Below are 144,179 nucleotides of genomic sequence, written 5' to 3'. Positions count from 1 at the left end.
TGATTTACCTTTTTATGGTTTAAATAACATTTTTTGGATGATGGTTTTACTATTATCAGACTGAAATTTCTAGTCTTACTTTTTAGGATGTTACACACCACCGTTCATCGGCTTTGCTGTTAAAAATTCCTAATAGATGCCTTTCCCACTCAAATTTGAAATCCCAGATCTCGTCGGCCCTGCATTCTCCATCATATCCGTTATCGCCTAATGAGCCACCACCCCATCATTCATCACCATTATCATCTATCGAAGTCATGGTTGGGGCTATGGTTTACAGAACAGATTCGGCAACCACCTTCGTTTGTCATTTGCCATCACCGTTCACCACTAGCATCTATCTCTGCCAAAAAACCCAAATCCTTGAACATGAAAACCCTATCTCTAAAAATATACCTCTAATGATGTAGATTGGAATGTTTTCTCAAAATTTATTGATGTGAACCACCGACGAAGGATGAAGAATGGTGTCAGTGGTGGTTTCTTCCAAACTAGGAGAAAGAGAGAGAAAGAGAGAGAGAGAGAGAGAGAGAGAGTGAGAGAGAGACTTGGAAGAGGGATGTTGGTACGGTGGGGTTTTCGGCTAAACAAATAACAATCTGACGTCGGTGGTTGTCTGATGGCGTGGAGATGGTGGTGGTCCGTGCAGGCAACAATGAAGTGAGATAGAGAGAGAGAGAAATTTAAGGAATGAGAGAGTTAGTGGGAAATGGGGTGGGTGTTACTTCGGAGGGGAGATAGAGAGAGAAAAGACTTTAAAAAAGAAATAGTTAAGCATATATTCTTAATTTTAGGTGGGATATTGATACAAGCCCAAAGCATAATAGTCCAATCGCAGACCACCAAAGGCCTATGCGTATCATCCGAAGTCTCGCTCAATTCCAGGACTAATGACATGCAAGGGAGTTAGTCAAAGTTGATTAAGTCATTCCTTATTTTCAGTATTAGTGGCTAAATATTATCTCACGATTAGTAGTTGGCATAAGGTCCATGACCATTTCTAATTCCTAGTTTTTAGTTAAGAGTCTGCATATTTAATTGATGTAATTTCCGTTTTGAAGTCATGAATGAAATTTCAGAAAATTGTCCCATCTTCTTGACTGTGTTCTGTGGAGACTTACCATTTCAAATCGGTATTTATCAACTGGTGCTTTCATCCCGATTATCATGCCTCCAAAAGCAGAAAACCCACCTGAAGAACCTCTCAATGCCAATGAACAACTAACCGCTCTCGTCCACCTTACAACTGCTACAAACCACCACCTGGATACCTTACCACCAATATGAACACTCTCGTCACCCTCCTCACCATTCAACAACAAAATCCCCCATCATAGGCCTCAAACCCCCTACATCCACACCTTCGTTCCCCCAAAATTTTGCTACCTAATTCCGATGGCTCAAACCCGTTAGACTGGATTTTCCACGCTAACAAGTACTTTGATTTCTATAACATGCCTAATAACCAACGCCTGCCCATTGTTGTGTTTTACTTTATTGGAGAGGTACTTAGCTGGTACAAACACCTTGCTAATAACGAGTTACTCACCACTTGGCCGGATTTCTATCGCGCCTTAGAAATCCGTTTTGGGCCCTCTTCATATGCGAAAGACCAAGCCCAACTGTTCAAATTAACACAAACGTCCACTATGGCATTCTACCAAGCATAATTCGAACAAATCAGCAATCAGGTCGACAATTTAACCCCATGGCACTTCGTAATTGTTTCATCTCCGTCCTCCAACAGGATATTCAGAATGAAATCGCCATCTATAGGCCCACATCCCTCCACCAAGCTTGCGGTTTAGCTAAGCTTATTGAAGAAAAACTTGCATCTAAACCACGCACCACACTTCCCAGATCCTTCTCCAGTAGCCGCTCAACACCCATTTCCACCACCCCAAACATAACCACGAAACCTACCACTACCCCACCCCTCGTCACATCTCCATCACCACCCGCTCTACCCTTCAATTGCCTCTCCCTTAAGGCCCTCCAAAAACTCCATGCAGAAGGCTTATGTTTCCGATGCCCAATCAAATATCACCCGAGACATAAGTGTAACCCTCCTCAATTCCTACTCATTGTGGATAATGATGATGACCATCAACCTGAGGCAACAATTCTTGACACTACCGACACCACCACCTAGGCACCGCCAGACCAATTCCTATCCCTCTCGACCGCAACCTTCTATGGTTTAAATTCCCCCCAGGCTATGCGAGTTGCGAGTTACCGGGTACATCAACAACCACCTAGTAAAAATCCTCATCGACTCTGGCAGCACCCATAATATTATCCAACCACGCATCGTTGCAGCCTTGCATCTTCCCCAAGAAAACATTCCGGCGTTTCCGGTTATGGTTGGTAGCGGTGACTACCTCCAGTGCGTCGGCAAGTGTCCTGCCCTAGAAATCCACCTGAACAAGTCGCTATTTACCATACCCTTTTTCATTCTCCCAGCAGAAGGCGCTGATGTAATATTGGGCATGGCGTGGTTAAACAGTTTGGGTCCAATCCTCACTGACTTTTCTATCCCACAACTCATGTTTCAACAAGGCCCACAAGTTATCATCCTAAAAGGAGAACCCCTTGCAAGCCCAGCCTCTCCCACCAACATTCAATCTCGCATTAACAAACATAGTGTCGCTTCTCTCCACGCTTTATACTTCCAGTTCGAACCTAACCTCCCCCTACCAGATCCACTACTCCCTACCCACGCAGATCACACAATAGCCACACTATTGGCCCACTACAATACCATCCTTGATATCTCTACCTCCTTCCGCCATCTCACCCAATCGATCACCACATACCTACTCTCCTTACGGCCAATCCAGTCAATGTGAAGTCTTACCGATACCCTCACTACTAAAAACAAATCATGACCACCCTGATCAATGAGATGTTAGCCGATGGCATAAGTAACCCTATTACCAATCCTCTATTCATACCTAGTCCTCTTGGTACACAAAAAATATGGCACCTGGAGATTTTGTGTTGATTACCGTAGTCTCAATGCCATCACCGTCATCGACCGTTTTCCCATCCCCACCATTGACGAACTGTTGGATGAACTTCATGGTCCCTCCATGTTCTCTAAAATTGACTTGCATGCCGGGTATCACCAAATACGGGTGGCCTTTGAAGATACCCATAAAACAACCTTTAGAACAATCGATGGCCATTACGAGTTTCTCGTTATGCCCTTCGGGCTCTCTGATGCTCCATCTACATTCCAAGCTACCATGAACGAGTTGTATGTTCTCATCTTTTTTGACGACATTTTGGTCTACAGCTCATCGCTCACCCACCATTAATACCATTAGGAACAGGTCCTTCTCAAGTTGACTTAACATCACTTCAACGAAAAACAATCCAAATGCACTTTTACTGTAGACAACATCAGTTATTTGGGGCACATCATCACCTCACAAGGCATCCAAGCTGATCCAGATAAAATTGTGTCCATCCAACAGTGGCCACAACCAAAAAAATCTAACACAGCTACGTGGGTTTCTTGGCCTTACAGGGTACTATCGACGTTTCGTCCAGAACTACGCCACCATTCCTGCAGGCCTTACCTATCTCCTCCGGACCAACTCCTTCGAATGGAACTCCAAGGCCGCGACTTCGTTCCAGCAGCTGAAACTCGCTATGGCTTCCCTCACCACCCTCACACTCCCTGACTTCACAAGATCCTTCGATGTCACCACAGATGCATCCACCATTGCAGTTGGGTCAGTGCTATCCCAGGGAACCCACCCTATCGCCTTCTTCATTAAACGATTATGGCCATGCATGCAGGCAGCCTCTGCTTACGTCTGGGAACTCTTCGCGATCATGGAGGTGGTCAAAAAGTGGCATCAGTGTTTAATTGGTCGCAAATTCCACACATACATCGACCAACAAAGTCTCAAAGATTTACTCTCTCAGGTGGTTCAGACCCCTGAACAATACAAATGGGAAACCAAGCTCTTCGGCTATGATTTTGAGATCTTATACAAGCCCGGAAGAGAAAATATCGTTGCAAATGCCCTAAGTCGCATCAACCAACCACAACTGCTCACACTATCCACAACAGATCCCTCATGGCTGATTGAACTCCGAACCTTCTACACCACCAACCAGGGCAAATCACTCGTACAAAAACTACTGCACAAAGCAGATGGACCCACCAGCTTCCAGGTCCACGATGGGCTACTCTACCACCATCACTGCCTCTACATACCCGAAGGCACAACCATTCGCCAACAACTACTCCATGAGTACCCCTGCACCCCCCTTAGGGGTCATTCAAGCATCCTCCCAACCATCAAACGCATCTCATCCACCTTTGTTTGGCCCAAACTTAAACCAAACGTCACCCTGTTCATTCGGAATTGTACCACCTATCAAAAAATCAAAACCCCAACCCATAAACCCTATGGGCTCCTTCAACCTCTACCCATTCTTTCCACCGCATGGTAAAACATAACTATGGATTTTATTACTAACTTGTCCTTGTCTGCAGGAAAAACAACCATATGGGTAATAGTGGATCGCTTCTCTAAAACTGACCATTTGATTGCTTACCCACTCATTTTGGTGCAGTCACCCTAGCTTCCCTATTCCTTACTCACATCTATAAGCTCCACGGTATTCCCAAAAGCATAGTCTCCGACCGCGACTCCATATTTCTCAACTCATTCTGGAAGGAACTTTTCAAGCAATTAGGCACCACCTTGAAGTACTCCACTGCGTACCATCCAGAATCCGATGCCCAATCCGAAGTTGTCAACCGATGCCTCCAAAACTACCTTTGAGCTTTTGCCAGTGATGAACCTCGCATGTGGTCTAAATTCTTGTATCTTGTGGAATTATGGTACAATTCATCATACCATAGCGCCATCGCCATGACCCCATTCCAGGCCCTTTACGGCCACTGTGTTCCTGACATCAATCGCTACCGGTCTGGGACTACCACCACAGCCTCAATCGATGAAGCACTTAAAGAACACCAACGACTCCACACTGTTTTGAAAGAAAACCTTCGCCGAGCCCAACAATGCATGACATCCTTGGCCAACTCACACTGAATCGATAAAGTGTTTTGCTTGGGTGATATGGTCTGCGTCCGACTCAGAGACTATTGCCAAAAGACCATTGTAGCCCGCGATACAAAGAAATTAAGCAAGCGATACTTTGGACCCTTCAAAGTCATTGAACGAATTAGCAAAGTTGGTTATCGTCTACAGTTACCCCCAGAAGCTAAAATTCACCCTGTCTTTCATGTTTCCTTGCTTCGCCAGGCCTATGGAAATCCAATCCCAACTCCACTTCCTCAATGGGACGAGCCCAGTGACACCACCATTCCAACGCTCGAGGACGAGCTCGTTGCAAAGCCGGGGACATTTGATACAAGCCCAGAGCACAACAGTCCAATCGCAGACCACCAAAAGCCCAAGCGTATCATCCGAAGGCCCGCTCGATTCCAGGACTAATGACCTGCAAGGGAGTTAGTCAAAGTTGATTAAGTCATTCCTTATTTTCAGTATTAGTGGCTAAATTTTAGCTTACGATTAGTAGTTGGCATAAGGTCCATGACCATTTCTAATTCCTAGTTTTTATTTAAGGGTCTTCATATTTAATTGATGTAATTTCCGTTATGAAGTCATGAATGAAATTTCAAAAAATTGTCCCATCTTCTTGTATGTGTTTTGTGGAGACTTACCATCTCAAATCGGTATTTATCAGATATGGAACAAAACAACAAAAAAAATACCAACCATAGGGACTAAAAGCACATGAGGTATTCAAAATTGGACTGTTGATGCACCAATAATGGTTTCTAGCAGGGGCGGAGCCAGGATTTAAGAATAAGGGGGGCTGACGTCGTAAAAATATATTAAGTATATCTTATATCAAAATAATGTGAAAGAGCCTACAATTATAAAAGAGAAAATGACTAAAAATTCCTTTTAAGTACAAGTTATACCATCATTGCGAAAATGACATTTTGAAAAGTTTTCAAATGACAGTAAACATTGATTTATAATTCTCAGTTAACATGCTAATATTAAAAGTTATCTTAATTATAGATACATATGTTCATCAAATGAATTATACTCGTGATATAGTCATTATCGATATATGAAACAAAATACCATTTATAATAATATAGTTAATGGAAATTAAAAATATTATTGAATACACAAGAAAATTAAAAAACATATTTTGTTTTTTAAATGGAGAATATATTTTAAGTGGAAAAGATATTGTAGTACAGTAGCCAAGTAGCAACAAATAAAAAAGTTGCCTGTCTTTTTAAGTTTGGTAATTAGATCATTGGTAATTTGAGTAATATATAATTTAATTATTAAATCAAAGGAGGGGCGATAATGGGCTTATCTAATTAGTACACTAAAAATGTTGGGGGTGGCTGGGCATCCGGCAACCACTGTAGTAACTCTGCCACCGGTTTCTGGACCAAAACCATATATTTTTATCAACCACAAAGATCATTTTTTTACAATTTTGTCAAAATCTTTTAAAAAAATATGATCATTTTTGTGAGGCTATATCCCTTTATTTAATGTTACTCATATTTTATTTAATTATCTTCATTTTTGGTCAAAGTAAGTATGTGATGTTCTCGACACTTTTCAAAGAACCAAATAAATAAATGCAGGGAAATGTGACATCTCTTTATATTTAATTATCCTCATATTTATCTTATGTTATGGGGTTCACACGTTCAAGGAATGCATCATCAGCTTAATTCAATCTTTAGATTTTCTTAAAAGGCCACTACTATTGACCGTATCTCCGTTGAATCATTCATATAACTGACTCATTCAAACAAGAGAAATATAATATATTTTTACTTTTTTTCCTATTTATCTATGTAACACTTGTCACGGTTTTTCATGAGTTGAAAAAAATATAGAAGAAAATTTAATTTCTCTTCGCACAGACATGCTAATCGTCTAAATTAATTAATACTGGTATAAGTTACATAATTTAGATCTATTAATCCATTAACTAATTAACACAGTTTGGACCTGAGAATCTTCTAAATATTAGTATGTGTTGCATAATTTAATTCTGAAGTAAAAGACACACCAAGTGAAACTTGAACTAAAATTTATCTGAAAAAAAAATCATGTCTAACTATTTTAAATTTATTTTCTAACGTTCCTTCCTAGCTATATTGTCATGAGCAATACAATTCAAAATGTAATAAGTCCTTTACAGAAAAGTATGGCATTTAACTTCTACATAAAAGACACTCATTGTGGAAAAATATGAAATTGTCATAATTTTCTTTTTAGAATAAGACGAAATGAAATAACCAAGAACAAAAGGGTAGCTCAAGTATAAAGTTGAATACTCAAACCATCATTTTTCAAAACACAACAGTGCAAAGCAAATAATGTCTTCTTCATACTTTTTATTTTTCTCTCTAACTCTACTATTCATTACAGTACTCTCGCCTGTTCCAAATTTTGCTTCTGCTTCTGTGGAGGAAGGCGATGCTCTTCTTAAATGGAAAGAAACCCTTCAAGTCCCAAACAACTCCTTGCTTTCTTCATGGATTCCTCTCCCTATGAATTCCAGTGCATCGATCCCATGCACTTCGTGGTTTGGAGTAGTTTGCAATGCTGATGAGAGCATTCAGAAGTTGAATCTCACGTCTTCTGGGTTAAGAGGCACGCTTCAAGAAATTTCATTCTTTTTGCTACAAAATCTTACACATTTTGATCTCAGGGTAAACAGCTTCTTTGGCCCTATCCCACCACAAATCCGACTCCTCTCCAAACTTATCTATCTTGATTTTTCACAGAATCAGTTTTCTGGTGAAATCCCACCTGAAATTGGAAGCATGGTCTCACTTGAGTTCCTATACTTATACTCAAACAATCTATCTAGCTCAATTCCTTCATCATTGGGTGCTTTGACATCTTTAAATGTCCTTTCTTTGTACCAAAATCAGCTCTCTGGTCTCATTCCTTCATCACTAGGAAATCTGAGCAACCTACAATCTCTGTACGTAGCTGAGAACAATTTATTTGGTCCCATTCCTAATGAACTTGGGAATTTGAAATCTCTCACTATTCTGGTGATGGCCATGAATCAACTTAGTGGTTACATTCCTTCATCACTAGCAAACCTGAGCAACCTAAATCGTCTTAACGTGGCTCATAATAAGTTATCTGGTCCAATTCCTATTGAACTTGGGAAATTGAAGTCTCTCACTAGGCTTCTGGTAAGCAACAATACACTTAGTGGTTCTATTCCTTCATCAATTGGAAATCTGAGCAACCTACAATTTCTGTTCCTTGATCAAAATGAATTATCTGGTCCAATTCCTATTGAACTTGGGAATTTGAAGGCTCTCACTAATTTCCAAGTGAGCCAAAATCTACTAAATGGTTCTATTCCTTCCTCCCTAGAAAACCTCAGTAACCTAGAGTGTATGTTCCTACAAAGGAATAATTTTTCTGGTCTCATTCCTAATGAACTTGGGAATTTGAAGTCTCTCACTGATCTTGTAATAAGTAAGAATCAACTTAGTGGTTCTATTCCTTTATCTCTATCAAACCTGAGTAACCTACAGATTCTGTACCTAGATGTGAATAGATTATCTGGTCCCATTCCTACTGGACTTGGAAATTTGAAGTCTCTCACTGATCTTGACATTAGCAACAATAAACTTAGAGGTAGCATACCACCAGAGTTTGCAAATTCAACGCGATTACAAAGGCTTGATCTTTCTTCTAATCAGTTGGTAGGTGAAATCCCTAAGGAATTTGGGAAGATGAAAAGTATGCTGAATTTGTACTTGTCTAATAACCAACTTTCAGGCATTATACCTCTGGAGCTTGGATCATTCCATGAACTCCTTGTACTAGATCTGTCCACAAACAGATTGAATGGGTCGATAACAAGAAGTATTGGTCAATGGGCACAAATCAATTACATGAATCTTAGTAATAACAAGCTCGGTGGAAAAATCCCGTCCGAGATTGGTAAATTAGTTCATCTTGAGAAACTTGATTTATCTCGGAATTTGTTCACACAAGAGATACCATCTGAAGTTCAAAGTTTACAAACTTTGCAGAAATTGGATCTTTCCCACAATAGACTATCTGGTTCTATTCCTAATACTTTTACAAATTTGCATGGCGGAATTGATATCGACCTGTCTTACAATGAGCTCACAGGTCCGGTTCCACCGAGCCCCAACTTGTTGAATGCGTCCGTCCAAGGTAATCCAGGTTTGTGTGGAAATGTTACGGGAGTGAAACTTTGTACAAGTCAAATTACGAAGAAGAAAAACGATCCCTTTCGTCAGAAGCTCATCCTTGTAATCATGCTCCCCCTTATAGGGGTAGTTTTACTTTGTTTATTCACGTATGGCCTCATTGCTTATCGACAACGATGGAAAAAGTCTCCACGTAAACCATTGGAAGAAGAAAGTGGTGATTATTTCCATATTACAAGTTTTGACGGTAAAGTAGTGTATGATGATATCTTGAAGGCAACAAATGATTTCAATGAAGACTACTGTATAGGGACCGGAGGATACGGTATTGTTTACAAGGCTAAGCTACAACCTGACAATGTGGTTGCTGTCAAGAAACTTCATTCATCATCCGAGAATGTTGATCATAGTGGTTTCCTTAATGAGGTACGGGCATTAACGAACATAAGGCACCGAAACATAGTGAAACTTTATGGATATTGCTCCCATGCCCGCAACTCAATTTTGATTTATGAATACCTTGAAAATGGCAGCCTTGGATCAATATTAAAAAGTGATGTATTAGCAAAAGAATTGGATTGGTTAACAAGGGTCAATATTGTAAAGGGCGTTGCTAATGGTTTGGCTTATATGCATCACGATTGTTCACCGCCTATAGTGCATAGAGACATTTCCATATCCAACATCCTTCTCGATTCTGATTATGAGGCACGCATTTCTGATTTTGGCACATCCAAGCTTTTAAAGCTAGACTCATCAAACTGGACTGCAGTAGCAGGAACCTATGGTTATATCGCTCCAGGTAACATAATCTTGTGATTGTAGTTCTACATATTCTTAAGTTTCACGATGTACATAAATATGTATCTACGTTAGAATCATGTGAGGTTGATATAGCTTTTTTGTTTTTTTCTTATGTTTTTTTGGATGTAGAGCTTGCTTATACGATGGTGGCAAATGAGAAATGTGATGTGTATAGCTTTGGAGTTGTTGCACTAGAAGTGGTCATGGGAAAGCATCCTGGGGAACTCATAACATCTTTACCAACATTATCAGATGATCATCTGGTGTTAGCAAATGTGGGAGACAGTCGGATACCACCTCCTTCATCCCAAGTTGAGAAAGATGTTATGTTAGTATTGAGAGTCTCCAGAGCATGTTTGAACTCCAATCCACATGAAAGGCCAACAATGCACCAAGTTTCAAATCTGTTGATGAAGGCCTAATATAGTGTACTTTCAATATTCTTTATTTTTTTTGTAGTTTACTATGATGCACCCTATGATATTTATGCAATTAGATGCCTTCTTGTTAAGATACTACTGATACGTTTTCTTATATCAGCATTAACATTCCTTCTTGTTATGATACTCCGGATATGTTTTCTTATGTCATTATGTAGTAGATAAATAAGTCAATGAAAATTGCAATCCTTCTAGAAATGTAGCTGCACAAGTTTTGACTGTAGTTTAGCAACGGATTTGTATTAGTTATCTTTTCAGGTGAAATTTAGCAACTTTTTCCATCACTTGGATTTCCAATACATGTAAAAAGTAGCAAAATAACATTGGTAAATTAAATTTTCACAACATAAAAAATAGAGAAAATTACACGGATGGTCCCTATGATTTGTGGTCACTTGCACGCTTGGTCCCTAGAAAGTTTTTTTAACTCGGACCGTCCCTAAAACTTAGATTTGTTACCCGCCCAGTCCCTCTCATAATATTTCCGTTTGTTTAGGTGTTAGTAACCCACATAATGGGGGTATTTTTGTCATTTCACCATTTCAAGTCTCTAAAACCCACCTCGTTCATTGTTTTTCTCGATTTCTTCTTCTCACTTCTTCCCTTCCACATCAATGGCTGATGGTTTGACTCCGTCACCATCCTCCCCGGAAACAAGCCTATTATGCTATACATCGGAATCGACTCAGAAAACAGCCAAGTCCAGAATTTGGCCGTTCTAAAGGACTTATCCGATCCATATCTCAAAAAATGGAGTAAACATGATTGGAGTAAACATGTCGGCAATCCATATCTCAACCGGGTGACTTCAGAGACCCGACGATCTTGTTAATTGGAGTAAACATGATTCCCCACTTCATCAATTTCTAAGAACAGGAATATGGGAATGCCCTGATTTCTTTCCGGTGTGGGTTGATAGCACGAATGGGGTCGATACATCTGTCATAAACCCTAGCACGAAGGGGAAACGGAGATTACTAACACTCGGCAGTTTAAGGCTTGATTATGGGAGGTACTACACTTCCAAATCGTTCTTCGATCCTGTGAAAAAGCGAAGGATAATTATGGGTTGGGTGCACGAGACTGATTCTGAAGCTGCTGTCATCGCTAAAGGATGGGTCGGAGTTCAAGTAATCAAAGATTCAATAATTTCACTTATCTCCTTAATTATATATAAGATCATTAACTCACCTATACATGCAGTCATTTCTGAGGAGTATTTGGCTAGACAAAAACCAGAAGCAGCTCCTACAATGGCCTATCGAGGAAATCGAGATGTTACATGAAAACGAAGTTATTGAAGGTGGTTCATTACATGAAACTCAGGGTATCACTGCTTCTCAGGTAAGCTGTAACTTGTAAGCCATCAAATCTTGATAAATCTAGTTTAATAATCCTTTTCGGCTAATAATTGGTTAATTATTTGAAAGGCTGATGTGAAGATGGTGACGAGATTGGGGATAGGGCAGTAGGAGGGGAGTTTTGGTGGTGATGATATGGCCAGTTACGGAGAGTCTCTGGCAGCCGGTAACAGTAGGTGGAAGGGAGGTGCTGAGAGGAGGATACGACGCCGATCAATTTTAGGTTATGGAGTGTGGGTCTGTGGGGTATATTTTGGGGTGGAATATTTTTCATTTTCAAGAATAATTATAAACATATAAAAGTAAGGGTAAATATGTCTTTTCATCATGGTTTAACAGCAAAATAGACGGCTAGTTAGTTTAGGGACTGGGCGGGTAACAAATCTAAGTTTTAGGGACGGTCCGAGTTAAAAATACTTTCTAGGGACCAAGCGTGCAAGTAACCCCTAACCACAGGGACCATCCGTGTAATTTTCTCTAAAAAATATTATGCATTTTATGTCAGACAAATCCAAATTCAAATACATATTTCAGTAGGCCAGGTGTTGCAAAACATATACAGAAGGTTTCAATTACAATTCCTGTTAACTCTTAATACGAGCTTCTTATGACTTACATGTTGAAGAATCTTAACACTAACATAAAGAAGACCGTATTGTATTACTGTAAAAAAAAAAAAAGAAAAAAGAAAACAAGAACATTGTTAAGTGTGTAACTACTGTATGCTCTTTAAACTGATAATAGGGATGCTGGACTCTGCTGCTTTCCCTTGATGTGATTTTATTTTCAGTTTATGTGATTGAGTGTTACTTATTCATATATTTTATGTATTCTCAACACAAGATTTTTTTTAAGAATGTTGTAGTGTTACTTATTCGTACATCTTCTGTATCTTGTAATAACCCAAGCCAATCATACGGTAATATTTTTCGGATGACCTAATCTTATACTGTAGGTTTAGTATCTGCCTATAAAAAAGGAAGATGAAAATTAGCCAAATGAAAATTTTATCACAACACGCATATTGATGATCTAATACAGGGAAAATAACAGAGTTTCAAGCATGAAAGAGACTTTAAATCCCTTCAGTACATTATACATGTGGTTGAAAAAGCAATGATAAAGGCTTATTTCTATGAAAATCAAACACTGGCACATGTCCTGTGCTCAGTTTACGCAAAAGAGTTGAAACAATTTGTGATTGACCTAAATGCAAAAATAGCCAACTAGTGAGAGTTTGGCAAAACTAGTAAAGTAAATATTTGAGTACAAGGCGTATAAAGAAAGCCAATATATTTGATTTGGGACTAATGTAACCAAATTAAAAGGGAAATCTATAGATAATTCTCATGATTTTGAGAAAATCAACGATTAAGTCCCAAATTTTTTTATCGAACCACCAAAGAAGCTGACAAATATCTTTATTTTAGGCTCTTTTGACATGTTCAGTAATGGGACCACAGCGTTAATTTTTCCCAAAATAATGATACCTTTTATAGATTTTCTAAAAAAAATTATAAAATGTATAAACGTATTTTTTAGGTATTTATATTTATTTTTTAAGTATTTTTACGTATTTCTGAAAATTTATTTTTTTTCATTTTTTACATATATATTTTTAAGTTTTTTTTTTTTTTTTTTTTTTTTTTTTTTTTATATATATTTTAAAGGTATAAACATATTTCTTTTACATAATTATATGAATTTTTAAGTATTTTTACGTACTTTTATGTATTTTGATATATTTTTCATGTAATTATGTACTTTTAAAATAATTATATAGTTTGTTTTACATACTTTTATGTATTTTTTTTACGTATTTATATGTATCTTTTAACTTTTTGTAAGTACTTTTAAGGATTTTATTACATTTTTTTTTACGTATGTATAATTTTTTTTTTTTACTTCTTGTTTCATTATAAGCTAACTAATAGACCCTGTAAATAAAGAAAATAAAGGCTACTTGAAAACAATCATTAGCAATAAAAGTCATTTTTGTAGGTAAATTCTTCTATTTTTTTTTCTTGTATTCAGTTCTTAGATAAACAAAGTGTACGAATATATTTTTAATGACAAAAATATTTGTAAATTTTGTTCATCTAAAACTGAATTCAAGAAAAAATGAAGAATTTACATATAAAAATTACGTTGTTTGTAAGTATTGTCTTTGAATTTTTTTTTGGAGTAATCTAATATTTTTTTCCTTCGTTTACACGGTCTAGTAGTTATCTTACAATGAAAGTTTGAATAAAAATACATAAATAAATAAAAAATACAAAAATACTTAAAAATACATACATACATACAAGTAAAATAAATACGTATATCTATATACCTTATAATACATATATGTTTCTGGGCCCTCAGTTTTTAAGACTAATATCTTAAAATAAAGTGAAAATTACTAATCTAACCAATTAATGACTTCTCACTTTCTAGTCAAAATTTAGGACTTATTTCAAAATAGCCATCGAAACTGTAGGTGGTTAAAATGGTCTAATGTTTCGCCAATTTACCTACGGTTAGTATATAAGGATTTTTATTTCATTTTCACGATGAAACCGTAGAGGAAAAAATAGTCTATTGTTTCCTCTGAGAAGTCTACTGTTTCCCAAAGAGTAGATTAAAATTGATCTACTGTTTCATCTAAAAACCTATGGTTTTAGGTGTTTTATTTTTTTAAGATGAAAAAAAAAAACTAACTTTTACTCACTAAAGGGGGATTATATATGGGTTAAATTCTCAAGCCTCATTGGATCAAATCCTACATTTCTTTTTCTGCTCACCAGGTGTTCGATAAAATGTCTGAAGGTCTTTTTACAAGTGTTGCAGCCATATTAAGACCCAAAAAGATGTAGAGACTCTTCTGGGGTGGTTTTTCATTGTGCACTCCAACCTTTTGTTGGAGTATCACTCTTTTCTTTGGATTTTTGCTTCTCTTTCCAAGCCTCCCCTTGAGGCTTTAGTAAGATTTGTTTATATGTTTATTGCGTCTTGTCATTCATATACGAGCGGAACTTGGCTGTGTCCTTTTCAGGGGGTTTCATTGTTGCCCGAACGGTGAAGTGGGTGGTAAGGGGATATCATGTATGATTTCTCATATCAAGAGTTTGCACCTTTCTATGGATGAGCGTAGAGCTGTGTTGCGAGATGCTATTTCTTTAGACCTTGGATTGTTTATGTCAGTGACAACAACATTGAAGGAGTTTGGTCAATGGATATGTGGGGATTGTATGAGTCTCCATGACCTAAGCCGCTCGTATCGGTACTCAGGTGGTCTTGTTAAATTTAATGGTCATGTTGATGACATGCGAGAACATATTGTTGATATTCAAAAGCCACCACCCAATGAACCGGATGCCAACCTCAATGAGGGGTTGGTGTTGGATACTCAGCTCCTTGATCTTATGTTTAAGCTAGCTATCACCACTGTCAAAAGCATCACTCATAATTGTTGTATGGCTTTCTCTTAGGCTTTGAAATCAGCATTTTCCAAGGTTGTTGCTTATCCCGAGTCCATTGAAGCATGGGTTACATTGTTAATTCTTCCTAGGTGTACTTTTCAGGTGTTTAGGCCCAAGAATAGACACGAAAGTAGGTCTAGGAACAGGAAGTCCTTGTAACATCGTAACATCTTAAGCGCATTAGCTACTTGGGGTATAGAAGATCATATAGCCAAGCTTGTTAAAAACTTTGTTGACAATGCAAGGATGGAGCAACAAGGCAAAAAAGAAGAGTACATTCAGGAGGATAGAAAACGGGGTCATATACCAACGTCAGACAATGTCTCTGTAAGGTTGCTGATGGGCATTTCACAACAGCAGTGAAAGTATTATGTTCCTTAGGGGTTGCTCCATATGGGGATGCTACCACGAAGGCATTGGAGGATAAGCATCCACACAAGCCAGCACCATCCATGCTGAGTACCATATGTTCAGTACCTCCCCTTGTGGTTGATATGGATAATGTCCTTGGGGCAATTAAATCATTCCCTAAAGGAACCTCGTGTGGAAGAGATGGGTAGAGATCTCAACACATCTTAGATACTCTTTGTGGAGAAGGTTCAACAATTGCCAAAGACCTCCTATGTGCTATCACATGTGTAATTAATTTATGGCTAGGGGGAGATGGCCTTCAAGTTTGGCGGAATTTGTTGCCTCTGCTCCTCTCAACCCGCTTCTAAAACCTTATAAGGGAATACGACCTATTGTAGTAGGAACTATATGGAGATGTTTGGTTTCCAAGCTGGCTATGAAAGGTGTTGGTAAAGAAATGGCCAAGTGTCTCAATGATTTTCAGTTTGGGGTCGGGGTGTCGAGTGGCGCTGAAGCCGTATTACATAGTGCCAATAGGGTGTTGAGTGAACGCCACAATGACGGGTCTCTTTCCATGCTTACTGTGGACTTCTCTAATGCATTTAACCTTGTTGACAGATCCACATTACTTCATGAGGTCAGATTGAGGTGCCCTTCTATATCCTTGTGGGTAGAATTCCTATATGGTCAAGCAGCAAGGTTATATCTAGGGGATGCACATATTTGGTCTTCTACTGGAGTTCAACAAAGAGACCCCTTGGGACCACTTCTCTTTGCACTTGTGTTGCACCCGCTCCTGCATAATATTAGAGACAATTGCAAGCTTCTTCTCCATGCATGGTACCTAGATGATGGCACACTTATTGGAGATTCTGAGGAGGTGGCCAAAGCCATAGACACCATTAAGGCTATTGGCCCACAATTGGGCCTTCAGTTGAATATCAAGAAAACCGAGCTCTTTTTTCCCTCGTGTGATGGAAGGAAGCTGCATGAGGGGCTATTCCCGGTTGGCATCGGGAGGCCGCCATTGGGGGTGAAACTTCTCGGGGGAGCTATTAGCAGAGATGCTAGTTTAATTAGCAAGTTAGCCATAAAGAGAGCCGAAGGCGCTGTGAATTTGATGCGCCTTCTTCCACAATTGTCTGACCTGCTGTAGCACCTGGTTGCTGGTACGTAAATATTAATTGACTATTTTTCCTTTTTAAGCCTTGGACTCGGCGAGTCATAGGTCCGACTCGCCGAGTAGGGACGGGACCCGGGACACGTTTATGTTGGCGACTCGGCGAGTCCATATCCTGGACTCGGCGAGTCACCGCTGTTGGATGAAACCCTAAGTTTCAGGGGTTTGCACCCTATTTAATCCCTTTTTCCGCCCCCAAGCCAGCCCCCATTCACCCTAAGAGCCATATACCTTGTTCTAAGCCCTATTTTGTGGATTTGAAGCCATTTAGTGTGTCCTCTTGGAGATTGGAGTGTGTAGGGAAGGAGATCAAGAAGAAGATGAGGAGGTCAAGCATTTGTGAGCAATTTCAGAGTGATATCTAAGGTATGGCTTGTTTTCCCCCTTGTCTCCATGCTTATGGCCCCATTAAAGTCCATCATGGTTCATTTCCAAGCTTGTATGTGCATAATATTTCGAAATAAGTTGATTGGTCTCTAGATCCAAGCATAGTTGAGCTCCAGGAGCTCAGATCCACTACCTTTATGAGCCCATATTGCATATAAACCTTAGATCTACTCTTTTGGTGCATTTTGAACCCTAAAAACCCCATAGATGGATATTTACACGTAAAGTTGGAAACTTTACGTGTTATTCATGCTCTAGGAGCCCAAATCTATGAATGACATGGATTGGATTCGAGCAAAATCGCATTTTTAGCTCTTGCATGGAGCGGACTCGTCGAGTCGCTCATCTGACTCGGCGAGTCCAGTCGCGAGTCCCCGGGTTTGTCCCCTTTTTGTTATGTCGAGTCGTGTAGTGAGTCCAGGAGGGACTCGGTGAGTTGGAAGCCAAAACTCACCCATAGTGGAACTCGGCGAGTCGATGCCCAGACTCGGCAAGTTCAAGGCAATCTCCTTAGATCAAGATCAGACTCGGCGAGTTGTTCATACAACTCGGCGAGTCACAGTGTAACTTGTTCATCGGATGAAGATGAACTTGGCGAGTTGTTCATACAACTCGACGAGTAGGATGAAGGACTTGAACATCAGTTTGGAAGGAGAACTCGTCGAGTCGACGCCTAACTCGACGAGTAGAGGCAGAATTTAGGACAGTCGTTGGACATGGACTCGGCGAGTTAGCGAGCCAACTCGGCGAGTCGGGTCAACTGGAAGTTGACTCTGACTTTGACATAGGGCATGATCAGGGGTAAAATGGTTATATTACCCAAAGGTCAGTTAGCAGTTTTTGACTAAGTGTTTGGTGGGAATACAACCGGAGGATTTCCGGAACAGCAGCAGCAGCAGCAGTCAGACTATTCCCACAAAGATCAGCAGCTACTCCGAGGTGAGTTACCTTCCAGTAGCGGTGGGTCTAAGGCCACAATGCCGTCCCACCAGTAGGGGTTGTATGTTAGATGATTGTCTTTGTGATATCATCTAGGTTTGCTACTACCTGATATGTTATGTGGTATGTGTTAGTAGTAGAGTTCGGTTGTTAGGACCGAAGGGTAGTCAGACACCCCAGATATGTCTGATAATATGTTTGTGTTAGGATATATGTGATGGTAGTAGTAGGGGTGAAATAGTCCCCGAGGTTCGGTTGTTAGGACCGAAGGGTAGTCAGCACCGCAGAATAGCTTGACATGGGTAGGTCAGCACCCCAGAATGGCTTGACACGGGTATGTCAGCACCCCAGAATGGCTTGACACGGGTAGGTCGGCACCCCAGAATGGCCGTACCGGGTAGTCAGGCACCCTAGAATAGCCTGGCAGTATGTATGATATATATATATATATATATATATATATATATATATATATATATATATATATATATATATATATATATATATATATTGTATGGTATGTGGTACGATAGGGGAACTCACTAAGCTTTGTGCTTACAGTTTACAGTTTTGGTTTCAGGTACCTCTTCATCGAAGGGGAAGGAGCTGGCTCGGTAGCGGTACATCATGCACGCACATCGGTTTCCGCATTTACTAGATTTCCTTGGGATTTATACTCTGATGTTTCGATTGGTTGTATGACTTGACTTTTGAACATGGTTTATGTTGTGATGTAGTTTGGTCAAACAATGTCTTTATCTATTAAAACTTTCTAAAGTAATGTTTTAAAAACGAAATTTTTGGATGTGAAAATTCGGTCGTTACAAGTTGGTATCAGAGCCCTGGTTTGAGGGATTCGGACACACCTTTGGCGGTGTTCGAACTCAAATCGAGGGATTAAATGATTTTGGAAAGAGAAAATGTTTTCTAAAAGGGTTAAGAAAAGGGTTTTAAGAAAGAATAATGTGTGTGATGTGCGCAACTGGCCAAGCTCAAGTAAGTATTCCTCAATGTACCCATACAAGTTTATTTATGTTTATCAGTTTCTGTAGAACAGCATGCTAGAATAGGACTAAGGATCTAGGAGTGATGCCTTATGTGCCTGCTTTATGTGCTTCAGTATATGAAAGAGTTGCATGCTAGAGCTGAGTAGACAGCAGTAGGGTAGCCTGTTTAGGTTATTCCTGATAGTACGAGTTTAACATTGCATGCTAGTTCAGTTCTCTCTTCGAGGATAGAGTTGCTTGAGATTATTTTCTTACGTCCAAATGTTGTTTGCTTTGTGCTATGTGGGCCTTGAAGTGATGGGAGTTAACTGTTAGGTGAATACGTCTAAGTCACCTATGATCAGGGTTGAATAATCTCAGAGTGTTGGATTTGACTCTATTGCGTAGCTCTTGTTTGAGTCTTAATCGTTATAGAGATGAGTCCCTTACTCGAAGGATTATCCGAGCCTCAGCGCATGTGATTGTGTTCAGGTAATAGTTAATTGGCATCACCAAGAGGCCTTCAGCAGCTGAGATCTGGGATGGTTGGAGTTAGAGGTTTCCTAGGGTAAGCCTAGGATAATGAGTAGTGGTGATCAGTAGTAGGGGAAGGGACCTGGTCGAGTTGAGGCGGTCTTTGGGGAAGGTACGGATAGATGTGGAAGGTAGTATGGGCCCGTACTACTGAAAGCAGAGGATCCATACCCGAACCGAGGAAGGCTAAGATAAGACTAGGGAACTAGTAGTGGGTGGGATCCCTCCAGGGGTATCAGTATCGCTAACAGTTGTTATTTCTTTGTATTTCCGAATGGTGGTACTACGCCCGAGACCAGCACTTGGCAGTTCAGGAGAGGGATCGGGTTCGGGATCAGGTTCCGAGCCAGTAGATAAGAGGCTACGCGAGTTCATCGCGTCAGAGATCACCAGAGGTATCCTTGATTCGACCCCCATCATCTTCAGGCCGATCAAGGAAGGGATCATCGAGTTGATGGAGGATCGCCTCAGGGCGTTCAGGAGAGACATGGCATTTAGCCAGTCGGGATCTCGCACGCTGTCCTTTAAGGACTTCAGGGGCAGCGGTGCGCTGGATTTCCATGGGGTGAAGGACCCCATTGTTGCCAGGCGGTGGATTGCAGACATTGAGTCTGCGCAGTTGACTAGCTTCTGCCCTGAGGGGTCGAAGGTGAGGTATGCAGCAGGGTGTTTACGAGACCGAGCTCGAGATTGGTGGGAGTCAGTGGGTGATTCTTTGGGAGCCTCAGCTATTGAGGCTATGACCTGGTCGGACTTTATGACCAGGTTCAAGGCAGAGTTTGCGCCGGCTATCGAGCTTCAGCAGCTGGCGAGGGAGTTTTTGGATATGAGGCAGACGATTGAGACTGTGGCGGAGATCACCGCCAAGTTTTGGGAGAGGGCACTGTTGGTGCCCCAATATGCGGGTGATGAGGACATGAGGAGGACCCGCTATCATGACATGCTCCGGGCCGATATCCGGGAGCACGTTAGTTTTTCGGCTTGCCCCACCCTGGACTCCATGATTGCCAGGGTGAGCGAAAGGGAGATAGATTTGGAGCATATCCGGAAACGGAAGTCAGAAGAGGGTCAGGCAGGAGGGGCTTCAAGGAAGAAGCCCAAGGGATCAGATGGTAGGCCGAAAGGCTAGTCAGGACCGAGCCGCTGCAGGAAATGCAACAGGCCGCACGAGAAGGCGTGCAGGATGGGATCATCAGGCTGCTACAAGTGCGGCAAGACTGGGCACCATAGCAGGGATTGCACTGCTCCGGCAGCAGTTATTCAGACATCGGAGTTGCTGTGTTTTCATTGTAACCAGAGGGGCCACAAGAAGGCCAATTGTCCCCAGTTGACAGCTTCAGCGCCGGTGAAGGCGCCAGCCCCAGCGACCCTGCGGATCACAGATGGCCGGCAGGGCAAGGCAGAGGCTCTAGTGGTGAGGAGCCGAGCATTCCAGCTGACCACCAAGGAGGCACGCGCAGCACCCGATGTGGTGACAGGTATGATTCTTTTCCCTCTCGTTTATTTATATGATGTTATGATATTGATATGTTCCCGGTATATGTATATGTGTTAGGATCGTTCCATGTGAACGGTATCCCAGTTCAGGTGTTGTTCGACTCGGGTGCATCCCGATCGTTTGTGTCCCTTGCGCTTAGCAAGAAGTTTCTCGAGTCTTCGGGCATGCTGGATTACCCTTTGGAAGTAGAGATTGCTGATGATCGATCGGTGCGAGCATCGATGGTATTTCGGGACTGCGTGTTGTGTTTGTTCGAGGAGCGCTACCTGGTGGATTTGGTTTCCATTCCGTTGCGTGGGAACAAGGTGATTATAGGCATGGACTGGTTGAGCCCTAATGGGGCGGTGATAGATTGCGCGCAGCAACTAGTGCGAGTCAGGACCCCAGGTGGGGGAGATTTAGTGATCCATGGTGAGAGGCCACAACGTGGACCCGCTGTATGTTCAGCAGCGAGGGCTACATGTTACCTTCAGCAGGGATGCGCAGGATATGTTGCGTACGTGATGGATACCCGGGAGGCGGGTAATGTGACCGTGAGCGAGGTTCCAGTGGTGCGAGATTTCGCAGATGTTTTCCCAGAGGAGCTTCCTGGGATACCTCCGGAGCGACATGTGGAGTTCAGGATTGACCTCGTTCCTGGTGCGGCCCCGATAGCCAAGGCACCATATCGGTTGGCTCCTCCCGAGATGCAGGAGTTGTCTACGCAGCTGCAGGAGCTACTAGACAAGGGATTCATTAGACCGAGTTTTTCACCCTGGGGAGCCCCGATTCTGTTTGTGAAGAAGAAGGATGGGTCACACCAGATGTGTATAGATTATCGGGAGTTGAATAAGGTAACGGTGAAGAACCGTTACCCACTCCCGAGGATTGATGATCTCTTTGATCAGCTTCAGGGAGCATCTTGGTTCTCCAAGATTGATTTGCATTCGGGTTATCATCAGATGAGGGTCAGGAAGGAGGATACGCAGAAGACCGCGTTTCGGACGCGCTATGGCCACTATGAGTTCGTGGTGATGCCATTTGGGCTCACCAATGCTCCTGCCGCGTTCATGGACCTCATGAACCGCGTATGCAGACCGATGTTGGATCGGTCTGTGATAGTATTTATCGATGACATCTTGGTTTATTCCAAGACGCAGGAGGAGCATGAGGAGCATCTGAGAGAGGTTTTGGAGACCCTGAGGAGGGAGAGCATGTATGCCAAGTTCTCCAAGTGTGAGTTTTGGTTGCGCGGGGTGCAATTTCTCGGACACCTTGTCAACCAGAACAGGATTCTGGTCGATCCGGCCAAGGTCGAGGCCGTGATGAGATAGGAGGTTCCGAAGTCTCCATCTGAGATTCGGAGTTTCCTAGGATTGGCAGCCTATTATCGGAGGTTCGTTCAGGATTTCTCCAAGATAGTTGTACCCCTGACACGGTTGACGAAGAAAGTCGTGGCCTTTCGGTGGGGACCCGAGCAGCAGGCAACATTTGAGGCACTGAGACAGAGATTGTGTGAGGCGCCGATCTTAGCCCTGCCAGACGGCGTAGAGGATTTTGTGGTTTATTGTGACGCGTCTATTTCAGGGTTGGGCGCGGTATTGATGCAGAGGGGGCATGTCATTGCCTACGCTTCGAGGCAGCTCAAGCCTCACGAGGCGAACTACCCGACACATGATTTGGAGTTGGGGGCGGTGGTTTTCTCCCTCAAGATTTGGCGGCATTACCTCTACGGGGTTCGGTGTACCATTTACACGGACCACAAGAGTTTGAGGTACCTCATGGATTAGCCGAATCTGAACATGAGGCAGCGTCGGTGGTTGGATGTGGTGAAGGATTATGATTGTGAGATCCTTTACCACCCGAGAAAGGCCAATGTGGTGGCCGATGCGCTTAACCGGAAGGCGGCGCCGATCAGGGATATTTGCATGAGGATGACTGTGGTGACTCCCCTGTTGGAGCAGATTCGGGAGGCTCAACAGGAGGCTATCAAGGAGGAACATCAGAAGAGCGAACGTGTGGTGGTTCAGGTTTCCTCCTTCGATTATGATAGTCGAGGACTATTGACACTACACCGCAGGGTGTGGGTGCCGTATCACGGAGGCGTGCGCCAGATCTTGATGGAGGAGGCGCACAAGTCCCGATTCTCTATTCATCCCGGGGCGACGAAGATGTATAGGGATCTTCGTCTAGATTATTGGTGGCCCTGCATGAAGCGGGATGGGGCATGGTACGTCGAGCGGTGCTTGACCTGCAGGAAGGTCAAGGCCGAACATCAAAGACCGCATGGGAAGATGCAGCCGTTGGACATCCCGTTGTGGAAATGGGAAAACATCACGATGGATTTTATCACAAAGCTTCCCAGGACTGCGCGCGGAGTAGATTCTGTTTGGGTCATCGTGGATCGATTGACCAAGAGCGCCCATTTTATTCCGATCCAAGAGAGCATCTCGGCCGAGAAGTTGGCCGATATCTACATCAGGGAGATCGTAGCGCGACACGGGGTGCCAGTGTCAGTGATATCAGACCGAGATGTGCGATTCACTTCCAGATTTTGGAAGAAGTTTCATGACGGTTTGGTCACTCGTTTGCATTTTAGCACCGCCTTTCACCCGCAAACGGATGGTCAGAGCGAGCGGACCATCCAGACATTGGAGGATATGATGCGGGCATGTGTGTTAGATTTTGGTGGTAGCTGGGATACCTATCTTCCCTTGGCTGAGTTCTCATACAACAACACCTACCACGCGAGTATTGACCGTCCCCCATTCGAGATGTTGTACGGGCGGAGGTGCAGAACCCCGATATGCTGGGGTGAGGTTGGCCAGAGGGTCATGGGGAGCACCGAGGTGGTGCTCGAGACGACCGAGAGGATCCAGCAAGTTCGAAGCAGGCTTCAGACTGCTCAGAGTCGGCAGAAAAGTTACGCCGACAAGCGTCGATCCGACTTGGAGTTCCAAGTCGGGGATATGGTTCTCCTGAAGGTGTCGCCTTGGAAAGGCGTCATTCGATTCAGGAAGTGGGGAAAATTGGGTCCGAGATTTATCGGACCGTTCAGGGTTGTAGCCCGGGTGGGCAAGGTGGCGTATAGATTGGATCTGTCGGTCGAGCTCAGCCAGATCCACAGCACTTTCCATGTCTCTCAGCTGCGTAAGTGCTTAGTGGATGATTCAGCAGTAGTGCCGTTGGAGGATATTCAGGTTGACGACAGCCTGAATTACATTGAGCACCCAGTCGCAATCCTCGACAGGAAGTCGAAGGATTTGAGAAACAAAAGGGTGGAGTTAGTGAAGGTGCAATGGCAGCACCGCAAGGGTTCAGAGTGGACTTGGGAGCCGGTGGATGAAATGATGGAGCATTACCCCGAGTTGTTCTAGGATTGAGCAGCAGACTTCGAGGACGAAGTCTAAAATAAGTGGGGGAGATTTGTAGCACCTGGTTGCTGGTATGTAAATATTAATTGAGTATTTTTCCTTTTTAAGCCTTGGACTCGGCGAGTCATAGGTCCGACTCGCCGAGTAGGGACGGGACCCGGGACACGTTTAAGTTGGCGACTCGGAGAGTCCATATCCTGGACTCGGAGAGTCACCACTGTTGGATGAAACCCTAAGTTTCAGGGGTTTGCACCCTATTTAATCCCCCTTTCCGCCCCCAAGCCAGCCCCTATTCACCCTAAGAGCCATATACCTCGTTCTAAGCCTTGTTTTGTGGATTTGAAGCCATTTAGTGTGTCCTCTTGGAGATTGGAGTGTGTAGGGAAGGAGATCAAGAAGAAGAAGAGGAGGTCAAGCATTTGTGAGCAATTTCAGAGTGATATCTAAGGTATGGCTCGTTTTGCCCCTTGTCTCCATGCTTATGGCCCCATTAAAGTCCATCATGGCTCATTTCCAAGCTTGTATGTGCATAATATTTCGAAATAAGTTGATTGGTCTCTAGATCCAAGCATAGTTGAGCTCCAGGAGCTCAGATCCACTACCTTTATGAGCCCATATTGCATATAAACCTTAGATCTACTCTTTTGGTGCATTTTGAACCCTAAAAACCCCATAGACGGATATTTACACGTAAAGTTGGAAACTTTACGCGTTATTCATGCTCTAGGAGCCCAGATCTACGAATGACATGGATTGGATTCGAGCAAAATCGCATTTTTAGGTCTTGCATGGAGCGGACTCGGCGAGTCCAGTCGCGAGTCCCCGAGTTTGTCCCCTTTTTGTTATGTCGAGTTGTGTAGTGAGTCCAGGAGGGACTCGGTGAGTTGGAAGCCAAAACTCACCCATAGTGGAACTCGGCGAGTCGATGCCTAGACTCAGCGAGTTCAAGGCAATCTCCTTAGATCAAGATCAGACTCGGCGAGTTGTTCATACAACTCTGCGAGTCACAGTATAACTTGTTCATCGGATGAAGATGAACTCGGCGAGTTGTTCATACAACTCGGCGAGTAGGATGAAGGACTTGAACATCAGTTTGGAAGGAGAACTCGTCGAGTCGACGCCTAACTTGACGAGTAAAGGCAGAATTCAGGACAGTCGTTGGACATGGACTCGGCGAGTTGGCGAGCCAACTCGGCAAGTCGGGTCAACTGGAAGTTAACTCTGACTTTGACTTAGGGCATGATCAGGGGTAAAATGGTCATATTACCCAAAGGTCAGTTAGCAGTTTTTGACTAAGTGTTTGGTGGGAATACAGCCGGAGGATTTCCGGAACAGCAGCAGCAGCAGTCAGACTATTCCCACAAAGATCAGCAGCTACTCCGAGGTGAGTTACCTTCCAGTAGCGGTGGGTCTAAGGCCACAATGCCGACCCACCAGTAGGAGTTGTATGTTAGATGATTGTCTTTGTGATATCATCTAGGTTTGTTACTACCTGATATGTTATGTGGTATGTGTTAGTAGTAGAGTTCGGTTGTTAGGACCGAAGGGTAGTCAGACACCCCAGATATGTCTGATAATACGTTTGTGTTAGGATATATGTGATGGTAGTAGTAGGGGGTGAAATAGTCCCCGAGGTTCGGTTGTTATGACCGAAGGGTAGTCAGCACCGCAGAATAGCTTGACATGGGTAGGTCAGCACCCCAGAATGGCTTGGCACGGGTAGGTCAGCACCGTAGAATGGCTTGACACGGGTAGGTCGGCACCCCAGAATGGTCGTACCGGGTAGTCAGGCACCCCAGAATAGCCTGGCAGTATGTATGATATATATATATATATATATATATATATATATATATATATATATATATATATATTGTATGGTATGTGGTACGATAGGGGAACTCACTAAGCTTTGTGCTTACAGTTTACAGTTTTGGTTTCAGGTACCTCTTCATCGAAGGGGAAGGAGCTGGCTCGGTAGCGGTACATCATGCACGCACATCGGTTTCCGCATTTACTAGATTTCCTTGGGATTTATACTCTGATGTTTCGATTGGTTGTATGACATGACTTTTGAACATGGTTTATGTTGTGATGTATTTTGGTCAAACAATGTCTTTATCTATTAACATTTTCTAAACTAATGTTTTAAAAACGAAATTTTTGGATGTGAAAATTGGGTCGTTACACCCGCAGAGTGAGCTCCTTCTACTTTGGTCTTGTATGGGTATTGCTAAACTTTTCTTTGGGCTGAGGACGTGCCAACCCGTTCACATGGAGGAGGCAGCGTTGTTCTTCGACAACTAATTACGCTAGGCGATTGAGGACATTGTGTTTTGTGGTGGCCCCTTCTTTGGCGACTTACAGCGGCGACTTGCTTCCCTACCCATTCGGTTTGGTGGTTTGGGTTTATACACGGCAGTAGAGGCTACCTCATATGCTTTTGTTTCCTCAAGGACCCAATCTTGGGTATTGCAAGACCACATCTTACGGGATAGCGGCATTTATGGTATGGCTAAGCTACAACCTGACAATGTGGTTGCTGTCAAGAAACTTCATTCATCATCCGAGAATGTTGATCATAGTGGTTTCCTTAATGAGGTACGGGCACTAACGAACATAAGGCACCGAAACATAGTGAAACTCTATGGGTATTGCTCCCATGCCCGCAACTCAATTTTGATTTATGAATACCATGAAAATGGCAGCCTTGGATCTATTTTAAAAAGCGATGTATTAGCAAAAGAATTGGATTGGTTAACAAGGGTCAATATTGTAAAGGGCGTTGCTAATGGTTTGGCTTATATGCATCACGATTGTTCACCGCCTATACTGCATAAAGACATTTCCATATCCAACATCCTTCTTGATTCTGATTATGAGGCACGCATTTCTGATTTTGGCACATCCAAGCTTTTAAAGCTAGACTCATCAAACTGGACCGCAGTAGCAGGAACCTATGGTTATATCGCTCCAGGTAACATAATCTTTTGATTGTAGTTCTACATGTTTTTAAGTTTCATGATTTACATAAATATGTATCTACGTTAGAATCATGTGAGATTGATATAGCTTTTTTGTTTTTTTCTTATGTTTCTTTGGATGTAGAACTTGCTTATACGATGGTGGCAAATGAGAAATGTGATGTGTATAGCTTTGGAGTTGTTGCACTAGAAGTGGTCATGGAAAAGCATCCTGGAGAACTCATAACATCCTTACCAACATTATCTGATGATCATCTGGTGTTAGCAAATGTGGGAGACAGCCGGATACCACCTCCCTCATCCCAAGTTGAGAAAGAAGTTATGTTAGTATTGAGAGTCTCAAGAGCATGTTCGAATCCACATGAAAGGCCAACGATGCACCAAGTTTCAAATCTGTTGATGAAGGCAAAATTTAGTGTACTTTCAATGTTCTTTATTTTTCTGTAGTTTCCTATGATGCACCCTATGATATTTATGCAATTAAACGCCTTCTTGTTAAGATACTACAGATATGTTTTCTTATATCCGCATTTAAATGCCTTCTTGTTAAAATACTTGTTAGATACTACTACCAATATGTTTTCTTGCATCAGCATTTAAATGGCTTCTTCTTAAGATACTACTGATACGTTTTCTTATATCAGCATTTATATGCCTTCTTGTTATGATACTCCGGATATGTTTTCTTATGTCATTATGTAGTAGATAAATAAGTCAATGAAAATTGCAATCCTTCTAGAAATGTAGCTGCACAAGTTTTGCCTGTAGTTTAGCAACGGATTTGCATTAGCTATCTTTTCAGATGAAAATTAGCAACTTTTTCCATCACTTGGATTTCCAATACATGTAAAAAGTTTTAATTTTACACAACATAAAAAATCTTATACATTTTATGTCAAATAAATCCAAATTAAAATACATATTTCAGTAGGCCAGGTTTTGTAAAACGTTTACAGAAGGTTTCACTTACTATTCCTCTTAACTCTTGATACAAGCTTCTTATGAATTACATGTTGAAGAATCTTAACACTAACATAAGAAGACCATATTGTATTACTGTAAAGAAAAACAAGAATGTTTAAGTGTGTAACTACTGTATGCTCTTTAAACTGATAATACGGATGCTGGACTCTGCTGCTCTCCCTTGCTGTGATTTTATTTTAAGTTTATGTGGTTGAGTGTTACTTATTCATATATTTTATGTATTCTCGACACAAGATTTTTTTTAAGAATGTTGTAATGTTACTTATTCAGTTACACCTTCTATATCTGGTAATAACCCAAGCCAATCATACGGTAATTTTTTCCCATGACCTAATCTTATACTCTAGGTTGTCCATTTAGTATCTGCCTATAAAAAAGTAAGATGAAAATTTACCAAATGCATATTTTATCACAAAGCGCATAATTGATAATCTAAAACAGGGAAAATAACAGAGCTCCAATCATGAAAGAGACTTTAAATCCCTTAAGTACATTATACACGTGGTTGAAAAAGCAATGATAAAGGCTTAATTCTATGAATATCTAACACGGCAAATGTATAGGGCTCATTTTATGCAAAAGAGTTAAAACAATTTGCAATTGTCCTAAATGCAAAAATAGCCAACTGGTGAGAGTTTGGCAAAACTAGTAAAGTAAATATTTGAGTACAAGGCTAAAAAAAGAAAGCCAATACATTTGATTTGGGACTAATGTAACTAATCTAAATGGGAAGTTTGTAGAAAATTCCCATGATTTTGAGAAAAAATCAACGATTAAATCCCAATTTTTTTTTTATAGAAAAGCCCAAAAAAACTGATTTTTTTATTTTTATTTTTTATTTTAGCCTCTTTTGATATGTTCAGCATGGGACCACATCGTTAATTTTAAAAAAATAATGAGACTTTTCTATAGATTTTCGGGATATGTACACTAAACTCCCAATTTTTTCATCGATTTGAAAAAAAAAGTCCGAAACTTTTTTTTTGACAGTAAAATCCAAATTACCGACAGTTTTTGACACTTTTACCATTTTTTTTCCGGTTAGACGGTAATTAGGACTTTTTTGTCAAAAAAAATAAAGTTTAGGACTTTCTTCTCAAATCGTCAATTAGGACTTTACTGTCAAAAAATAAAGTTTAGGACTTTCTGTTAAATCGTTGAAAATATTGAGACTTTAGTGTATATATCCCTTTTTTTTGTTAGAAATTTAATGGTATGATACTCTTTAAGCATAAGAGTATTAAAACCTTCTCTAGTCAGATAGATCCTATTGAAATGTAACATCCCAAAATCGAGACCTAAATTTTTTTGTTTAATTATATTACTTATAAAAATAGTTTACGGAAAACATCGTTGCTATCATTTCAAAACATCAAGTAACAAATCACAAGTCTCGAAAATCATAACATCAAATAGTAAAATGTCAGAGTACAATCCCAGGGTTCTGAAAGCAGAAGTCATGTGTGTGTGATGCGCTACTACCCTACGGACTCCTTCCCCTTAGTTGAAGAGGTACCCGAAATCAAAATTAAAAACTATAAGCACGAAGCTGAGTGAGTTCCCCCATCATACCACATGCCATACAATCATACATACTATCGAGCAATTCGGGGTGCCCGATCTACCCATGTCAAGTCATTCTGGGGTACGGACCTACCCATGTCAAGCCATTCTGGGGTGCTAACATACCCCGTGTTAGGCTATTCTGGGGTGCCTGCCTACCCTCCGGTCTATCTCACCCAGTCATGAGGACTATTTCACCCATACTACTATCACATAACAATATATCATACTCATGCTGTCATACATATTTGGGGTGTCCGACCTACCCTTCGGTCCTAACGACCGAACCGGGGGACTATTCCCCTCCTACTACCACTATCACATATAACATATCATACTGACACATAGAACACATCAAGTAATAGCAAACCAGACAATTATCACAAATACAATCATCTCAACTACGATCAACTACTAGTGGGTCGGCCTTGGTGCCTTAGACTAACTCTACTGAAAGGTAACTCATCTCAAGGTTGTGTAGTGTCTGCACTGTCCTCGGTGAGAAAATCGACTCTTCCCGACTCCTCAATCCCTACACAACATCCTTTCTAAATTACCATCTCATACCCACAACCCTTACAAGGGTCAACTTAAGTCCAATACAAAGTCAAGGTCAGAACCTTGGTCAAAGTCAACTTTGTTCAAATTCAACATCTAGTTGACCAGAATCACCGAGTTGGTTCACCAACTCGTCGTGTCCCCCCATCGATGAAAAGCTACAACCTCATCCCTACTCGTCGATTCTAGTAAGAGCTCGACAAGTTCGCCTTCAACAACACATCGGTCCTTCTTCAACCGACTCGTCGAGTTTATCTTCATCCGTTGAAGGTATTTAGTCTATGACTCATCGAGTCCATCTTCATGTGGTTGGGACATTACCTTGAACTTGCCGAGTCGGCTCATACACTCGCCGAGTTCTATGACTTCCAGGTCCTTAATAAGCCCAAACAACCGAGGGACCTTCAATCTTAGCATCTGGTCCATCAACAAAAAGGATTTAATGGAAAATACGTCCCGACTCACCGAGTCCCATGAACGACTCGCCGAGTCCATCTTTGTTCGAAACTATACAGTTGATTTTACTTGGTCTAAATGCATCCAAACCATAGATCTGACCTCCTATGGTCTATTTTATACGTAAAGTTCCAATCTTGACGTCCATGCATGGGGGTTTTTGGCTCAAAAGCCATAAAAAGAGGTATATAAGAAGCATGGATCTCCCATAGCCATAAAGTTGTCACCTTTATGCCATGGAAACCCTCAATGGTTCCAGATTTGAAGTGTAACTCCAAAGACACTCACAAAATCTGACTATAACTTCACAACTCATAAAAAAGGGTAGAAAATAGCCCCAAAATAAGATCTAAGAGATAGATGGTCAAGGTTCAAGCTTTTTACCTTGAATGAACTGAGAATGAAGCAAAACCTCTGGATCTACTAGCTTGCACTTGAATTCCCAAGCTTCCTTCTTCTCTTCCAACTTCAAATGCACAAAAAAGTCACCAAAAAGCTCAAGAACACTCAAAAGAGGCTTAGGGTACGAGTTAGGGCTTTCTCTGGGTTGGGAGGAACAATGGAGGTTGGGTTGGGGCATTATAAGTTGTTGAAATAGGGTACAAATGCTAAATATTAGGGTTTCATCCAGACAACTTCTACTCGTCGAGTCGGTCTCCCGACTCTTCGAGTAGATCATTAAAATTCCCGGTCAATATCGAGTCTACTCGACGAGTTGGGCCTCCAACTTGCCGAGTCCCAAAGAAAAAAATGAATTTACTTGAATTTAAATACGCACCAGGAATCGGGTGTTACATGAAATCTTTAACGTTTGCTTCTTGTTAAATCGTTTTTTTAATCTCAACAAGCCAACATTGAAAAAAATGGAAATAATCAAGAAAGAAAGAAAGAAAGAAAGAAAGAACCAGGGTTGTGTTGACTTTTTGCTTCTTGTTAAATTGTTTTTTTTAATCTCAAAACAAAATTGCCTTTCTTTCCCTTCTCCACATTCACACCTTTTTGACTAGGCATGTGTTGTTCGTGTTTGTATAATCTGTCCCCACTTTTTAGTTCAAGATTTGGCGGCGAAGCAATAAGAAAGTTTTACAAGTCTTTTCACCCTTTCTCGCTCTCTATTTTCCATATGTTTCTCCTGATCGTGATTGTGTTAGGGTAAAAATGATGATGGTAAGAAAAACAGTGATGATGCAACAAAAGTTACAATTAAAAGTTCTTGGGTTACGAAAATACACTAAAGTCCCAATATTTTCAATGATTTGACAAGAATGTCCCAAACTTTATTTTGTTGATAGTAAAGTCCTAATTGACGATTCGACAAGAAAGTCCTAAATTTTATTTTTTTGAAAAAAAACTCCTAATTATCGGCTAACCGGAAAAAAGGGTAAAAGTGTCAAAAATTGCCGGTAATTTGGACTTTACTGTCAAAAAAATAAAGTATAGGACTTTCTTGTCAAATCGATGAAAATATTGGGACTTTAGTGTCTATATTCCTAAATTTTCAAAAAAAAAAAATTTAAAACGTATAAACGTATTTTTATGTATTTTTTCTAAGTATTTTTACATATTTATGACCTTTTTAATAATTTTTTTAAAATTTTTTATATATATTTTTTACTTTTTTATATATTTTAAAGGTATAAACGTATTTTTTTACATAATTATATGAATTTTTAGGTATTTTACGTACTTTTTTGTATTTTGGTATTTTTTCATGTAATGATGTACTTTTTTAAAAAAATTATATATTTTGTTTTACATACTTTTATGTATTTTAAATATATAAATGTATTATTTTACGTATTTTTTAATTTTTTTAAGAACTTTTAAGCATTTTGGTATTTTATGTTTTTACGTAGTTATTAATTTTTTTACTTAACGTTTCATTATGAGCTAACTATTAAACCCTGTAAATAAAGAAAATAAGCACTAGATTACTTCAAAACAAACATTTTTCAATCATTAGCAATAAAAGTCATTTTTGCAGGTAAATTCTTCTATTTTTTCTTGAATTGAATTTGTAGATAAACAAAGTTTACGAATATTCTTGTTAATGATAAAAATATTCGTAAATTTTGTTTATCTAAAGTTGAATTCATGAAAAAAAGAAGGAAGAGTTTACCTACAAAAATTACGTTGTTGGTAAGGTTCATCTTTGAATTTTTTTTGTTTTGAAGTACTTTAGTGCTTCTTTCCTTTGTTTATAAGGTCTAATAGTTATCTTACAATGAAAGTTGGAGTTAAAATACATAAATAAATTTAAAAAAAAATACAAAAATACATACAAATATGTATAAAAATATATGTTTATACATTTAAAATACATAAAAATATTCAATAAAAAACTATATAAAAGACATCATAAATACATAAATACATAAATATTTAAAAATACCTGATATGCCCGTTTAGAATGACCAAAAAAAGGAAATAAACAAGTTCAATGACAAAATGATACTTTAAACAAAGTATAATGACCAAAATAAAACATTCAAAAAAGTTCAGTGACTAAAACTAACCTAAACCGTTTAAAATACATAAAAAATGTTAGTACCTGAGACATAAACTGAAAACTGTAAGCACAAAGCTTAGTGAGCTCCCCCAAAATACCCCATACCATACATACATACCAATCAAGCATAACTGGGTATATTTCACCCCATTCGGTATCTTTCAACCGGTATTGTGTCTATTTAACCCCCTTCTGTATCTTTCAACCGGTATTGGGTCTGTTTCACCCCCTTTGGTATCTTTCAATCGGTACTGGATCCCTACATCTAACCATACAATCATACCAATGGAAGTCACGAAGACAACAAGCATAAACAGGCATAGCATGAAAATGTCACGAAGACAATTATCATCCCACTAATATAATCTACTGGGCTGACAGTGGTGCCTTCTACCTATGAGTACAGTGGAGGAAGTTCGCCTCATATTGAAGATATCAAATCATACTCGAGTTGTTGAATCGTGAATCCTCTCACTAATTCACAAATAATAAAATCCTAACTAGAAATTAGATCAATAACCCATCCCAGGAGTCCAAACCCTAAATCCCGAGTTTAAGGGTAAAAGGCTGATTTATGCTTCCTTCTTGGGCCTAATATACCAAGGCCCAATCCAACTAGCCCAAAAGTCCAAAAAAGCATGTCGAGCCTAATATGGGCCCAAATCCATAAAGGCCCAACTCAGAAAGACTTACGGCCCAACAAGGGCCAAAAACCTTAAAGCCCAAGTTGGATTGAAGGTAAAAGCCCAAATATCCCTCTGGTGAGTACGCTAAGCGTACTATCTAAACACCCAACATACTCGGGATTTCGGGTGCATACACGCAGCGTACACCTATATACGCCTGATGTACGCCCCAACTTGCATTAGGTTGCTTTTGAGGTCTTAATTCGTTAAGACCTAACGTTTAACTTTAGATCTAATCTCATTTAAGTGTATTAATCCATAATGTTGCAAACATTATGCTTTTTCATGCCTTAAAAACATCAAATATTTGATTTTATCATACTAGCTTCTTGAAACAACCTTCAACCCTTGCATGTTGTTGAGCTTAATCCATCAAGACACCATTTTTATGCTCAAGGGACATCAAAAACACTCAGATCTATCATTATAACCTTCTTGAGTAGCTTATACTCTCAAGAAACACTTTAAGGACCATTATATGATGAAAATGAGCCCTAAAGTATATCTAATACACCAAATCATCAAGTTAGGAGCTTTATACCTCCAATAAGCTTAAAATGGTGAATAAACATTGGATCTTCAAGCTCTTTCTTGTCCAAAGCTTCTCCACAAGTCTTCTTCTTCTTCACTAAGCATCACACACACAAAACACCCACACAAGCTCAATCTCTTCGAAAATGGATTAGGGTTTCGAGATATGGCTCAAGAGGAAATAGAGGCTGAAAAAGTGAAGGACTTGGGGGCTTAATGTGCTTAAATAGGGTGCCAACCCTAAAAATTAGGGTTTTCCCATGGTTGACGTACGCCCTACGTACGCATGGGTACGCCCAACGTACCAGGGAAACTCCCCGCCTCATGAATGCGTAGGAGTACGCCATGCGTACCTTATGTAAGCCCAACATACGTGGGTCCAAGACAAGGAAAATAAATGTGATAAATGGTTAAGAGTTCTACCTGACAAGTCGGGTGTTAGAATTCTGCCCCACTTGAATCAGACTTCGTCCTCGAAGTCCACCTCTGCAAACAACGTTGGGTAATGCTCCCTGATCTCTTCCTTAGGCACCCACGTCCACTCAGAACCAATATCGTGCTGCCAATGCACCTTTACCAATCCTACAACCTTGTTCCCTATGGTTTGCGTCTTCTTGTCAAGGATCGCGACCGGTCTCTCAATGTATTTCAGGCGGTCATCCACCTGAATATTCTCCAACGAAATCACTACAGAATCATTAAACAAACTTTTACGTAGCTGAGAGGGGTGGAAAGTGTTGTGAATCTGTCTGAGTTCCTCCGTAACATCTAAACGATATGCCACCCTGCCCACCCGGGCTACAACCATAAAAGGACCAATATACATGGGGCCTAGCTTACCCCGCTTCCTGAAGTGGATGACACATTTCCAAGGTGACACCTTTAGGAGTACCATATCACCAACCTAAAATTCCAAGTTTGATCAGTGTCTGTCCGCATAGATCTTTTGTCGACTCTGTGTTATCTGAAGTCTAATGCAAACCTACTGAATCAATTTGGTAGTCTTGAGTACCACCTCCGTATTCCCCATGACTCGTTGACTGACTTCACCCCAACATATCGGGGTCCTACACTTTCTCCCGTAGAACATCTCAAAAGGAGGTCGATCAATGCTGGTGTGATAACTATTGTTATACGAAAACTCCGCTAAAGGGAGGTACGTACCTCAACTCCCACCAAAATCCAATACACAAGCCCGGAGCATATCCTCCAAGGTTTGGATAGTCCGCTCACTATGACCATCATTCTGCTGGTGGAAAGTTGTACAAAAATGTAGTTGAGTACCCAACTCCTCGTCGAATCTCTTCTAGAGCTTGGAAGTGAACCGAACATCCCTACCAGAGGCCACAAAAACCAACACCCCATTCCATGCCACAACCTCTCAAATGTATATGTCTACCAACTTTTTGGAAGAGATGCTTATTTGAATCTAGATAGCGCTCTTGGTCAATCGATCCACAACAAACCATATCAAATCCATTCCTTGCACCGTCTTAGGAAATTTGGTGATAAAATCCATCATAATATCTTCCCATTTCCAAAAAGGAATATCCAACGACTCCATTTTATCTTCGGGACGTTGATGCTCGACCTTGACTTTCCTACAAGTCAAGCACATCTCTACATACATTGCCACATCTTGCTTCATGGGTGGCCACCAGTATTCAAGTCGGAGTTCTCTATTTTTTTTGCTCTGGGATGAATAGAAACCTCGACTTGTGCGCATCCTCCATCAGAATCTGATGCGTACCACCCCAGTATGGAACCCACACCATGCGCTGACTCTTCTGATGCTCTTCCTTCATAGCCTCAACCTGAGCTTCTCTAATCTGCTCTAATAGTGGTGTAAACACTATCATCCTCAAACACATATCCTTGATCGGAGGAGCGACCTCCGTGCGACTGAGAGAATTGACCACCATATTCGCCTTTCCCGAGTGATAAAGGATATCACAATCATAATTCTTTATCACATCCAACCATGTACACTACCTCATGTTTAGATTCGGTTGATCCGTCAAATACCTCAAGCTCTTATGATCCATGTAGATAGTGTAGTCCACCCCATGGAGGTAATCTCGCCAAATGTTGAGGGTAAACACCACTACCCCCAACTCTAAATTGTGCATAGTGTAAATTGCCTCATGAGGATTTAGTAGCCTCGAAGTGTATGCAATCACATGAGTTAATTCGCCTCATAAATGGTATATTGAGTTTGTAGAATTATTCCTTGATTATCCTTTTGATGTTTATTATTGTTGTTAATCTTTGCTAATTAATGTTAAGCTTTGGATTTTATTTATATAGATGGGTTATAGATTAACCTTTTGGATGTATTTGGTTACTAGAACCCTTTGATTTCTAATTGGGTCGTTAAATCCCAAGTTATAGGGTATTGATTCTTATGATTTGGTTTATGGAAAGATTAAATATTTTATTGGGAACTATGGGTTAATTAACCCTTTGCTTAGGATAATGGAATACCAGTTCTTTTGTTAAAGATGGTGGGTTAGTTAGCCCTTGATATTGATTTTGGTATTACCTTCCTTGGATAAATAAATTTAGTTATTAAACTCTCTTGATTTTGAATTATGGATTTTTTTATCCTTGGATTCTAATATAAGTTCATATACCCTTACTCTCTCCTGTTTGAGTCTTAGTACTCTACATTTTGGATTACTAATACTTGTGGAATTTATTGATTTTAAATTGATTTTTCGGGTTAGTCTCATGTATGATGATTTCCATCATCATTACTCTAAACGACTCAACCTAACTATTCTCACTAGGCATTTCATTACCTAACTTACTTTGATTTATACTCAGATTGAATAGTTAGCACTTGCTTATATGACAACGATGTCATTTTTAAGGCCTCATATTGTGAGGTTGTATTTGAAATTGTGATGATTATTAAATTGGTTTCTACCTTGCGCTTTTAACAAAAAAAATATTTTGATACATTGGGACCTAATTTCGTACAAAAATGTTCTTAAGTATTTTAAAACATATTGGGACTATACTTTTCCACATAAATTGAGATACAAATCATTTTTACATAAAATCAGTGATTTTATAATAATTTTAAAAATACCCTAGAGAGGGGGGTTTCACTATCAACATTAGCGATAATATTCACTTATTGTTACTTAAGCATGGTGTGTCATAAACATGTTTCTAATGAATGTTTGATTAAGACGAAATACATATACTTTAACACTTAAACTTTGATGTCTGTTAATATATTCTTATGTTATTAAAACTAGTTTTAAACAACATAAAATATATAACTAAACACATTATATATAATTTTGTATGATTTTTCATGCCATAAAAATCATCCAAAATTATTGTAACATTCATGTTGGCAAGTTTCCCTTTTTAGTCCTTAATGCAAATTTCTTTCAAAATTGGTCCATTGGTTAGTATGTGGGGCGTATTCAATGGGTACGCTTAGCGTACTAGCCATATTTCTTGTGATGAGACTTAACCCTATACGCGGGGAGTACATGGTGTACGCATGGCATAGGTGAGTCTGAGACAAACCCTATTCTTTAGGTGACCTCATTATAGGTGAGTTTGGACATGTTTAGCTAGCCTGCACCTCTCCTTGTCCCAGAAACGAAACCCTAGAGTGTTTTGGTGAGTTTTGAGCTTGATAAAGAGATTTTGGTGTCTTAAGGTGAAGAAGAAGAAGAACCCCTTGAAGAATTTGATTGAGCTTGTAGATCCAAGATCACTTCTACTTTTGCAAGATTTTGAGGTAAAAAGCTTGCATCTTTATGCTCTTCTATGTTAGATATAATTCATGGAACATTTGTGCATATTTTTTAGTCCTTTGTATTAAAGGAGAGCTTTTGATCTACTCCAGAGGCAATAGATGCTAGATCTTAGCTCCATTCAGTCCATAAGTTCATAAAAATGTCAACTTTATGGAGCATTTGGACCCATGCATATGTTAACACCTTTATTAAGCTCTTTTTGAGCTCTTGAGCCCCATTAAGCAATGCATGTGTGTAAAGTGATGGGTTTTGAGAACTATAACATCCCTATGGTACATATACAACCCTAATGCTTTGGATCTAAGTTTTCTCAAGTTATACATGCAATAAAATTATCCAAAGCATGAAACCTACAACTAGTATACAAGTTTGATATTTGAAACATAAAAATCTAGTTAGATGAATACCTCTTTGTTGTAGCTTGTAAACTTGACATTTAAAGAGCTTAGCACCTCAAATGTGATGCCTCAAATGAGTCACAATCACCTCCAACAATGGAGGATAATGAGAGAGAGGCTAGGAGGCACACAAAACGGCTAGGGTTCTTCTTGGAACTCTTAGGGGACATTTTGGTGATGCTAGGGGTTACATTTATAGTATGGAATTCCTAGTGTTTTAGCTTGTAAACCTTAATTCACTTCCTTGGGCCTTTAGTGCAATAATCCACGAGAAGGTATTGAGGAGCTCTATAATATTATCTAAATATCTTAGACTAAAAACTTCTCGAACAAAAATCCATATTTCATGCAAGAAGCCATATGACTTTTCCCGTTTTACCCTTTGACTACAAAACAAAATTCAAAGGTTTAGATCTCATTACAATCATTACCTCCTTCTAAAAGTTCTAAACATCGCCTCCTTAAGGCTCAAAGCCTTTACACAATCAACTTCTGGTCCACGACCCTGAATTACAGAATGATCTCAAACAGGGTGTGACAACTCTCCTCCACTTAAATTAGATTTTGTCCTTGAAATCATTCCATACTATCTCCTTTACCGAACTAAATGATCCTGATTGAACTCCATGAATCCCAAAAATGACTGGGGAAGTCACCTCGCTCTGATGACTGCCCACACATACCGTTGTCGAACCGAAAATACAATATATCACAAGCCCTAACGAATAATGAACCTCAACTTTTCCCTAAGCCAACGAGTATCCAACCGTTGTACCTGAAACTGAAAACCCTGAACAATGTCGGAGTCCAAGACAGATAGAACTAATCAAAATTGCTCTCACAAAGACTCAAATTCACAACCCGAACCGAACAAACGTATCTGGCCTAAACAAATTTATAGATAATCGAAAACATATACCCCGACCACCTTTCTAGATCCTTGATAAAAGTCGATGCTAACATACGATGGCCTTCCAATAATCGAACCCATTTAAGCAGAATTGACATATTGTCGTCAGATGAACCCTTGCTCCTGCTGATGTTAATTGATAAAGGACAACCATCACTACTCATCTCAAAACCAGGAATCCAATACCTTATCTGAAAAGAACCCAAACACATCAATCACGAATTTCTTACTAATCCCAAATCCATAAGATGCACCAAAAGCCTTTAATTAACTTGTGATTCCCAGACACGCCACAACCACTGATCCTACGAGTAAAGATGAGAATTCCAATAATTCCACATTTACCTCCAATCCTTAACAATTCAAGTGTACCTCCATCTAGCAAAACACCCGGTACATTAACGAAGAACTTTAGATTTGAGACTTCATAACTGATTCCCAACCTTGATAATCAACCCCTCATAACATCTTGCGAGCAAACAAGATTATAATGCAAACATTTCAAAAAACTTTCTGATATACGACTAATTATCCCAACAACCTTTAACTATTCCCTTTATCCAAACCAGCTGATTTGTGTGCCTCTAGATTTCCATCAATGCACCCATACCAAAATTACCATAATAAGAAGAAATCAACAATGATGATCACTGGGCCAACAACCTATGTCTGGAATACCCTTACAAGGTCCTCAACATAGGTTTGGATTACCACCGAGCCCATAGCATGAGTCTGGAATGCTGCAACAATTACGCCGATCTTGTCAACAATACGCATTTCGCCTGGAACTCGCAACCCACACCATGGTCCAAAAGATTCTCAATCTCTTTCCACCGCATTGCAGGGACTTAAACAACGTCCCTATCAATGCTTAACTGCACAACAAATCCATAACCATACCATGCCTAATTTCTTTCACAGAACTAGCTACTACCAATACAGAGCTCGATGAAAATCATGGCCGCCCACGACCCGAGAACAGGATAAAGATTGTACCCTTGATCTAATTCAAAGGCTATCACCCAAAAGAACCATGTGTATAATTCGAACCAAGCCCCAATTCTATATTATCCATCCTACATACATACAATGAATTACCACAATAAAGATCCTTATGGAACCCATAACCTCATCCAAAAGAGCATAGATACCATATTTCTATCGAACGACAAGCCTCAATCATTAACATAAGACATCGTCATGATTAATCACAACAAGATCCCATATTTGATTGAGAATGAATAGATTCCACCAATACTCAACCAACTCGAGAAGACTTCTAAAGTGATCCTGAATGCCACCCAACCCAAGCTGGCTATGAACTAAAATTCCACACCATCATTGAGGGTAACCCTACCCGAAGACCAAAGGGATATAAAACATATTAATCTTGATTCCCCGCTGGAAATACTACTGCGACTTCCCCGATGAATAACAAACGAAGCAAGCAATGATCAAGGACGCCTTGACATCAGATCTAACAACCCAATCCCACACGGGGATGAACGTACTCCACCTAGATACTGATACCTTGATCTTCCTATGCCTATGCTAGAAAATGAATAGAAATTCCTACAACAAGCTGGCAATTCCCTCAGCACCCGATACTCAACATAAGTGATCCCAGCGGATCCCTATCCATTCGTTGGCATCCCCAAAAGGAACCAATAGATGCAACGAGCTCCTTGACCAACCACTTTCTTCCTGGGGACAACTCATGTGTCTCTTGAACACATGCATCCGATCACCACCCATTATATACCCCTACCTTGACCAAATCCTAAGCTGAGATCCCAATATTCCCACCATAAATCCCTAGGAACCATTCTCTAAATACTACGAACCTAAACAGATCGATGATCCTACAAGCAGAATACCCATATCTCCCCCACATAGGGTTCGGACTACCACATGCTGGTGCTGAAACCAAACCATAACTCAAATTGGCTTAACCAAGTACAAGAATCCTTGACCTTGGAATGAATAACACATGCAGGATGATCTTCCAGATAAGGATAAAGAAAAATCTAAGAGAATTATGGATTCAGCTGAAGACCTCTGAAATTCCCAATTATAACCACTTAACATTAAGGATTTCTTGCAAGAGCATAAGCCAATACCGACTTCCGATCCAAACATACCCTCTTTGCCAGCAATCTCATCCGTCAAACCGGTAGCTGACTTGCCTAAATTCGAAGGATACAGAACCCTGATCACATCACAAAATATCCATACCACATCAACCCACCTGCACACATGTTGACATCCTGTGTCCAAACACCGCCACCAACAGTACCCATGTTCGGTTTACATCCGAACACTGAAAGTCACAAGCCTGCTCACTCCTCCTCGAACCTGAAAGACTGAAAGGGAAAATCCCCGCTAAAGATAGTGACATCCGAATCCATTGATCAACCACTCGCTTCCAGCTGAAATCGCCAAGCCAATCAGAACTATCGTTTCTTCTTGAGTTTTGCGACTTGAATGCACAGTCTCGAGTAAAACCCTGGAAACCTCAAGAACTGACAAAATCATCAAGGCCTGCACCATTGAACCTAAATCGATATAGCCACTGAGGCCCATAACAATTACCATATCCATACTCAAGCCCAAGCAACCATAGCCAAAAGATTGACAGATCTTTTGCCACTACCACGAATCATGGTATCAAACCATGCTATCTTTCTCGACCAGCCCTTAGAATCCCCAAAACTCTCCTAAATTCGAGTATGGATCCTATGCTTCCACGGGTGTAATACTACCTTCCACACCTATCCATACTTTCCTCAAGAATCATCTCAGGTCCCAAAGACCTACTCATAAACATATTCCTAGTACCTGCTCCAAAGCGAAACATCCGCATTAAAATACTTCCTAGGCTCTCCTAAGATTTCCCACCTCCCCTTCCATCAGCTGCTGAAGGACTCCAACCAATGTCAGCTAACCATTTCATGAACATAATTACATGCAACAAAACTTAAATAACCTTTCGAATAAAGGACTCAACCCCACAACGGTTAGACTTAAACGAGAGCTGCACAATAGGGTCAACCCTTTCTCTCTAAGATTATTTAACCTCCATAATACGTAACTTAATGTATTAATCTGATAGTTAGCTGACATCAATGTGAGTCCCACAAAGCACAAAGCAAGCAACATTCGAGCACTAGAGCTGACTGACTCTAAAGAACAAAAAAATCAGACAAATGCTCATACGAACTTATCAATCTCTGAATCCCGACATCTTGGATACACCTTCTTCCCGCCCTCACTCTATCAAAAGGGGCCAATAATTCCTCACAATGACCCGCTATGAATTGCACCCACTCATGAAACTTCCACCAACTCTGCAGCACTCGTGTATGCTAATCGTACATAATACTAGATCCTATAGTCAGTAGAATACTCGATTCTACCCTAAGCCCTTCATCAAACACGAACATGAAATAAGGCTAAACCAGAAATTCTCAGGCTATAGAATCTTAGTTGTATACAACTATGATGCATACCTTAAGAAACTACAGTAATGATGTCAACGTCATATAAGGAAGGCCCTTGGCTATCAAGCATCATATTATCATGTAATTTTATCATGTAATTCCTGAAGATCCCTAGCCTATCAGTAGAATGTTGTTATAATATCTGACAATATCAAATAAGAATTTGGTAATTTGGGGTCTACTTACTGGCTCCGATTGACCGTACACATCGCATCCTTTCTTGATTTTTTTGAAAACAATTTTCAAAAATATTTTTAAAACCTTTTCATTTCCTTAGTTTGAGACGGGATTCACACAAATGTTCCTCCAATTCACTCAAACCAAGGCTTGGATACCAACTTGTAACATCCCCAAAAATTACAACAAATTTTAATTTTCTCAAAACGACTCATTAACTAATAAAAGTGTTTAAAAAACCATTGTTTCCAAAACATTACTTAAAATCAGAGTCTCCCAAGATCAACAACATAACATCAGGATGTGTACAGTCACGCATTTGCCTGGTCAAGGTCCTCTAAAGTACATGAAACTATAAACTAAAACTGTAAGCATAAAGCTTAGTGAGTTTCCCGTAAATACCACCGCATAGACTAATAACATATACAACAACATGTCGGGTTTGATCATCCTCGGGATGGAATACCCTAGGAAAAATGCCAATATACAATGGATCCACAACCTATTGAGGTTGGATTACCCCCGACCCACAACCTATCAAGGTTGAAATGCCCATACATACTGGATCCACAACCTATCGAGGTTAGATTACCCCCATACCACAACATATTGAGGTTGGAATGCCCATTCATACTGGGTCCACAACCTATCTAGGTTGGATTACCCCAACACACAACCTATCGACGTTGGAGTGCCCTAGTCTGTTGACTGATGCACAAAGTAGTACAGTCTCAACCCACCACAATATGTCAACATATACAACAAATAAGCATATAACTAGTTAACAAACAATCAGACAGATCTACAAATCACTAAGCATAACATTATCCTATATACCAAGATACAGATCTTATAGATTACTACCGCACGATAATTTACTATAACTTAACATGATATATAATCCAATGAGCCAGCCTTGGTGCCTTCGACTCGTAAGTACAGTAAGGAATGACTCACATCTCGGTCTGACCAATAGCTGATGAGGCCCCTACGTCGAATCTCCGCTTCAACCGACACCTAACCACCCAAGTGATCAATCACAATAAAAATACCAAAATAACCACAATACCCTTAGGTCAACCCTGTTTAAAGTAAAAGGCAATGGTAAAGGTCCAAAAAGTCAATATTTCTTCCCAACGTAGTACGCCGTGTGTAGTAAGAGAGTACGCCCATCGTACTCTGATGTTGACCAAAAGAAGGGCGTTGACTGAGTACGTGCAGTGTACCACCAGGTACGCCTAACTTACACAACCCAATCCCAAAACTCCATTAAGAGTGTACTCAGCATAACCCAAAATCGACCAAACATACTCCGCATAACCCAAAACTGACCAAACTTCATGTGGGCATAACTTCTTCGTTCTAACTCTGATTTTGACGTTCTTTATATCCACGAAAAGATATTAAAGAGATCTACAATATTATCTAAACATATTGGACTAAAAAATTCTCGAAAAAAGTTCATATTTCATGCAAGAACCCGCCTATGACTTTTCTCGATTTACCCTTTGACTCTAAAACCCAATTTAACGGTTTAGATATCATAACCATCAATAACTCCTTCTAAAAGGTCTAGACATCGCCTACTTAAGATCCAAAGCCTTTACATAATCAAATTTTGGTCCACGGACCTGAATTACAGAATGATCCTAAACAGGGTGTTACAAATATACTACTTGAAAACCTTGGAAAGCAAGCACCATAAATGTAATGCCTCTATTGGCTCACACCCAAAATCCTAGAAACCATATAATGAAGAGGAGATATAGGATAAAGGAATAAACTTGGTTCCTATGATTATTAGGAAGGTCATAAATGAAAATTGTTGGCATTAGGGTCATATTTATAGTTTAGGTAACATGCAAGCAAAGCAGAATCTGAATTGATTAAATAATATATTTAATCCTAATTCAAATTGTTTCCTTTTTGCAACCAAGAGGCTTTCATAAACCCTAGAGGAGCCTCCAAAACCGTCATAAAGCTTGGTTGTTAGGACACTCTGGACCTCTCAAGGTCCAGATCTAAAGTCTATCCCTCAATGGGACTTCACATGCTCCATAATCCAACTAAAGAAAGGGTAAAAAAACCCTAGATTCCATAAATCTGCTATATACACGAAAATAGGCATGGATTCATACCTCAAACAGAAGCCCTTGAATATATAGAAGAAGTTCTGAGCCCCCTCTAAACAGCCTAGCTTGAATCTTCCTTCCTTCCTTGCTAGAATGCACTACGGTGGTGAAATTAGCTCTCTCTCTCTCTCTCTCTCTCTCTCTCTCTCTCTCTCTCTATAAGCTCTCTGGCTCGCTAGGGTTTCTCCAGGGTATGAGTGGCCACAAATGAAGGCCATAAGGACCCTTAAATAAGGCACAAGCCCAAAGATTTAGGGTTTCTATCCACAGCGCGGACTTGTTGAGTCGACACACCGACTCGTCGAGTCCATTTATTAATCCTAGTCAGTAGTCGCGATCCTACTCGACGAGTCTAGCCGTCAACTCGTCGAGTCCTTCTCCTTGGCTCAATAAATAAATACTCAATTTATGATACATGGAAATCCGGATGTTACAATTCTCCCCCACTAGAATCAGACTTCGCCCTTGAAGTCTCGCTCTGCAAACAACTCTGGATGCTGCTCCTGTATCTCCATCTCTGGCTCCCAAGTCAGCTCGGACCCTCTGTGATGTTGCCATTGGACCTAAACCAGGGGAATCTCCTTGTTCCTCAGAACCTTGATCTTTCAATCCAAGATTGCGATCGACCTCTCAATGTAATTCAAACTCGCGTCCACCTGAATATCCTCTAGCGGCACAACTGCGGTCTCATCTGCTATACACTTCCTCAACTGGATACATGGAGTGTGTCATGGATCTAACTTGACTCCTCGGGTAGCTCCATACGGTATGCTACCTTACCTACCCTCATGGTCACCCTAAATGGACCAATGTACCGGGGCCCCAACTTTCCCCTCTTCCTGAATCGGATCACTCCTTTCCAAGGAGATACCTTCAGGAGTACAAAATCTCCAACCTAGAACTCGAGCTCGGATCGCCGCCTATCCGCATATCTCTTTTGACGACTATGGGCTGTCAGTAACCTCTGTCTGACCTGTTGTATCTGATAAGTCATTTTAAGCACTATCTTAGTGCTACCCATCACTCGCTGCCCTACCTCTCCCCAACAGATGGGAGTTCGACACCTCCTCCTATAAAGAAGCTCAAAGGGAGGCATACCAATACTCGAATTATGGATGTTGTTGTAAGAAAACTCGGCCAAAGGTAGGTATGTGTCCCAACCTCCGCCAAAGTCCATAACACATACTCAAAGCATGTCCTCGAGTGTCTATATCGTTTGCTCACTCTGGCTATCTGTCTGTGGTAGTACTGAAGTGCAATCTCGTACCCAACTCCTCATGAAACTTCTTCCAGAACTTGGAAGTAAAACGTACATCTCGGTCTGACACAATTGAGATCGGCAATCCATGCCGCGACGCCACCTCTCTAACATATATTTTTCACAGTCTCTCTGTAGAAGAGCTCTCACTGATAGCAAGGAAGTGAGTGCTCTTCGTTAGTCGGTCCACAATCACCCAAATTGCATCAACACCCTCACGATCCTCGGTAATTTGGTGATAAAATCCATAGAAATCTGTTCCCACTTCCACTGGGGAACCTCTAGTGGCTGCAACTTGCCATGCGGATGCTAGTGCTCGGTTTTAACCCGCCTACAGGTCAAGCACCTCTCTACTACCCATGCAACATCCCTCTTCATACAGGGCCACCAATAGTCTCTCTTTAGGTCTAAATACATCTTAATGGCCCTGGGATGGATCTAGAATCTCGATCTATGCGCCTCCTCCATCAGAGTGCTACGTGCCCCGCCCGTATAAGGCACCCATATCCGACCTCGAAAGGTCCTCAACCCTCAACTATCCGTCACAAACTTGGATACCTGCTTAACCACCCGCTCTCTCTTGAGGTTCTCTAGTCTCACAGCCTCTACCTGGGCCTCTCGGATGGTATCCAATACCGGAGTCATCACTGTCATCCTCATGCATATATCTCGAATCGGGGCATTCTCCACCCTGCAACTCAGAGCATCGGCTACCACGTTAGCCTTGCCTGGGTGGTACAGGATCTCACAGTCATAATGCTTTACCACGTCCAACCATCTCTAACGCATGTTCAGGTTAGGTTGATCCATCATATACTTCAAACTCTTGTGGTTCATGTATACAGTACACCGAACCCCATACAGATAATGGTGCCATATCTTGAGGGCGAACACTACTGCCCCCAACTCCAAATCGTGGGTGGGATACCTCGTCTCATGAGGTTTCAGTTGCCGCGATGTGTATGCTATCATGTGCCCCCTCTGCATGAGCACCGCACCCAACCCCGATATAAACACATCATAATACACCACAAAATCCTCCATTCCCTCCGGAAGGGCTAACACTGGGGCTTCGCATAGTCTCTAGCGAAGGGTCTCAAATGAGGTCTGCTGCTCTGGACCCCAAGAAAAAGCAACGCCCTTCCGGGTCAATCTGGTGAGGGGAAAGGCAATCATGGAGAAATCCCGGATAAATCTCTGATAGTAGTCGGCCAACCCCAGAAAACTCCTGATCTTGGTGGGGGATCTCGGCACCTCCCAACTCATCACATCCTCAATCTTGGTCGGATCGACCAATGTCCCATTCCGATTAACGAGATGTCCCAAGAACTGGACCTCTCGTAACCAGAACTCAGACTTGGAGAATTTGGCGTAAAGCCTCTCCGATCTCAATACGCCAAGGATTTCCATCAGGTGCTCCTCATGCTGCTCTCTGGTCCTCGAATACACTAGAATGTTGTCGATGAACACAATCACCGATCGATCCAACATCGGCCTGCATACTCGGTTCATGAGGTCCATGAACACCACTGGTGCATTGGTGAGCCCAAAAGGCATCACCACGAACTCATAATATCCATAACGAGTCCTGAACACCGTCTTCTGGATATCCTCATAATGCACCCTAATCAGGTGATATCCAGACCTCAAATCTATCTTGGAAAACCAAGACGCACCCTACAATTGATCGAATAGATCATCGATCCTTGGGAATGGATAATAGTTCTTGACCGTTAACGTGTTTAACTCCTAGTAATCAATGTACATCCGGTGTGACCCATCCTTTTTCTTTACAAAAAGGATCGACGCTCCCCATGGCGAGCTACTCGGTTGAATGTATCCCTTCCCTAACAGCTCCTGAAGCTGCAAGGATACCTCCTGCATCTCTGTTGGATTAGTTTCTAAGTCCATAACTATTTTGGTATGTACTTGACCCGATGGTGCATGGTCCTTTTGGGTTGCCTTCACCAAAGCAACTTGATAGGATGAATTATGGAGAGAAAGTATTAAATATGATTTATTAATATATTATGAGGATAATATATTAAAGGAGAAATCATATTGTTTAAATTAATATTAGTCAAGAATTAATTGGTAATTAGTTTTGTGACTAAAAAAGATTAATTAAACTTAAGGGACTGGAATTGTAATTATAAGATAATTTCAATTTGGGCTATGGATTGCCTTATATTAAGGAGTGGACGAATTCTATGGGAAAGCTCATGAGGAAATCGTCCAAGGCCTTAAGGAAAGGAATCTATGGGTTGCTTAGGGCTTAAGCATCCAAATTAGGGTTTCCTTGTTAGATAACCCTAATAGCCTAACTATATATACATCCCTTATGACCCAAAAACGTGGCTAAGCGTCCTTTTAGGGTTTCACACGTTTTAGGGCAACCTCCTTCCTCTCTCATCTTCATCCTCTTGCTTTTGGTGTTTGTGAACCATTAGAGGAGTGACATTTGTGACTCTAAGCTTTCTAAAGTCAATACAAGTAGGAATTGAGATTGTTATTGCTACATAACAATCAAGGTATGATCTTAAACCTATTCTCATGTTAATATGATTACTTGAATGCTAGAATTAGGGTTTATAGTCTTCGATAACTTTCATGTACAATAGAGAAACCTAGATCCAAGCATTAGGGTTTGTATGAGCACATAGGATGTTCTTATGACCAAAACCCATCAATCTCCGGTGGTGCAAGGCGATAAGTAGCCTTGGCAATAGGCACTGCCCCCGGAACCAAATCGATACGGAACTCCACCTGCCACTCGGGAGGCACCCCCGGCAACTCCTCGGGAAAACCATCTGGAAACTCTTGCACTATCGGTACCTTACCGACATAACTCGTCCTCTCTGTGGCGACTCGTGTATCCATCACATAGGCTACAAACCCTCTACAACCCTTCTATAGACTATGTCTCGCTCTGGCAGCCGAACAAAATGCTGACCCAGACCGGGTACCCTCGCCATACACCGTAAGTACTCCCCACTAGGGTCTCGTATGGTCACCAACCGCCGCTCGCAGTCTATAGCAGCTCCAAATCGGCTCAACCAGTCCATGCCCACGATGACACAGACATCACCCAGCGCAATCGGTACCATATCTATCGGGAACTCAACACCGAAAATCTCGAGTACACATCCTCGAATCACATCAGTAGCATAAACCGCTCGCTCGTTAGCTATACAAACTCGTAGAGGTCGACTCAACGCCTCTTGTCCGGTATTGATGTGCTGGCTAAACGCTAATGACACGAAAGATTGACTTGCACCCGAGTCAAATAACACCAAAGCAGGTACATAACTCACAAGAAAATTACCTATGCATACCACATAATAAGCACAATATCTCAAACTCAGTATACGTAAATAAAAGAATACATACCAGCCACGACATCAGGTGCTGCGCGGACCTCCTCCGTTGTCAACTGAAAGGCTCTCCCGCGAGCCTTCGGTGCCTCGGCCTTCACTGGCCGGGCCTCGGTAGCTCTAGCAGGTTCAGATCCCTATGTTAATCCCTAAAGTAGCTGTGGGAACTCGGCCTTCCGATGGCCAGTCTGGTTTCAATGAAAGCAAACCAAAAATCCCTTGGGGCAATCCTTGGCTATATGCCCCTCCTTGCCATATTTTTAGCAAGCACCTGCTCGATAAACTTCATCATTTCCCTTACCGCACTTCCCACAAGTGCGGCCCTTCTGGCCTCCAGATCTCATATCGTCGGGCTTTGCCCGCTTGGCTGTCGGTTAAGACTGCACCGGCCGCCTGTCCCTCCTGTGAGACTCGGCCTCCTCCGTGGCCTAAGTCTCTAGCTTAATCTCCCTCTTCTGAGCATTTTCCTGGAGCTTGGAAAATGTTCGGTACGTCGAGTTCGCCACGAACTACCGAATGTCTCTCCTCAGTATGCTCAAATATTGACTCATGCGTGCATGCTCAGTAGACACGTGCTCAGGGCAGAACAACGCCCTCTCATGAAACATTTGCGTGATCATCGTCACATACTCTGTCCCCTGCTTAAGGGACAAGAACTCCTGGGCCAAACGTTCCCTCTCCACCGGGGAACATACTAGTCTCTGAACATAGTGATGAACCTCTCCTAGGTCACCGCGGTAAGCTCTGTAGGAGTAAAATCTGTTATCACAAACTTCCACCAGTCCTCCGCTCCCAAGCGAAGCTGGTTCAGTGCGAACCGTACTCTCAAATGTTCCAGACAGGAACAAGTGTAGAAACATCCCTCAATCTCAGAGATCCACCTCATCGCGGCTATCGGATCTTGAGTCCCATCAAACTCTGGTGGCTTCGTGTTGCTGAACTCTCGGTACAGCAACGAGTCACCCCCTATGGCCTAGCACTGGCGAAGGCTACGGTGGCTGCAGTAACACCAGCCACGGTAAGAGAAGCACACTGTTGGTCAAACATCTCAATCAAAGTGGTCTTGATAGACCCAAACGTCTCAGGAATCTCAGCTCGTATGGATGCGACCACCTCCTCATGAATCAACTTATGGATCTCCTCATCGCTGGTACCACTGGTACCACTGCCTCCTGGGTTGTGGTGCGTCCCAAACATGATGTCTCTGAAATACAACACAAGAAAATCAGACACTCGCTCAAGTATACTCGCACTCGATACTCAACCATACTTGTTCTTTAGTACCCTAAAGATTCTTACTTGGACTGCTCACCGATCCGATGTTTCCAGAAGTACGGGCCCTATACTACCTTCCACAACGCATCGGTATTCACCCCAAGTCCTCCTCCTAGGATCCCAGATCACAAGTACTCTATATATCACTAAACTCAGGTTACCCTCCAGTAGACCACTCATAAGCTCCTCACTGCTACCTACACACTCTCGAAAGTATCTCATAGTAGCAGTAACTCCTAGGCTAAGGCAACAAAAATCAGGCCAACTCGTGTCCTAAATATGAATACCTAGTCTACTCTAGCATACATAGCATATAACATAATATCTCATAACACATAATGTAAGGGTATTTTGGGAAATCACCGTCCGGGTGCTGGCTGATCGTACACACTGCTCCGTTCTGTGTTTCTCAAAAATATTTTTCTCTTTTTAGAAAAATTGTTTCTTTTATGAAATTTTTTCTCAAATCCTCAGTTTGAGTTCAGATATGCCCGAAGGTGCATCCGAATCCCTCAAACCAAGGCTCTGATACCAACTTGTAACGATGTGAATTTTCAAAACAATTTTTCATTTTTCAAACATAACATTTCTCTTTTAAATCATCTCAAACATAAGTGTATCAAATCTTATCACGGTATAACATATCCCATAATCTCAAATACAAAATCCTCTGTCGGTGTGTATAAATCATGCTGATGCCTTCCCGCGATCCTCGCTAGTACCTAAAACACATCTCACATAACACAGTAAGCATACATTCTTAGTGAGTTCCCCAAAATACTACATACAGCACATAAGCCACTCGAGGCTGTAGCTCTACGAGACCTTCCGGTCAATGTGTCTCAGGGGCCTTCCGGTCTCACAATCTGAGTAGACCTTCCGGTCCTACTCTGTCAACCTTCCAGTCTATACCATATTGACCTGCCGGTCCATTCACTGCTGACCTTCCGGTCCATACCTTGTTGACCTTCCGATCCATACCATACTACTCATAACATACATAACACATACATATCTGATAGAAACATATATCGCATACTCGTCATAGCACATAAGACCTTCCGGTCAAACGTAATTACCACTCTAGGTAAGGTATAGTGAGAAGACTCACCTTGTATGACGTCTAGTAAATTCTTGTGCTCGATATCCCCGATCTAGCCTCCGCCTAATCACATAAAGTATTTATCTCTAATTAATACGGCTCTCAAAGGCTAGACTAGTCCCTCCCTATATTCTCTCAGAAGGGGAAAAAGACCATTTTACCCCTCCAATGGTCCAATGTCTAAATGTTGACCAAACCCTAAAAGTCAAACCCAGTAAACGGTCTAACTTTGACCAGACTCGTTGATTGCACTCGGTGACTCGACGAGTCCATGTGTGTCCTCTGAATCCTCTTTGGGCCTTACTTGACTAGTCGATTTAACTTTTTTCTCGATGGGTTACCACTGATCACGAATCGTGGTGCAACACGATCCAACTCGTCAAGTCCGCTCACGGACTCGACGAGTTTCTTCCATGAGAATTCTCAAATGACCTTCTGAGGTCAGATCTGTTTCTCTAACCTCTAGATCTGACCTTCTAACACCCAAAATTCATGTAAAGGTCTGAACTTTACGTTCATGCATCGCACATATAGCTCTATTTGAAGAAGTAGCTCAAAAAATGGAGTCATAGGCTCAATACTCTCATGTAACATGATAAAGCTTGGTTGTTGAGACATTCTAAACCTCTCAAGGTCCAGATCTAAATTCTATCCCTCAATGTGTCACACCCCGAAAACCAAAGGCGGAAACATTTCCGGGGCGGACTCCACGTTGAGTATCAAACCAATGCACATAGTAAGCAAAGTAGACAACCATTACATTACATATATAAAAGTTTACATTTGTTTCAAAAGTAAATTGTACAAGTGTGATACATAACATATATGAACAAAATGAGACGAGTCCTCTACGCACTCCGTCTTCGCCAAAAGTGATCACCGGGTACATGTCTAATGCGGACCTAAGAATACAAGCGGTTTGAAAATCAGCATAAAGCTGGTGAGTTCATAAGCGGTTGGTTTTCTGAAAGTTTTACGAGTTCCTTTGGTTTCCTGAAAAAGCGGTTATCCAAGAAAATCCCATATTTTCTTAAAAGTAATGTTTACCAAATCCAAATTGTAATGTAAAAGATGTACACTGAAATCGTAATTGTTCTCGTGAATTGTAAAGTGTAGTTATCTAACCTGTTATACTTTTCTGGTTACGTACTACTGTTACTCAAGAAAATCCTATATTTTCCTACATGTGTGTGTACTATTACCGATTCTGTGTGTGCGAACTGTTATCGATTCCGATTATGTTCAATGTTATCCCCAGGAAAACCCCATGTTTTCCTGAATGTGTGGGTGTGTGAGCTGTTACCGACTCCAATTATGTTCAATGTTATCCCCAGGAAAACCACATGTTTTCCTGAATGTGTGGGTGTGTGAACTGTTACCGATTCCGATTATGTTCAATGTTATCCCCAGGAAAACCCCATGTTTTCCTGAATGTGTGTGTGTGTACTGTTACCGATTCTGTAGGTGCGAACTATTACCGATTCCGATTGTCCTCAAACGTACATTAGTTTTACTACGTACATAAAACTAATAAATAAGGGTAAAGCGTTAATAATCTTGATTGCGAGTCCTTAACCATACTTCAGACGAGATATGACTCGGGCCAGGGCCAGTATCCTTTTTTTATGAATTTCGTCACCGTTGAACCTTTCGGTTCGACTGTAGCTAGCAGCCAGGTGCGGGATTGTCAGTCCCGTATAGATCTATACACTCAATCCATGCTCTCCTACATTCGAAGATTCTGGTTACAGGGGTAGTCCTCCACTCTCTCGAGCCAAGGAAGTATTACAGAGGACGTGTCTCTAATCTTTAAGATTACCTTTACTTCTCGTGCCTAGGGAAGTAGTATCTATGACTATCTAAGTTCTAATGGATCATGTCCCTTACACTCGAGCCTAGGTGTTTTATTAAGGACATTACAAATGTTTTATGTTTTCTAATGGTGTCTGTCCTTTACACTCGAGCCTAGGGTGTTTTATTAAGGACATTACAAATGTTTTATGTTTTCCGATGTCTGTGGAGTGTTCACCGAGGACAAAACTATGTTTAAATGTTATGCTTTTAACTGCTATATTGTGAGAAAACATTTGTGAAAATATAAATATAACAATTTATAATGTGTTTCACAAATAACATAATAATGTGTTCTGTAGGTTCAAACTGTTGTTTATTACGACTGTCAGTTTCAAAAGCATATATATATATATATATATATATATATATATATATATATATATATATATATATATATATATATGTGTGTGTGTGTGTGTGTCTATATATATATATATATATATATATATATATATATATATGTGAAACACAATGTATGTAAAACAAGTTTTGAGTACATGTATTTCTTGTACTTTTGTTTGTATTCCCCCCTGAAAACAATGAAAACAGTGAAAAAGGGTAGGGGTATGAACTCACCAGTTGAGAAACGCGACGTTCCGGATGCTAAGTGTCGATTCAAGGCTTAATAACATGCGAGGTTCCTATATAATACGAAATGGCATACAAATATATCTAATTAGATTTATAAGTTCTAATTAGATAGGATATTACACTCCAATGAGCGAAAACACTTCAAAACAAGTGTTTGGAGTGACCCGGGTGACATCTACGGACGTGTATTGATGCGTGGGACTTGGGAATTGAGTTTACTCTTCAAGAGTATACTTTTTAGGGAGTTTACTACCCTAAACACCTCATCCATATGAGTTCACGGCCGTGAACTCATGGAGGTTGATTTTGGGTGCAAAATGGCTTCATAACACTCGGGAATAATTGCTAGACTTGGGTTTTTGGCTTTGGAATGGCTTATAACACACATAGGGACCATTTATTGGAGTTTATGGCTTTAAACATGGAGTTTACGGCCGTAAACTCCCCCTCACTTCAAATCCTTAATGTTTTGGTCCTTAAACAATCACATGTGATTCTAATGATTTTTCCCAAGCCTTGTATGAATTTTTAAGGGACTTTTGGCATACTTTTAGGAGTTTAAGGCCCATGAACACCCTCATGGCCGTGAACTCTTATGAAAGGTTGATTTTATATGTTTTAAGGTCCAATACTTGTTTGTAAACACTTCTAGAATTTTTCCCAAGGCTTTAGGTGTGTTAAAGTGGCATTTTAACACATTTAGATGAGTTTACTCTCCAAGAACAATGAGTTTACAGCCCAAGCATGTTCTTGGGCAGTAAACTCAAGTTTACTCCTCTAAATTGATGTTCAAGGTGTTCCAAGGCCAATTCCATAATTCTACAAGTTGTATCTAAGCCTTGTTGGTGTTTTGGAAGGGTTTAAGGGCATAAAAACCCCATTTATATGAGTTTACGGCCCAAGTATGTTCTTGGGTAATAAACTCATGTTTACTCTTCAAAATCCATGTTAAAGGCATTCTAAGTCCGGTCCATTAAGCCATTAAGCCATATCTAAGCTCCAAAGGTCGATTGGAAGGGTTTTTGGGCTCCAAAACCCATTTTATATGAGATCACGGCCTAGGACTGTTCCAGGGCCATAAACTCATGAATGTGGTCCTATTCCATGATTTGAACTCGAATTTGAAGGCTAGAGGGGTTGCATAACAAGCTAGGGAAGGTACCTTGGTGATTAGAAGCCTTAAATTTGAGATTTGGACCCTTAAACTTGGATTTAGGAGAGAGGTTAAAGGGAGAGTAGAGGGAGGAAGAAAAAGCTTCAAATGAATGTTTAAACACATTTAAATAGGTCCCAAAACTTGGACACGGTAGAATTCTACCCGATACCGGCATTAAACGGGGCTTTTGGTCGCACCCGATTAAGTTTCCGTAACCCGGCGGGGACGTTTCTATAATTTCTGAAATAAACATTTTGGGCTAATTTCATGAGTTCCTAAGGGGTTTGGAAACTCATTAGATTATAATAAACATATAAGTTTAAATAATTTAACCCAAAACGAAAACGGAACGAATTGATAAACGGCGAATCTTTACGGGTAGAACGGGTTTTCGACGATGGAAAACTTCGGGTTGTTACACAATGGGAATTCACATGCTCCATAATCCAACTAAAGAAAGGGTAAAGATACCCTAGATTCCATAAATCTACTTTATACACAAAAATAGGCATGGATTCATACCTCAAACAGAAGCCCTTGAAGAAATAGAAGAAGTTTTGAGCCCCCTCTAAGCAGCCTAGCTTGAATCTTCCTTCCTTCCTTGCAAGAATGCACTATGGTGGTGAAACTAGCCCTCTCTCTCTCTCTCTCTCTCTCTCTCTAAGCTCTCTGGCTCGCTAAGGTTTCTCCAGGGTATGAGTGGTTGCAAATGAAGGCCATCTCTGGCTCGCTAAAGTTTCTCCAGGGTATGAGTGGCCTCAAATGAAGGCCATAAGGACCCTTAAATAGGGCACAAGCCCAAAGATTTAGGGTTTCTATCCACAACGCGGACTCGTTGAGTCGACTCACTGACTCGTCGAGTCCATTCATTAATCATAGTCAGCAGTCGGGATCCTACTCGACGAGTTTAGGTGTCAACTCGTCGAGTCCCTCTCCTTGACTCAAAAAATAAATACTCAATACCTGGAAATCCGGATGTTACACTATTTGCCAAATTGATATACCTATGAAGAAGAGAAAGTTACAATATCATATAAAAAAGCTCATCATAGAGCTTCAAACATATTTCCTTTAACCTCATGAATAAATAATCAAAAATTGTCAAATTATTCTTTGATATTTGATCCGTCCCTCAACCTGTAAGTGAGAATCAACTTCATTGAATCTAGCATGATGGACACTGACCTTTTTAAATAAACCCCCTTGAGCTTATACCAACTACATTCGTTACTAGCCGTTTCTCATGTCTTACCGATGATGTTTGTGTATTCATTTTCTTTGGGAATCATCTGTTAATTTTCTCAAGCTATATTGATTTTTTTAAACGGAAAATCTAACCTACTCCTAAAATACACCTTAAATCCCCCTATGTCCACGACGGGACTTGAACCCTCAACCTCAAGGAGGGAGGGCAACACCAGATACCATTGGGCTAGAAGCCCTTTTGTCAAGCTATATTGATATCTAGGAATTCTATATCATTAGAAACATCAAACATCTTTAGATCTAACAAAATGATTTCATATGTTATGGGTGAACTGTTGGAAGAAATAAGGGAATAATTAAAGTGTAAATTAGTATTTAAAAATGACTATCTAAAAGTACTAGTAGCAGAATGAAATAAATTAGTGGAAGAAAGACTAAAATGTTTGGTTAACTCTCCTTCTTCAATAATTAAAGTTCATGAAACTAAACAAAGTCACAAAAGATGAATTTCCATGAAATTCTTAGCGCTACTAGGCATATATATTTCACAGTTGGAAACAACATTGAATTAATTGATTTTGTTCACCAATTTCTCATTAGATTTGGGTTTTTACCACCACCAGTGATGATCATGTTTGATAAGGTTTCATCAGGGTTATAAGTAAGGGAGAACTTAGCATAAACATCTTTGTTTTTAGATACTTATGTTATGAATGTTTCTCGCATGATGAATAAATATTTCAAGAATCCCAAAAAAATAAATATTATCTTCTAGAGGGTTATATCGAAACTGAGTGGTTTGTGGTATAGAAAAAATTGTTGTGGTAGTATTGCATGATGCCTAAATGAAGATTACATGCCAATATATAGATAAACTATAAACCCTAAAGGCTTTGGGCCTAAACCCTAAAGTCCTCTAACATCCCTCCCCTCCCCCCCCCCCCCCCCCCTAGTTTGACATAGAGGATGAAAAAACTGACACAATAAAGAAAATAGGGAGGATGACAAAACTGAAAAATAAAGAAAATAAAAAAATATTGAACATGAGCAGGAGATAGTAATGAAGGTAAGAGCTAGAGCTTCGACGATGTTGTCGGAAATAGCTACAGTTCCATCAGGCGATGCAATAATTACGACTTTGGCGAAGAGAGCATGATGTAACAGGAGGAGAAGGGAAGAACAGGAACTTTGATGAACTTGGTGTGGGAAGTTGCTAGGGTTCCCGCGAGATCGGGAGCTCTGGTGATGTCAGCGATGGAAAAAGATAAGGTTCTGTCAGGTTATGTAAGACTTGCATAAAAGATGGTGGAGAAGGCAACAAAGGTGGTAAGGGACGGTGACACACATTCAAAAGAAGAGTTATGGTGTACTGACAAAGTTTCGTCATGCTGAGAAGAAGCGAATGAAAGTTAGCCTTAGATGAGAGAGAAGCAAAGCAAATGAGTCGTCAAGGAGGCAACACGAAGACGGCGGCTTGGTGAAGTCAATGAGGAGAGCTAGGTCGAGGCATAGGATGGTGCCAAGGTGGTGCCACGGCGTAAATCCAGAATGACAGAGTGATGGCGACGATGGCCTGGTGCACGAGAGTTGTTGGTGGAGGAGAAGAGGACAATGGTGAAAGTGAGGTCTCGCCAAAAAGATCAAAGCATAATTAACCCAGAAACATTTTCGTCAGTTCTTGTATGGGATTAGCAATCAATATTAAAGAGATAAATTGTGTTTTATGGGTTATTTATTTTTTTTAGAACGACAAATCTACTCTAGTCCAAAACTACTCCTAATTCCACCTATGTCTTCATTGCGATTTGAACCCTCAACCTCTAGGAGGCAGGGCACACCCGATACCGCTGGGATAGAAGCCCTTTAATAATTAAAGATATCGGCTAATAAAAAAGGTGGATGGTGGCAAAAGAAAGAAAGAAACAAAATTAGAAAAGAAAATTTTGATCATGCGTTGGTGTTATTGATTAAAAGTAAGATAATAGAATAAGAAAAATGAATGGAGTGGCAGTGGCTACTTTAAGGAAGATATGATATCTAAAATGAGAGGGAAAGCTTTTTAAGGGCTCCGGCCCAACAACGACACCGGCTGGGTTTCCGATGGATCGACTGTCAACGTACGGAATCAAATTGGCTATGATACCATGTTATAGAATAGATTGCATTGATATTATTACTTGATGCTCAAATGAAAATTACATATGAAAAAATATATCAACTTTAAAAGCTAAAGGATTTGGGCCTAAACCCTGAAGCCACGAATTCATTTCAAAATCCAAGGTAAAAATAATTAAACAAATCAAGAACCCAAACTCAAACACCCATATACTTCAAGAACCATGGTGATAAAACGGGTTCAATAGCTATCTAATCGAGTACTCGTAGGAATTAAAAAGAAAGCATAAAAACTATTACTTCAAGAAATGACCAAATTGCAAAAATGGTCCCTGTGATTGGCAATTTTATGTGTTTTAGGTCCAAAACAAAATGTTGGTGCACCATTGGTCCAAAATTTGATCTTTTTATTGTTTTTGGTCCCTGTAACTTAAAAAGACGATTATGCCCTTATAATTTCTATTTTTCATTTTCTTTAATTGTTGAAATATAAAAATTATTTAACTTATATTTTTTTAACTTACAAAAAAATAAAAATGACCCACCTACCCTTTTTCTCTTCCGTCTATCTCAACAGAAACATACACACACACTCACTAGAAATGTCACCCTTAATGGATGCCAACCACCATCATTCGCCACCAACCACCACCATCTGCTGCCAACCACCTCCATTTTCATCACCCGTACCCCCATCTCTGAATCATTAAATAAGTAAAAGTTCACCAACGGCCACCATACCATCGTTCACCACCACTATTTGTCGTAATCCACCCCACCCATATCGTCCTTTCTAGCACTGCCTCGCCGGAAACCACTAAGAAAGCTGAAAACCACCATTAACAACTCCCTTTTTTGCTTAGATCTAAACAAAGTGATCATAAACATACTCAGTGCCCGAATTAGTGCAAGGGGTGCTCAAGCCCAAAAATTAAACCCCACCCCAACGTCGTTCGTCACCACCATTCACTGCCAACCACCTCCATCCCACCACATTTACACACCTCTCTTTCCTTAACCTGATGACCCTCTACCACCACTATTCCTCGAGCTCCACCATCTTCTCACCATTTACCAAGACCTGGGTTTGCATCCCATCCCAGTCTAAATCGATCAAATCAACAGTTCTAAAGAACAGATCGGCGACGCTAGGTTGTCGGACATCTCTGTCGATGACTATCCCCACCAGGTACCATCACATCCCTATAGAGAACCCTAAATAGATCTCGAACCAAAACCCTTATCTAAGGGCGACAACGTTGGGGTTTCAGAAAATGAGAATGGTGGCAGCGGAAGGAGATTTGCAGAAGCTAAAAAATGTGGTGGTGGTGGCAGAAAACCCTCATCACTGAAAGATGAAGAACAACGACTGAAAACTCAAAAGCTTCGTCGAGCTCCATCATCTTCTACGACAACATCATATCCTATTTTTCTGACTTTCAATTACATATCTCATTTTTCTGGAAGGGATGCTAGGTGGTTTGGGTAAGTGACGGTGGCGGTGGAAGACTAACAGGTGGTGGTGGTTCAATAACGATGGTGGTCCAGTCTCCAACACAATGAAGAGAGAGAGAGAGAGAGAGAGAGAGAGAGAGAGAGAGAGAGAAAGAAAGAGAGAGATAGAGAGAGAGAGAGAGATAGATAGAGAGAGAGAGATTTATTGTCTTTAAGAGTGATGAAATTTTATTTTATATTTATTTTTAATTATATAGTAATAATACAATTAAAAGAAAACAAAAAAGAATCAGTTAAGGGTATTTTTGTCATTTCAGGTAGACAATGGACCAAAACCGCACAAAAATGTCAACCATAAGGACCAAAAGCACACAAGGTATCCAAAATTGGACTACTGATGCACCACCAAACTTTTTTGGACCATAATCACAGAATTTTGACAAACACAAGGACCATTTTTGCAATTTTGTCTTCAAGAAATTCAGTAGATTGAAGCCACAACATATCGAACTCTAGGTAGAGAAAATGGAGATTTACAATAGGAAAACCAATCTTCTAAAAATATATTGAAACCCAAAAAATTGTGAACAATTGGAGATGTGGATTTAATAATAAAGGAATTAAATTAACGAAATTAAAAAAAATACTTAAGGGGCATATTTCATTATTTTTGGTTTTTTATGGACCAAATTCACAAAAATTAAGTTTGATGCACCAAAACCACAAAAGATATCCAATTTTGGACGACTATGCATCTCCAAACCTTTTTTAACAAAAAAAGTATTCTCTCTCTCTCTCTCTCTCTCTCTCTCTATATATATATATATATATATATATATATATATATATATATATATATATATATATATATATAGAGAGAGAGAGAGAGAGAGATGAGTGCAAATGTTTCTAACCACTATTATGTGCATGTATGAACCAATGAGAATTTAAGAAAACATATATCATGAATAATAAATATAAGACTATAATAGTAATCTATACTGTAATTAATTATGGTAAATTGATAAAATCAAATAATATTCCCTTTAAATTAGGTTATCAGTTTCACAACCCTATGACACCACCACCCTTTCCCCATCTTTCTCTAAAAACCATCGTCTACAACTATCATCATCTTGGCTGCCAGCCAATGCCGCCATCATCTACATCATCGACTCTTCATGCTATGCGATCCATCCTAAACCACCCACAGTGAAAGATGACAGGAGCACGGGAGGAGAACACTTTGGAAACGGAAATAAGAATTGAGAATTGACCCTGTAGGGCTCGTTTGATAAACGTGATTTTATTTGAGTGTTTTCTTGATAATCATGAAGTGGTGTCTGGACCTATTGATCGATCTGTGGAATTAGTTTAAAATTTTCAGATTTTAAAAATTACAAGAATTAGTTATCCTTAAATTTTCGAAAATTTCCTTTTTTAAATATAATTAATTGTCCAAAATACCCTTATCATGAAATCCGATTAAACTGATTATTTTTAATTAGTTAATAAATATAAAACCCCTACTTAAATTACCACAAATGATTGGCTCGAACACAATACTTAGTAAAAACACAATAATCTAAGTCTCTCTCTCTCTCTCTCTCTCTCTATATATATATATATATATATATATATATATATATCAAATAAGTTAAATCACTATATATATATATATATATATATATATATATATATATATATGTATATATATAGTGATTTAACTTATTTGTTAAAAACCTCTTTTAAGAATATATGGTGCTTTTTGTGAGATTATATCCCTTTATTCAATGTTATGGAGAACTTCATATATGTTTTTCTTAAACATTAAAATATCAAAATTACCCAGCTTAATTTCTAAATATCATATTTACCCATCATAAAATTTCTAAATATCATATATGTCATTTTTAAACATCAAAATATCATATATGCCCTACATAAGGGGTGTTTGGGTTAGCTTTTCTAAGTCAAAAATCCTTTTTGTAAAAGAAAAAAAACAAAAAGATATTTGGTAAGCTAGTAACTTTTGAAATTTTAATACAAGGAAAAACAACTTTTTGGAAAAGTCAGGATTTCTTGACTTTTTGTAACTTTTTGGAAAAGAACTTTTAAGCTTTTAAAAGCTAAGCCAAACACCCTCTTAAATATCAAAATATCGTATATGTACTTTTTAAACATCAAAATATCAATGGTAATATTTAAAACATCCTCCATCTACAACATGATAATAATCAACAACAAAAAACTAAACAATAAAAATATACATTCCATTAAGAGGGTTGAAGATGAATCTTTTTGTTTGTCAAGAGGCGACATTCCAACAATTTAGAAATTCACATTCCATTATCATAGACGTAAGGATAATATGGTTAAATTTTTTAATTATTATAATAACTCTCAGATATAAAAAATGATTATAAAATATTAAAAACATTATAAAAAAAGATTTGGGCAAATATGATATTTTGAAGGTTTATGAAAGGAAAATATGATATTCAAAAATTAAGCTTGACAAATATGATTTTTTTGAAGTTGAAGAAAGGCATATATGAAATTCTCTATTAGTAACATTTTATTTAAGTAGCTTTAGTTTTAGTCAAGGTATGATATGTTTTAGACGCTATTCAATAGAGAAAACAAAATAATAATAATAATAATAATAATAATAATAATAATAATAATAACATCACTTTCTTTATATTTATTATCCTCGTATTTATCTTAATGTTATCGCGTTCACATGTTCAAGGAATGCATGAGAATCATTCGATTTATTAAATATTCTCAAATGGCCACATCGATCCGACCCCATCTCCATGAACTCAATAACGCAACTTGGACATGACATCCATCTAACTATTGGTATCAGTTTTACCTAATGTAAATCTGAAGTAAATCAACTGAAACTTGTACTAAAATTTATCGTCTGTTTTTTTGTTGCTGCTCCTCCGTTAGTTACTTGCTTGGCAGTGGCTCGTTTATATATATATATATATATATATATATATATATATATATATATATATATATATATATATATATGTCCAACTGATCATCCAGTTAAGTTATATATATTACACTATTAAATCCAACATTGACATTATATACTACGTCTTTTTGGTAACCAATTATTTTTTATTTCTTTTCTAACATTCTTTTCTTTTTCTTCTTATAGCTAGATTGTCACGAGGAATACAATTCAAAGTGTAATAAGTCCTTTGTGGAAATGTATGACATTAGCTTCTACATAAAAGACATTCTTGTGGAAAAATATGAAATTGCCATAAATTACTTTTCCGAATAAGAGGAAATGAAATATACAAGATGAAAGGGCAGCTCATGTATAAATCAGGATACCATCATTTTTTAAAACACAACATGGCAAAGCAAATAATGTCTTCTTCAAACTTCTTACTTTTCTCTCTAACTCTACTAATCATTACAGTACTCTTGCCCATACCAAATTTTGCTTCTGCTTCTTTGGAGGAAGCCAATAATCTTCTTAAATGGAAAGCTAGCCTTGAAATCACAAACAAATCCTCGCTCTCTTCATGGATGCCCCTCCCTATGAATTCTAGTGCATCAGTCCCATGCACTTCTTGGTTTGGAGTAGTTTGCAATGCTGATGGGAGCATTCAGAAGTTGAATCTCACATCTTCTGGGTTAAGAGGCACGCTTCAAGAAATATCATTCTTTTTGCTACAAAATCTTACACGTTTTGATCTCAGGGTAAACAGCTTCTTTGGCCCTATCCCACCACAAATCCGACTCCTCTCCAAACTTATCTATCTTGATTTTTCACAGAATCAGTTTTCTGGTGAAATCCCACCTGAAATAGGAAGCATGGTCTCACTTGAGTTCCTATACTTATACTCAAACAATCTATCTAGCTCAATTCCTTCATCATTGGGTGCTTTGACATCTTTAAATGTCCTTTCTTTGTACCAAAATCAGCTCTCTGGTTCCATTCGTTCATCAATAGGAAATATGAGCAACCTATATCGTCTGAACCTAGCTCATAATAAGTTATCTGGTCCAATTCCTATTGATCTTGGGAAATTGAAGTCTCTCACTAGGCTTCTGGTAAGCAACAATACACTTAGTGGTTCTATTCCTTCATCAATTGCAAACCTGAGCAACCTCCATTTTCTGTTCCTCGATATGAATAAATTATCTGGTCCGATTCCTATTGAACTTGGGAATTTGAAGGCTCTCACTAATTTTCAAGTGAGTGAAAATGTACTTAGTGGTTCTATTCCTTCCTCGCTAGAAAACCTTAGTGACCTACAGTGTATGTTCCTACAAAAGAATAATTTTTCTGGTCTCATTCCTTTTGAACTTGGGAATTTGAAGTCTCTCACTGAACTTGCACTAAGCAACAATCAACTTAGTGGTTCTATTCCTTTGTCACTAGCAAACATGAGCAATCTACAATCTTTGTACCTTGATGGGAACAATTTATCGGGTCCCATTCCAATTGAACTTGGGAATTTCAAGTCTCTCAATGATCTTGATGTGAGCCAAAACAAACTTAGTGGTAGCATACCACCAGAGTTTGCAAATTCAACTCAACTACAAAGGCTTGATCTTTCTTTTAATAACTTGGTAGGCGAAATCCCTAAAGAATTTGGGAAGATGATAAGTATGCTGAATTTATACTTGTCTAATAACCAACTTTCAGGCACCATACCTCTGGAGCTTGGATCATTCCGTGAACTCCTTGAACTGGATCTATCCACAAATAGATTGAATGGGTCGATACCGGTAAGTATTGGTCAATGGGCACAAATCCATTACCTGAATCTTAGTAATAACAAGCTCAGTGGAAAAATTCCATCCGACATTAGTAAATTAGTTCATCTTACAGAATTTGATTTATCTCGGAATTTGCTCACAGAAGAGATACCATCTGAAGTTCAAAGTTTGCAAGATTTGAAGATATTAGATCTTTCCCACAATATGCTATCCGGTTCCATTCCTAATGCTTTTACAAATTTGCCTGGCGGAATTGATATCGACCTGTCTTACAATGAGCTCACAGGTGCAGTTCCTCAAAGCCCCAACTTTGTGAATGCGTCCATACAAGGCAATCCAGGTTTGTGTGGAAATGCTACAGGATTGCAACTTTGTGCAAGTAAAATTTTGAAGAAGAAAAACGATCCATTTCATTATAGGCTCATGCTCATAATTCTGCTCCCCCTTATGGGGGTAGTTTTACTTGGTTTATTCACGTATGGCCTCATTGCTTATCGACAACAAAAGAAAAAGTCTCCACAGAAACCATTGGAAGAAGAAAGTATTGATTACTTTTCCATTACAGGTTTTGATGGAAAAATAGTGTATGCTGATATCTTGAAAGCAACAAATGATTTCGATGAAGGATATTGTATTGGGGTTGGAGGATATGGGGCCGTGTACAAAGCTGAGCTAAAGCCTAACAATGTGGTAGCTGTCAAGAAACTTCACTCATCATCTGAGAATGTTGATAGTAATGGATTCCATAATGAGATACGAGCATTAACGAACATAAGGCATCGAAACATAGTGAAACTTTATGGATATTGCTCCCACGCTCGCCACTCAATTTTGATTTATGAATACCTTGAAAATGGCAGCCTTGGATCAATCTTAAAAAGTGACGTGCTAGCAAAAGAATTGGATTGGTTAAAAAGGGTCAATATTATAAAGGCTATTACTAACGGTTTGGCTTATATGCATCATGACTGCTCACCTCCTATAATTCATAGAGACATTTCCATTGCCAATATCCTTCTTGATTCTGATTATGAGGCACATATTTCTGATTTTGGGACATCCAAGCTTTTAAAGCTAGACTCATCCAATTGGACTACAATTGCTGGAACATATGGTTATATCGCGCCAGGTAACGTAATCTTGTGATTGTTGTTCTACATCTTATTATGTTTCATGATGTACATAAATGTATCTATGTTACAATTATGTGAGGTTGATATAGCTGTTTTTATTTTTATCTTATTTTTGTTTGGATGTAGAGCTTGCTTATACGATGGTGGCAACAGAGAAATGTGATGTGTATAGCTTTGGAGTTGTTGCACTAGAAGTGGTCATGGGAAAGCATCCTGGAGAACTCATAACATCTTTACCAACATTATCTGATGATCATCTGGTGCAAGCAAATCTGAGAGATAGTCGGATACCTCCTCCCTCACAAGTTGAGGAACAAGTTGCATTGGTGCTTACACTCTCAAGAGCATGTTTGAACTCCAATCCAGTAGAAAGGCCAACCATGCTCCAAGTTTCAAATCTGTTGATGAAGGCCTGATACAGTGCACTTCTAATGTTCTTTATTTTTTGTAGTTTCCTATGATGCACCATGATAATATTTGTGCAATTAAATGCCTTATTGTTAAAAATACTAATGATATGTTTTCTTATATCTTCACTTAAATGCCTACTTGTTATGATACTCCGGTCTCTGGATATGATTTCTTATATCATTATGTAGTAGATAAACTAATAAGTCAATGAAAATTGCAATCCTTCTAGAAATTTGGCTACAAAAGTTTCATCTGTAGTTTTGCAGCGGGTTTTCATAAGTTTTATTTTCAGGTGAAATTAGCACTTTTTCCATCACTTGGAATGTCAATACATGTAAAAAGTAGCAAAATAACATTGGTAACCTAATTGTATACAATACAAAAAAATATTATACAATTTATGTCAAATAACTATAAACTCAAATACAAATATGTATAGAGTTTTACAAAATATATGAAGAAGTTTTCAGTTACATGTTGAAGAATTCATAAGAATTTTAACACTAACATAAAAGCACTGTGTTGTATTACTGAAAAGAAAAAAAGAAAAAATAAAAGCAAGAATGTTTAACTATTGTATGTCTTTATATTTATAATACCGATGCTGCACTCTGCTGCTTTCGCTTGCTGTGATTTTATATTCAGTTTATGTGGTTTGAGTGTTACTTATTCATTTTATGTGTTCTCAACACGAGAGACAATTTTAAGAATGTTGTAGTTATACTTATTCAATTACATCTTCTGTATCTTATAATAACTAATAACCCAGCCCTGGAACATTTTGAACTCACCATTCTATTCCTAGCATGCTTGGAAGCTAAGGTAGTTATTTCCTATAAATATTAGTAGTTGTTTTCGATTAGTCTTATGGCTTTAATTAAAAAAGAAAAAAAAAAAGCTAGGCATTTCATCAAACAGTTAATATGCATTAATCTTTTCTTAAAAGAACCATGTGCAACAATGAATTCATTATTGAAAAATCAGCAGTCTCTTTTAAATTGTAAAATTTAAGGATGGACTCAAATGATTTGATTTGGTAGCGATTTCAGATAGATTCAAATCGAATTTGGTTGTCGTTTCTGCACTTGGAAATTGACGCAAGTGGAAGGAAGACGGAGGGCTGTGGATATATGGGGCATAGGGAATGAAAAGCAGGCAGCGAGCTATGAAAATCGATGAGGAGAACAACATGATTGTGGGAATCGACGAAAGGAATGGAACATGTGGATATTGTCAAAAATGAAAGTCCTTGTTTGTTTTTGTTGTGGTAACTTAAAAACAGTCTTTATTAATTTATTTTTTAATTAATTTTATTTTATATATATATATATATATATATATATATAACAGCCGAAAAATACAACCAATTTTAAATTTTTCAAAAACATCTCGATTCCATAAAATCTTTACAAAAAGGTTTTCAATACAAAACATTTATCATATTCCCAGAATCATAACACCACGAAATCATGAGGAGCGGTACGATCACGCCTTTGCCTTGCCACGATCTCCTGAAGAACCTGAAAAACATGAAACCACAACTGTAAGCCCGAAAGCTTAGTGAGATATCCCCAAAATACCAACCGCAATACCATACACGCATAACATGTCATAACATATCCGATCACAGAACAGTCATGCTCTCCGGGTCTACTGTGTGACTGGTCCGCCGCACCGGCCAACAGTCCACCTGGTCCACCCTCTGAGTCTATCCGCATACATCGAGTCTGCAGTGTGATTAGTCCGCCCGTTCCCGGGACTTCAATCTCCCTGGTCCACTCTCTGGGTCTACAGTATGACAGGTCCGCCCGCACCGGGCCTTCAGTCTGTCTGGTCTACTCTCCGAGCCTTCGGCATGTCTGGTCCACCCCTATCGGGACCTACAGCCTATCCGGACCGCTCGCTGGGCCTACGGGACAACCGGTCCGCCCTGGGTATCTTGGCCTACTGCACACAGCAGGACCCGCCTCAACCCAACTCCAGTCCAAACATCCATGTGCACATACATACATATAATCATAGAGCAAATCACAGACCTCAAGCAGATCTAACAGATCACATAACATATAATCATCCTAACCAGGATACTGACCTAACAGGTCACTAGCATGGCGCCTCCCTATCTCTCATTATACTGATCTCAATCAGGCCTCTAACATACACCATCCTAACTCACAGGATGCAAACATATCATAGCACAACAACATAACAATAACATAGCAACAACTACCCGGATCTCAATCCGATAAGGGTCGGCCATGGTGCCTTAGACCCCGTTGATATAGTGAGGATAACTCACCTCGAAACTGCCGACTGAACAGATAATCCAAGCTACTCCGATCACTGATACGATCTCCACCACTGGTCAACCACCAATGCACTGAACTCAAAACAATAATCAACAATTACAAGAATACCCCTGGAAACCACTGATCCACCCTTGGTCAAAGACAAGGTCAAAGTCAACCCCTGACTGACCCTACTCGCCGAGTCAACCCTATGACTCGCCGAGTTAACCCTATGACTCGCCGAGTTCCCATACTCAGAACTTCTCTCAATCCGCGACCTAACTCGCCGAGTCACCCCGAGACTCGCCGAGTCCAACAACTCAGAGTCCACTCGCACACAACTCACCGAGTCATCCCTTGACTCACCGATTCTCGACTCAACCAGAGAATATCGTAACTCTTCGACAAGACTCGCCGAGTCCAAGAACAGACTCGCCGAGTCTAAGGCTATCATCAACCTACTCGCCGAGTTGTTCATACAACTCGCCGAGTTCTAGGCTATCTTCATCCGACTCGCCGAGTTGTTCTTCCAACTCGTCGAGTCCCAGCTCATCTTCAAGCAACTCGTCGAGTTCACCCATGTGACTCGCCGAGTACCACCGATCTGAGTCCATTCAGAAGCATTCCAGGCCATGCAAATGATCCAAAACATAGATCTAGCCTCATACAACTCATCCATCACGTAAAGTGGCAAACTTTACGTGAATCCAAAGAGATCTAGGCCTTATTCACTTATAACTAGGGTTTGGGACATGCAAGCTTCACTAAACACTCCAACACAGGGACTTTCATGCTCTCTGATTCTCCTCCATTCCAGATATGAGGTAGCAACCTCAGATCTAACCTCTAGACTTCCATTTACATCCATAGACAAGATCCCACAAACCCCAAAATGAAGAAACAACATACAATTAGTCCAAGAACGAGATATTACCTCCAATGGACGCCCCAACTGCAATGAAATTCGAATCCAAGCAAAGCCCCTTGCCCCAAACCTTCAATCACACAAAATTCCTTCAACAAACTCCTCCAATGCTCCAATTACACTCCAATCTCCTTCAATCGCACTTTCTAGGGTTTCTGGACTTCAAAGGGGAATAAAGAGGCTGGGGGAAGGATATAATGTTCTTTAAATAGGGCTCAACCCCGAGAATTAGGGTTTTCTCCACTCAGCGCCTACTCGCCGAGTTCATCTCATCGACTCGCTGAGTCGGCTACTTAACACGCGACCAATTCGCGACTCTACTCGCCGAGTCCATCCATGGACTCGCCGAGTCACTCTTTCCTCAAATAACACTTTTAGCCCTTCAACTCTACTCTTGCTATTTCGGGATGTTACAATTCTCCCCCACATATATTAGGCTTCGCCCTCGAAGCCTATAGCAGCTCAACTCCAAAGATACTCCCGCAATGCGCCACCTGGCCTCAACCAGACCAAGTCCCTCAAGGCATACCCAAACGAAACTCGAACACACTTTCCTTTCCTCACGGTGTCCTGACCACCGTTTCAAATAGGGCACCAGATTCACCCTCTGATAACTTCACTTAACCCCTGAGTACTACCCATAATGCAACACTGCTCCAAATCACAACCATCACTCGACTCATAAAGGCTAGATAACCATGAACCATCGGATCCCCGATCTGAATTCCACTCTATCCATTTCGTGACAACGGAAAAACCCATTCTCTATCTCAGAGCAACTCCCACGAGTCCTCCTCTTACAATCACATACACATGCTGAACTAGCTCCAGCACCCTCAGGTTGGGAAAACTCGATACACTGATGACACCCTCAAACATCCCCCAGGATGAACCACTAATACATGCCCAATACCCTGAACAGAATCACACTGAGAGTCCAGGACTCTCCCCCCTGCATCCTTTCCAAGCCTCTTGGCCCTACACCTGCGGAATTCCTTCCGCAATCTCAGCAGACATCCCAAACCGGATGAGCTTCTATTCCACTTCCGCAACCACGATGCCCAAAACCATACTCGAAATACTCTAATCATAACTCTGCTCTGCAGTTTTCACTTCCGTGAACTTGCACTCCCTCTCGGGGTTATACACCTTTCTCTCTTCCTTTTCCAAGGAATCCACTTGGCCACATTGTCACTCCAACAAGAGCCACGGTGCTCGCCGAATGCGACACCACCCTTTTTGTGTATCCGCTATCCACATACTCTGGCTCTCATCGCAGGGGCTCTCAAGCCCATGCACTCTCTCAACTCATCAAAATCACAACCCGGGGCCACACCTTCTAATGCAAACACACTGCGACATACCCCAAACCATATCCTCAACAGATCCAACAATGCCTACAGAGTCTTCAGCATGACTGGACCGCCTCACCAGGCCTTCAGCCCATCTGGGCCACCCTCAGAACCTTCAGCCAATCTGGACCGCTCTCAGTGCCTTCAGTTTGGCTGGACCGTTCTCCGAGCCTTCGGCCTGACTGGTACTCCTGCCGGCCTTCAGTCTATCCGGACCGCTCAACTAGCATCCGACATTCCGGGTTATCACCTCCGGAAATCCTCCCATGCATACCGTTCTAGCCCTCTAGGGGTTCCGAACTCTGACTCCATCAACATACTCGATCCCGGCCTGCTCCCAGGCCTCCACAATCAAATGCCCTAGGTCTGTCGCTCGCCCCGCATGCCTGACATTCGCTCCTATCGGCCTATACTCTGGGCTGACAGAACACTGTTGTAACCCAACAACTAAGCACCCTCAAATACTCACCGATCTCCCGGAGAATTCTCCAATTCTCCCCCACTTATAGCACTGACTAACAACCGCCAGTCGCCATCAACGATCTTCCAGAACAACCCTACACAAAGAGACCACTTACACACGAATTGCTTCCCACAAGCATAAACAACCCTTAGCAAAACACATCTCCTCCCTGATCAATCCGCTCAAAAAGAATCCGATCTCCAATTATCCTTTCCACGAATGAAGATGCTACCCGACATATAACCCAATGCCGCATCTCCACTAATAACCCTTACGAACTATAACCAATAACAGCACAATCACCAAACTATAACCATACCAAACCCTCAGGGAACAACGGATACCAAATCGAAAACCCGAAACCCAAATCAAAACCAAAAACTCCAACCGGCAAAACGACGAATATCACAAAGAAAACCAAACAAAATACCAGCTCATGAACATTACACCACAATAATCACAAGATAACAAGATATCAAGAAAGAAACATACCCGCAGCTGCATCCGGTACTGCCCTGACCTCCTCTGCCGCAAGCTGATAAGCACGACCCTGAGTCCTCGGGGGCTCTGCTCCACCCTGACCTCCACCTGTGATCCTCAAAGTGGCCGGTGCTGGAGCCTGCACCGATCCTGCAGCAAACTGTGGACAGTTGGCCCTCAAATGTCCAACCTGATGACAATGATAGCAGATCCTCAAATCCCGAACTGGTGCTGACTGCCGACAATCCCTCGCATAGTGCCCATCCCTTCCGCACTTGCGGCATGCACCACCGGTCCTACAAACCCTGGTGTGACCCTTCCCACACTTCCCAGAAGTGTGGCCACTCAAATCCCCCACTCTAACATCAACGGTCTTGGACCATTTTGGCGCCGGCTGCGACTGCACCGGAGCCTGCCTCAACTCACGCATCTGCAACTCAATCTCTAACTCACGCCGCCTAGCGGCCTCCTGCAACTCCAACAAGGTCTCGCACCTCTGCGCAGACACAAACTGTCTGATGTCCCTCTTGAGCATGCTCAGATATCGGGACATCTGGGCCTGCTCCGAAGCGAACTCTAGGCAAAACATCGCCCTCTCAGTGAACATCCTGGTGATCTCAGTCACCGACTCTGAATCCTGCTTCAGTTCAAGGAACTCCTGAGCCAATCTTTCCCTTTCAACTTGCGGAACATAACGAGTACTGAACATTTCTCTGAACTGATCCCACGAAACCGCAGCCTTCTGCGCATCCGAATATGACCCCGTGGTCAATCTCCACCAATCCTTCGCCCCGAGCCTCAACAGGTTCAGAGCACACCTCACCCTATGATCAGCAGGGCATGAACACATGAAGAAACACCCCTCCACGTCTGACAACCACCTCATAGCAACAATCGGGTCCTGAACTCCGTCGAATGTGGGAGGCTTTGTCTTATCGAAGTCCCAATACTAAAAACCCCGACTAGCTCCTCCCCCTGCCGCTGCTACAACTGCTGTAGCCGTCGCGGCAGCCGTCTCGGTGAGAGCCGTATAGCGCTCATCAAAATACTCAACCATGGCGGTCTTAATCGACCCAAACAGCTCTGGCAACTCAGCCCGGAACAACTCAGCAATCTCGTCACGCAGGATCTCACGAATCCTCGCATCCAACTCGCTCGTGCTCATCTGTCCGATAACCTCGGGCGGCACCGATTCGCCCGAAACTCTCTCTCCAGCTCCCGATCCTGACCCGGATCCACTCTCATCATGCCTCGGAATCTCCATACTGAAAAGAAACACCACACAAAATCTCAAACTCTTCCCACACCCTGGGATCCAACTCTCTCTCAACCCACCCTAGAGATCATGGTTTCCCTGATACGCGTATGGGTCCTGTGCTTTCAGTAGTATGGGCCCATACTACCTTCCACACCTACCCATATTTGCATGAAGTACTACCACAATACCCTAGAGAACATGCATAACAACGATCAACCCTCACTACTAGAAGAACACTGAGAATCTCCCATAAGGGACCCTAGGCTACAGGCATCACAAATCAGGCAACATAGCATGAAATCCTGAAGATCCCTAGCCTATCACTAGCATGCTGTTCTATCAAAGCTCAAAAACAAATAACATGCATGGTATTTTGGGGTTACTTACTGGCTCCGGATGATCGTACCTCCACGTCCTCCTTTACTCATTTTGAAAACCATTTTTAAATACTCTTTTGAAAACTCTCCTCGATTTGAGACTGGAGTCACACGAGTGTTTCTCCAATTCACTCAAACCAAGGCTTTGATACCAACTTGTAACAGCCGAAAAATACAACCAATTTTAAATTTTTCAAAAACATCTCGATTCCATAAAATCTTTACAAAAAGGTTTTCAATACAAAACATTTATCGTATTCCCAGAATCATAACACCACGAAATCATGAGGAGCGGTACGATCACGCCTTCGCCTTGCCACGATCTCCTGAAGAACCTGAAAAACATGAAACCACAACTGTAAGCCCGAAAGCTTAGTGAGATATCCCCAAAATACCAACCGCAATACCATACACGCATAACATGCCATAACATATCCGATCACAGAACAACCATGCTCTCCGGGTCTACTGTGTGACTGGTCCGCCGCACCGGCCAACAGTCCACCTGGTCCACCCTCTGAGTCTATCCGCATACATCGAGTCTGCAGTGTAATTGGTCCGCCCGTTCCCGGGCCTTCAATCTCCCTGGTCCATTCTCTGGGTCTATAGTATGACTGGTCCGCCCGCACCGGGCCTTAAGTCTGTCTGGTCCACTCTCCGAGCCTTCGGCACGTCTGGTCCGCCCGTATCGGGACCTACAACCTATCTGGACCGCTCGCTGGGCCTACAGGACAACCGATCCACCCTGGGTATCTTGGCCTACTGCACATAGCAGGACCCGCCTCAACCCAACTCCAGTCCAAACATCCATGTGCACATACATACATATAATCATAGAGCAAATCACAGACCTCAAGCAGATCTAACAGATCACATAACATATAATCATCCTAACCAGGATACTGACCTAACAGGTCACTAGCATGGCGCCTCCCTATCTCTCATTATACTGATCTCAATCAGGCCTCTAACATACACCATCCTAACTCACAGGATGCAAACATATCATAGCACAACAACATAACAATAACATAGCAACAACTACCTGGATCTCAATCCGATAAGGGCCGGCCTTGGTGCCTTAGACCCCGTTGATATAGTGAGGATAACTCACCTCGAAACTGCCGACTGAACAGATAATCCAAGCTACTCCGATCACTGATACGATCTCCACCACTGGTCAACCACCAATGCACTGAACTCAAAACAATAATCAACAATTACAAGAATACCCCTGGAAACCACTGATCCACCCTTGGTCAAAGACAAGGTCAAAGTCAACCCCTGACTGACCCTACTCGCCGAGTCAACCCTATGACTCGCTGTGTTCCCATACTCAGAACTTCTCTCAATCCGCGACCTAACTCACCGAGTCACCCCGAGACTCGCCGAGTCCAACAACTCAGAGTCCACTCGCACACAACTCACCGAGTCATCCCTTGACTCACCGATTCTCGACTCAACCAGAGAATATCGGAACTCTTCGACAAGACTCGCCGAGTCCAAGAACAGACTCGCCGAGTCTAATGCTATCATCAACCTACTCGCCGAGTTGTTCATACAACTCGCCGAGTTCTAGGCTATCTTCATCCGACTCGCCGAGTTGTTTTTCCAACTCGTCGAGTTCACCCATGTGACTCGCCGAGTACCACCGATCTGAATCCATTCAGAAGCATTCCAGGCCATGCAAATGATCCAAAACATAGATCTAGCCTCATACAACTCATCCATCACGTAAAGTGGCAAACTTTACGTGAATCCAAAGAGATCTAGGCCTTATTCACTTATAACTAGGGTTTGGGACATGCAAGCTTCACTAAACACTCCAACACAGGGACTTTCATGCTCTCTGATTCTCCTCCATTCCAGATCTGAGGTAGCAACCTCAGATCTAACCTCTAGACTTCCATTTACATCCATAGAAAAGATCCCACAAACCCCAAAATGAAGAAACAACATACAATCAGTCCAAGAACGAGATATTACCTCCAATGGACGCCCCAACTGCAATGAAATTCGAATCCAAGCAAAGCCCCTTGCCCCAAGCCTTCAATCACACAAAATTCCTTCAACAAACTCCTCCAATGCTCCAATTACACTCCAGTCTCCTTCAATCGCACTTTCTAGGGTTTCTGGACTTCAAAGGGGAATAAAGAGGCTGGGGGAAGGATATAATGTTCTTTAAATAGGGCTCAACCCCGAGAATTAGGGTTTTCTCCACTCAGCGCCTACTCGCCGCGTTCATCTCATCGACTCGCCGAGTCCATCCATGGACTCGCCGAGTCACTCTTTCCTCAAATAACACTTTTAGCCCTTCAACTCTACTCTTGCTATTTCGGGATGTTACAATATATATATATATATATATATATATATATATATATATATATATATATATATATATATATATATATATATCCATTCGTCCCAAAAATTATTGTCCACAAACAAAAAAAAAACATAGATTAATAAAACATTAATTTTTTTTAGAACCGTCAAATATATTAAATAAAACTAAAAAGAGAGAGCGACCTAACAAGGCACTAGGCAACAACCCAACAAAAGATTACAAGAGTGGAAAAGAAAAGAAACAAAATAGGTCTTTCAAATGCAAGAGAAAGGGCTAACAATCCAATCAAACCAATTACATACACCTTTTCTTCTCCTATGTTTAAACCATAAATACACAGTGGATTTAATGATATTCACCACTCTTTCAGGATTTGTTTTTATGTTGTTGAACACCCTGTCATTACGAGCTCTCCATATACACCAAAGCATACCATAGCAAATTCCGATTAGCATCCTCCTTCTGTTTAGGCAACTTCCCCAGTTGTACACAAATTCTAGAACTTCAGAAGTATACGAGAAGTTTGAGTGTTGAATTCCATACCATCTAAACACTAAATCCGTTAGAGTACATGCTGCACGACACCCACACAATAAGTGGTCTGTAGTCTCCTCCACACCTCCACAGTAGCTACAATACTTATCCATGCTGGAAATTCCTCTTCGAAGAAGATTGACTGTCGAGGGGATCCGATCTACTTCTGCACGCCAAGCAAAACATGTTACTTTCAGGGGAACGATTTTAGTCTACTGGAAAGGATCCACGGGAGTAATGGATATGGAATTATCAATCGTCTGCCTCATGCTATATAGCGCCCTCCATTAGCCAAATCAGACACCCAAAAGCCTCACTTGGGCTAACCCCCCTTCTAATGACTCTGTTTAAAGGGATGTTGCGCTTGACCAGGTCGAGTTTTACCTTGGCAATGGAGCACCAAACACCTGGTCTGGTCTCGATCTCTTGGCGAGGAAGTCGTCTGGTTTGTTGTCAAGCCCGTGAATAACATGAATCACCTTGGCCCAGAATGAGTTTGGTTCAGTTTTTATCCGCCACCACAATTTACAAAATAAGGCTATGTTGAATGCTTTTATGGAGCCAACATCTAAACCATCTTTTTTCCTTTGCAGCAACAACCTTATCCCAGCCCACCCAACAAATCTTTCTCAAGTCCTTCGAGCCACCCCATAAGAAGCGATGTCTAATCCTCTCCAGTTCATTAAGGATTGCACCTGGAGCAACAAAAAGTGAAAAATAACATGAAGGTAAATGTGACAACACCGACTTGATAAGGGTAAGTCTCTCTCTCCAAAAGACAGGTTTCTAGCTTTCCATTCAGATAACTTGGAGTTAAATCTGTTAAGGATTGGACGCCAATGTTTCTTTAACTTCATGTTAGCTCCCACCGACACCCCTAAGTATATGAATGGGAGGGAAGATAGCTCACACCCAAGAAGACGTGCCCATCTATTCACTTGTTGCTGCGAAGCAGCAATGCCAAAAACCTGAGATTTACAGAAATTTACCTTGAGCCCTAAAGAAGCATAGAAGCATCTAAGGATGCGAGCCAGGTCATTTATATTCGCCTTAGACCACTCACCAAGGAAGAGCGCGTCATCTGCATAAAAGAGATGCGATATACATGGGTCATTTCCCTGGAAATTCACACCTTTGAAGATGCCATGATCGCATGCTTCCTTCAGCACCACCGGTGTTATCGATGGCGATAGCGAGGTCATAGCGACAACCTACCTATAAGCTATGTCGCGATAGCGATGAAATAGCGACGACTATTTCAATTTTAGAGAATACCTATTAAAAAAATTATACTACTTTTTACTTTCACCTAATTCGCAATTATAACTAATAAATAAGCTAAAAACCCCAAGACTATTAACTCAAATAAGTTCTAAAACATGCATACTACCAAAAAAGACTACTAATCTTCGATTGCAAGAGAAATCGAAGGAAGAAGGGAAGGAGCTGACAATAGTTGAAGAAGCGGAAGGGAGGTTAGGTCGAGAGAAGAGCGTATGAACCTTCTTTGACTTAGTCAACTAAAAAAAACCCTAAAACAGGTCTGTAGATACCGTATTTATAATTAAAAAAAAATCAAGAACATCGCTATGAAGTCGCTTTTGAGCCCATAGTGACCCTTGAACGCCTCGCCTCGCAAAACGCAATAACGGTCGCTATGCTCGCTATTGATATTACTGAGTACCACATTCAGGCCTTCCATAGCAATAATGAAGAGAAATGGCGATAGAGGGTGGCCTTGCCTTACACCTTTCGTGATGTTGAACTCTTCTGTGGGACTCCCATTGATCAAAACTGAGGCTTTAGAAGAAGACAAGCAACTCTGAATCCATGATCGCCACTTCGCTCCAAAGCCCATTTGGTCTAGCATCGAGTCAATGTATTTCCAATTTATAGAGTCGAAAGCTTTATCAAAGTCTACTTTGAAAAGCAGAATTTGCCTCTTCGATTTCTTTGCGCATGAACACACCTCATTAGCAATGAGAGGCCCATCAAGGATGTTGCTCCCAGCAACATATGGCGACTGAGCCTCTCCAATAACAGATCCTACTGCTTTCTTTAACCTTGTCTCTAAGAGTTTAGCAATTATCTTATAGAGGCATCCAATCAAACTTATGGGTCTATAATCGTTCATCTTTAGAGGATCCTTAATTTTTGGGACCAAAGAAATAAAGGAGCTATTGCACCCTGGAGATATAGTACCCACATGTTCAAAGTGTTTCACATAATTAATTATATCTGCCCCAAGGAGGCTCCAATGGGACTTAATGAATTTAAAGGAAAAGCCATCAGGTCCTGGGGCTTTGTCGCTGCCACAGGCCCACGCAGCTGCTTTGATTTCTTCATGGGAAAATGGAGACTCTAGGGATTGCGCTTCAGTATGAGATAATCACGAAAACCGATTGCTTGTAAGCCTGGAGCAGGAAGTATGCCTCTCATGAAATTTAGAACTAAAGAAACGAAGGGCCTCCACTTTTATTTCCTCCGGGTTGGTAGACCAACGCCTATCAGTCATCAATCATGTAATTTGATTTTTCCTGTTTTTATTGTTAACATAAGTACGGAAAAACTTTGTGTTTTTGTCCCCATCCACAGCCCATCTAATTCGAGCTTTCTGCTTTAAATCAGTGAACAATGCCCTTTCCATGTCCCCGATCTTTTAGAATCCTTCTCTCCGCTCTCCAAATTCAGCCTCAGTTAATGGTCTAGTCTCAGCAAAAGTGTCAAGTTCCTTCACTCTGTTTTTAATTTGATTAAGATTCTGCTGTTCTTTCCCAAACTCTTTCCTACTCCAGTCTTTAATTGCCTTTTTCAAGTACCTGAGTTTGGTAGCGAAAAATGAGTCTGAACACCCATACCCCTTGAAATTGGCACAAGCTGAGATAATCATCCAAGAGTTAGAAAATCTGAACGGAGATGGACCGAAATCCATCACCGCTGATGAGAGAAGGACCGGAGAATGATCGGGTAATTCCTTATCTAAATCCGTCACAGATAAGGAGGGGAAAATGAAGTTTGTTTAAGCAACAGAGAAATCGGTCCAATTTGCTAAGTTTCAGTTCCCTTGTACAAGAGTACGTAAATTTATAACCTCCCATTTTTAAGTCAATGAGACCTGCCTCAGCAATGAAATTATTGAATCCCACTGTCGTGATTGAACAGAATTGAGAGTACATTCTTTCGTCTGGCCTCCGCACTGCATTGAAATTACCTAAGAAAACCCAAGCTCTAGCTTTGTTATCTTTAATTGTAAGCAAGTCATCCCACAATTTAGCTTTGTCAGAGACTTGCTGAGGACCATAAATATTATCAAAATTGACCGGGGATGAAATGCCAGACCAATTTCCCGAAACAATAATAAAGTATCGAGTTTTGATAATGTCAAAAACCGAAAAGAGCTTCTTATCCCAAATACTGAGTAGGCCTCCCGATCTTCCAACCGTATTTACTCCATCATGCTCAAACTCGTTGGATCCCCAACACCAAGCAACGTTGATGTCCTCTGCATTTGACATTTGGGTCTGTTGAATCCCAAAGAACGAGATTTTGTGCCTATTCTTGAGTCGTAGAATCCAATTCACCTTGTGGTCTTCCCCCAAACCTCGCACATTTAAAGTGATGCAATTCATTGTAAGCCCAAACCTCCTCCAGACTCGGCCATGATTTCATTGAGGATCGGATCCTCTGCACTTCTATCGAAGCCCAGTTTTTGCCCAATTTCAACAGTTAGGTCCTTCTCCTTAGAATGAGAGATGCAATCACTGCTTGTATCCTCCTGTGGCGTCGAATTATCTGCAACATTTAGATCAATGGGGGTAAGATCCGAACCGACAGCCACCGACATTGTGGGGGTAGGGGCAGAAATCTGCGCAGAAAAGATGAAATTTTGGGATGCCTGGTTCCTTGGAGGGGAGATCTCACGACATCTTTTCCTGTTTAAGTCACTTTTTCCCCTTGAACCATCTTTTGTTGCAGAAAAATTGAATCGCCATCGGTTATTCCTACCATTTATAGTGGGTGCCACATCATCACCACTAGCTACCACTAAAAGGTTGGGATACTCACCACTATATCCCTCTTATTTTTTGATTATTAAAATAAAAAATATATATTTTTTAATTAATTAAATTGTAGAGAGAGATGGAAAAAGGTAGAGAGAGAATGAAGCTGATTGGGTGTGGTGATCTGTGCTCCTCACCACATATGACCACGAAAATGTTCTACCACTACACTATGGGATGGTGTTCACATTTGTGTTTAATGGCCATATAAGACCATAGAAGATGTCGTGATGACCATACCAGAATGGGAACGGCCCAAAACAACCATTTGCCACAAGGGATTCGATAAGCTCGTTATTAGCTTGAGGCCTGGAACTATTAGATGGATCAGACACCAGATTAGTCCCCAGGTGGGTCCCCACATCAACTTTTGAGTTATCCCCATTAAAATTAATTACATTAGTATTTTTTTTTCCTGCAAATTGTATTCCCCATGCATCGTTTCTTTCTCCGATGTTTTGTTCCCCAGAACCTCCATGTCGCTTGGTATTCCGCCGGAGCTGTCACTGGCCAGGGCCCAGTTCGTTGTTCTGATCACAACATCCTTCCCTTCTAGAATGATTTCACCATCCTCAAGTTCTGTATCATCAGTGTTATTCATCCAGGTGTCTGACACGCCATCAACCTCGTCATCCTCATCATCTCTAGAGTCTTGTACATCTTCGTCTTGGTTGTAAGACTCACAGTGCTGTTCGAACTTAAGTGGGAATCAATCGTTCACCACTTCAACAATTGAGATATTGCTAATAACTCCTTGGGAAATTATGCTTACTACATCGTTTATCAATCTTTTTTCTTTGGTTAGAACCCCAATTTTTACACAAGAATAATCGTCACGTGAAGGAATCTCATCAAAGGGCGAGATGATCCTTCTGTATTTCTGAACAATAGCCGCGCAGTTTTCTTCTCCCCAAAGTTTTAAGGGAAGGCCAAAGATTTTGACCCATGCAACCCTATCACACTCCGGTTCTGTTGTTTCCCCTGATTTAAGCCAAACAAAGAACTATTTCCATTTGTCTTTATTTTCCAAAAAACCTCGGGCTGTAATTGAGGTAGCGAAGTGGAGCGCAACCTTGAGGCTCCAAATGTATTTGATGTCTATATCGACGTCATTGTACATACTCAGGAGCGAGGGAAGTTGACATATATTATTTATGGTTAGGGATTCGCCAATTAGAGTGCACTTACGTAACCATCCCACCATAGAAGGAACTGGGTTCAGATGCATTAAAGACGGCGAAGGGGGTAGTGGTTAACCGTAGGAATTTTGACGATTTGGATGTGCCGCCGGAGCCACCACTTCTGCAAAGGTTCTCTTATCTCTTAGCCTTACGTCGACAACGTATCTACAAGAGGGGTTCCCACCGCCCGAGCTGGGATTCCTTGCCTCAATCTCCCACCTTGGAAATCTAGAGATATTGACCATCAATTTACTGCCAAGGAATAATGTGCCATTAATCACTTCCTCGAAGCTTCTAGGATCAACTACCCCAATGAATCGAACAAAGCCATATATGCCCCCATTCTTTTTTGAACTCACCCCCATAAAATTGTCTGTTGCCTCTCCATATTTAGAAAAGGCTTTCCACAGAGCTCTTTTTTTTTCCGCCCGAAGAATATTGGAAGCAAAGAACATCGTCACCTGGTCCTTTGTTTTCCTCACCTTATCTTTGAATCTTCTGCTTTGTATCTTTGTCCATCCCCTATTGACATCACCGTCGCTTCCCATATGTTTGCAGTCAGAAAACTTTAGGAAATAGACAATATGAACTAAATTTATACAATAATATGATCTAAGAGGAGGTGTAGATAAAAGCAATCAAGATGAGGATGTACAAGACTCTAGAGATGATGAGGATGACAAGGAGGTGTAGATAAAAGCAATCAAGAAAAAGAGAGAGAGTTAACATGAGGTGCATGTTTTAGCGAGAAAGAGAAACAATTTGCTACTTCTTATCCCTTTCTAATAAATTTAGAGAAGAAAAACAATAAACTGGAAATTCTATTATTATTATTGAATCAAGTGTTTACAACCCTTGTATATATAAGGAAAAAGAGTTGTAGATGTAAACTGATAAACTTGAATAAGGAAACTAAATCTTAGCTAACAAGTAATCCTAAGATAACTAGGAAATGAGATAAGTATCTTAACACTCCCTCTCAAGTTGGATTGTGTAGATAACGAACTCCCAACTTGCTACATAGAAAATGAAAATGGTTTGCACCAAGTTCTTTGGTAAATATGTCAGCAGTTTGATACTAAAAGATTGAGATTACCGGTGGCTGGCAAAAATAACCCTTGTTTCGGTGAACCTTTTAAATATCGAAGGATGCGAAAGGCATCATCCATATGATATTTTTTCGGCTCATATAGAAATTGACTGAGTTGATTAACAGCAAAAATTATGTCTGGGAGAGTAACGGTGAGGTAAAACAATCTTCCCACCAACCTTCTGTATTGTACTGTACTATGATGCATCAACATTCTCACCATTGTCATCTCGATGAAGGCATAAATTTTGCTCCAAATGAAAATTAAAAGGTCGACACCGTTATGTCGCACTGTCTTTGAGAATATTGATGGTGTATATTCGCTAGCTTAAGACAAAACCTTCTTCCGATCTTGCCACTTCAATGCCTAGAAAATATTTGAGAGTACCCAAATCCTTGATCCTGAAATGAGATTGCAAATACTCTTTTACTTCATTTATCTTCCCATTATCATTACCTAATAGGAGTATCTTTTCTACGTATATGAGAGCAATAATATATATGGTACGTAGGTGAAGCACAGACATAAAATGATCTACATTGGATTGTTGAAAACCAAACCTAACGATGGCCTTTGTGAATTTTGATACCTATTTATGGATGCTTGACGTAATCTATAGATAGACTTTTGTAACTTGCATATGCGTCCTTCACTTTTATCAAAACCTTGAGGTATCTTCATATACACATCTTCATCTAAATCTCCTTGCAAGAAGGTATTATTTACATCCATCTGGTGCACTTCCATTTCTTTTTGGCTGCCACATAAAAAACACATCGACGGTTACTACTTTGCAACCGGTGCAAATGTTTCATGCAAATTAATTCCTTCTATCTGTTGGGTTTTCTATACTACAACATCCTATGGTGCACATACAACCCTAAATGCCTTGTATATATGTTTTCTCTAATTATAAATGTAATAGTGTTTCCAAAGCATTAAGCCTATAACTAGCATGCAATTGACATGAACAATATAAAATACTAGTTAGGATAACATACCTTCTGTTATAACTTGAATCCTTGTTGTATTTGGACTTAAAGAGCTTAGACCCAATAGTGTGGAAGCCTCAAATGGAATCAAAACACACCTAGGACAAAGGTGGACATTAGAGAGAGAAACTCCATGCACCAAAAACTCCATAAACTCCAAGAACATTAGAAGTGGTGATTTTGGGTAAAGGAGTACATATTTATATGTAGGATTCTAAGGGTCATGGGTATAACCCAAATCCATACCCATGAGTTTTATGATCTATGGTTCATGTGGCTCAATTATTTATGTATCCATACATAAACTTGGTCCAACATGGATCATAAGCCCAACACATATAAATATAACTAATTACAATAATTAGTCCCTATAGATTTAATTAGTCTCTTTTGATCACTGAATTAATTCCAAATTAATTCTTGATCAATATTAATTAAAACCATATGATTTCATATTAATATATTAGTACTTATAATATATTAATAAATCATATATAACCTTCTCTCAAGAGTCCATCCTAACAAATTGTCCTGATGATATGCAACCCAAATGGACCATGCTACTCTCGGGTCAAGTACATACCAATAATAGTTATGGGCTTAGACATCTAATCCAACGTCTACGTGAAACCTTTAGCCACCAATCGAGCTTTATATTGCTCAATCTCTCCATTGGGTATGTATTTTATCTTGTATACCCACTTTGAATCAATATCCTTCTTCCCGAGTGGCAACTTCGTTAGTATCCAAGTGCCATATTCTTCAAGTGCACAAATTTCTTTACTCATGGCATCTCTCCAATTTGAATCCTTGATAGCTTGTAAAAAGTTTTTAGATTCATCATGAGAAGTTATAGCTGCAAGAGAAGCTTTGTGAGAATTTCAAAGTGCATATATGATACAAAATTTGCAAGAGGATATTGTGTGCATGAACCTTCCACCGTTTTCGCGTGCGTCGGTGATGGAGGCAAATCATTGTGGAATTCTTTAAGATGTTTTGGTGCATTCCTAACTCGAGAAGTGAATATCATTTGTTGAGATGTTGCATATTGAGATCGAGGTAGTGGTGGTGTCTAGTTTGTAGTTGTCTCGTGTGTAGGTAGGTTGATCACTGTTATAATCACTATTTATGTTCTCAACAGTTTTGTGTGTGTCATCTTCATGTTCTTCTCCATTGTTTTTTGTATAACTTGGATTCATCTCATCAGCCATATCTTGTTGAAGTTTGTGTAAGGATTCAACAACACTAGTGCTCTCAAAATCTTTGTTTGTCTCATAACTATTTCCAAAAGGAAATACATCTTCTACAAACGTAACATTCCTACTTACACATGGACCAAATTTACAAAAATCTAGTTTGATAGGACCAAAACCACAAAAATATATCTAGTTTTGGATTACTATGCAAGTCCAAACTTTTTTTAACAAAAAATATCCAATTTTGGACTGCTATGTAAGTCCAAACGTTTTTATGGATTGAAACCGTAAGAAATTGACAACCACAGGGACCATTCTTGCAATACTCTCTCTCTCTCTCTCTCTCTCTCTCTCTCTCTCTCTCTCTCTCTCTCTCTCTCTCTCTCTCTCTCTCTCTCTCTCTCTCTCTCTCCTATATAGTAATTTAACTTATTTGTTAAAAACCTAATGATTTCTATTTTTTTAAGAAAGGTTGTTTTGGTGAGATTGTATCCCTTTCTTAAATGTTACTAACATTTTATTTAAGCAGAGTAAGTATGAAATGTTTTAGACGTTTTTTTTTATATTTAGGGCGCTGAATTCATCCACGGAGGATTTTGATAAATCCACTTAAATTACAAATGTATGACAACTACGCCCCCATTTAAATTTGTAGAGTATTTTTGTTTGGATTCGTAAGCTAATTATACCAAAAAAAACCTTTCCTGGAACTTTGCTCCTTATTTGAGCCACCATTTTTTTATACATTTGACCCATCCGTTTAATAATTGTTTTTTTTTTCTTTTTTGCTCATTTTTACGCCACCAGCCCTTTTTAATAAAAAAGATTATGATTATTGTTTATCATCTCTGATACCCTTTTGATTCTAAATATCAAACTATAATATTGACGGCTATGATTATGTTTATTCCAAATATCAATATAAATATATTAATTCCTTGATTATAATTAGAGATATTATTTGGTTGGTTTAATCGACTATTAGTTTGATCTAATCGGTTTGATTGGTTTAATCAATTAACAGTGGCTTAAATAAGGAGCAAAGAGAAAAAATGACTAAAGAAGAAAAAAAAAAGGTAAGTAATAAAATGAGGGGTGAAATGTCACAAATAAATCTGTTGGTTTAAATAACGAGTAAAGAGAAAAAAAAAAGGAAGTTATAAACTGTTCATGGAATGTTTTATGGTATAATTGGCTCACGATAATCAGCTTCCGGAAAAAATTAAAATACACTTATAATTTAAGTGAGGACATACTTGTCATGACACTTATGATTTCAGTGGATTTATCAAAATTCTCAGTGGAAGAATCAAGGCCATTTATCCTCGTATTTATCTTAATGTTATTGCATTCAAATGTTCAAGGAATGCATCAGCATCACTCATTTATTAGATTTCCTTAAAAGGCCACATCGATCCGACCCCATCTCCATTGACACATTCACGCAATTTGGATATCACAATCGTCTAACTATTGGTATCACATAATTTATTTCTGAAGTAAATCAAATGAAACTTGTACTAAAATTTATCACAAAACAAAAATAAATATGTCCAACTGATCATCCAGTTAAGTTATATATATTACAATATTAAATCCAACATTGACATTTTACATTACGTCTTTCTGGTAACCAACTATTTTAAATTTCTTTTGTAACATTCTTTTATTTTTCTTTTCCTTTATATAGCTAGACTGTCATGAAGAATACAATTCAAATTGTAATAAGTCCTTTGTGGAAAAGTAGGACATTCGCTTCTACATCAAACACACCCCTTCTGGAAAAATATGAAATTGCCATAAATTAGTTTTTCAAATAAAAGGAAATGAAATAAACAAGATAAAAGGGCTGCTCAAGTATAAAGTAGGATACCCAAACCCTCATTTTTTAAAACACAACATGGAAAAGAAAATAATGTCTTCTTCAAACTTACTAGCTTTCTCTCTAACTCTACTAATCATTATCGTACACCAACACCAAATTCTGCTTCTGCTTCGTTGGAATAATCTTCTTAAATGGAAAGAAAGCCTTTAAATCCCAAATAATTTGTTACTCTCTTCATGGATTCTCCTCCTTATGAATTCCAGTGCATCGATCCCATGCACTTCTTGGTTCGGAGGAGTTTGCAATGCTGATGGGAGCATTCAGAAGTTGAACCTCACGTCATCTAGATTACGAGGTGGTGGTGATTTTACATCACTAATATTATTTAAGTGTAATAGGATTAATTTGTTGATACCCAAACCCTCATTTTTAAAAGTGCACTGCTATTTAGGGACGAAGCCCCTGAACAAACGGGGTCTGGGGCAGTGTCCCCGGGAGTGGGGTCTAAGGGGCAGTATCCCTGGGAGCGGGGTCTAAGGGTCAGCAACCCCTAGCAGGATCCAATGGCAGAGTCCGTGGTTGGGTCAAGTTGTCATGTGGCTCTATTAAAAATGCATAAAAATCCGGATTATCGGTAAATGCACCCGTTTTTGTGATCCATATTCTAGACCCGGATTTAAGTTGGTTTATGATCGTTTTTGGACAGTTTTAGGACATAAAACTGTCATGTGACAGTTTTAAGACCGGAAGTTTTTCTCGTTATATGATCATTTTAGAAATCAGTTTTGGTACTCTTCTTCTTCATAACATCTTTAACATTATCTCTTCTATTTCTCTGATTTTCTGAGTCTTATCTGATTAAAGATTGAGAGTACCACCCAAATACTTGAATCTGAAAATGTTATACACAATTCTCAGGATTTCCAAGTGTTTTACCCCTCTTTTCTAAGACGAGGTACACTTCAACAAATTTCATTCTTTTTCCTACAAAATCTTACACATTTTGATCTCACTGTAAACAAGTTCTTTGGCCCTATCCTACATCCGACTCCTGTCCAAACTGGTCTATCTTGATTTTTCAGAGAATAAGTTTTCTGGTGAAATCCCACCTGAAATAGGAAGCATGATCACACTTGAGTTCCTAGACATATCCTCAAACAATATATCAAGCTCAATTCTTCCTTCAGTATTGGGTGCTTTGACATCTTTGTTTGTCCTTTCTTTGTACCAAAATCAACTCTCAGGTGCCATTCCTATTGAACTTGGGAATTTGAAATCTCTCACTTTTCTTGAGGTGAGCATGAATCAGCTTAGTGGCACCATTCCTTCATCACTAGCAAACTTGAGCAACCTACAACATTTGTACCTTGATGAGAACAATTTATTTGGTACCATTCCTATTGAACTTGGGAATTTAAAATCTCTCACTTTTCTTCGGGTGAGCAAGAATCAAGTAAGTGGCAACATTCCTTCATCACTAGCAAACCTGAGCAACCAATATCGTCTGAATCTGGCTCATAATAAGTTATCTCTGGTCCCATTCCTATTGATCTTGGGAAATTGAAGTCTCTCACTAGGCTTCTGGTAAGCAACAATACACTTATTGATTCTATTCCTTCATCAATTGCAAAGCTGAGCAACCTACAATTTCTGTTCCTCGATCAGAATAAATTATCTGGTCCAATTCCTATTGAACTTGGGAATTTGAAGGCTCTCACTAATTTCCATGTGAGCCAAAATCTACTAAGTGGTTCGATTCCTTCCTCGCTAGAAAACCTCAGTAACCTACAGTGTATGTACCTATAGAAGAATAATTTTTCTGGTCTCATGCCTAATGAACTTGGGAATTTGATGTTAGTGAATGTACATGTAGCACATCTTGTATGCAGCCCACATAGTTTGTATATAGCCCATAAACACTACTAGAAAATTGTTGTAATAGCTACAGCACAATCCGTAGCTATTCCGTAGCTATAACCGAATAGCTACGGAAAAATGTCTGTAGCATAATGGCCCGTGGCTAAATTATAGCTACGGATTAACTACGGAATAGCTACGGAATAGCTACGGAATATTCCGTAGCTACCATAGCTACGGAATAGCTACGGAAATAAATAGCTACTGATTTCCTAGAAAATAGCTACGGAAGTGAATAGCTACAGAATAGCTACGGATCCAAATAGCTACGGAATAGCTACAGATCCAAATAGCTACGGAAATCCGTAGCTATTCCGTAGTTAACTTCGATTTATTTAAAAAAAAATTAAATCAAAAAATTTCCAATTTTTTTTCAAATACCACATTCAATTCACATTTTCAAATACCATATAAAATACACCAAAAAACATCCCTAATATCAACTTTGACACATTCCTTTCCATTGTTCAAAATATCTTACAAAAGTAAATGCTAATTAACAAAACAAACAATATCAAAAGTTTACAAATTCAATTGTTCAAAAAGAGCTAGCGTAGCTCCATGGTCCATATATTGAAGTGCTTCAACAGGGGAATCAAGAAAGTGGAAACACAAACTAGACTTGGGCTCACCATTTTCAGCTTGTTAGTAAATTGAAAATAGTTTAAACATTATGAAAATAAAGAAACATATTAAAAAACATATACCTAACACAAAAGGTACCTTCTTGTTTTATTGTTGTGACAATGTGTAGGATTGTATCTTTTGAACTGGAATTGAGGTTATATACACAGATCTACGAACTCAAACATTTATGCAACTAGCTCAAGTAAGCAAATATCCATTAAAAACAAAAGATAAATAATTAAATATATAATATAGAATCATCTCTCACCAAACCAAGTTGATTTCCAACTGCTAAACCTGAAGTCAATGAGCAAAAGTTCAATTCTAAAAATTACTGTTGACGGACCTGTCATACACAAGATCAAAAACTCCATTCTCATGTAGAAGCCACAGTAGGATAATCACTGAAACTCATAAAAAAAGTTGAATATTTACTCAAAATTGATTGATTTGATTCTCAATAAACTGAAAAGTCATATTGACCTCCTTACCCGTGGGAAGATTGCAGAATTGTGATTACCTGGATCACCAGCTTTCCGAACCTATTGAATTAGGAAATCCCAAACATTACTATTGAACTTTACCACAAATCTAACATTTTCAACCAAAATTTAACTAAAAATCTCAAATTCGACCTAAAATATAATTTAAAACCTCACATTCAACAAAACAAATCAGAATTATCAATGAATTAAACATCTAAATTGTATACATGAAGTAATTTCAGAAAAGAAAATAAAAAAACTAGGGTTTTACCTTTTTATGGAAGAAATCGAGCAAAGGTGCAAATAGAGAGAGGAGGGCAGCTGAGCCATGGAGTAATAACCTTGGTCGCCTCAATAACACATGGAGCAGAGGAGTTTGAAGAAGGCATCAACAGTTTGAAGAAGGCATCTAACGGAACCCAAAATCAAAACACACCCTACATCAAAACAAAGTCTAAATCAAAATCAATCCTAACCCAAAACGAAAACCTAATTGGAATTAAACCAAAAAAAGCTTACTTGAAAAAATGATGACAATGGCGATGGCAAGCCGATGACGGCGACGACAAGCAGACGACTGGAGCTAAAAAGGGCGACGATGAATCGGTGATGAACGGAAAGCATCGGCGGTAAGATGGAACTCCGACGATGAAAACGAAGACGAGAGGGGGTGTAAGGGGGAGGTGCGAGTAGGAAACAGTGAGAGAGAAGAGGGAAAACGAATCAGGGAGGGAGATAGAGAGAAGCGGGATAATAAAAAATTTCACTGATGGATCCCGCTAAATTAAATGGAGGCGGACAAAAGTTTTGATTTTGTGAAACCCTGAAATCGAAAATGGCAAAAAAAAAGGGGTTGTGGGATTCGAACTCGCGTCTATCATAGATACAACCAACGGAACAACCAATCGGCCGGGAATGACACATACATACCTTCTAATATTATTATTATTATAGTCATTATTATTATTATTATTATAGTTATTATTATTATTATTATTATTATTATTATTATTATTATTATTATTATTCGAGTCTTAATTTTTTTCTGGATAAATTTTCTTACATATTTAAGACACGAACAGTTAATAGAAGTGCGAAAAAAACGAAGAAAAACGACGTTTGGTCGCCAAAAATTCGAAATTAAAAAACTCTGTAGTAAAATAGCTACGAATTAGCTACGGATTTTTTTTTTATTTTCGATTTTTCGGGCACCAAACGTCGTTTTTTTCACTTCGTTTTTTTCACACCTCTATTATACATGATTATTTATAATTTCACCAATTTATAGCTATTAATATCATTAACAAAGCCGTGTGCACATACGGGATCCATTTGCTTGTTTAATGGTTTAATAATATAATGCATATGAATACGTACACATACATCTCATAAACATGTATACATGTACACATATACCACAACTCATTACTGTAGTGAAAAGTATAGACATTACAGTGTTAAACAGTGAAACGAGTACTTGATCCCAAAGGTGCACACAACTTTATGAACGATATTAATAGATACAAGTAGGTGAAAGTATAAATAATCATGTGTAGTAGAGGTGTGAAAAAAACGAAGCGAAAAAAACGACGTTTGGTGCCCAAAAAATCGAAAATAAGAAACATCCGTAGCTAATCCGTAGCTAATTAGCTACGGATTAGCTACGGAATTTTCTTATTTTTGATTTTTCGGGCATCAAACTTCTTTTTTTTCGCTCCATTTTTCACACCTCTATTATACATGATTATTTATATTTTCATCAACTTATAGCCATTAATATCATTCATAAAATTGTGTGCACATACGAGATCCATTATAATGCTTATAAATAAGTTCACATACATCTCACAAACACGTATACATACACATATACACGTAAACATATACCACAAGTCATTCATGTGTATAAATATACATATACAAACATAATCCATCACAAGTTGGTGAAAAGTACAATGTTAAATTGTGAAACGAGTACTTGATCCCGAAGGAGCACACGACCTTATGAACGATATTAATAGCTACAAGTTGGTGAAAATATATATAATTATATATAGTAGAGGTGTGAAAATAACGAAGCGAAAAAAAACGACGTTTGGTGCTCGGAAAATCGAAAATAAGATAAATCCGTAGCCAATCCGTAGCTACTTAGCTACAGATTAGCTACAAAATTCTAACGGAAAACATACTCCGTAGCTAAGCCGTAGGTAATTAGTATCCGTAGGTATTCCGTAGCCATTCTGTAGCTAATTAGCTACGGATTTTGGATCTGTGGCTATTCCATAGCTAATTAGCTACAGAATAGCTACGGAGCTATTCTGTTACTAAACTAGGGCATCCCATTCTGTAGCCGATCCGTAGCTAATTAGCTACGAAAAATTTCCGTAGCTATTTTCTGTAGGAAAATGTCATGTTTTCTAGTAGTGAAATCAGCCTTATTGTAATCATGTATATATACCTTGTATCTCTCGTTATTTGCAGACAATAAGATTTATTTGGTGATCATCCTCAAAATGATATCACAGCCTACCTTCCCTAATTCCTCTCCATAATTATCTCCATTCCTTTTCTTTTCAATTTAAAACAGGCGGCTACCCTAGCATCCATTGCATCTCTGCCGACCACCCTATTCTTCATCTTTTTAATTCACGATGACGCCTCCTATACCACCACCTCATAAAGTTTTTAGCATCAACAATATCAATCTCACATACCTTTGATTCTCGATCTTGAAAGGCTCAATTACGACTCTTGGCGCCATCTTTTCTCCACCTTCTGTGAAGCTGACTATGCTTCTGATCATACCAACAACACTAATGGCGAAACCACTCCGGCTCCTACCACACATGAATGGAAGAAGGTGGATGCCGTTGTTCAAATGTGGATTTTCTCCGTTCTTTCTCAACCACCACTACTGGAAAATTGGTAATAGAGTACACCCCCATCTAATACGGTTGTAAAAAAAACCCGTATTATAAAGGGATAAATAAATATAATACACACAATTGCAGCATCTAATACGGTTAATTGTAGCATCTAATACGGTCAATGAGATGTACTAGAAACAAAATCAAATAACTAAAAAAATACGCCCCCATTTTGATTAAGTACGACTAATACATAAACATGATCAACTTCCTCTTTAGTTAGAAATCCAACTTTAATGCCTTTATCCTTGCTGCTACAACTTTGATCCTGTTTTCAACTATTAAAGTATTTGTCCCTGGAAAACCTCCTGTTGACTACCAAGGACCTAGAGAAGCAAAACCAATCACAGAATTTGCACTCAAACAAGTGAAGACACTCCTTAAAGACAGATTAAGCTGAAAAACTACAATTACTGAAACAAGTGTATAGGTTTGTATGATGATATAAAACCATTATTCTCAAAGGAATGGAATTGATAGGGGAATGGAATGACTGATTCCATTCTTGTCATAGAAAAGAAAAGAGAGGTACATAACAGAAGCATATAAAGATGTGCATCAAAAAAGTGTACAAGTTTGTATGATGATATAAAAGTACAATTTTACCCTTGGGGTAATATATTTTTAATTTGACCATTTTGCCCCTTTATAGGCCATGAAAGCACAAATGGGCGATCTTGGACAGAGCTTAGGAATGACCCAAGGTTTGGGCAACCAGTTCAAGCAATAATCGAATTCCCATTTTGCCTTCATCCTTCAGAAAGCTGCAGTTTTGTAGACTAACTGTGCCAAAAGGTCAATATTACCCCTCAATTTTTAATAATAATAATTGTAGCAGTTCTTGTTCAGTTTATTGATTCAGCCACTTGACTATTTTCTGTATTTTATCGTTTTTATTTTCTGTATTTTCATCCTTTTTTGTAAGAAGAATTGTGGGGTAACACAAGTGACTTTTTTTATTTTTATTTTTTATTATTTTAGGTTTGTTATCGGTTTATTTTAAAAAATTACAAAACATCAAAAACCAATAACCAGATGAGGTTCAAGTTTCAATAGATTACATGCAAAGTTTGGACCATAAAATGGTCAAATGGAATGAACAGATTACATTCAAATGATTTTTCTTTAAAATTTTTGTTTTATTTTCTGTATTAAACATAATGAAAGCTTGTTATAACCAAAGGTCATAAACAAAATAACTTTTCCAATTTAATTAGAATAAGAAATTTTAGATTATTATTGTAAAAAGGATGAATCTTTTGTAGTTTATATTTTACAGTGTACTCTATAGATTATTTTTAAATACAATTAATGAACTTTTATTCCATGTCGAGTACAAGGGAAGAAAATACCATGAGGCAATTAAATTCAATAGGATATTTTTATGAGTAAAAATACTTGAAATAAAAAATTAAATAAGTTCATTTGATTAAGCCCCGCAGCAGAATTCATTCTTTGAGACGCTTTCTCCCTTTGAGACGCTTCCGGCATATGACCAAACAAATTCATTGCCATTTTCGCTCTATTACTTAGAGTTGTTTATACGAAACCTTAGCCTTCGGTCGACGACGCCTCCGCCTCTGGCCAACGACGCCTCCGCCTTCGGTTGACGACGCCTCCACCTCCGGTCTCCAGTCGACGAGACTGACGAAGTCTCCTACTCCGGCCTACAGCCGCTTCTGCCTCCTTCTTTCACGTTGTTTACAGGTACGCTCGGACTTTGGGTGTAGTTGATTTATTCGTTGATTAATGTTGTGTTTATGACAATGTCTTCTCTGTGTACGAAATATTACTTCATATTTCTGGTTGATAACCCTAGAAAGCATCATCGACTCTGTTTTGAACTTCATCTGCTGTTGCTCCAAAAAGAAAAAATTGTCCTCTCCAACTTCCTTCCTGATTTCAACATTAGCCCCATCTAATGTTCCTATAATCAGGCATCCATTGAGTGCAGATTTCATATTAAGAATATTTCAAAACCACTCAATGATCACACATCCTCCTCTATAACTATTCGATTTCACATTATAATTTTGTTAAAGTTCACATTTATTGCTTAATTATATAGAAACCAATATTTAGAAAAGCAAGATTTTTCATCAAATGTTGACCAAGATATATGCTTGTAGCTGTGAGAGCTGCAGTATCAGCATTTCGTAGGGAAGAAGAATCACAAGTTCACCATTCATCTAAAAGAAGAAGAGAGAGATCAGATCAGGTTTGTCCATTTTTCTTTATGGAACTCCATGTTAAAGAGGTAATTTGGTAATTTAGTTTTAGACATAATAGTAGTAACATGTATTGTATGGAATCAGGACAGGGTTAATTATGATGATTCAATGTTCATGGAGACACCACGAGGCAAAGGTCTTCAATTCCCATTTTTTGTTGCTGATCGTGTTATTATAAAGTCCAATATCTCTCATTAGCTAAGGTTTCTGATACTTCATCATCACAGCAAACTTCAAGTAAGATAACACCCAATTGGCTCTAAACCCATGTGGCATCTTTAAATGTATCATGTTTCAAATGTATGTGTGTGTGTTCTAAAGATAATTGTGTAGCAAGTTTTGCATATGTGACTGATTCAATTTCACTTCAAGTGCCTTTAGCTGTGGGGTATCGATTATTATTTCATCATCTTCTCATTAGTTAGATTAAGTCATAATCTTTAACATATCTTTACCCTCATTATTTTCTATGATCATTTTTATGCTCATTTTCTTATCAACAGGTCTGAGGTTATACATTGGAAATTTACCATCACATATGGATGAGGTACTAGTGCAAACAACCAAGAGCAGGAGGATCCGTATGGTAGAAAGAAAAACCAGAAAAAGAAGTGTTGATAAACCCAAAACGAAACATCTTGAAGCAAGGTATACATATTAACAAACATTATTTGAGTTAATATATGAATCAAGAGTACATAAAGCATTGAATTTGTTTTGAAAAGAGCATAAACTTACCTTGGGCATCTTTAATTTTATATAAAATTCTGGTTTTTTTTTTGGTGTTCGAGACTCTTAGAATTAATTATACGAGTGTTTATGCTTTTGTAGGCATACAATGGACAGTAAAGAAAAGAAAAAGAGAAGTGTGACATTGATCAGAGATCATTCCAAAGAATATCTATCAAATTTAACAGTTGAGTTTGATCAATTCGATAGAGCTATTGGACCTAACCGCTTTAAGTTCACCAGTTATCATGGAGTGACTACGAGGAAGATGATTTCTATCCTTATAGATAGTTGGGATTTAGTGGATCAATGTGACAAGGATCAATTGTGGTTGAACATAAAGGTAAAACTCATTTCAACACACTTTTGATATCATTTAATAGTAGCAATCACAATTTCCTGCCATGTTATTCTCTTCTATCATACAAGTTGTATCATATCATTTACCTAATAATTGTTATCTTCATTTTTTATTTAAAAAAGCAGAATTATTGGCATATACGAGATGATAATCATAAAGCACAAGTACTTAGAGATTGCAACACGCAATGGAAGGCCTACAAGTCGGCGCTTCTTAAGTTGTGGGAAAAAGGTGTCAATCCAGTAAAAGAATACCCGTACCTTGACAAAGCAATGTGGAAAAAGTTTATTGTTCTAAAATCCACGGAAGAATTTGAGGTCTGTTTGAGTTTATAATATTATTATGTTTTACTATTTCTATTTGGACAATTCATTTGTAAAGGAATTAAGAAGAAAAGGTTTCCTTTATTAAATCGGGTATGAAATTATCACATTTTTTATTCCCTTGTGAAATGATTTTGTTTGTGTTGTGATTCAAATCATCCCCAGGTTGAACATCATCAATTCCAATTGAGAATCTACCGAGCACTGCATCAAAATAATCTCATCATACATTTTCACCAAACATCTATTCAGAGCTCACAACTTCTCCTATAGCAGCAGCCTCACTTGGGAAGGTGTATAAGGGTAGATTAAAGGAAAATGGGGATTTGGTTGCTGTTAAGGTACAAAGGCCTTATGTACTTGAAATAGTAACTGTTGATTTATTCATCATAAGGAACTTAGGATTGGCTCTTCGACGTTTTCCTCAGGTAATATTTGTCAAAATTCAGTTCCACATAACATGCATTGTTTTTCTTGATTATCTGAGGCTAGAAAACAAGTGGTTAATGTTATTTGTAAATTAGTAAACTCTTTCTATCTGTTTTTCATATCTTCTTTGCATGACATGATTTCTCCTTAATGTCTCTTCAGATATCATTCTTTCAGAAAAATATTCAAGTAACTGATTCACAAATACAAGATATAATCATATAATATCAACTTTCTTTATGTGAGTAAATGAGTAAATGACCATTTTACCCTTCTGTAAATAAAAAAGAAAAGTGAATAGAGAAAAAGATTTCTAGATCCCAAATTCAATTCATCTTCTGTGTAATCTTCAATCACATTGATCCTTTTGAAATTTTCTGTCCAGGACCAAAAGATTCAGAGACTATTCCAATCTCATACGTATATAATCGTTTTAGTGCAATCAACAATTGTCCGATTGGGAGTGTGGTTACTACGTTATGAACTGGATGCATGAGTTTGTACTTTTTCGACAACATGGATTTCCGAATGTAAGTATATTGTTAGATATTTTTTTTGCATTTTTGTTTATTGTACTAAAGGCTCACCTTTGTTAAATAACAAATTTTTTATCTTAATTTGTTTGTAGAACATTTGGAAGGACAAAAAACCATTTTCTAGTGAGGAATTGGACGAACGAATTAAAACATGGCTGAGAACTTTTGGAGATAAAGTGAAGTCTTTTTCAAGTTAACGGTTAGTTGTTCTATATACATTGTTATAATTGGTTATGTTTTTCAAAAAACCATTTTCTAGTGAGGAATTGGACGAAAGTTTTTTTTATGGAAAATGAGATATATAAAAGTAGGATGCTATATTTTGTGTTTTATTGTGGAAGTTTGCAGATTTCAAGTTAGGGAGGTTGTTGTTATGGAGGTACACAAACATCCCTTGTATTTCATGTTGTATTTGCTCATATTTTTTTATGTTGTGGAGAAGTTTTCACCCTTGCATTGCTATAGATGAAGTTGTTAATGGCATGAATGTCCAATAATTTGAGTTTTCTTCATTAAAAGTTATTTGAGATTTTGAATCCTAAGTTTTCTTGTTTTTGTAGGCATACACTGAATTAGCCACAAAGGGTAAATAGAGGTCAGAGGTGTGACATTAATAAATTTAAGAATGTTTTTATGTTTAATGAACTAGGTATACAACTTTTAGATTGTATAGACTGTAGTCTGAATTCTGAAAGAATATTAATGTTTTTATGTTTAATGAACTAAATGGTTATTGTAATTTTTTTCTGTTTCTTAAAATGAAAACATGATCAATGATGTCCCACTTCTTATGATTGGAATGGAATCATATAGTAGGTTTGTATTTTATAGAGATTGATCAATTGGTTACAATTCACATGGTAAAAGCTTTGCAGAAATTAAAGAGTTTGTTTCAGTTGGAATAGTTGGAATGGTGATCCATGTGTTCCGCAGCATCCATGGAGTGGAATTGGCTGATTAATAAGGCTGGAATGCAAAGCCAGAATGGGCTGGAAAGGCTGCTTGAAAGGCTGGAATAAGGCTGGAATGCAAAGCATCAAGTACGGTTGTTTATTGGTGTATTAGATGTGTATATATGACGTATTAGATGATACTTGAGACATCAAGTACGGTTGTTTTGGTGTATTAGAAGTTTATATATGGCGTACTAGATGATTGTATGGGATGGTATAGGATACATATAATACGGTTAAATAGCCGTACTTTATTATGCATGTAATCTAATACACCCCTCTACTAGTACGCCTGCTATGTACGTACTATATTCATAATTTCAACCGTACTCTATTAACCTTTTTCTAGTAGTGCACTTCTCGACATGGTTCTTGTTCCCGAAGCAAATTTGAAGTCTCTCACTGTAGTAAGTAACAATCAACTTAGTGGTTCTATTCCTTTATCTCTAGCAAACCTGAGTAACCTACAGCTTCTGTACCTAGATGTGAATAAATTATCTGGTCCAATTCCTACTGGACTTGGGAATTTGAACTCTCTTACTGATCTTGACGCTAGCCAGAATAAGGTGCTGTTTGTTTTGGAAGTGGTTATATGTCTTTTGTCTTTTTCCAAGTTTATGGAAGAAGACATGCACTTGCAAAACGTCTCCCAGCCAAAAGGGAAAAGTGTTCAAAAAGTACTTTTATAGAAAAACAAACGAGGCCTAAGCTTAGTGGCAGCATACCATCAGAGTTAAAAAATTCAACTCAATTAAGGAGGCTTGATCTTTCTTCCAATCAGTTGGTAGGTGAAATCCCTGTGGAATATGGGAAGATGAAAAGTATGCTGAATTTGTACTTGTCTAATAACCAACTTTCAGGCACTATACCTCTGGAGCTTGCATCATTCCATGAACTCCTTGTACTAGATCTATCAACAAACAGATTGAATGGGTTGATACCCAGAAGTATTGGTCAATGGGCACAAATCAATTACCTGAATCTTAGTAATAAGAAGCTCAGTGGAAAAATCCTGTCCGAGATTGGTAAATTAGTTCATCTTGAGAAACTTGATTTATCTCGGAATTTGTTCACAAAAGAGATACCATCTGAAGTTCAAACTTTACAAACTTAGCAGAAATCGGATCTTTCCCACAATATGCTATCTGGTTCTATTCCTAATGCTTTTACAAATTTGCATTATGGAATTGATATTGACCTGTCTTACAATGAGCTCACAGGTCCGGTTCCACCGAGCCCCAACTTGTTGAATGCGTCCATACAAGGCAATCCATGTTTGTGTGGAAATGTTACGGGAGTGAAACTTTGTACAAGTCAAATTAAGAAGAAGAAAAACCATCCCTTTCGTCACAAGCTCATCCTTGTAATTATGCTCCCCCTTATAGGGGTAGTTTTACTTGGTTTATTCACGTATGGATTCATTGCTTATCGACAACAATGGAAAAAGTCTCCACGTAAACCATTGGAAGAAGAAAGTGGTGATTATTTCCATATTACAAGTTTTGATGGTAAAGTAGTGTATGATGATATCTTGAAGGCAACAAATGATTTCAGTGAAGCGTACTGTATAGGGACAGGAGGATACGGTATTGTTTACAAGGCAAAGCTACAACCTGACAATGTGGTTGCTGTCAAGAGACTTCATTCATCATCCGAGAATGTTGATCATAGTGGTTTCCTTAATGAGGTACGGGCATTAACGAACATAAGGCACCGAAACATAGTGAAACTCTATGGATATTGCTCCCATCCCCGTCACTCATTTTTGATTTATGAATACCTTGAAAAGGGAAGCCTTGGATCAATCTTAAGAAGCGATGTCTTGGCAAAAGAATTGGATTTGTTGAAAAGAGTAAATATTGTAAAGGGCGTTGCTAATGGTTTGGCTTATATGCATCACGATTGCACACCTCCTATAATTCATAGAGACATTTCCATATCCAACATCCTTCTCGATTCTGATTATGAGGCATGCATTTCTGATTTTGGGACATCCAAGCTTTTAAAGCTAGACTCATCAAACTGGACTGCAGTAGCAGGAACCTATGGTTATATCGTTCCAGGTAACAAAATCTTGTAATTGTAGTTCTACATCTTCTTAAGTTTCATGATGTACATAAATATGTATCTACGTTAGAATCATGTGAGGTTGATATAGCTTTTTTGTTTTTTTTCTTATGTTTCTTTGGATGTAGAGCTTTCTTATACGATGGTGGGAAATGAGAAATGTGATGTGTATAGCTTTGGAGTTGTTGCACTAGAAGTGGTCATGGGAAAGCATCCTGGAGAACTCATAACATCTTTATTAACATTATCAGATGATCATCTGGTGTTAGCAAATGTGGAAGACAGTCGGATACCGCCTCCCTCATCCCAAGTTGAGAAACAAGTTATGTCAGTATTGAGAGTCTCAAGAGCATGTTTGAACTCCAATCCTCTTGAAAGACCAACGAAGCACCAAGTTTCAAATCTGTTGATGAAGGCCTAATATAGTGTACTTTCAATGTTCTTTATTTTTCTGTAGTTTCCTAGGATTCACCCTATGATATTTATGAAATTAGATGCCTTCTTTTTAAGATACTACAGATATGTTTTCTTATATCCGCATTTAAATGCTTTCTTGTTAAGATACTTGTTAGATACTACTACCGATATGTTTTCTTGCATCAGCATTTAAATGGCTTCTTGTTAAGATACTACTGATACGTTTTCTTATATCAGCATTTATATTCCTTCTTGTTAAGATACTCTGGATATGTTTTCTTATGTCATTACGTAGTAGATAAATAAGTCTATGAAAATTGCAATCCTTCTAGAAATTTAGCTACACAAGTTTCTCTTGTAGTATAGCAACGGATTTGCATTAGCTATCTTTTCAGGTGAAATTTAGCAACTTTTTCCATCACTTGGATTTCCAATACATGTAAAAAGTAGCAAAATAACATTGGTAAATTAATTTTATACAACAAAAAAATATTATTCATTTTATGTCAAATAAATACAAATTCAAATACATATTTCAATAGGGTTTTGCAAAACGTATACAGAAGGTTTAAATTACAATTCCTCTTCACTCTTGATACAAGCTTCTTATGAATTACATGTTGAAGAATCTTAACACTAACATAAGAAGACCGTATTGTATTACTGTATATAAAAAAAAATAGAACGTTTAAGTGTTTAACTACTGTATGTTCTTTAACCTGATAATATGGATTCTCGACTCTGCTGCTTTCCCTTGCTGTGATTTTATTTTCAGTTTATGTGGTTGAGTGTTACTAATTCATATATTATATGTATTATCAACACAAATTTTTTTTAAGAATGTTGTAGTGTTACATATTCAGTTAAATCTTCTGTATCTTGTAATAACCCAAGCCAATCATACGGTAATTTTTTCCCCATGACCTAATCTTACACTCTAGGTTGTCCATTTCGTATCTGCCTATAAAAAAGGAAGATGAAAATTAGCCAAATGAAAATTTTATCACAACACGCATATTGATGATCTAATACAGGGAAAATAACAGAGTTTCAAGCATGAAAGAGACTTTAAATCCCTTAAGTACATTATGCATGTGGTTGATAAAGCAATGAGAAAGGCTTATTTCTATGAAAATCAAACACTGGCAAATGTTATGTTCTCAGTTTATACAAAAGAGTTGAAACAATTTGCAATTGACCTAAACACGAAAATAGCAATCTGGTGAGACTTTGGCAAAACAACTAAAGTAAATATTTGAGTACAAGGCTGAAATAAGAAAGCCGATACATTTGATTTGGGATTAATGTAACTAATCTAAAAAGGATATTTGTAGAAAATTCTCATGATTTTGAGAAAATTACCGATTAAGTTTCAAACTTTTTTTTATATATAAAAACCCAAGAAACTAACAAATTTCTTTATTTCAGCCTCTTTTGACATGTTCATGTCATCGGACCACATCGTCAATTTTTCCAAAATAATGAGACATTTTTATAAATTTTCTAAAAATTTGCATATAATGTATAACAGTATTTTTATGTATTCATATGTATTTTTAAGTATTTTTACATATTTATAAGTTTCTTTAAAGTTTTTTTTTTTCATTTTTTATATATATTTTTACGTATTTTATGTATTTCAAATGTATAAACGTATTTTTTACGTATTTATATAAAATTCCAAGTATTTCTATGTACTTTTATGTATTTTGGTATATTTTTCATGTAATTATCTACTTTTTAAAGTTTTTTATATAATTTTTTACAAATCTTTATGTATATTAAATATATAAACGTGGTTTTTATAAATTTATATGTATTTTTTTAAGTATTGTTAAGTATTTTGGTATTTTTTTACGTATTTATGAATTTTTTACTTAATGTTATTATTGGATGACAATTCTCATTTCATACCGAAAACATACAATACAAGGTAATATATAGAGTATAAACAGGCTGTTGGGCCGATTACAATAAAACTAATATTGGGCTAATATACATACGTATACAATATACACTAACATCCCCCCGCAGTTTGATCGGGAGGGAAATGACAGACGTTTAAACCGGAGCGAAAATCTGTGAATAAGCTGGTGGGTAGACCTTTGGTGAAGATATCGACATAATGGGTAGACCTTTGTTGAAGATATGGCCAAGAGCTACTTTGTCACGAACAAAGTGAATGTTGATTTCGATATGTTTCGTTCTTTGGTGTTGAACTGGTTTGATTGACATGTAAACCGCACTGACGTTGTCATAATATACAATGGTTGCTTGTGGCGTAGGACAATGAAGTTCAATAACAAGGTTCCGGAGCCAGGAGATTTCAACAATGGTGTTGGCAACACCACGGTATTCAGCCTCAGCTAGCGTTAGATCTGGAAATGGTGCCTTGTCTTTTGGAGGTCCAAGAAATGAGGTTGTCTCCAAGAAGTACACAGTATCCTGCAATGGAGCGTCTGGTTGCAGGACATCCCCCCAGTCCGCGTCAGAGTATGCAACAAGAGATGAAGTGGTGGAGACGTATAGTTGGAGCCCATAGTCAAGTGTTCCCCGCACATAGCGAAGAATCTGTTTGAGAGCGTTAAGATGGGGCTCGCGCGGATCATGCATGTATAAGCAAATTTGTTGAATTGCGAAAGCAATGTTTGGTGAAAGTGACATACTGAAGGGCACCTACTAGACTGCGAATTAAAGTGGGGTCAGTTACTGGTGTGCCGGATGCATCTAGTTTGTGGAGTGGTTTAGCCGGAGTCCGACATGGGTTACAATTTCTCATGTTGGCTTGATCTAAAATCTCACAGGCATACTTCTGTTGAGAGAGGAAAAGACCTGTGGAAGATCGGACAATAGAGATACGTAAAGAATAGTTAAGTGATCCAAGATCGGTCATGAAAAACTCACTGCTAAGTTTGGCAATAATTTACTGTAAGAGAGATGTAGAAGAAGATGTCAGTATGATGTCGTCAACATAAAGTAATAAATATGCGGTTGCACCAGCTGAGTGAAGAATGAATAATAACGGGTCCGACTGTGGTGAAAACCAATGGATGTGGCGTGATGGGCAAAATGGTTGTACCATGCACTAGGATCTTGCTTGAGACCATAAACAGATCTCTAAAGACGACATATGTGATCCGGAAACTGAGTATCTTTGAATCCCGGAGGTTGAAACATATATACGGTTTCCTGTAAGTGTCCATGAAGAAATGCATTCTTTACGTCAAGCTGATGAATCGGTCAGGAGACAGCAATGCTGAAAACTATGTGTATGATGGCCTATTTGACAACAGCTGAAAGTCTCATTGCTATTCGATGCCTTGTTGTTAACTGCGACCATTTGCTACAAGTCTTGCTTTGTAGCATGAGAGAGAGAGCCATCTGCATTAAATTTGTGGCGAAAAAGCCACATAGACCTTACAATATTAACCCCTTGGGTCTAGGGATAAGGATCCAAGTCCTGTTCGAGATAAGGGCATTGTACTTATCAAGCATAGCCTGACGCCAGTTAGGGTCCTTAATAGCATGTAGATGTTACAAGGGGACAGGAGAGAGAGAAGAGGTATGGAGATTTAACTTTTGAATGGGTTTGACGATACCATTACGGGTCGAGTGGTCATGGTAAGTGTACGTGTACGAGGGATATTGTTGTTATGATTTGAGGATTTAGTATAAGATGGCGGGTGCTCAGTTTGAGAAGTAGAGAGAGAGGAGTGAGGAGGTTCCAAGGGGGAGGGGAGGGAGTAGGGTCAGGTAAAGTGGTGCCAAACTAAAGAGCTTGTGGTAAAGAGAGCTTAAGGAGTTTGAGGGAGAACTGGGTAGAGCGGGTCATCACTGTCACATCAGATTAGGGGTAGACGAGTCCTGTAATCCTTGACAGTAAAACCAAAGTCATCAAATTCAATGGATCATTTATTTTGACGAGTGAATTTACGTACAAAAATTAGATTTTTGATGATTGAAGGTGTGATGAGGACATTGTTTAGATGAAGGGCACAATAGTTATTTTGTATAGGAAATAAGGTATGTTCGGTCGCAACTACAGGTATTTTGGTCCCGTCATCAGCAAGGATATTCTGATAAGTATTCTTATCAAGAAAGGATTGGAGTATACCTTGGTTTGCATGAACGTGGTCCATTGCACCCGTGTCCATAACCCATTCGCCCGGCTCTTGAAGTGACATGGGGCTAAATAATTATGGAAGAGCTGTGGGCTATTGTTCGGTCCTAAACTAGGCCCACGATGGAGTTACTGTAGCATTTGTGTGTTGGGATGGTGCAGGGGAAGTTGCAGCAAGATGGGCTTATGCAATAGGTAAGTGAGTCCGTGAAGGAAGTGGGCCAAGAAGGCCTGGCGTCTACTGTCGAGAGTTGGCAGCCCAGCAGGGAGCATTGATAGGGAAATTCTAATGAGTCCAAGGGGGCTGAGAAGAACCTGGTGGCGGTATGTATACCCAACCATACTGCTGTGGTGGTGGCAATGGTCAATTGTGGTTAGACCCTTGCTGGCGTCGTCTATTTTGGGAGGTCTGGTGATCTTGGTGGCGGTCCTAACGGCGGCTATTGTCGGTGGTAGTGTGTAGCAGCGATGGTGAAGAGGAGTTGTCAATATGAGCCGATGATTGAGGGGGTCGGTGGAGGAGAATCCTCTGTTCTTTAGAAAGCAAAATAGAGTGTGTATCTTCAAAGGATGGAAATGGGATACGATGGCAGATGATGCCAGTGACATTATCAAAGCGGGAAGACAACCCATTAATAGCATAAATAACAAGATTTTTATCAGGAACCTTTTCTTGGGGAGGTTACGAAGCTCGGTGTCAAGTTGGATTTCTCTTGAATCGTTATTGTCGCGGAAGAGACGTTCGATGGTGAGCCAAAATTGTCTAGCATAGGTGGCTCATTTCAGAATCATATTAAGAGTATTCTGTGAAAAGGTTGAGTAAATCCATCATTTAACAGCCGAATCAACTTTCTTCTGGTTGGGATCAGTGGGCTTTGGATTGGGATCATCATACATTTCATCAATGTGGTCGAGAGCATCATATGCTTCACAGTGAGTTGTGAATAGTTCACGCCACACATCATAATTTAGTCTTTCAAGATAAAGGTTAAGAGGAATGTGAGACTTGATGTTGTTGACACAAAAAACTTTGTGTATTGGTGATGTAGGTTCAGGCATGATGTTGACAACAGAAGGAGAAGCAAGATTTAGGGTTGAAGGGGATGGCCATGGCTTGTGGAAGGAGAGAATAAGAAAGCAGAAATTTTAGCAGAAAATCTCTGATACCATATTATTGGATGGCAATCAATCTGATTCTCATTCCATACCGAAAACATACAATACAAGGTAATATATAGAGTATATACAGGGTTGTTGGGCCGATTACAATAAAACTTATATTGGGCTAATATACACACGTATACAATATACACTAACAAATGTTTCATTGTGAGCAAACTATTAGACCTTGTAAAAAAATAAGCATCAGACTACTTTAAAACAAATATTTCTCAATCATTAGCAATCAAAGTCATTTTTGCAGATAAATTCTTCTATTTATTTTGAATTCAGTTTTTAGATAAACAAAATTTACGAATATCTTTGTTAACAACAAAGATATTCGTAAATTTTGTGCTTCTAAAACTGAATTCAAGTAAACAAGTAAGAATTTACCTACAAAAATTATGTGGTTTGGTAAGGATAATCATTGAAAAATGTTTGTTTTGAAGTACTCCGGTGCTTCTTTTTTTCCTTCTTTATAAAGTCTAATAGTTAGCTTACAAAAAAAGTTGAAGTAAAAATACATAAATAAATCAAAACAAATATACCAAAATACATAAAATACTTAAAAATACCAAAAAATATGTAAAAAATATATTAATACATTTAAAATACACAAAAAATATACAAAAAAAACTATATAAAAACATCATAAATACATGAAAAATATACCAAAATACAAAAAAAATATATATATTTAAAAATTCATATAAATACATAAAAAGAATACATTAATATATTTAAAATACAAAAAAAAAAAAAAAAAAACTAAAGAAAACTCTAGTAAAGTATTAACTTTTTAATTCAATTTATGAAAAAGTAGCAAACTAAATTTTGTTTACAGAAAAACGCAGAATATCCATTAAAACTTCGAAAAAACCATTTTTGTCCGGTTACATAGATTTAACCTATATCATGTCCTTTTTCTTTAGTTTGGTCACAATATTGAGTTTTTTTTTTTTTTTTTTTTTTGAAAATTACCCTACTTTTATCAAATAACCAAAATATTGAGAATTTTCTGAAAATTACCATGGAAGTAATGGAAATTCTTATAACAAATCATTTATAGACATAACAAATATTTTTTATTATAAAGAAAGAAAATGCATGTGTTGCTAATTTCTAGGAATATAATGGTGGACTAAGTACTCATCAATTGTTTGTTGACCACTTCAAACTCTCTATGTTCGTCCTATGGATCATTATGGATGTCATAGTGGTATGTACTTGTTAAGCCAAAAGTAATCAAATATGAAATTGGACAAACAGAAACATAGTTAAATCGAATTTATGTGTGTGTGTGTATATATATATATATATATATATATATATATATATATATATATATATATATATATCAAAGATTCACAAATTAGAATACATACTTGAATGTTGATGTTTACAACAGAAAATTGAAACTCAAAGGCTTGCAATTGTAGTGTCCTAAGATAGAAATTGCTCTGGTATGGGTCTGTCTTGAGGATACAACAAACAATTCAAGAATAGATCTTGAATATGTCAAAATTCTCTATGATCCTTTGATATGAGGAACGATTTTCGAGAGAATGTATGGTTTTGATTAGTCCTCAAATTCTGTCTGATTCCATGTATTTATAGCCTTCCAATTATGGTTGTAAACCACCAACCAATAACTACTCAAAACTGTCTGTAGTTAATCCTATATTTAATAGAATTTGTTTTTTACTAAATAAATTAAAATTAATTTTATATTTAAAAAAATATTATTTATTCAAGAAGTGCCCAAGAGCCCCAAGGCCCAAGTCTATATCGTTGACCATTAATATTTAATAAATCCAAGCCTACTAGTAGCCTAATGTGACTAGTTCAACACCGCAATCCAAACCCAAGATACTTAATTCATTAGTATGGGTCTGTCTTGAGGATACAACAAACAATTCAAGAACAGATCTTGAATATGTCAAAATTCACCATGATCCCTTTGATATGAAGAACGATTTTTGAGAGTAAGTGTATGGTTTTGATTAGTCCTCAAATTATGTCTGATTCCATGTATTTATAGCCTTCCAATTGTGGTTGTAAACCACCAACCAGTAACTACTCAAAACTGTCTGTATTTAATCCTATATTTAACAGAATTTGTTTTTTACTAAATAAATTAAAATTAATTTTAGATTTAAAAAAATATTATTTATACAAGAAGTGCCCAAGAGCCCCAAGGCCCCAGTCCCTATATTTGACCATTAACATTTAATAAATCCAAGCCTACTAGTAGCCTAATGTGACTAGTTCAACACCACAATCCAAACCCAAGATACTTAATTCATTACTTCATCCATTTGATTAAATAGGTGGGAAAAGTCTTATATATAGGGATAAGGTTTTCTCTTCTTCCTATGTGGCACAAGTCCCACATTCTACGATTTAGAATAAAGTTCCAACAATACCCCACATTTTCTATACAAACTTGATGAATACATGTGACAACCCGAAATTTTTATTTGTATAAACTCCGCAATTAAGCAATCCAAAAATTAGCCAATTTATTTTAAAACATTTTTGGTCGGATTTAATCCCGTTGGAATATTTTAAATAATATTCGTCAAGTGAACCAAAAATAAGGAAGTATAAATTTAGAGTTGTCGTGTTTAATGTAAGTCGCAAAACTCCAAAAATTTGGATTTACGGGAGAAAACTCGGAGTTTACGACTGCAAACCCCCGAGAGTATAAATATGACACTTAGTCATTTTCTCTCATTTTTCCAACTTCCACCTCAAGAACACTCAAGAAATCCTCTCATGTATCATATTTCTTTTCCGTCAAATCCGCCAAAACGTAAGTGTTTCTTGCCTAGATTCGTTCATATAACACTTAATCTAGTGTTTTTACATCACTTCATCAATGGATTTTTGATTTTTTCTTAGATCTTCAAGTGTTCTTCAAGAACACCAAGAGCACACACTAGTGTTCTTGGCCAAAAACGATCATCCAAGCTCCTATAACGTAAGTACACTTGCCCTAGCTTCTTGTGTGCTTAGTATGAACATGTTTACACTCGAAAATCATCATTTCCCCATGTTCATATGAGTTTACGGTTTGGGGAGGCCTCCTAAAACCGTAAACACCTCCAAAGGGTGTTTAAGTGCCCTTAACACCTTCCTATGCTCGTATAAGTGACTAGAACCTTGCATGCATGAGTTAGAACCACCAAAAAGCAAGAGAAATGGACAAACATGAGTTTACGGCCATAAACCCATGTGGTTACGACCGTAAACACCCAAGGGAGTGGTCCAAGGACCGTAAACTTCATAAAGTGTTCATTTTGAGCCCTAGTCACTTCCATAGCCTTTGATTCGAGTCTAGCATAATTCCTTGAGTGAGATAAGACGTTTAAATACCCCATGGGACCACTACCATGAGCTTACGGTCGTAAAATCATGGGGTTTATGGTCCAAAAACCGTAAACACCCCTAAGGGCCATCATTTGAAGAGTAAACTCCAATGTGAGTCCATACACTCTTCATATGCAACCCTTGTTACTCCTAACACTTGCAGCAAAGTGTTTTCACGTATTAGGACATCCTTACTTGCTTGATTAGTTATTAAATGACTAATTTGATACTTAAATGTATCATTACATGTTAAATAGGATTTGCGTGTGTGGTGAAGTCCTCACTTGACACTTAGCGTCCTATACCGTCCGTTCATCCGGATCACCCACGTCAGGTGAGTTCATACCCCTGAATCAACCTTTTAAATGTTTTTAAAAATGATTTTATGGGGGGGGGGGGGGGGAAATACAAGTTAAACTGTAGAGTTATTATATCAATCACATGTGATTAATAACTATATAGCAAAATAGGTTTTTGCTTGTTAAGCTGCTTTATTCAGCTAAAGGTTTTTGACTCTCGTTTTCAAATCTCGTTTAAGGCACGAATATCTCTTTTAGATTATTAAAGATTTTCCAAAGGTTTTCAAAGCTTGTTTTATAAAATGACATCAAGTCATAAATTCTTATTGATAAATTTTCCAAAGGTTTTACCAAAAGTTCTTTTATGCTTGTATATTGTAAAGTGCATGCCTTTATATGTGTAGTTGTATAAGCAATGTTTGAAGGACTTAGGAAGACTAACTTTGCTTAAATTCTTTTTCCTTGTTTGGATGTGGTTTAGAGTATCGGTTATCCATCCGAAGGCCATCTAAATATTGGTTATATATCATGTATACATATGTAGTCATAAAAGTTCTCTCAGCCAGCTCATCTCCATTGGGTAGCAAATGCATCCTTCCATTATTCATATGTCTAGAACACCAATAACTATTATAGGAATAGTTAGGAGATTCTATTTACTCTCTCACACACACACACACACTCTCTCTCTCACTCTCTCACTCTCTTTCTCACCCTCACTCTCTCGGTATCTCTCTCTCTCTCTCTAGTACGAAGAATTACTCAGGAGTCAGTTCATTCATGAGTCTATACTATTATTATAATACTTTAAATAGAACGTGACACACTATTTCCCAATACGATGCTTCATAGCGCCATCACTGTGTAACCAGAGTCTCCTGGAGGGAGAGCGGACATCATATGTATAGATCTATACGGGACGGACACTCCCGCATCCTGACTGCTAGCTAAAGTCTGAGCCGGTAAGGCCCATGGGTGACATAATGTTACTAACTCTACCCGTGACTTGGAGGGTCATCTAGGATTCGATCGTCAATCAGCATGGTTACACACGAGTTCACATAAAAATCTTTTATTCCCCTTTAGACTGAGCCAAGCGTATTGATCATTCGATACCCTCCTAGAGTCTATGTTTTATTCACCTTTAGACTGAGCCAGGCGTATTGTTCATTCGATACCCTCTTGGAGTCTATGTTTTATCCACTTTTAGACTGATCCAGGCGTATATTCATTCGATACCCTCCTGGAGTCTATGTTTCATTTACTTTAGCTAGCAGTATTTACTACTGAAGTATAATATTATTTTCACCTAATATTTTTACTTGTGGATTTCTCACCATTCCTTTTAACCAAAAACTATACTTTCATAATGATAGTATTTTGGGGAAATTACTCCTTAAAACATAAAACCGTCGGGTCTTGGTAGAAGACTGCTTTTGATTGAGATACTCCTTGGTTTAAACGTAGAACGATTGGGTCTTGGTAGAAGACTGCTTTTAATTAGAAAATGTAGGATTTTCTGGAAAGAATTCTGACACTCTGTAGATTCTAAACCACCATCTTTCATGAGTTTATTTTGAATAAAAACATGTATTTACACCAATGTCATTAAATACTTATGAACTCACCAGCATTTAAAAATGTTGATACTCGCTTTCAAAATAACTTGTATTCTCAGGTCATCGATAGACAGGTACACTCCGGGAGCTTTTGCGAAGACATCCTTATACCGAGCTACACTTTATGTTATCCTCTATATTTACTTTGATATTATTGTTAAATGTAACCTATGTATATTATTACTCTTAATGCAATATTATTGTACTTTGATTACTATACTACATATGTTGTGATACTTGACATGACGTCCTCCACCCCAGATCGTTTCCGCCGTTCCGGTTTTGCGGTGTGACAATACCCCACATTTGAATCGAATATAAGTGAACATTGATATTCAAATAAGGGATGTAAGATATGACATGCATCTGAATAGGTGTTGTAAAACTTGAACCTTTCATTGTGAGTACTACTTGGATCTACTTTGTGCGTAGTGAACTAGATTCTTAAACTAACCACTTTATGTAGTAGAATCAAAACAAGAGGTATCACACATATCATATATAAGCATCGTTCATTTCTTACCATTGTGTTCATTTCTGTCGTGAACAATCTGTTCTTCATGATACGTTTAGAGAGCTTAGCTATATCAGCTCCCAAAGATGTGATCTCACATCCATCTCACATAAGTAATGCTAATCTGGAATAATCTGTACTATTCCAAAATAAAAGCTATCAACATTATTAAGAATAAAGAATTCATCCCTATATCATCAACGAAAAACATAAAATGAATATCATAGGATTGAGCATACATTTGTGTTAGTTCTTCTTTGAGTCCTATTGAACCTATACCATAGGATCACCAATGTTGCTAGGTTAGGTTTTCGCCAAGTGGTGACTCATTGTGTTGGCTTTAATTCTATTCCCCTTGATGTGAAGAAAACTTGCTCTCTACTAAGGCCTTTTGTCTAGGGATTAGCTATATTTTCCTTTGACTATATGTAAATACTGGAAACGATTCCATTCTTCTGCAAGTCTCTTATTGTAATGTGGTTACGCCTGATGGATCTTGACTTTCCATTGAATATCTAACTTTGTGCTCTAGTGAGAGCTGCCATGCTGTCCCAATGTATGCCAATGGCAGTAACGGGTTGAGGCCACATAGGAATACCTTCTAGGAAGCTTTTAAGCCATTCAACTTCTTCAGTAGTTTTGTCTAAAGAAACAAACTCTGCTTCCATTGTAGAATGAGTATTTACAGTTTTCTTAGATGATTTCAAGGAATAGCAGCTCCACCAATAGTGAACACATATCCACTTGTGGATTTTGACTCAGAAGTTAGGATCTCCCCCAGTATATAACCTTAACGTGTTATCTACTGAATCTAAGGTGTTATAGACGAATTTTCTCAAAATATGTAAGGTAAACAGGTTATCCTAAGGAGGGATTTCCCCGACATGATCTAAGATCCTCGTATTTAAGGATCCCCACAGCAAGGATCCTCATTATCAAGGATCGTCGTCCTTATGAATCCTCATCATTAAGAATCACCCTCTTTATGATCCTCGTCGATAATAAGGAGCCTTATTATCAACAGTGAACCAAAGTCCTCTCTTAAGTTGAAATTTGTCCTCAGTAAATTTCAAGATTGAAAGACTTGTGGAAAAACTTTAAGGCAATCAGGTTCCATCCATCCTTATTTTCGATAAACTCTAAAAGGTTTAAGGATCTTGAACTTTCTAGGACCCAAAGCAAAAATCGTTTGATTATCAAAATTCAAATGATTAATTTATCTTGGAGTCGTTTGTAGGAACCAAGTTTTCCGGGATCCTGATTATTTAAAGATCCTAATATCCTAACAGTCATGCAGAAATCAAGAGAGATGTATGAAAAGAAAACACAACCATTGCATGCAAAAAGGGTTGCATATCAACCCAACCAAAAGGTTAATTGTCTTACATCACTTACAAAAAAAAAACTGTTTAAACCAATTTTTTGCAGGCCTAGACCTTAGTATCGTCATCATCGCCGTGTCCTTCTTCTCCCATGCTCTAGTCAACAACAACATAGAATCCTGATTGGCAACAGCAGGCTTATCAATCAGTTTGGCCAACGCCTCGCGTCATCCATCCACGTCCCAGGAACTTGCATTTTATAGATCCTCTGCCAGCTTAATCTTAGCCTCTAGGATAACTATCGCAACACTTCGTCTTTGCATCAACAATCACCTCCTCGAGATCCGCGAGATGCTCTTCCTTCTTTTCATATTTCTATTTGCGCAATAGTTCCACCCTCCGGAGAAGATCCTCATTAGTAGCCCTCCACATTTTCTCTTGCTCTTTTAGAACGAACTCGGATTTCTCAACACAAGTCCTAAGATCATTGACGGATTGAGAAACATGAGCAGAGACCTGAAAGAAACGCAGAAATCAGTGGAAAGAATAATCAATGTAAGTGATGCTTGTACATAGGATACATACCGCCTGGGAAAGTGAGAACAACTTTCAGAGGGCATCCTTGATGCCAAGGTTCTCTAGGTTGAAATCTGTAGCCATAGAAGTTTTCCGCTTACGGGATCCTGATGACTTAACAATAAGGTTAATGTGAGATCTTTTGGGAGGAGGAAAAATGATACGTTTTCCTGTTTAGCCTTGAGTGAACTGCTAGTCATATCATCCTCAAGATCTGCAAAACCAAAACAAGCTTTGGACTAAGTAGTCTTAGAACCTGCCAAAGATCTCTGTTAAGTAAGGTTCCTCTAAAAAAATATATCCAAGAAAAATAATATTACCAATGGCCATAAAAGCAGTAGTGGCAGAACCCTCTTGAAGACTGGAATATTCAAGCTTGAACGACCTCTCAACTACAGGAAGTGTGAGAAATTTAGAAATCTTTTCCTCAGAGCACCAGCGATATGAATAATCTCCTTGTAACATCCTGACTCCCAGGTATAAGAATTTTATCTAAAAAGGACAATTTGACTTGGAACTTGTCGAGTTTATGGCCTCAACTCGACGAGTAGGAACCTCTCTACTCGATGAGTTGTTTGGAAAAACCCGATGAGTTGGAATTGGAATATGAAACCCTAATTTACTGGGGTTTGCACCCTATTTAAAGGCTCATTAGCCATCCCCTGCCTCTCTTATCGTCCCCTTTGACCTTAGAAAACCCTAATCATGTATTACTCCTCATTTTGTGTGTATAAAGACTTGGAAGGTGTTTTTAGTGAAAGAAATTTGAAGACTCACGAGATTGGATCAAGGAGAAGCTTGTAAATCCTGCATCTACTTTATCTTGGCATCATTTTGAAGGTAACAAGTCGTTACCTTGACCATTTTCTACCTAGATCTATTCATCCATGAGTTTAAGGCCATTTCAAGCTTATCCTTGAAGCATTTATGATTTTGAGCACGATTTGAAGTTGTAACTTCATATCTGGACTTCTCTTGACCCCCTTGAGCATAAAGTTCTTGACTTTGGCAAGCTTTAACCCTTCTACATAACCTAAACCTCTTCCTTAGCTTGGTTTTAGCATTTAAGGCTTTTCATGCACGTAAAGTTTGCAACTTTACGTGGTAACTATGCTCTAGGAAGCTATATCTAGAGTTTGGAGCCTTAGTTCAGCTTAAAAGCGTTTGGATGAGAAACGGATTGCATGAACTCGACGAGTTGGATAGCCAACTCGACGAGTTGAGGTGGGCTTTCCCATTTTTTGGATTCTGCATGAACTCGACGAGTTAATGAGGTAACTCGATGAGTGGTTAGGATTTTTCCCGACCCTATAGAGGTTGCATGGACTCGACGAGTTGGATAGCCAACTCGGAGAGTTGGCTCGGGTTTTTGCGACTTTCTGAGTTCTGAAGGAACTCGATGAGTCTATAAGCTGCACTCGACGAGTTGGGTCAACATGGACTGTTGACCTTGACCGATAACTTTGATTGACCAAGGGGTGACCAAGTTTGACTTTTGAGGGTATTTTGGTAATTTGGATCTTGATGGTATTGGTTGTAGGCGGTTGAGTTCGCAAGTGTGATTTGGGAGTTGATCTTTTGTAGTTCAGTTCGACAGTGAGCACTCCTCACTATATCAACAGGGTCTAAGGCACCAAGTCCGACCCTTTGGATTATTATCCTAGTTATATGATGTTGTTATGCTATTATGATCTTTTAGATCAGTATCTTGGTTGATAGGATGATCCTATTCTTAGTGATCTGTATAATATGTGCCTGTTTGTTGATTGTTTAAGTGTTATGCGTATGTCGACATATGTGTGTATGGTTGGGTTGAGGCTGTCCTGATTTGAGCTGAAGGCCAACGGATCTAGGGCGGTTTAGATAGACTGAAGGCCTTGTGAGGCGGACCAGTCAGAACGAAGGCCCAGCGAGCAGTCCGGATACATTTATGAGTTTGCATAGTATTTGATATGATATTGATCTGGTTGGTATGGTGTTGGTATTTTGGGGGTAACTCACTAAGCCTTCGAGCATACACTTATGAGTTTTGTTTCAGGTACTTCTGATGATTGAGGGAAGGCGAAGGCGTGACCATAGACTTCCTCATGTCTTGTGTTTTTGATTTCTAGGATACACTGATATGAAACTATTTTTAAAACACTTTGTAATAATTAATGGTTTTGAATTGTTTGAAAAGTTCTAAATTTTTTGTTAATTTTCATGGATGTTACACTCTTCAAATCTGAACGCTGCATCAAAACAAACAACATAAGGGAAGTAAATTTCAAGATCCTCGATATGTAAATTTATTTCCTACCCTTTTTAATCCATGTTTTTGGCAGAGAATCCCCCTCGGGAATCGAGCCACGTCTCACGAAGAAATATTTTTCTTTCCAAGCGTCATCATTTTGTTTAGATTTCAGAATGAGGTGGGATTTGTTTGTCTGAACTCTTAACAGGAAACGAGAAGAAGCAAAAGAAGAAAGATCATAGACAAAGGCAAAATCAGGTAATCCAATGTCCATATTGTTGGACTAATTCAGGCGGTCGATCCAAAAGAGGATCCTCCAAACCACAAGCATAGTTTGGATATAGGATATTTGGGTACACAGAAAGAAATCACGAAAAATACCAGTAAAAGGATAAGTTAAACATAGAGTGAATGGGTATTCAGGAAAACAAACCCACGTTGGAGACACAAAATCAGGTTGAACGATAGCCTCAAAAGGACGAAAAACCACATCAGAAGGAAAAGCCCCGATGGCTTTCAACGATTCCATGTCTTCATTGTCGAAAGAGCAAACCTCGTCATAGGTTAAGATTGTTTGATCACTAAAATCATTCTCAGAGGGAATAACAACGCCAGCTCGAGAGCGACTAGTTTTCTTAGTCATGACGAAGAAAATCGAAACAACGGAAGAACAAATAAAAAGAAAAAGGATTACCTTCACAAAGAGATGATAGCGACTTGGGAGAGTAAAAAGAGGAGTTACCGGAAACCCTCATTTATCGCCAGGAAAAGATAACAGAGATGATTTGACCATTTCTCGATTATCTCGATAAAGATAAGACCTATCCATTAAGGATTAATTTTAAATTCCTCTTTTTAAATTAAGTTATTCCTTTAGTATTTACGAAACTAACTCCTATATTTTCAGGAATACCTTGGGGCAATTGTTAGGGCTAGGATCCTTACAGTATTTAGGATCCTCAAATATCCAGAATCCTCAGCTATCTCAGGATCCCGACTAATTACCGTTATTATATTTATTAATATTTATAACGGTCATGTTTTGTCCATAACTAACACGTGTGCAGAAATAGTCAAGGGAAAACCCATTATCAACGAAGAATCATCTCAACTATGCTAAAGAACCAGAATACTTGGTCAAGAACGTTCATAAAGCTGGTCAAATAGGATCCTGGAAATATCAGACATCTTGTTGGCTAGTTTAGACTATAAATTAACACTTGTATTCTGCACACACAACACTGTTCTCTAGTCTAAGCTTACTCTACAAAATTGTTTACTTATTCTTACTAAGAACTCTTTGTAATCATCATATTTATCAATCAAATCATCAAGGCAGGTGATCATTATCACCTCCCAATCTTTTATGTCAGAGATTCTAGTAAGGATCAAGGGATTTCCTTGTAAACCATCTTGTCACTTTCTTTTATCATTCGCCATTACACTAATTTGAACATCACAGCTTCTCATTCAAATTGGTTGATTAATACTTGTGTAATTTTTGACCAAAACATCAACGATATGTCCAGATGATATCAATAGTAAGACATAAACTGGAATGCAACTACTTAGAAGCCCCGTCACCAAGCTGACAAACTATGCCACATGTACCAATACAATGAAACAACAAGCAAAGAAAATGTGTCAGCAGATGCTAAGTGAGTCAACCTGAAGTACAATGTTAGGAAAACACCAATATATTATCATCAGATACATCACGTGCATCACATACATCACATACAACACACATATCATATACATCACATACATCGCATGTTCATCACTAGAATATCATTAGGGTCTACCGTTATTATTTACCTTTTAATAATAGACAAATATTAATTATTCCTAACCTAGCCCTGTGTCGATCACTAACCCGCAAGGTAGACAACCCAAACATGTGTTCATGACTAACCCATAAGGTAGACACCCCATATGTAGGTCCATCACTAACCTGAAGGCAAAGCATGTTCACTACTATGTGAACGGCCCAACCCTTCTGATAGCTTCATTTTATTTACTTATTTTTATAGTTTTTTTAGTACATTCCATTCGCATTTTAGTTAATTTTCATGCATATTTTCCCTTTTGTTATTTTTATGACCATTTCGGGGTACTTTCTAGTTTCTTGAGCATTATTGCAGATTTTCTTAGAGACTAGCTGAGCGGGACTCTTGGGAGGCGATTGGACTTGAAGAGCAATGGGGATATCATGCTTGATGGCTTTGGAGGTGATTCATGGAGTGGACTTGTCAATTGCTTGAAGGCTTGGAAGAATTGAGCTTTAAATTTGAAAGACGTGGGAGAATTCTTGAGTGTGCAAGATCAATATTTGGGACTTTGCGGAAGTTTTGAGTGATGTGGAAAGACAAATTGGGCTTTAATTGAAGAAATATTGAAGAAAAATGGGCTAGAAGCTGATTGGACTCGAACTGGGCCAATGGATTAGCTGTGGGGGCCCAAGAATTGAAGAAGCCCAAAATACCCGTCAGAGCCCGCGACCCGCGTAAGATTCCCCGCGGCCCGCGTGGATTCCTGACAAGGGCAATTTCGGGATTTTGCTAAGAGCTCTATATTGGGAAGGTGGGTGTGCCTCTTTAGCCTAATCTTGAAGGTCCGAGTTTGATTGGTTCTCTCTGGAGTTTGGAGTGCTTTTGAAGACCAAGAACACCTCAAGAACATCTTGATTTCACCTCTTGATTATTGTAAAATGTTTGGTACAATTTCCTCTAACTTTGTTTCTTTGAGTTTAGTCATGCTTGGCTAAACTAATCTTGGTTGACTTTTTGTTGAATCCTTTGAACTTTTGTTGAATGTTGAAGAATCCATGAACTTGTTCTTAAATCTTTATGGAAATGTTTTGTGTTTTATCATATTATCACTACTAGTATGTTTTTATTCATGAGTTTAAATGTGTTTGTGGTGATTAGTTGGCTAATTTCTTGATTAAGTAAATGATCCTCAAATTAGCAAGCAACAAATGATTTTTGTGTTGTTTTTGCTTCACACAATCATAAAAGATTTCCTCCAACATGGTGGTGAAAGCATTTGACTCCTCTTCGATTTGGTGACTGTTTGGTTCTTAATTCTAGTTGACTTTCACTAATTACATGCTATTTGGAAGTAGTGACTTTGACTAAGGAAATTGTTATGATCTTCTCTAGCCATGTCAACAATTAAGAAAAGTCTAGGTAATCTCAAGCTCCTTGGATTAGTATAGCCAAATTAAGGATTTAAATCAAAGAATTGCACCATTGGATTCTAATGATATGTTAATCAAAAGTCAAAGTGAGGAAACTTTAAGTCAACCATCTCTCCCTTATTGATTTTACATCAAACTTTTATTTTTGTTGCATTTGTCTATTTAAATCATAGTTAATTCTAGTTTGTTTCAAGTATTTTAAAACACCAAAACCCCCCATTTTATTTTTATTGTCATTTTACAAGTATTTTTACAAAGAGATTTTTCATAGAGTTATAAATTGATCCAATCTCCGTGGATTCGATCCCTTTACCACTATACACTATTTTAGTGTGTAATATTTAGGGTTATTATTTGTGTTGGCCTCGACTACCACCAAATTTTTGGCGCCGTTGTCGGGGATTGGTTTATTTTTAATCAATTTGTTTCTCTATGCCTAGATCTCATTCTCATTGTTCAGGTACTCTAGTTTAAAACTAAATTGAAGAAAAAATTATGGTTCGGGAATGAACACTCCTTGTATTGAAGATAAACTTTCTGAGCTAGCTCAGTTAGTTATGATGATTGAAAATGACCAAAGTGTGCAACCCTCGCCTCTTCTTTGTGAATTTTGTGCCCAAAATGGACATCATTCCGACATGTTTCCATATTTACAAGGAGAATGGGAAGAAGTGCAAGAGAAGGGAAGCTACTACTGGTCAAACCAATGGAATTATGATCAACCTCAACATGATCAATGGTGGGACAACAACCAAGCTTAGGGATACAACCAATACCATAGCCCATATCAAGCTTCGACAAGTGATCAATACCAACCAGCTCCATAATTCCAACATCCGTATCCTCCACCTCCTCAACAACTTGAAACACCAAGCATGTCCTTAGAGGAGATTGTGAAAAGCATTACCACATCTACCCAAATTTTCCAAGAAACAACCCAAGCTAGCCTCAAAAGCTTAGAGCAACAAATAACACAAATTGCTCAATCAGTAAGTATAATGGAATATCAAGACAAATTACCATCTGAAGAGAGCCCATGGCATAGCGCATGTGCCATTCCTTTGAAAGATGAGAAAAGTTTTGATGGCCCAAGAGTGTTATGTGGAGAAGAGGAAGACGGAGTAGAAGTGAAAGAGGCTATCAAGGAGGAAGAAGAAATTGAGAAAGATGTAGTGTTCGGTGTTAACAAAAGAGAGGTTGAGCCACCCACTACCATTGAGAAAGTAACTCCAGTGGTAGATGAACCACAAGAGCTGGGAATGATAAATATGTCGGACCCTTTAAAGGATACATATGTCGAGAATGAAGACGCCCAACCGATCACCAACTTGACCACCATGTCAAAGATGGAAGAGTTGGTCACCTTATTAAACAAGTACAATAAAGAATATGGTTGCATGCTTTCTATTATCAAAGGTCTAAGTCCGGTATGGTTCTCCCGTAAAAAGAAAGTCAAATACAAGAAAAGAGTCCCAATGGAGGTGTGGAAACTAAAAAATGTTGACACGGGGCAAATTTTCAATGTTAATGGACATCGGTTGAAACCTTTCTATGAAGGTTTTGATTCAAATGTCCAAGATGTCGTCCATTTGGATGCCCCAAAGTGTTAAAGTGAAGTTTGGAGGCGTATCGCCAAAGACCTTGGTCCAAAATTTTTGTTGTGTTTTTGAAACCGGCACTACAAGAAAAAGACCCTTTTACGACGCACAAACAACGACACTCACTGATTTATGTTACCCAAAAGAGAGTAACATTAAAAAAGTGTCGTCTCTTTAAAAAATTTAAGGATTTATGTCATGCATTATTGCGTGCCCTTAAATTAGTGTCTAAAAAAAACACGGAGGGCACCTATAATAAAATGTGTGTCATCTAAAGACGTCACTTTTTAAATTTTAATGGAACGCGCGTTCCATCCGGGTGAAAATGAAATCCTGAAAAATTAAAAACCCTGCATTTTTTTTCTACTTTCCCTCTTGCCCAGATTATCGACACTCCTTCCTTTCCCTCTTGTCTCTCTCGGTTGCTACCTAGGGTTTTTATTGAAAGGTTGAATCGATTGACTGAGGTAACCAAAGGTCAAGCGAACTGGGAAAGGGTTTTCAGTGAAATCTACTGTTACTCTTTGAAATCGGATCCAATCCTACCTTCGCCCCATCCTTCTTTTCGTGAAAGCTTGAATTGATCGACTAGGGTAACTAAAGGGTAAGCGAACCAGGAAAGGGAAGCAATAAATCCAACACTCACTCTCAAATCGATTCTACTGGACAAGGTTTCAATTTGGGGCTCTCTACATTCTTATCGATTCTACTTTCATTCAAGCTTACATCGACTTTTTGGTATATAGTAACCGAAGCTTACAATCTCATCGATTCCACTTTCTCTCTCTAAACAAAAATATCTCATATTCTCTAAAAGCCCTAAACCAGCCACCGCCGGCTATCACCTCCACCATCGTTCATGTCGTCTAACTTCCCAGATGGTCTGTGTGCGTGCGCGACAAGACTGAACTGAAAATGGGAAAAAAAAAACAAGCAGAAAGAGAGAGAGAAGAGAGTTTAATGCCGATGAGAGGATGCATCAGAGTTGTGGTACTGTTCTTAACGTCTTTTCAAAATACAGTAACCTTATTATGGGCTTGAAGAAAAAGATTATTGTTTCCTCTGTTTTTCAGTTCTAGATGGTATGGGTTCGCCCTGATATGGTTTAGAGAAGTGTACGTCATCTCTGCAGATCACAATCATCCATACCTTATTTTCAATTTCTCTCTCTCTCTCTCTCTCTCTAAACATTTCCTCTCTTCTTTCTTTCTAAAACCCTAGCCTATCATCATTGCAGAGGAATTTTCATACTGTTTTCCACCATCTGTGTTGGAGCAAACCAGTTTTCAGTTGACCAAGCTTTGAATTGGAAAAAAAGAAGAATTTTCGTTGTGCTGGTGGCTGACGGGACACAAAAGCCAATCGGTTGGGGCTTGTACAACTCGTGCTCTATGTTCTGATCGAAAAGGGGTAGGTGTTTCCTTGAATATTTATCTATCAATTACAAAGAAGAAAATGAATTGCTCAATTTATATTATTAATCACAAGTATCATCACTGAATCTCTCCACAATTGATTTGATTAGAGTTGGTATAGCTTCTAGTAATGTGATAAGAGCATCAGAAGATAATCGGTTAGAAAATCATATTGTCTGCTAAAACTTAAAAGTATTATATGGTTCCTTCTTGATGTATGAGTTTCCTATTCTTTAATATTCTGATGCAGGTCACTTATATTGAGATCAGACCTTGGGGAGGTGTACAAACTAAGTTATAGTTTGTGGGCTTCTCGATAATCCTGCATAGTGAGCAGTTGAGTGGGCAAGGGAGATCATGTATATTTTTATCTCATGAAATCCTGGAACTTTTGTTGCCCTGATGAAATTTACATTATATCCTATGGGTGTGGGGTATTTATCAATATCAACAGGCTGTATAGTGTTGAGCTTTATAGGCCTCCAATATTGGACAAAAGTTTCTTATGTGAAACTAAAGTCAGATGGTTTGATGGGTGAAAACCTTCTCCACCCTGGTGTTGCCAATCGTGTATTGGAACTGTAGTTGACTTCTTATACCACAGTTCCATTAGTGGTCAATTTTGTCCTCAACATTTTTATACTCATCCTCTCTCTTAAGGTATTCAACTGTTCTAAATTTTTACAATGAGTCTTGATTGTTTTTGATGATATATTTGGTCATGCAGACAATATTTTTTGATGAGCAGCATGCAACTAAATCATGGAAAATGGTGGAGAGACTAGTTAATTATGTTATCTACAAGGGAGCCAATGGCCAAGGCTAAGAAGCTCTCCTATAACCATCTTTTCCATCTTTCCCGCCTTAGATCTTGGTTCAACTCCATATCATATTTTTTATCTTTATTTCCATTAAAGTTATATATATATATATATATATATATATATATATATATATATATATATATATATATATATATATATATATATATATATCGTTTGATTGATGATGTGGCGCATCTTCAAAGATTAAGAATACTTGCATTTATGGTGGGGTTCCAAAGGGGTCCTCAAGTTCGTGATTTACAGAAAGGTAGGTTTGTGAATGCCTTTTGACCCCATGGACAATTAATGGGATTCACAATAGGTGCAAATGCTGATACCAACTGCAAAAAGAAGAATTAATAGATGAACAAAATGATCCCAATAAATATCATATGATTCTGAAACATCAAACATACCATGTATTTGTCTAGGTTTTTCAAATAGATTGTAAGTGCTCCATGTCCACCGATAGAGTGACCACTTATGGATGCCCTTGATGTATCAAGCTGAGGGAAGTTATCACTTAGAAGTTGTGGAAGTTCCTTGACTATGTAGTCATACATTTGCCAGTTCTTCCATTTTTCTACAGTAGCATTAAGATAAAATCCAGCACCTGAAAAAAATGTAAGCATTTCAAGTCAAACTTTTTGTTTGTGATTATTTTTTGCACCAAGAAGAGACACGAATACATTAACTAATAACTAATAATATTAATATAAAGTCTTTGATTCCCTGCAACATACCAACGACAAAATCATAACTGTCTGCTTCCCCCTCCATATTTAGGCCTCCTATATCAGAACATAGAGAGCTAGTAATTTCCATGATCTTAAGTAAAAACTAGATATATGAAAAAGGTTTCAAATAAAAAAAATGGGTGAATTACTTGGAGATGTATCTGGAACAATTAAAGCAATGCCTTCAGTTGATGCAACTCGCTGAGCACCTGACTTGATAATGAAGTTTTCATCATTGCAAGTAAGACCAGAGAGCCAATATAGTACCTAAACCATAACCAAATATTGAAGTTTGTTAAAACCCTTTTACCCAAACAAGGAATGAAATTTGTGATGAAATTTATTAAAAGATAACAATATGCATTCTCTTTTCTTATTTGTTGATGTATGTATGTGTGGTTAAAGGCAGACATATATGTTTTCTTGCATGGATTTGTATATTAACATAGATCCCCTTTTCATCCCTCTATGCTTAGCCCTAGTGATTATACTTCTTGTTTTCCCAAACATCTAAAAGCAACTAAGATCAAAATGACTAAACGACACAAACCCCACCATCAAAAACCGTAAACCAAAACAGTAAAACAGCGATCTAAAAACAAATGTCATAAAATGATAAGCAGTAAACAACCTAAAACATTTTTAAAATGTAAGCATGTAAACAAAATAAGGATCAATGAGTTGTTGACTTATATAGTTGTATAAAAACTGTCTTTAGGTGGGGAAGTGTTCTGGGCTGGTCAACATCGCAAATCTAGTCTTGGCTATGCTGCAAGATACAGCATGGACAACATGGTAATTTTACTCTCACATACATATGTTTGTCTTTTTGATATAAATAAATATATAATGAAAATTAATTCCTTATTCTGTTGCAGGTTGCCTCTGGACAAATAGCCAACACTGAACTGTTGCTCCTAGCTATGTTCAGAAAGTGTTTGAAGAGGTAACAAACTCAAATTTTTCAATAATTATATATGTTATGAGATTTAATTCAAAGTTATCAATAATTAATTGTGATTTTTGTCTCGTTTTGCATAGGTTTCTCTAGCAACAGATATGATGTACAATTAAGCTCTTTCAATCTGTTGGGACATACAACACCTATCCATGCTGGATCGCTTCTACTTGTGGGCCCATTTCTTGATTACTGGTTAACAGAAAAGAGAGTCAACATGTTTAAATATGATATTTCCTTTATGGTAAGTAAGAGTATATTTATACAACTATAAACCAGTGATTGTTAGCAGAATCATGGTTTTATCTGTGTAGTGTTTTAAAGTCTCAAATCTTTGTGTTTCTAACAACTATCAAATAAACAATCATTTGCTATTCTGCATTGCCTCTAAACAAAAGGGTAAACAAAAACAACAAGACCCAAATCACATATGAAACATGAGCCCTTAATGGAGGATAAAAGTAAGAATGTAAATACTATACAAAAAACACATATAGATTAAAAAAAAATACTAGGAACTATACTATTCCACTACCCTGATTTTAAGCATAAACAGAAGGGTAAAATGGTCATATATTCACATTTACAGATTTCATTCGATTAAAAATGAAGCAGATGATGTGTATACAGAACTTGATGAAAAAAAATGCCATTAGTGATATACAACAAACACTTGTTATTATTGCATTTGGTGTTTAGGTACAACTTCAACAAAGTTGCACAATACAAGAAACTTACACTTGAGGAAGCAGAAGAAAAGATAAAAAATAGAAGGAAAACTGCAGATGGGTATGAAAGATGGATGATGAAAGCTGCAAACAATGCCGCAACTGCTTTTGGTGAAGTTGAAAGGCCTGATGACAAGGAAGGTGGTGGTGGTTGAAAAGGGCGTAAAAAGAATAATGCAGATGATGATGAAGGGAATGTGTCAAATAGAGGAGAAGAAGATGAGGATGACGAGTTTGCAAGGAAAAATAGACTTGGAAATAATAAAAGAGGAGGTGATGATGATGAGGAAGGCCCTAAAGGTGGTGATCTTGATTTTGATGATGATGATATTGAGAAAGGTGATTGTTTTGTTGTTTGGATAATGGAATGGAATGACACATTCCATTTACTACTTGAATTTGAATTTTCCATAAGAAATGAAAATAGGTTGTTTATTTATTTGTTATTATATGTGTGATTTCCGGTGATGACTAGGAGCTTGAGGAGATTTTCACAGATGATGATGAAACAGTTAGTAATGATCCTGAAGAGCGTGAAGACTTATTAGCCCTGAAATCCCTGCTCCTCCGGAAATCAAACAGGTACACTTTAAAAAAAACCAGATAAAATTAAAATATTGTTTTTTAAAACATTAAATAATATATATAATATATATCCAAGATGAAGACGATGAGGAAGAGAATGAAGAACAGGAAGGAGGATTGAGCCAATCTGGGAAGGAGTTAAAGAAGCTACTTGGGAAAAACAATGGTGTCAATGATTCAGAACCAAAACAAGATGATGATGATGATGATGTCAGCATCTTTCTTCATTTATTAACAATAACATATAGAGAAATTACATTTTTGGTCCCTGAGTATAGCTGAATTTTCCAATTTTGTTCCCAAAAAATTTCATTTTACTGGAACTGGAATAAATAGCGTTGCAAGCATCTCAAATGAGGACCATTGTCGCATGAGAAAACATTTTGGGACGAAAATAGCAAAAAAGCTACATTTCAAGGACCGAATTGTAATTGACTCTAAAATATATTTGGAAAACATTTAATTTTAATTTTTGATATGAGTAGATTGAAGATGAAAGTTCCCCTGTTCTTGCACCAAAGTCTAATAACGCACCTTCACAGCGTATGAATCTACCAAAAGAAGAACCTGTTGATAACCTTCAAAGTGTAATGTTGATAACATCCCTTCAATCACTGGTAAGTAAGAGTATATTTATACAACTATTAAAGATTTGAGACTTTAAAAAATGAATAATTGTAATGTTTGATTGAATTTAGAGTAAAATATAATTAGTTTTATTACATGATGTTTATAATTCACGCATGTTTACAGCAGCATTTGCAACCTTGTTCTAACATCAAACCCACAGGTAATATTTAATTGTTTACTTACGGTTGTGCCCCTAAACTATTTTGTATTAACATCCATAAGCCTTTTGTTCTCATGTTAGTTAAGATTCATAAAGATACTTATGTTCTAGCTGAATATAAATAACTCTTTCTAGTAGCCCCACACTTATCCTTAGCAACATAATTAATTAAATTAGCATCTAATGTAATTCGGTTATGCTTACAGTTAGTTGGTGCCTATAATGACGCTAAACTCCTTAAAAAACTTCAAATTCGAAAAGAAGATCCAAAAGAACTGAAGATAGAATACAGGAGGCTAGAGGGGAAGGTTAAGGGGCTCAATTCAGCTTTACAAATTTGAGGAAATCATCTCAAAAACATCAACAGTAATGAGGAAGAAGCAAGCCACTGTATCTAGAAGTTTTGGAGGAAACCAGACTCGAGTAAAAGCAAACACACGGAGAGTTCTTGGCACATAGTAAGCTAGATAATGCAATTGTATATAAATTCATGTTTAATGTACCTTTTTTTTATACAAGAATTTGAGAGCTGATGCATATGATCACTAAATGAGGGAGTACATTACAATTTACAAGAACAAATTACATCTCTGTACATATGTAGTAATACCATGAGAGAAGCAAACTAGCACAGAGTAACATTCATGATGTTTGTTAATTGTTATTGTATATCAACATTCATGATGTTTGTTAATTGTTAGTGCATATCAACATTATGAGACTTTTAATGTGTTATTTAATTTAAAAATTAGTAAACCTATCAAAATATATAATTTTAAAAACATTTAAAATTATGAAATGCAAAAATATTTTTTTAAACATTTAAAATTATGATACGCAAAAATGTGTGTCATCTTCATTTATGACATGGCCTTTCTTGACAGGAGCTTTCTTGATACGCATTGCGTGTCATTAACACGTGCGTCGTAAGGTTACGACACGCGAATGCGTGTCGTCTTCCTTTATGACAGGGCCTTCCTTGATACGTATTGCGTGTCGTAAACACGCGTCGTAATTGCGCGTCGTAAATGTGCGTCGTCTATAGACGACGCGCAAAAGCGCGTCGTCTCTCTTTTTGACAGGGCCTTTCTTGACGCGTATTTGCGCGTCGTCTGAGCCTTTTACGACGCGCAATGAGCGTCGTAAAAGACTGTTTTTCTAGTAGTGCGGGACTTTACGAGAATCGTTTTGGCCAAAAATCAAGTTTTTAGAAAAATTTCAAATTTTGAGGTGCAGAAAGTCACGCGGCCCGCGTAAGGTTATGTGCGGCTTTTGTGTGGCCCATTCCTTGCCCGCGTAAAACAATCACCTCTAGCCCTGTTCAGCTCATGCGGCCAGCATGCGGGTTCCACGCGGCCCGCGGGGCTGGTTTCAACACTTAGTATTTTTTGAGCTTCAGTTCACGCCGACTTTACGCGGCCCGCGTGTTTTGACCCAAAATTCTTCTAAACCTTCTGTGAACTCAAGAGGAAACAAAGAATGTTACACGCAGCCTCTACGCGGCCCGCGCCCCGCCCGCGCTCCACACAAAAACTCGATTTCCCGGAGATCTACCGGTCGGAATCCTGCGAGACCACCACCATTATTCACCATTTTTCCTCCTCTACAAACCCTTATGCTCTACCCAACCCTCCAATTTAGGTCCTTTCCGCCCTTTCCTTAAGCATTGAGGACAATGCTTGTTCTTAAGCTTGGGGTGGGGCATTTCCCTTATCTTTTACTTTTTTATGCATTTTTAACTAGGTTGCATAACATTTTAGTATTAAGCTAATTTTCATTCATTTTTTTATTTATTTAAAATTCCAAAAAGATTTTATTTTCTTCTTTTTCACCTTTTATATTTTTGCATAACATTTAGCTTAAGGCATTAGCATTCATGCATTTTTGTTGTCTGTTTATTCTCACCTCTCTTGGATGCCATGGGACAGGTTCACAGTTATTGTATCATTATTGGTCCAGGATCTTGTTGCCATCTCAACCATCGAACCGGGACCGCTATCCGCAATTTGGGATTTCATACTTGGGATCAGATGCTGGTAGCTTAAAGGGGTAAATGATCATGGCCAGGTAGTTTCATGAAAAATTATGCATACAATACTAACAACTGTAGGATATACTATAGCAATGGATTTTCTTAGCCTTGCGGTCACTACCGCTGAGAGGATCACACTTGATCATGTTTGAACTGTTAGGATGAAGCATTGGTGCTTGTCCCCGAGTAGAATCCATATCCGGTCTCTTTACATCACCATATCTTTTTGCGATTTTCTTAGAATTTTAGAGAGTCTTTTAGTCCACAGTTGGACATTTTCATTATCGTTGAAAAACCACAAGTTTGAAAAGGAGCTTACATTACATCTTTATGCTCCACACATGGTCATTTTCACACTTAGGCCATTCGGATTATATCATTACCCTTTCGGTTCCACTTACACACCTTTGGGAGCCAAATTTTGAGTTAAAGGGTTTTCTAGTTAAAAATTTCGATTGTTAATACATTACCTTGAAGTATCAAAAAAAAAAAGAAGCAAAAAGAGGCATGCAAATTTTCAGTTGCAACTATCTTAGATAGGCGGCCGGTTCAATTATTGAACAAATTTTCCAAAATCTTGGTCACCCAGCGTTTGATATTCATTTGTATAGGTCTGTTTTATTGTATATAGATTGAGTTGTTTTGTTTTTTTCGCAAATTGGTGATGTTAGAGAGACTGTCGAGTCGGATACTACGGGAGGTTTTGGCCAACACTAAGTGAACCGATTCCTACAATGGTGCTCGAGCGATTAAACCAAATTACACATGAGAGAAACCGGCAGATGTGAGATCAGAGTGAGCACTTAAAGAAAAGCTCCACCCGAGCCCATCCAATTGTTTTCTCCCTACTACAGATGTTCTTCATTGTATGCATGTTCCATTAAGACTACGACTAACCATCCCTCCTTATTCACCTAGAGGAGTTGTCCTGGCTGTGGTGTATGGTCCCATTGTTATCGGATGAAAAAGTTTTGAGACAGCAGCGAGATAAATTCTAACCATGTTGACTAACATCGAACAGGTTCCATGGTTCTATCCATTCTTTTTATTTCTAGGGTAGTTCGTACCAAGTTCATTTTAGTCTTATCTTACTTGAGGACAAGTAAGGTTTAAGCTTGGGGTGATTTGATAGCTTCCTTTTATTTACTTCTTTTTATAGCTTTTTTAGTACATTCCATTCGCATTTTAGTTAATTTCCATGTATATTTTCCCTTTTGTTATTTTTATGACCATTTCAGGGTACTTTCTAGTTTCTTGAGCATTATTGCAGATTTTATTGGAGACTAGCTGAGCGGGACTCTTGGGAAGCGATTGGACTTGAAGAGCAATGGGGATATCATGCTTGATGGCTTTGGAGGTGATTCATGGAGTGGACTTGTCAATTGCTTGAAGGCTTGGAAGAATTGAGCTTTAAATTTGAAAGACGCGGGAGAATTCTTGAGTGTGCAAGATCAATATTTGGGAGTTTGCGGAAGTTTTGAGTGATGTGGAAAGACAAATTGGGCTTTAATTGAAGAAATATTGAAGAAAAATGGGCTAGAAGCTGATTGGACTCGAACTGGGCCAATGGATTAGCTGTGGGGGCCCAAGACTTGAAGAAGCCCAAAATACCCGTCAGAGCCCGCGACCCGCGTAAGATTCCCCGCGGCCCGCGTGGATTCCTGACAAGGGCAATTTCGGGATTTTGCTAAGAGCTCTATATTGGGAAGGTGGGTGTGCCTCTTTAGCCTAATCTTAAAGGTCCGGGTTTGACTGGTTCTCTCTGGAGTTTGGAGTGCTTTTGAAGACCAAGAACACCTCAAGAACATCTTGATTTCACCTCTTGATTATTGTAAAATGTTTGGTACAATTTCCTCTAACTTGGTTTCTTTGAGTTTAGTCATGCTTGGCTAAACTAATCTTGGTTGACTTTTTGTTGAATCCTTTGAACTTTTGTTGAATGTTGAAGAATCCATGAACTTGTTCTTAAATCTTTATGGAAATGTTTTGTGTTTTATCATATTATCACTACTAGTATGTTTTTATTCATGAGTTTAAATGTGTCTGTGGTGATTAGTTGGCTAATTTCTTGATTAAGTAAATGATCCTCAAATTAGCAAGCAACAAATGATTTTTGTGTTGTTTTTGCTTCACACAATCATAAAAACATTTCCTCCAACATGGTGGTGAAAGCATTTGACTCCTCTTGGATTTGGTGACTTTTTGGTTCTTAATGCTAGTTGACTTTCACTAATTACATCCTATTTGGAATTAGTGACTTTGACTAAGGAAATTGTTATGAGCTTCTCTAGCCATTTCAACAATTAAGAAAAGTCTAGGTAATCTCAAGCTCCTTGGATTACTATAGCCAAATTAATGATTTAAATCAAAGTATTGCACCATTGGATTCTAATGATATGTTCATCAAAAGTAAAAGTGAGGAAACTTTAAGTCAACCATCTCTCCCTTATTGATTTTACATCAAACTTTTATTTTTGTTGCACTTGTCTATTTAAATCATAGTTAATTCTAGTTTGTTTTAAGTATTTCAAAACACCAAAACCCCCCATTTTATTTTTATTGTAATTTTACAAGTATTTTTACAAAGAGATTTTTCATAGAGTTATAAATTGAACCAATCTCTGTGGATTCGATCCCTTTACCACTATAAATTATTTTAGTGTTTAATATTTAGGGTTATTATTTGTGTTGGCCTCGACAACCACCACCTTCCCCCACTAGGTCCATCACTAACCTTGGGTTCATTATTAACCCAAGAGCTAAAAACCTCATTCACTACTAACGTAACCGGCTCAACCCTATTCACTAAGTGAGGCGAGACTCTCACTCGTAACATTGCTCCCGGTTCGCTGTGTTCGCTACTCCGACGTGGCAGATACAAGTATGCACATTGTTATTCAAGAGTTGTATTTGTCATTGTATCCCATCACTAGAAGGTTTCCACTCAAACGTGATATTTGATCCAGCACCATCACTACAACAATATCACTCTAGACCTCGAACACCTTAGTGTGCATGAACCATGTCCCGAATGGTGGTCAAGAAAAACCACTCGACGTCACTATAGGCTTAATTTATTTCCCTTTTAGGTGTCTTTCATCATATAAGGACCACACAAGTATCCGGATAGGGTACACACACCTAAGTATAGGTTGCAACCCTTTAGGCCCCACTAAGTCTATTCCCCTTTTTAATTAATATATTATTAAGTCATCACATAAGGATTACACTACAAACTTCCCAAAGTAATCATGCTCAATTTCTATTAATATTAACTGGCATATTACTTCCATACAACACAATATGTAAACATGCAACAAGAACTAACAAGCTAAGGAATTTCTCAACTTAATATAATCATGCATATATCATCACTTCATCATTAAGGCATATTATATCACTACCATGCATTGTCCTAACCATTATAGACAAGTATTTCCAGAAAATCATAACATGCACACACCACACACAACCAACAGAAATCCCTTTTCTATCATGGACCTATCATACCCTTCACATTAAAATAACAAACAAAAGAATATCACGAAGGAAACGTCATTCACATCGACATATCATTTAAAATTGGGGTAAATGCAACCTAAACAACCTAACTTCATTCCAATCCTTCGAAAATGTGGAATTCCTAACAAGTACTTTAAATAACCATAAAGACTGACTCACCTTTGTCAAACAAGTACCCTTTCCACACTTCAAATCTTGTAATAGTTGAGGTATCAAGCTTTACCATAATACAACACAAATAAGTAGATTACTAGAAGTTTACAAGACCAAAAAATAACAATTTTATACCCTACACATGCAAACTAGTTACTAAGTCAAATTCTTAGATTTTGACCTGAAACAACAGCTTGTTCAAGATCACTTTAGAACCATCAAAGTCTATGGAAATTAAAATTTTATTTCATATTCTATTATTTTAAACTTTCAGATTTTTATAAAGTGCTCGCACAGGTCCATACGATGTTTATACAATTTCCTATGAATTTTACAAAACCGCATGTCCGTGCAACTAATTTGTGTCTGCTCAGTGAAAATGACGATTTTCACCTTGTTTAGAAACAATATCAGGTCCTCGGAAAAATCAAGGAAAAACTAGATTGAAAATTCAAAACATTGAGAGTTTATGGATCCGAAATACAAGTCTTTATGATTTTTCTATAGTTTTTAACAAAACATGGGCATAATAGGAATTTTCCTACAATTCACAGCTTTGAGTTTTAAGGGTTAATTGACAACTTAACCCATTAAGCCATGATCAAAATCGACTATAAAGATGTAAATTAGGTTCTTAATAGTAGAAACATGTCAAGAAGTTAAAATAACAATTTCAACCTCAAAGCATGAGTCAAAGTACATTGCTTTTATAGGAAAAACAAAGTTCATTGCTAAAAGAGAAAACACCACTAGGGTTTGAGTTTCCTCCACCATTATGCCTCATATTAAGACTTTTAGGGATTATTTTGAAGACATTTTGAATGGCTCAAAACATGGTATTTTTAGAAAAAAAAAAATCCCTCTTAAATCAAGGTAGCAAAAACATGAGTTTTATCAATCATCAAGGAATACAATGTTCTCAAAAACTTGAAGTATTTCAAGAACATAAAGCATATCATTAGTGGGAGAGTTCATAATTGGATTTGACAGAAACAAAACACCCAATTACCCCCTTTAAACTAGGATTCAATCACTTAAACTATCAAATATTTCATGGAGGAATAATATGAGGATAATAACATCAAAAGGAAGAAATTTGACTCCACAACAGCCCCAATTGACAAGCAATTGAGATGTGAACATGTTAAGAAGATGAAGTAGAAATTTTTTTACCACCAATTAACTGATTTTCGCAGCCCTCTCCCTGTTGGACGGATAAGGCAATTCTTCTTTCTCCCTCCTCCTGGCTTAGCTCGATGTCCTTCTTCTTCCCTCCAAAACCGATCGCCATTTTTTTTTCTTATGAGTTGCGTTGTACCAAGAGATAACAAAAGAGGATATCACGATCGATTTCTTTCCCTTAAACGCACATCCAAAAAACGGAGGCATAGCCTTAATATTTCTTAAACATGTCGATTTAAGATTATGGAGGGTTTTTTTTTTTTCTTTTTTTTTTTTTTTTTTTTTTTTTTTTTTTTAATTAAGTCCATCAATTATCATAGGTAAATCCCAAACACTCATAACCCTAAGGAATTAACAAATTAAGTTCTTTTTTTATGACAATTTAGCCCCTCAACATCATTTTCACCAAATAAATGAATTGTAGTTACCCTATTAATCCCATAAACCAATATAATTGGATTATATCCTTCATATTTATTGCTTAATTCATTTAGATATTAAATAATCATATTTTATTTTATTTAATCCATTTTAATCTCTTAAAGCTAAAATCATTTGCATAAATATTTCTTCGAGTGACAGAAAGTTAATTTCGTTAACGAAAGGAAATTCGGGTCATTACATATCAAATTGTCGGGTCTAAGTATATAGTTATTTTATACATATCCCGTTTTGACACGAATTTGTTTTGTTTCTTATGTGTTTGACATGTGTAAGACATAAAACATTAATTTAAAATACGTATCAACAAAAGGAAACACAAATTTCTAAATCACATACACGAGAAATTCAGGTCGTGTACCAAATTTTCAAGTCTACAATTGGTTTCTCTATTGGTTTAGGTTTTAATGACACCGCGATTTATACATGTGTGGGTTGGTCGTTACAAAGTCATAACTGACTTTGCTATAATTACTAACAATGGTGGTTAATAATGAAGAATTTAAGTTCAAGAGGGCTTAAGTGATGCATTGAGTATGTGGAGGGGATAGAATTACTGCCATAAAGTGATCAAAGTCTATTAAAGATCCATCATAACTATTACACACTAGGTTGTAACACGTGGAGAACACGGACGAGGAAGTTAAAAATAATTTTATTTAAATTATAATTTAACTATTAAGCAATAACAATAAAAAATTTAATAAGTAATAAATATAGATGTTGTGTTAGTAATTTCATGATGATATAATCATTGGTTGAAATTACAAAAGCAAAATGGTTTGAATATCCAATCGGCAATTTATACTTGTAGATATGTTAGAAAATTATCATTTTCTAGAATGCAATATAAATTTAAATAAAATAAAAACAGAAATTGATATAAATAATAAAATTGTACAAAGTTTTACAAATTTGTAAAAACTTCTTTATACACATCATTTGATGTTTTATTTGTTAGTCTATGATCATTATCTAAAACTAACAATTTTAATTATTTTCTAAACTTTGGAATTTTTATATCTAGTTTTCAAATATATGTATTTTGCCTACAAGTTAAACATATAATATTTATGTAATGTTATAGCCCTGTAATGTTATAGCAATGTACTATTTCTGTAAAACATTACAGGTTGAAAGTCGAATATAGCTACTGAAATGGACCCTTAGATACGAAATTACATGAATGGTCCTTGTAAAAGAATTACGAAAAAAGTCCCTTATTTAAACAAATTGCATAAAAATGGTACCTATGTATATTTTCTTACAATTATTACGTACAGACACATCATTAACATGCATACCTTAAAAAATTTACAGAATAAGTCCTTGATCATTATTTATCAAAAAATAAGATTTTTAGATTAAATGGTCGTGTTACTGGTTTGTTTGAAAGAAATGTTTGAAAAAATATAATATGTTAGCCCTGTTAAAAACAAAGTGATGCCAATTATAACATTGTACTTAGAAAGTTCATTGTTATATAATTGGGAGCAATGTAGGAACATGAAAAATATTAGTGTTGATATTATATTTATTCTATAAAAGCAATGAAAAAAATCGATGCATAATGGTTAACAGGAAGTTGGTAGAAATTTGAACAAAAAAAAATTATTCGGAAAACATAAATAATAGTTGAGAATAAATATGGTAAATAATAAAAAACAACGGTAATCACAAAATGAAAGTAAGTTGGTACGTCATCATGTCATAATTTCCTGTAATCAGCCAAATTAACAACAAAAAACTACTGCTCTTACTTTATCGGGTTCTCTCATCATGCTCTGAATTAAAACTTTCTAAAAGTGAACATTTAATAAAGGGATTAGAAAGTGAGAAGATTCCAATAATATATTGATAATACATCAACCTAATAAATAATTCTAAAAAAAATACCTTCACAAAGAGCAGGTGCTATCTTTTTCCCTACCACTATTCAAAAACAAATAGCACATATGTATATCTATAACTTAAAAGAATATTTATTTGGTTGATGATCTTTTTTGCAAAATTAAATACATGATATATTTTGCAGATGATAATAAGGAGAAAATTAATTATCTTTTTTGTTCTAATTTTTCAATTTTAATACTTTTTAATTCATGAAAATTATGATTGTTAATTTGTTCATTTATACTAACATAATACCTCCTCTAGACTAACATGCATTTCATTATTCAATCTTGTTTGTAAAAACTTCAACTTTAAATTTGAAAGCATTTTTAATAAACATTTGATTATCATTAAATAATTTATAGATATAACAAACAACACACATCAAGTAATTGTAGACTAAATTCGACAAACAACACACAATTAATTCAAAAATAAGAAAAAGAAAGCACAAAAACGAACAAATTTTGAAAATGACATTTAAAGGAAATGGCTATGTACCTCATCTTCTGTGTTTCTAATCATTATCTTCAATATATGATCTACTTCTTCGGAAAGTTATTTCTAAACAAAAAACATAAGCTATACATAGTGTTTATAGACAATTAGTGAAATAGAAAGAAACATAATTAGAATGCAATAAAACATAGATAGATGAAAGAAAATAGGATGCTATATACATGTCCACAAAGATGGTAGTCACGCATGGGTCTTCCCGACAGTTAACCATGAAAAACTTGACCATATCAAGAATACAAAAAACCATAATAGTAGCATACATTTGATTCTAAACAAAACTTACAAGATTTGTGTAGGAGAGTTGTGGTGTAAATGAGGCGACTCCACCTTCTAGCTCTATAAATGGAAGCCATTTCGGAGTAACCACTGATCTCTAAATAGTGAGGATGCAAGCTTGTTGTTCTTTGTCGCATTCTTATCGGCATTCGGCTTCTTCATTATCCTTCAACAATACCAAAAAGAGCAGATATAATCTTTTTTGTTAATAAACTCGAAATAGCTTGAAATTACATATACACAAAATTATATCTAACCCTAAAATAGATAAAAACAAATACCTCCATGAGTTAATCGACATAGAGGATGCATTATGGTTCATGATTGAATATTTGATCATGAAAAATGCAGTTGAGAGGTTGAACCAATGAAAATATAGAGTTGGGTGATTTTGTTTCCAAAATCAAGAAGCCAAAATCTGGGGATACAAGCCGTGATAAAAAAAAATGAATCAATTAACAGATGGAGTTGGGTGATTCTATTGAATAGTTGAAGATAAATTCTTGATTTTGTGATTGAAGTTTTCTTAGATTAAGGGATAATTGTAAGTTGAGGATTATGATTAGCTGATTTTAAGGAGTTTCATATATATATTTAAATTGAAAGTTGTGTTTACATATATATAAAAAAACGTATTTTGAATGCATTTAAATTGAATATTAAAACTAATTTGCTTAATTTTAGGAGCTGAGTAAGTGACAATTGAAGCAATGAATGAGTGAGAAAATCAGTCCAATATATTATATGGAAGTCACACGTGGCATAGTGTTAGTGTAAAAGAGAGTTATGTGGCAATTTAGAGAGTCTTTTATTAAGAAAAGATAGATGTGAAACCTAGGAACTCGATCTTGAAGCCTTCGACCGAAAACCCACTACTCCCCGAAACAACATCGATATTTAGGGCAAAGTTTCTGACGATTTATATGTCTATAATGGCATGATCGATCGAAAATCAAAGCAAAAGAGGAAGCATCACAACATGTAACGAACACCTCAATATCATGAAATTTAGAGGTTTTTTTTTTTTAAATTTATTTATAAATAGGGTATTTTGGAATTTCTTTTTTCAAAATAGACTTCTTTCAAATTGACTTTCAAAAAGAGTAAATTCTCTTGGCCGCACCACAAAGTTGACGTTCATTGACCCTTTAAAATTACAATTTTAGTCCTTAAACTTATACCATTTTTTGTTAATACTTTTTACTTTTTGTATATTTACTTTTTTACTTAAAGAACACATTCTTTTATTAAATTTACTGTTTTTACCCTTTTAAATAACATTTTTGATCCTTCAACATAAATTGAATTTTTTGTTTAAACCTTTTACTTTTTAATAATTTACTTTTTACTTTTATTATATTTACTATATAACTTTAATCACTAAAAAACATAGAATTAAAATCTAAATATTGTTTTTAACAAATTATACCATTAGAATGATTTCATCAATACCTTCAAATTCATACTAATATCGAATATATTACAATGAGAGGAAAAGACAAGTTCAACTAAACATGAAATTAGAAGAAAAAACAAACATAAAATTACAAAAGAAATATCAGACAAATTGAATAGGAAATCACAAGATTGAGTAAGCAACACAGTTTACATTGTATTAAATATTAGATGAGAATTTGAATAATTTCTTCGGTTATAATCAAGTTGATGGAATAGTCCACATTTATAAGTCTCAGCAGGATGACGAACATCAACCTCGTTGTGAATACGGTTTAAACGCCTCCAACCTCGGTTTATAGACATTTTTGAGTAATCTGCTTCGATCATCCAATCAAACTTCGACCAATAATTAACATGAGTAACTAGTGCAAAAGCAGCATTATATTGTTGTTTATATGTCACACTAGTGTAAATTGCATTTTAAATGGAAAGAGGGTTATCCCTTCCATATCGATAAACCGCAAGAGCATGTGAACGTGGAAATCTTTTCATCTACCACTTACCACATGTCCACTGATGTTGAAAATAATTGACACTATGTGTCTTACCTCCCTTTGCATTTATCTGAAACTTAGTGAAAATTCTGTAGACACTTTCATTGTAGTGAAACTTGACTATCGTATGACTTTGTGCATGGGTCTCACCAGGTAGACCTGGAAATTGGAGACATGAATACATGAATTCGTGCATGACACAACACGATATGAATACATTTTGAAATAGGAGATAAAGCTTATTTTTCAGTGTATTCAGTTCGTGTCAAATTCAATTTTGACACGTGAAAACGAAAAGAATACATAAAATGTTAGCTCTAGTCTCACGTTTTAGGAAGAGGCTCCACATACGTGATCAAGGTTATAGAACTCGTTACTCGGTACTTGTTCGGCCGACTATCGCGAGTACTTGGGGAGTACTCGGATTCGGTAATTCATGTAGAAATATTTTTAGGGAAATTATATATGTCAAAATCATAAGTTAAAATCGTAAGTTGATTTAAATATATAACAAAATTAGATACATATGAATACACAAAAAACTGTAAAACACATAATGGTCTCACTCCGTAAATAATTATTTAGCATTTAAGATATATATGTAGTAATAATCATATGTGTGTGTTAAATAATAAATCATTAAGTGTATTATACATATTAATCACTGATTTGGCCGAGTTTGACAACACTACTCAGTTCAGTAAGGGGTTGATCAAGGAGTACTCAGGATTCTGTAACTCGCTTCGGTAAGGGGCCAAGTAACGAGTACTCGAAGGAGTAATTGGCCAACTCGGCGAGTTTTACAATATTGTACGTGATGGTAGAGGTGTGTTACATTTTATTGTAGGATAATTATGCTTCCAAAATAGTTGTACATTTCTATTGAATGTAAGATTAATACATTCTCTAATTGATAATTTTCTTGCTTCTCGCAATGCATTTTTTATACTCTTAATGATTTTTGTTGTGAATAAATTCCATCAACAATTTTTATCATATAAAGGCACCACTGACTTTTAGGAATTTGTTTTAAATTTTCCTACGGTTCAAGATTGATTGCTTTTATTTCTCTTATACACTTCCCATAACCCAACAAAATGTTCTAAGGCTCACATTATTGTACCTTTTAATTAGATTACTTCTAATGTGTCAAAGACAAAAGCGATGGTAAGCTAACAGATCTTTGCACACCTTTATATTTTTCATTGCATGAATTATTACTTTATGTCTATCTGAAATAACACATAATTGTCTATCTTGAGGAACATAATGTCTACAAAGATAGAAAAACCACACCAATTGTGTGAAGTCTTTTCATCCATAATTGCAAAAGCGACTGGTAATATATAATTTTTGGCATATTTGGTAACACCAGTAAGCATTTTTCCTTCGTATAAACCCTTAAAATGCAACCACCAACATAAATAATATGTCGACATAGATGGAATATATGAATATAAGGTCTATAAGCCAAAAAATCATAGTTGAATGTTACTACATTTGATGAGTCATCTGTGTCATGAAACCTTATAAGAATTATACTAGGATTGGAATGGACTTGGGGAACTCAACAAAGTAACTCTCCTAGGTTCCATACAATTTCTCAATCGCTCTTTGTCTTACATGCCATGTTGTCCCATACGAAACATCAACTTGCAAAACATTTTTCATATCTCCTTGAATTTGTTTCACCGGATAAGTAACAACTTTTTATTGAGTGGATTAGGTATGACATAATAGTTTTAGAGTTCAAATTTATGTTATTATTACCTATACGTGACCCAAAACATTTGTATACACCCACACAACGTGTAATCTTCCATATATGATGATTTATCATCTTAATTAACGACATAAGCATACCATGCATAATGTCGTATTTATAAGAAAACACTAGAACCTTCTCCTTCACTTCCTTATGTCTTACACTTTTTTCCCATAAATTACTTTTACTTTCATTCACTTTGGACTCTCTGTTTTGAGAGATTTACTAAAGTATTATTGCCTTTTTATTTTTTTGCTCTACTTTCAAATTCAATTCTGTAACACCCGGATTTTCAGGTATATTATTGTGTATTTTAATTTTGGAGATTTATGGAGAGACTCGACGAGTTGAGCGTCCAACTCGCCGAGTTGAGTCGAGTTGCACGCGTTGACTTAATGAGTGGACTCGACGAGCCAGAGAACCGACTCGCCGAGTAGGTATTGGGCAGAGAAACCCGAATTTCTAGGGGTTGGCGCCTATATAAGGGAACATATGCCTCCATTTACGCATCACTAGTTACCCTACACCCCTGAGAGAAAAACCTAATCACCATTAGAGCTAGAGAGTGAGTGAGGAGATAATTTGAGTGGTTTTGTGCATCCTTTGAAGGAGTTTTGGAGAGATTGGTGTGTTGATCAAGGAGGGGCTGTAGATCCAAATTTCTTCTGTGGTTATTCTTCAATGCAAACATAAAAAGCTCTTATATTAACCTTTCCTTTGTGAGATATTAGTTTAGGGAGATTTTGAGGGTTTCTCCCATCCATTCTTGGCAATGAGCTATTTAAGCATATCATGAGGTTGAAACCTCAGATCTGGACTATAGAAGGACTTGAGAGACCAAAGATCCAAGCTTTATTGAGCTAGAGTCTAGCTTTTGTGCATCTAACCCTCGTTGGAGTTTGTATTGGCGTTTTGAGTCTATTATGTCATGCATGAACGTAAAGATCAAGACTTTATGTGACTTTTGTGCCTTTAAGGACTGGATCTAGAGTCTGGTGTGGTAGATCTGACCTTGGACGTCTAAATGAGAAATTAAGTTGAGTGAACTCGCCAAGTCCATGAGTTAACTCGACAAGTTAGTTAGGGTTTGTCCAAATGTTCGGCTATGCGATAACTCGGTGAGTTGGGAGTCAACTCGACAAGCTGAGTCAACCTCCACTAGACTTCTGAGGAAAGTGGGGAAACTTGACGAGTCACATGGGTGCACTCGGCGAGTCAAGTCAAACATGGACTGTTGACTCGAGTTTAACTTCTGTTGACCTTTAGGGTTTTGATCAAAGTAAGTAATGGTGACCATGGAGGGGTAGAATGGTCTTTTACCCATCCCAAGAGTTAGAGAGGGGATAGTATGAGTTTATTTATAGTTTCGATTTTAATTAGAGATAATTATCATATGTGTTAGGAGGAGGCTAGATCAGTGATTCGTGTACAAGGTGTAGTTGCTTGTTTGCTTCGAGGTGAGTCTTCTCACTATACTTTACCTAGATTGGTAATTACGTGTAACCAGAGGGTCTTATGTGCTTACTTGAGTTATGCATTTTTCTGTATGATATATATGCTATATTATGTGATATTGAGACTGGACCGGAGGGTCCAACGAGGTGTGTGACGGGAAGGTCCTCACTAAGACCGGACCAGAGGGTCCAATGAGCCTCGAGACTAGAGGATCCCACTGAGACACATCGACCGTAGGGTCTTACGGAGATATAGCCTCGAGTGGCTAATGCGTTGTATGTGGTATTTTGGGAAACTCACTAAGCTTCGTGCTTACCGTGTTATGTGTTATGTGTTTTAGGTTTTCTTAGGAACGCGGGAAGGTGACGAATTAATTGTACACACCTATTAAAGAGCTATTAGCATCTTGGATTTTAATTAAACACTCACGGAGTTGCAATTTGTAAATTAATTAAATGAGATTTTTATGAAATGTGTTATGAGAATTATGCGATTTAAAAATAAAAAAATTTGTTTAAAAATTTACGGTGTTACATGTTCGTATCAGAGCCTTGGTTTGAAGGTTTCGGATACACCTTCGAGTATGTCTAGACTCAAACTGAGGATTTGAGAAAAAATTTCCAAAGAAATGATTTTTCTGAAATGAGCAAGAGTTTCTTAGAGAAAGACGAGAAGGAGCAGTGTATACAATCAACCAGAGCCCGAACGGTGATTTCCCAAAGTACACTTACTTATTTGTGTTATGAGTTATTATTGAAATAATGGTAATGCATGCTAAAAGATAGACTAGGTATTTCATATTTTAGGGCTAAAGTTTCCTGACTTGTGATGCCTTAGCCTAGGAATCCTTTTGCTATCCGTGAGGTGCTTCGAGTATGTGTAGAGTAAGAGTATCCAGCAGGAATCTCTTCAAGAGAACTTTGTGTCGAGGAGTAATCTAGGAGAGATACCTAGATGAGCATTGGAGGAGACTATTGATAGATTAGTTAGATACCCGCGAGGGGTAGAGCTTCTTGAGTTTGGGTTATACCTTTTGAGTGTGAGTAGAGCAAGTGGAGTTATAACCTAAGGTGGTTTTACGTGTCAGTAGAGATTATTCGATGCCTGAATGCTGCTTGCTTCGTGCTTTGTGGAGCTCTTGATGATGGGGTTCAGC

At 38.3% G+C, this 144,179-nt stretch overlaps 9 protein-coding genes, 1 long non-coding RNA gene and 2 pseudogenes across 17 annotated transcripts; 9 read left to right on the top strand and 3 right to left on the bottom strand.

The window, feature by feature from the left end:
• Positions 1–7,379: 7,379 nt before the first annotated feature.
• LOC111920344 (probable leucine-rich repeat receptor-like protein kinase At1g35710) lies at positions 7,380–10,612 on the top strand. Its single transcript, XM_023915916.2, has 2 exons — positions 7,380–10,049; positions 10,181–10,612. Exons 1-2 carry the CDS (start codon positions 7,415–7,417, stop codon positions 10,471–10,473), a joined length of 2,928 nt encoding a protein of 975 aa, XP_023771684.1. The 5' UTR covers positions 7,380–7,414; the 3' UTR covers positions 10,474–10,612.
• A 504-nt stretch (positions 10,613–11,116) lies between these two features.
• Positions 11,117–12,388, top strand: LOC111920345 (beta-fructofuranosidase, insoluble isoenzyme 1-like; annotated as a pseudogene).
• Positions 12,389–27,055: 14,667 nt separating this feature from the next.
• On the top strand, positions 27,056–62,369 carry LOC111920315 (MDIS1-interacting receptor like kinase 2). The gene is made up of 3 exons (XM_023915893.1): positions 27,056–27,521; positions 27,653–27,851; positions 62,156–62,369. The coding sequence occupies exons 1-3, from the start codon at positions 27,056–27,058 to the stop codon at positions 62,367–62,369; spliced, it is 879 nt and encodes a 292-aa protein (XP_023771661.1).
• Positions 62,370–64,405: 2,036 nt separating this feature from the next.
• On the top strand, positions 64,406–67,530 carry LOC111920343 (probable leucine-rich repeat receptor-like protein kinase At1g35710). The gene is made up of 2 exons (XM_023915915.3): positions 64,406–66,990; positions 67,121–67,530. Exons 1-2 carry the CDS (start codon positions 64,431–64,433, stop codon positions 67,408–67,410), a joined length of 2,850 nt encoding a protein of 949 aa, XP_023771683.2. The 5' UTR covers positions 64,406–64,430; the 3' UTR covers positions 67,411–67,530.
• A 12,561-nt stretch (positions 67,531–80,091) lies between these two features.
• On the bottom strand, positions 80,092–81,061 carry LOC111920314 (uncharacterized). The gene is made up of 2 exons (XM_023915891.1): positions 80,524–81,061; positions 80,092–80,411 (listed from the first exon to the last, which is right to left on the bottom strand). Exons 1-2 carry the CDS (start codon positions 81,059–81,061, stop codon positions 80,092–80,094), a joined length of 858 nt encoding a protein of 285 aa, XP_023771659.1.
• Positions 81,062–88,901: 7,840 nt separating this feature from the next.
• On the top strand, positions 88,902–89,584 carry LOC111920313 (probable leucine-rich repeat receptor-like protein kinase At1g35710). Its single transcript, XM_023915890.1, has 2 exons — positions 88,902–89,231; positions 89,345–89,584. The coding sequence occupies exons 1-2, from the start codon at positions 88,902–88,904 to the stop codon at positions 89,582–89,584; spliced, it is 570 nt and encodes a 189-aa protein (XP_023771658.1).
• Positions 89,585–90,172: 588 nt separating this feature from the next.
• On the bottom strand, positions 90,173–91,648 carry LOC111920342 (uncharacterized). The gene is made up of 4 exons (XR_006189275.2): positions 91,327–91,648; positions 91,079–91,244; positions 90,591–90,864; positions 90,173–90,491 (listed from the first exon to the last, which is right to left on the bottom strand). It is a non-coding gene; the product is annotated as an uncharacterized LOC111920342 (long non-coding RNA).
• A 3,496-nt stretch (positions 91,649–95,144) lies between these two features.
• Positions 95,145–99,644, top strand: LOC111920311 (uncharacterized). 8 transcript variants are annotated; one of them, XR_006189271.2, is made up of 11 exons: positions 95,145–95,441; positions 95,864–95,952; positions 96,050–96,202; positions 96,469–96,613; positions 96,797–97,037; positions 97,181–97,372; positions 97,544–97,806; positions 98,193–98,337; positions 98,436–98,542; positions 98,692–98,722; positions 98,904–99,644. XR_006189271.2 is itself a non-coding variant. In XM_042900221.2 (6 exons), the coding sequence occupies exons 3-6, from the start codon at positions 96,435–96,437 to the stop codon at positions 97,649–97,651; spliced, it is 720 nt and encodes a 239-aa protein (XP_042756155.1). In that variant the 5' UTR covers positions 95,152–95,441; positions 95,864–95,952; positions 96,050–96,434; the 3' UTR covers positions 97,652–97,807. The 8 variants fall into 8 exon arrangements, 1 of the variants encoding a protein (XP_042756155.1); XR_006189267.2 differs by having other exon boundaries at positions 98,436–98,722; XR_006189273.2 differs by lacking the exon at positions 98,692–98,722 and having other exon boundaries at positions 95,146–95,441; positions 99,219–99,644.
• Positions 99,645–99,661: 17 nt separating this feature from the next.
• Positions 99,662–100,410, top strand: LOC111920310 (probable leucine-rich repeat receptor-like protein kinase At2g33170). The gene is made up of 2 exons (XM_023915888.1): positions 99,662–99,867; positions 99,924–100,410. Exons 1-2 carry the CDS (start codon positions 99,662–99,664, stop codon positions 100,408–100,410), a joined length of 693 nt encoding a protein of 230 aa, XP_023771656.1.
• Positions 100,411–100,434: 24 nt separating this feature from the next.
• LOC111920309 (MDIS1-interacting receptor like kinase 2-like) lies at positions 100,435–101,784 on the top strand. Its single transcript, XM_023915887.1, has 3 exons — positions 100,435–100,983; positions 101,086–101,359; positions 101,492–101,784. The coding sequence occupies exons 1-3, from the start codon at positions 100,435–100,437 to the stop codon at positions 101,782–101,784; spliced, it is 1,116 nt and encodes a 371-aa protein (XP_023771655.1).
• A 22,561-nt stretch (positions 101,785–124,345) lies between these two features.
• LOC111920308 (S-formylglutathione hydrolase-like) lies at positions 124,346–125,136 on the bottom strand. Its single transcript, XM_052769744.1, has 4 exons — positions 125,128–125,136; positions 124,922–125,039; positions 124,779–124,826; positions 124,346–124,648 (listed from the first exon to the last, which is right to left on the bottom strand). Exons 1-4 carry the CDS (start codon positions 125,134–125,136, stop codon positions 124,392–124,394), a joined length of 432 nt encoding a protein of 143 aa, XP_052625704.1. The 3' UTR covers positions 124,346–124,391.
• LOC111920341 (transcription initiation factor IIF subunit alpha-like) lies at positions 124,528–128,527 on the top strand (annotated as a pseudogene).
• Positions 128,528–144,179: the final 15,652 nt, after the last annotated feature.

Source organism: Lactuca sativa, chromosome 3, assembly GCF_002870075.4.
Source record: "Lactuca sativa cultivar Salinas chromosome 3, Lsat_Salinas_v11, whole genome shotgun sequence".
NCBI classification, from domain to species: Eukaryota; Viridiplantae; Streptophyta; class Magnoliopsida; order Asterales; family Asteraceae; genus Lactuca; species Lactuca sativa.
The sequence above is the reverse complement of the archived record's forward strand: the minus strand, read 5'-3'. Positions and strand labels throughout refer to the sequence as shown.

Coding starts and splice junctions, on each gene's coding strand:
- LOC111920314 (XM_023915891.1), bottom strand. CDS start 81,061: ATGAATTGCATCACTTTAAATGTGCGAGGTTTGGGGGAAGACCACAAG. Junction 80,412..80,523: donor CATTGACTTAAAAATGGGAG/GTTATAAATTTA, acceptor TGACGGATTTAG/ATAAGGAATTACCCGATCAT.
- LOC111920310 (XM_023915888.1), top strand. CDS start 99,662: ATGGTTCTTGTTCCCGAAGCAAATTTGAAGTCTCTCACTGTAGTAAGT. Junction 99,868..99,923: donor GCTAGCCAGAATAAGGTGCT/GTTTGTTTTGGA, acceptor TTATGGAAGAAG/ACATGCACTTGCAAAACGTC.
- LOC111920344 (XM_023915916.2), top strand. CDS start 7,415: ATGTCTTCTTCATACTTTTTATTTTTCTCTCTAACTCTACTATTCATT. Junction 10,050..10,180: donor CTATGGTTATATCGCTCCAG/GTAACATAATCT, acceptor TTTTGGATGTAG/AGCTTGCTTATACGATGGTG.
- LOC111920311 (XM_042900221.2), top strand. CDS start 96,435: ATGATCATTTTTATGCTCATTTTCTTATCAACAGGTCTGAGGTTATAC. Junction 96,614..96,796: donor ACGAAACATCTTGAAGCAAG/GTATACATATTA, acceptor ATGCTTTTGTAG/GCATACAATGGACAGTAAAG. Junction 97,373..97,543: donor AATCCACGGAAGAATTTGAG/GTCTGTTTGAGT, acceptor AATCATCCCCAG/GTTGAACATCATCAATTCCA.
- LOC111920315 (XM_023915893.1), top strand. CDS start 27,056: ATGGCTAAGCTACAACCTGACAATGTGGTTGCTGTCAAGAAACTTCAT. Junction 27,522..27,652: donor CTATGGTTATATCGCTCCAG/GTAACATAATCT, acceptor CTTTGGATGTAG/AACTTGCTTATACGATGGTG. Junction 27,852..62,155: donor CAAGTTGAGAAAGAAGTTAT/GTTAGTATTGAG, acceptor CCTTTAAATTAG/GTTATCAGTTTCACAACCCT.
- LOC111920343 (XM_023915915.3), top strand. CDS start 64,431: ATGAAAGGGCAGCTCATGTATAAATCAGGATACCATCATTTTTTAAAA. Junction 66,991..67,120: donor ATATGGTTATATCGCGCCAG/GTAACGTAATCT, acceptor GTTTGGATGTAG/AGCTTGCTTATACGATGGTG.
- LOC111920308 (XM_052769744.1), bottom strand. Junction 124,827..124,921: donor TGTTCCAGATACATCTCCAA/GTAATTCACCCA, acceptor GTTCTGATATAG/GAGGCCTAAATATGGAGGGG. Junction 124,649..124,778: donor CAGTTATGATTTTGTCGTTG/GTATGTTGCAGG, acceptor CATTTTTTTCAG/GTGCTGGATTTTATCTTAAT.
- LOC111920309 (XM_023915887.1), top strand. CDS start 100,435: ATGCTATCTGGTTCTATTCCTAATGCTTTTACAAATTTGCATTATGGA. Junction 100,984..101,085: donor ATAGTGGTTTCCTTAATGAG/GTACGGGCATTA, acceptor TACCTTGAAAAG/GGAAGCCTTGGATCAATCTT. Junction 101,360..101,491: donor CTATGGTTATATCGTTCCAG/GTAACAAAATCT, acceptor CTTTGGATGTAG/AGCTTTCTTATACGATGGTG.
- LOC111920313 (XM_023915890.1), top strand. CDS start 88,902: ATGATCACACTTGAGTTCCTAGACATATCCTCAAACAATATATCAAGC. Junction 89,232..89,344: donor TTCGGGTGAGCAAGAATCAA/GTAAGTGGCAAC, acceptor GGGAAATTGAAG/TCTCTCACTAGGCTTCTGGT.